The sequence below is a fragment of the Phytophthora ramorum genome (assembly GCF_020800215.1).
Source record: "Phytophthora ramorum isolate Pr-102 chromosome Unknown Phyram_PR-102_s0001, whole genome shotgun sequence".
Taxonomy (NCBI): Eukaryota; Oomycota; class Peronosporomycetes; order Peronosporales; family Peronosporaceae; genus Phytophthora; species Phytophthora ramorum.
The window spans coordinates 1475493-1614155 of NW_027150647.1; the positions used below are offsets into that span (position 1 = coordinate 1475493).

Below are 138663 nucleotides of genomic sequence, written 5' to 3' on the forward strand. Positions count from 1 at the left end.
ATGATCGTTGAATGGGAGTGGATTCAGCATCAAGTAGCAGCCGGACGTGAAGAAATGGCCGTAGTATGTGTTGCTGGAGACTTCAACACATACCCTGACGAGCAGCTAGACAGAAGCAGCGATGGGGAACGGTCGCGGGAGGCCACAGCGATGAGTCAGCGCTTTGCAAATTGGACACAGATGCACGGGTTACTGTCCTCCTTCAAATCCCGACATGCCTCAACCCAGCGATTTACTTATTCTAGAGGTGGTGTCAACTCGGCAGATTATATTTACATTTCCGGAGAACATGAATCAGCGATTGTGAGCAGTGGCATTTGGCTTCGGAGTATAATTTCCAATGGACACTGAAGTCTTGTGACTCGGATGCGTGTCAAACAGGTATATCCCTTTCAGAAGCATGCAAACGTGCGGGTGTGCAATCGGAAGAACCCTTCCGGTCGCTGCGAAGAAGTGACGAACGCCTTGTTGCGTGTTGAGGATTGACGATCCTCGTAGCGGCCGCCAGCGCCAAATCCATGTTGAAACCCGTGCTCGATAAATTCAGAGAGTGCTTGAATACGGTTCTCGTCGATGACACCCGTGAGCCATGGCTGAATTCCCCGACGTGATTCCATACCATCCACTTTGACATCTCTGCAGAGTACTTGGTGAAGATGGAGTCAGTAACGGAATGCTCGCGGAGATATTGTGCCAAAGCGACGAAAGTCCGTGGACGTCTATCGTCGGTGAAACCTGCGCCCAACCACGAGTTAGTTCTTCAAACTTAGTAGCGTAAAACGGGCGAGCGGCAATGCGTTAACCGGCGTCTGCGCGGGTGTTGTTGACCCGGCGATATGGGAAACCGAGAAACGGAGGTTGTGAGATCTCTCCCAGTATCCCAGGAGCCTGATAATGTCTTGGGCGCGGGTGTTACGTAACGCAAGGCGATTTTGTCAGGCCACAGCCGATGCATTATCGATACAGAAAGTGTATGTGGAGGGGGCAACGTTCATCCGAAACACACTGTAACCTACTCGTGGGTAGCGAATGCGCAGGAGAGCAATTATCGGAAATTGATGTTGAAATCATTAGCTTTTCCGGCATTGAAGCGTGCAATAAGCCGGAAATCATGGGGCGATAATTGGTAAGTTAGCGCAAGATTGGCCTTCGTATCGAGAGCGCACAGTCCGTGGTTCGCATGCTTCCATCTCGACGACCATGTCGGGCTCTGGGGGAGTGGTTAATAACCTCGTGGGCCACGCCAATCAGGAGCGGGGAGTGGAGAACCTGTCACCACCAAAACAGATCTTGTTTCATAAAGTCGCATATCATGACATGTCAAAACGGGTGAAGGATTATCTCTTTAAACCGGAGGCGCTCGAGAATGGGCGCTGTACTGATGCATGTTGCGACCCCCACGAAGGAGCGATACTTTTCCAGCGAGAGTTCACTTGAGTGGCACGGTGGTGCTACGGTGTTGCGAGCCTTAGTGATCTTGACAGCTGACATCTCGACCGTTTCAGCAATTGTATCGAATTGCAACCCCAGGATAATTTGGCTGGTGTTCATAACGTGAATGTGTCCTCATTGACGGACCCACTGAATAATATAGCGGTCAGAGCGTAACACAGCGAGCGTTCCATGTCTTCACAGTTGCGCCCGACGTCAGCGACGACGTTGATGTGGTCATCAACCCAGTGATGGTTGAAGAACCCTCTTCGATTTTGCCTGTTGCCTTATCAGCTGTGAACAAATGATATTGCCCCACCGACGACTTCATACTCTCCAGGAGAGCCCGTCCATCCAACTGGGCACGCATGCTCAATTACGAGTGCATTCTTGATCTCAATGCGTCCTGTAAAGCAGTGTATGCTACGGCTGTGAATACTGACGTTGCGAAATGCGGAAGTTACATCGCCTTCCATGGCCTTGGTCTCAGCATTAGGGTATTTCCGCTTGGTTTGTATTATCTTGGAAGCGACCGCATCACAGTGTCGATAGTCAGCCTTTGGTATAACGTCCTGATCTGCATAGCCGTTGATGGAGACACCTTCTGGGAACGATATGTCATGGATAGTTCTGACCGATGTTAGCGGATCACCTCCCGCTTTATCGACAATCCTGAATGGACTGACGAACACTTCAGGCCACATCAAAAGGAAGTCCAAATCCAGTACGAGGCACCTCGACGCGTCTTGCTCTTTTCGTACGTTCTTGCGCAGTACGCACACTTTCTCAATTGCCGATCCATCGTTGTCAGGTGGATGTTATTGAAGTGGATCGTCCTTCTTGAGCTCAACGCGCACGCCTTCCTCTGCTATAGCTTCGAGTTTCTCTAGATACTGGTAGTCGTTACACAGCTGCGCGATCACTGCCGGAATCATATTCTTGTTTGAACGGTAGTCTGTTTCCGTCTGACCGCGCACAAGTTCCACTAGAGCATGTAAAGGAATCTATGTCCGGCGAACAAATTCAGACAGCGTACGTTGCAAGGCGTGTTGACTAGGAAGCCAGTAGTGCGGTGGACTGCGTTTTCAGTTACCCGAGTAGCCCTTGCCCTAGTTAATACGTCATTCGTTGTGCACGTTGCTTGAGCGACAAAATCTGCGCCTAGCTGCGTGTTTTCTTGGCTTTGAGTTCGTTTCGACTGCCCTTGACTGTATAGCCATCTCAGATACTGATACTGCCCTAGGCTGTATGGCCATCTCAGGTGCATCTGAATGTATGACCGCCCGAGTCGCCCTAGGCTGTATGACCATCATGTGTACGGTTGACTGTGTAGCCACTTGACGCTTAACAGTTCCAAAGTGGCGGAGAGTCGTCGCCACCTCAGCCGCTTCAGTTCCTTCTACCTCGGCACTCTTGCTTCTGCTCTTGGTCCCAGCTTATGCAGCAAGGTGTCGGAGGACGGCCATCCATGGCTGTGCTTGTTGTGGCCGCATCGGTCACGGGTGCCACCGGAGCACATCGCTTCACCAAGGGAGTGGAGACAAGGCTCCTCGCCGCGGCGGTTGGCCGGAATGAGGGATCGGATGTAGTCCGTGACGCTCTTCTCTCCTCGGTCTTGGTTGTCTCAGTTATGTTGCTGGTTGCGCGACTCCAAGTACCAGCTTGGGGAGGGGGGGGGGGGGTCTAGGACAGCGTACTGACAAGAGAAATGGTCCAATCGGACGACCTATAGTCGATCGTACAGAAACACCAGCTTCACGCGCGAAGACAGACCACCGGGGTCTGCAGACTTGTTATTGGACACGAAACTGTAGAGCCCCTCCATCACCAGTAGCATGTGATCATACCACATTGCTTCGCCCATCCTGGCCAGTCCGTGTATGTCGTCGAGGATGTCGTCGAGGATGTCGTCGTACGATCGACAGCTGGTGGCGGCCGTCGGAATGGTGGTTGGCGGGTTGAAGTAGCTCACGAAGGTGCCATTCGAAGACCCAGCCTCCAGTGTTTCTTGCTCGTTCTCCTCGCGGAAGTGGGGGATCGTCAGTCGGATAATAGAGCCATCAGCACCGCCGGGGAAGTCTTGAACCCAACGCACCCCGCTCCACGCAAGCCTAGAACAAACGACATGGGAGCGACGGGCTTGTCTTTAGACGGAGTGATCCCCTTGAGCATTTGATTCGCCGCCAGCACGTGCGCTTGCGGAGGATGGTAATCGCCCTTCTTTGCTCGCTCAGGGAATCTGGCGCTTGTCAGTTGGCGGGCTCTGTCAGCTGGAAGCTCGCCTTGGTCGTTCGGATCGGTCAGCGACTGACGCACACCTGCGATTTGGCACCTCAGGCTTTCTAGCTCCTGTCGTAGCTGCTGCATTTCGTCTTAGGCACTTGACGATGGTGCTGCCGCAAGTAATTCGGCACGCTCTCGGGCTGGAGGTTTTGCTTCACTGGCAAGTCCAAGCTGGAATGACGTCATGAAATGCGTGAGGTCGAAAGCCGTGGGCTGTCGTATTGTCGTCTTGGTCGCCGAATCAGGCCGCTACGCTGTACTAGGATGTGAGCTTTCCATCACATGTGCGAGAGCAGGGCTCGTCGTGAGAGACCCAGCCTCGGTCGAGGTAGCTTCGAGGGGTTTATCAGGTCCTTTCTCGGTCATGGAGTCGTGCAGTCGTGCAGAGATATAAACCCCCTTCTTAAACTAACTTGGCTTTCGTGTCTTGGTCGAATGCTGAACTGAGGAACTCGCTGCGGCTCGCCGTGGGTGTGGTGCATATATCATGTGCACCACACCATTATATTGTCCATATGTGTAAAGCACCATTTCCTTACGTGCCTGCACGAAATGAACTGATCTTCCCCGCTCTCCACTTGAAGTACAGTTCACCATGGCCCACCCGTAGAAATGGCGTTCTTGATACCGGAGAAATGAGAATGGTGGGCGTCACATGTAGTCTCCACTAATTTCGTAAATACTGTTTTTAAGAGCAGTTCTGTAGCCACTATCGTGACCCGATCCATCAGCCATACGATGGGATCATATAAGTAGCTGTGTATACATTTGAATTGGCACAAATACCAGTATCCATATAGGCTCTCTGAGATATTGTGCCACGGCTCCGAGTTCTATGGCCCTCCCCAGAAGACGTCTGTACCGTTGTCCCTACTGTGATTACAGCAGTCGTCAACACGTGTCGTCTCTTGGAGGACGTATTATGGTTAGAATACGAGGTGTCATTGGGTAGGACAAGGATGTTTAGTCCGGGCTGCTTGGGTTCCGACGGAGCAACCACAGGTTTCCCTTATAGCTAAATCTACTCGGTTTAAGACACTTCCTTCCCTCTCCGCTTCTTCTCCAAGCATACAAAACAATAGTCCCCGCTGATCACTACCGTGTAGTGTCATAGTGTGTATAAAGCGTCACAGCAGCACCATGCGCCGTGCGCCGACGTGTACCGTGGCTGGTCCGGATGCAGATTGGCACACTCACTAATTGGATCGATGAGTTGTTGTCCGACATCCTAGTGAAGGTTCTTCATCATTAGCGAATGACACGTGTTACCGCGCCCAACTAAAAAAATTGAGACGAGTCTCCTGCACCCAACCATGACCAAGGGAGCTCATCAGACGCCTGTTCGGCATTCAAGGTTTGTCCAAGGCAAGGAAACCAGTTCCGGACTCTCTATACGCCTTGATATGTATAGCCGGATGACATGGACCTGGACTTTGACGATGACGTGAAGAAGAAGTTTGATGTATGAGCTGTGTGGAGCCGCACTTTAATGTGGAAGTGAGCGCAAGGACTTTGGCGTTGCGTGCAAATGCCAAGTCGCTAAACACAACTCATCCTTTTGCAGATCTATTGCCTTTTTGATCAAAGTATTATTTTGCTACGAGACAACGCGTAACTGTGATGAAATAAACTAATGTATTCAGCTTATATATCTCCTTGCTCAAGCTTCCATGCACACACGCAGGTAGCGATATCGCAAACACTGCAGCGTCTTCTTGCTCAGACACCAAAGCGGTGGGGCACAGCAAAATATGCCAAAGGCAAGCAGAACGTTGACGTCACAGTTGTAGCTATCCACTTGGACTCCCAGGCCGATTTGCATATCTGCACAGGTGGGCTGGGTCGGGCGCCATCTACTAACAGCGTTACTAGGATCTGTGTTGCGATACGAACTCTGAGCAAGAAGGAAGACGAACATAGTACTGATACATAGCTTTCGTAATTGGAAATAAGAATTTTTCCAAATCAATCATTCAGACATTGGGGGCATGTGGTTCCTTTTGGTAACGAGCCAAAGGCATGGAGACCTTCCTTGTAGGGCAAGGTGCTGAATGGCAACCTAATGGAATGGTGGGAGGGTAAAAAGTGCGAGGAGCAGCGTGCCGCAAGCTTAGGCGTTGCGGTGGCCGATCGACTGCAGTGCTGCTTGGGTGGCAAAGCTGGCTTGCTCAATGCAACATTTGAACGAAATGAACCACGACTACTCCGGGAAATTCTGCCAGCAGAGGACACGAGTCGCTCTGCATCTGGCCGAAACCCTGGTCGTCTTACCGTGCCTCTTGAGTCGTGTAGATAGATTGTCGGGCATGAACGTTGAATACCTTCCTTCCCCAGGAAAACTCATTACCCGCTTATTTCATTCTCTGTGCTCACTGCACGCGGATAATGCATGGCTCGTAAACGAGCTCGCACGCATGCTCACTGACTAAGTTGTATAGAAATTGCATCTCCGCATCGTACTTGACAATACGCACGACGCCCAACATGTACAAGGCATCCATAAACTTCTTTTCCTCTTGGGACTGGTAGCACATAATGGAAGCAATACATGAGTCTACTCCCAGAAACAAGTCCACCAGATCCTTCAACTGCTTCTAAGAGACTTCAGTTTTGTTGTTCGTATTGCTGCCCATCGAAACTGCGCTTTGGCTCTCGAATGACCACCACATGGATCGATTATAATCCCAATTCTTCGCGAAGTAAGCTTCGAATGGGTGCTTGCGCAACACACCCTCTTCGTCTTCAATACCCGCGCCCAAGTCTCCATTATTCATGCTCACATCACCGGTATCCTTGCCTAACTCATCACTAACAGTACCCAACTGGCCTATACAGGGACTAAACCTAGATGGACGTGATACACCACCGCGATCAATAGTTATGATATCCCGCATGTACTTACGATACTTCGTGAATTCTCGCTCGGTCCTCGCGTACACCAACAACTTTACGATTCCTTGCAACTGTTGTTGCTGCCATGCCGTGACACCATATTCAGTGTATGCTATCTCCTCGCGGAGATACTTGAGGAAATGAAATTGGCAGAGCAAAACAATGCCGTCCGGAAAATCATCTTGAGCACTGACATTTCCGTGAAATCCTTGTCGATCAAGATATAATTAATCCTTGGCCAGACCGGGTTGTTTCGTTTGAATTCCTCCAACGCCGTCAAAAGAGTAGGACGGCGCCCGTTTTGGACAACTGCGTATTGATCAAGTTGGCTCTTTCCAAAAACATCGTGAACCATTATTGATAACACCTTGTACTTGGACGCGTTAGCACCATGTGTGGCGTCGATCATCTAGACCTCCGAAAACCAGTCGAATAATTCACGCATATGGTTGGTCTTCAAAGTAATACACATGACAAGAGTCTGCAAGAAAATACAGAGTTAGAAAGGTTAAGATTCCGCAATAACGGCAACTAATCAAACCTTATTTTGTACTGAAGTGACGACGATGCGTCCAACATTCCCAGGTTATTCCAAAATTTCAATGATTCACTGCTTCAGCCACTTCGAGCTGGTAGATACAGTGTCCTCTTGTTTCTTCATCTTTCGGACTAGGTTGTGGGCATCTTTGACACGAAGTGTTCCTGATTTTTCTGTGACGCACCGACGTCGCGACTCTGGTCTAAAATTTCGAGCATGGATACTATTGGATGAAATGGAGAATGTGACTCGGCTGTACCCGTGCGACACGGGTGACGTATGGAGTGCGACTGATTTATGGAAAGATCTTACGCCTAACCACAGATGGGCCCAACTGGCTGGAAGTGTGTATCCTGGATGTGTACAAATCCACGATTGCAAACCCGCATTATGTCCAGCCCCCGGACTCTCCCTTACGATGAGTGCCTAAAACCTGGCGGAAAGTGCAGTTGAGAACGTATCTCAGATTGTACCTCATCTTGCTGTGGTTCAGAGCGACTACTAAAGATACTGAATCAAGGTCATCCACTACCAACACCCAAGTCGTGCGCTGGAAGCCCAAAGAGTCTGGATGTCAAGTACATCCTGAATCCTGAATCCTGACTCCAAAATCCTGACTCCAGAATACCAGAATCTTGACGGTTGACCACTGACTATTTTGACTTCGAAGACAGTGGTACGTCATCAAGTGAAACGCAATTGAACTACCACCAAGGAACCCAACAGAACTGTCGAGTCGACACTTTTGAAGCTACGAAGACAATGTACCCAGACCATACTGAAGCGAAGACAAGTTGACCCAAGCCATAGTGAAATCAAGATAAATCACCCAGAGCCGAGATCTAGAAAGAATTGATAGTTTAAGGCTTACAGCCAACAACAGAGTTTGTTTTACCCCGTACTGCGCAAGTGAATTCGGCCAAGCCTGCCGACGGAAATCCGGAGGACCCGAGACTACGACCGCGATACAACAAGGGGCGCTGCGACCATTAAGGACGGGTCGTCTGTGGCATCTCCACCTCATAACATCAAGTCCAGTTAGGTGGTGACCAAAGGCGCTCCGGCACCCTGGGTTGACCCACCTATTTCATATCCTAGTTGGGTCGCTAGCGTGCTGGTGTTTGCCCATTTCATATTCCCTTGCTATTCGAGGTGACTGATTAGCAGTTGTCCCCCGAATTGATTGTTTAACTGCTGTGTGTATCGACTGACTATAGTAATTGATAGTTTCTCTCTTAATTGAGAGTGGTGCGCGTTTTATACGAGTGTTCAGACTGACTAGGTGTCTGAATTGTCAGACTCGAGTGAGCCTAGCGAGTGACCCACCGTCCAAGGGTCGATAAGAATAAGTGACGGCTATTTGTATTGTATATAACTCTGTATTTGTTGGCTATTGGTGTTTGGGGTGCATCCTGGGTAAAGGTGCATCCTGGATTTCCGATACTGGGTGTGAAATCCAGACTACACTCTGCCTTTCTGTCGTTGAGAGTGCATCCCGAAGTGGACGTACGCTCGGCACAACTTCAAGGCCACAAACTCGGTGAAGTGCCGTTTCGTCAAAGACAAACGAGCTGACAGGGATTCTGCAAGGTACCCACGCCACCAAGAACCCAAGGTTTCGCTTCGCGGTGAGATCTTGGATACTTGTTGACTCCTACAAGTCTTCCCCTTCAATACTGGAGGAGGAATTCCTGGAGCGCGCTACACGAACCCCCCCTGGGCGGCAAAGGTTTCATCGACCTCGCCACATCTTAATTGGAAGGGTTGCACTTGGAGTTACTAGAGCATGCGCTTCTTCTTGGCTCCAGCTTTCTGAAGCTTGTTCACCGTGGCCACTACACCCTACTCCAGTACAGTTCGATTGTGTGGATATTCGTTGAATGTGTGATTATTTAGGTGATTATTATGCACCAAGCGTGACGAAGTAACACACAAATAAACAGAACGCTGCTGTCATCAACTGGGACGCACGTAGTAATAGCGTACCCAACCAGTACCTGCTAATTAAACGCACGCCCAACTTAACAAAAACTACGTAGACAACATGCATGAGCGCCGCACTCCATAGATCTATTTGTATTTGCTGCGGTTTATACGGCTAACTACTCCTGAAGTCGCGCTCAGCAGCAACTTCGCCTATGGAGGACGGGTTCCAAGGAACAAGTCTCCACGGTAGTAGCCTATATGCACAGACACTCGCATGCGGATGCCCCTAAGTATGTAGTGCTAATCTAAATGTAGTGTTCGCACTATGATTCCTCTTCTCTGGTCTCACTACGGAGACTCTGGTGTCTGCCGGTATGCCATAGCTGGGTACGCTCACGTACGTGCTCCCGGCGGTGGTGGAGTCTTTGCGAAAAGGAGGCTTGTGTATCATGAGTCCATTGAGTTTACCGTGTTTTGATTCCCCTGTTGACGTCGAGCAGTAGCGAACGTCGGTCTTGTTGCGAAGGCGCTTCGTCGTTCTTAGTACAAGTAAATTTCCAGTATTCCTGAAGTGCAGTCCACGTGCCGTGAAACACTTCCTCGTGGAACTGTTTTGCCGATGTTTGAGTGTATGACATGGCACGGGCCCAGGCAGCATTCCGCTGGTTTAGTGTAGGAAATCGACGCCACCTTTTTGGTGCATCATACAACTCGAGTTCCAAGCGGTCCTGTTGGTGGCGCAACTGCGACCACCACGATGGCACGCTGGATGCACACGTGCGGATCGTACACCAATTGAGGATTGGATGCTGAAGAGGGATACATTCCGTCTCAATATCCTCTCATTGAGGTAATAGCCACTCGTCCGAGAACCTGTGCTGTAGTACCTGGGTCCACTTCGGGATGGAGAGCCTGGCACAAGCAGTTGCTTGTGGTCCTCGCGCTAAAACTCCGATTAGAATCGCGGTCGGGTTTCTAAGATGGAGCTGAACGGCTGGCATTGGAAGGGCTGCATAATGGAGTATCCGGTGCGCATACGGAGCTCTCCTGCAGAAATTTTCATGGTCCATTGACACTCAACCGATTCCAAGAGCACGTGGCTTTCTCCTCCGAAAAACGTCGCAATCCAATAGACCGGGGAGCTAATCGTCGAAAGTTGGTTTTCATACAGGCACTTGAACTTGGTCCACCACTAGTCCGCACGCGGTCTGTAAATGTCATCAATCCACCAGGTTGAAATATCTTCAACCGGTGCGAGTTGCATTAATCCTGTAAAAGCATCGTACGGAATACTTTGTTGAAACGTTATAGCGGCCCAACCCGGGGTCCACTGTATGAGGTAAGCTTGGAAGAGACCAACTAGGTGATGAGTACGCTGGACCACGTCCACTAACGCAACAGGCAACATGCATCCGACTCGAAAGCTGCTACCGATTTCACGTTGAAGTGCTTCCGCAAAGCGATGGTCTTCCATCAGTCCTCTCGGGCTACCAAACCAATCTAACCATTGCGCATTCACCCACAGGTCGTCAGTAAGTCTCACCATTGGACGCCATAGCACAGATCCAGTACCCGCTGACACCCAGAGCTCGCGCTGTAGATGTCCTGCAGAGTGAGCTATGTGATGACCAATCGCTGGTAGAAATATGTGCTGGTCCGGGAGCCAGAGTGCTGAATCCAGCGCATGATGCACAGTGCTGACTGCTGATTGTAGTTGTCCGACATCAATACATTAATGTTGATCGTCAAGGCCAAACCGATGATCCGGGTATCAATGATCTCCTCAGTGCTGTGGGTGGCCCGCGTTTCAGTGCAAGCGGCACATGCAGCAGGCCATTTGGCATCGAAATGGTGTTTGATTGCATTGGTGTGTAGAACGTTTCGTCGGGCTCTCCAATAAAATCGTCGCAACAAAGCTGTCCACCCGTCGTTATATATGGATGCAAGTGTATGCCGAGTTTCTCTCTTTTTGTGCTGCCGATTACACCATTGCCTGCGCTGGTCAACGTCCACACGAGTTTGGAGGTAGTGAAGAGTATTTCCGAATACGAGTGCACCCTCCTCGTTAATTAGCATACATGTATCAAACAGCAGCCAATTTGCGTTGGATGCCATCATAGTCTGGTCGTGACTCGTCGTTGCAGCGGCATCAACACCTGCGAGCGCCTGTCGTCGCGCTATGAGTTCTATGGCAGATGTAAAATCATGCTCCTTGTGGGACGCTATCCAAGGTATCTGCATCGTGCCATGTGGTCGCATAGCGTACTGCAGGGAGCGCACTTCAATACGATGGACATCCTCAAACTTGAGGTGCCTAAGTTTGCCAGTCGACAAAGCTCGCGCTTTTTGAAATACTGCTATCACACTCTTGTTATCACAAACCTGTTCGCCACTGTCGCCAAAGACAACGAGACCAGCTAAAAGGGCATGAAGTTCACAGCGAGTGGATGTGATGTCTGCCCGATGAATTCGAAGCTGACCCGTCACCATGTATCCTGACGGAGTCTGAATGGCCTACCCACCCCTCGATTGTGGCGTGGGCGCGTTGATTACACTATCGTCACCAATCTGTACTGTAATGGAGATGTCCCCAGGTCTCCAGGCATACTGAACGCTAGCTTCGCGGAGATCGATATTTGAGTCTTCTACTACGAGTGATGTACGGTACACCCCGGCGATGCAGTTGGGATGGTGCCAACATCCACACGATGGGCACCATCGTTCCCCTCGAAACCGTCCACATTCTGTACAAGCCGTAGCCTGATGGAGTGGGCGTCCGTGCAACAGCGTTGTGTCGTACCGAAGGCGACTACGAGCTGCAGCCTCGAGAAGAATACGCTGATCATTTACTCCGTGTACTCCACTCACACGAGTCGTGGTCCACAATATAATTCTGTCCTTACCATAAGCGGTTCTCGGCAGGTAGGTCGGTGTAACGTGAACGCAAACGGCTTCAAACTCATCTCGGAGCTGATTGTGAGTGCGCTTATACCAGATATCACTGCCTCTCGGTCGCTCGTACCACCACTGAACCGGCATCAGCGTACCCAATGCATGCTGTTTCAGGTCACCAATATCTCTGTATCCTAGTTCATGGTGTAGAAGCTGAGGTTCCACTCCGGTCATAGTTATCGTCACTGCCACAATCCACTCTCTAACACCGATCTGCATGTGATACGGAGTGCTCCTTACTGGTAATGGCTTGCAACCAACAGGTTCTACTACCTCAAAACTCCCGGGCCCCGTTAGTTCCACTTTCCACAACTCGTAAAGCGAGTCTACTTTATCCTTTTTGGCTCCACTCCATCGACCCTTGTCTTGGAGTTGTTGTCGGGTAAGTAAGCGCGTTACAATCCGCACAGAGAGCGTAGTTTGCAGGTTGAGTTCCAGTTAACTGTACCACCACTTTTTTGGGGGATGGTGGTGTCATGGCGAGTAATGGCCTATCATTGGTGCGGCTAGAGACGACCGCAAGAGGTTGAGTCCAATTGACCGAGCAACGGAGGGGTGGGTTCAGTTTGGACGCGAACCTGATAAGCTGTGCCTCCCACAAAAGAATATGTACGGGAGGCTTGACTGGTATAACTCAGCGGGTTTTCGTCAGTCCTGCGTTGATTTGATATTATTCTAGCCGTTCTACCAGCACATGATACACCGGTAACCTAGGCGGGTTTAGAATCCGTATCGCTTCTTGCATTCGATGCACATTAGCATCCAGTTCACAGCTGTCTAATCCCAGGCCGTTAAGTTTGTCGTAATACACGTCTCGGGGGGGGGGGGGGGGGGGGGGGGGGGGGGGGTCGAAAATGGAAGCCGAAGGACTGTTCGTGCCACTTGACGGATGAAAGTGTCAACTTGTCCCGCCATTGATATGGCTCCACCCAGCACCATTCGGTACCTCATGCGGGGAATCCAAACACTGTTGACAATATATCGAAATTGTTGAACTGAGAGCTGCGACCACTGAATCCGTTTGGCTTCGACAGTCAGTTGCATCCATGTTGGCGAAAGTGTAGCCTCCCACATATTGACATCACCTTGATAAATACCAAGGTGTTTGAAGCCTTCCTCGGGTGCAACAATTCGCAATGGTCGAGGTACGCCAAGATCATCGTTAAGCTTGACTGCCGTGTGGTGCTGTCCGCTCGCACCTAGGTACATCATGAACGATTTTGCAGCACCGAAAACACCTCCTGTACCTCGTTTACCCGTACCTCGTTTACCCGTGAAAACATTTGTTGTGTCGCTCCCAGCTATAATTCCGCGTAGCGATGTCGTATCATCGACCAACAGTGTACTGCTGATATCAATACCCTGGTCGTCTTGGTTGTGTCTGATATGAACCGGATCCGGGCAACGGGCAAGTTGCTCTTGCAAGAGTCCATGTTGCAGGCGATATGGAGTATAAACAAAATCGACCCCTGACCGATACCAAATTCCCGACAGCCAGCAGATATCTATCCAAATGCTGTCCGAACATCAATTGCTCCAGGCCTAAGGAGGTCTATCATTAGTTGTCGAGGCCGATCTGGGACCCCCATCCCTCGGTAGATGAGATCCATACAGCACTTTGGGATTCGATCAAAGCATTTGAGGAAGTCCTTGGAAACCATTATCCGCGGCTCTTGCAGGGAACGTGCACGCTCAGTCAGGAGTGTCGCCAGCAGGGCTGCGTCAATGCACTATCCGTCTGGAACCCATGTTGCATTTTGGTAATCGGGATACCTGGCTCAACGTACCGTTCGACGACGAGAAACAATCGGCTGGCTAACGCAGACTGCACCGTAATGGGACGCCAGGGCGGCAGCCCTTTGGTATTATCCAGCGTTGGATCTACCGTCGCTGTTTTAGGGAGGAATATCATCTGTTTGTGCCGAAGTATTGCTGGCGCCCTCCCCATTCTCAAGATAAGCTCGATTACTGTTCTCTCTGGCGCTCGAATATCACTCGGAGCAGCTATCCACATTTCTTGTAAGACCCCACCGTAGCCCGGTGCAACATGCTGCTTGAGCTGGCGGTCTATCTCGGCTTGCATCTCTTCATTGTAAACGCAATGATCCCAGGTGTTGCCATCTTGTTGCCAATATGCAGCGAATCGACCTCCGCGCTCATTATCGGGCAGAATCCAGTCACGTGCAAATATCGGTAACCTCGTCGCGCCTTCCGGTGCTAATGTCTCAAAATACTTAGGTGGTTCTGTTTGTTCCTCAGGTGGGATCCAGTTGTCGAGAAGGTTTATTAATTCAGTCTGCACCTCGTCGCGATTCTCAGTGTACCCACTACTTTCCTGGATCATCGCACTACGTATGCTCACTGGTGGTGCACTTTTACCTATTGCACTGCTTAAAAACCGCTTGAGCCCTCCCAGCTCCTCGAAACCTGCTTCTATTCTGTCCGTTTCGATGATCCCTTCGCCCAAGCTCTCTGGGGGCGGTCGTGTGTGTGGCGTTCTTTTATTCCTTTTGAGCCGCTCTGAAATTGTCTCCATCAGATCAAACTCGTTCAAGTGGTTTGCGCTTAGAACCAAGGACCTGATTATCTGGGATGGGACGGGGGAACCGACCCTATCGGTGACTGAAGCGCGATCTGTACACGTGAAGCTTCGCGGTTCCACAACCAATCAGTGCAGGCATGCAACAGCTCGGATGCTGTATCGATCATAGCACACATTCCTGTGTCCTGTCTTCGGTGCTCTTCTTCTTCTACGGTCAAGACAAGACCTTCCTCCCAAAATACCAGCGACAGTGTACCAGGGGCGCACCAGCCACCCGGCGTGTATTTCAACGGCACACCTGTCGAGTGTGATCAAGAAGACCGCTGTACACAATGATGATGGTCCAAGGAACTTCAGCCCACACTCGTTCCGGGCCAGAGGCGCAACGCACATGTATCGGGCAGTAGTGGATGCTATGATGATTCAATTTCACGGCCGGTGGGTTTCAGACATCTTCAAGACCTACACCAACCTCTGCACGGAATCCGTCACTCCCCTCGCTGCCAACATGGTTACCGGCTCCAAGGGTGACTCAACTCTTCATTAGTGGGCATGTTCTGCAGGACCTACAATGGGGGGCTCCGCTCTCCTCGTCCCTTTGTGGGTGAGCGGATGGTCATGCACATATGCCCATTATTGAACTACGATGTTTTACCCCAAACGTTGTGGAAATGAATTATACTCCAAATATTGCGGCACACACGAGTGAAAAGAGAGCATCAAAGCAAGTTCGCATTGCAAGAAAAAATAGCAGACAGAGATGATGTAATTGACCTCGTGATCAAACGACTCGAAATAAGAGAGCGGTTAGATTTGGTCCATTCGAGAATGGGGCTACCCATGTTGGATCAAGCAGGAATTCAGGCTGACTAAGACGTGCTACAGTGCATGGAATGAGAGTACTACGGCGTCGGACATGTCCTCAAACCTGGACTTGGTGCCGTCAATTGATGACAAAAAGGTCATCTGCGGGCGCCAGCTGGAGGAAGCCGGGCTTCAAGGCATTTGTACGACGATGCCGACGAAGTCTTGACGAAGTGATACAACTACACCGTGCAATGGGTGGGCGTTGCCGTACACCAAACTGTGGATGCGGATAGCAAGTTGACGGTGGAATATTTCACGCTGCGGCTGCTGGTACGATGAGGTGGAAAGCGGTTCCAAAGGCTCTGAATATTTGCCAGTGGTATCGAGAGACCGGTGTAGCGCTGTTCTCGTCAATATCAGCTCTCGCTTGTGTTTGACATTGTCGTCGAAGCCCTTCGAACGCGTTTTCTCGACAGGAGGATAGCTTGTTGCGCACGAGAACTGAAAACGAACAAGCAGATGAGCAAGCCATCTTGAAGCTCAACTGGGGGATTCGTGGAATAGATATGGTGTATGGAAGCGAGGCGATCTTCGAAAATGAAGCCACTCAAGCAGTTTAGGTGGTCGATGATCCATTTTCGTTAGTAGATGGACAGTAGTTCAATAGTACTATAGTACAATTACAGTAGTAACATATAATGCTGGAATCCAGTTACTGTTATTGTAGTACAGTAGTGCAAATCGTGTTACTGGCGAGCTACTCTTTGTATTTGAGAGTCTGCTACTTCAATTTAACTAGTTACCTACAGATAGTATAACTACGTTGCTTGAAAGCTGAGAGTTTCCGGTCATCTACCATGACTTCGCTTGCATCCTCCTCGCTGTCTCATTCTGCTGGCTTGGGACTTCAGACGTCACGGGGTGCCACTCCAAAGAGGTCTCGTGGACTCGTTGATCAAGTCCGGGGTTAGTTATACGCGCATGGGATCCGGATGGTAAGGTGGCTCATGGGTTGGAGTACTGCATCGCACTGGGACAGGGGACATTGGGCGGGCACGGGCGACCGGTTCTCACCCGGAGTCTACTCTTTGTATTTGAGAAAACGTGCCAGTACTAATCACATATCTTCAGTCTGGGCGAATCATAATCTCGACGATGAGAGAATTATCCTGGTTTCGCTAACACAAATGGAGGACAAATTGCACGTAGATCAGGATCTCGACATTTCGTCCAATTATCGAGTCTCGAAATCCACTTGATCGACAGGTCGAAGAAGCGAAATACAACCACGGAGATGAGTAAGAGTGACCCGAACACCCTCCTCATTTGACTCCAGTCGGTTCGATCGATATGGCACTTACATCTCAGCACCTCGGCGATGTGGATTGGTCAAACAGTAGATCTAAGTTTGACACGCCTATGGATTCATCTCGGAAACAAGCTTAACGCTACAGGCAGCGATGTATCGGAGTTGTCGTGCCGCGCATGCGACGAAGGAGGTGACTAGCAGCAATCACACACGATACGCTTTCCGCCGAACACAATACATGTATATATACACCAGGTATCGCCAGACGGTCCAACTTTCATACTCTAAAGGATATGGCGACATGGTTTTGAAATAGTCGGAGAGGATCACGTAGCCGGCAAGAGCAACACGCGAAGCCAATGCTTCGGCTGCCTCGCTACGACGATAAGACCGTTCTTCCTTGAGATATTCAGTAAGTGCCAACGGCCAAAACGCAAACCTTGTCGCTGCAAAGTTGCGATCCAAGTAAACACGTCGAATACGTCAGCCCGCGACTGAATGCATGTGAGTTGCCCACCTTAATGTACTTGCTCGCTGACCGCCAGAAAACTGCGAGTCACTTCAATTGACCACGTGAGTCAGTCGTCAAGAGCCACGTCGTAAGGCACGAAGGTCAACTCGGTACCGTGTGGGTTATCCTTATTGTGGTCTCTCCATTCTGGCCATCGGCGGCCTCGAACTCCGAAGCGTAGCAGCTGCGACGCTGTCGCATGTACATGAGCGAGCTACTAGATCCGACAACTCCGAAACCCCAGAAAGTGGCGAGCTCTGCATTGAGCTGTTGGTCACTCCTGTCTTTCGAGTCCAAGACCCTTTCGCTAGTGACCAGTCTCTCACGGCCATCTGGATGGAAAAGCGGTCAAGCTGTCACTGAGTTCCACCGCACGCCACTATCAGTGCACACCGTCCGTGAATCATTTCGTGTCGACGATCAATCGCTCCTTCCAAGTCTGGGGTCATTTGGGCTCCTCCCGTCAAGCTCCGATCGCCACGGCACTTGCAAATCCGACAGGTGCAGCTCAATTCGACTATTCCAACCCAGCGATGAGCAGTCGAAACCTCAAAGGTCAATGGAGCTCCAAGGACCCGTGGAGCTACCCACACACTCCCGACCACGAGTTGGGTAGTCAATACGCTCCATCCGAAGACGACTACAGCGTCACCGAGTCCGGCACCCGGTCCGTCGCTTTCGGCGAAGACGCCAATGGGTTGGTGGTGCGCAGCACGCACGACTTCCGACAGACGTTGGTATTCTCGGACCAAGAGATCTGCGACGACATCCTCGCGACGATCCCGAAGCTGCACTCAGCTGTGCTTAACGGCGTGAAAGGTGCACGATGGAAGCGCCGCAACGCCAAAGGAGGCGTGGAGTTCGCGGAGATGGAGCCCAACTACTCCCCCGTGGACCCTGACGACGACCTCGACATCTTGCATGCAATGGTGGCCAAGACGGAGCTGCGGTGCCACTTGAACGAGGCGTTGAGTGTGCTGTTGCACCAAGACTCCGACGCCTACGACACCACCATGAAAGCTCTGTGTGGCAACAAGTTCAAGAAGGGCGACGTGCTGTTCCACCAGCGCGTGGCGTTCGGCACCACCTCTCGAGAGCAGGCGCGAGCTCCAGTAGCAAGTGGGAATGGGGAGACCCCCCAACAAGGAGTGATCACTGTCACGTCGGCTACGCTGCGTCCCAGCGCCAGCTTGCAGCTGCAGTTCCAGTCTCGCCACAAGCACTCGCAGCGCCTCGTGTTCTCCACGTGCACGCACCAATACCCAGGCAAGAACCGCGCGGTTCACGTGATGAAAACAGTGCCCAAGTCCGTTCACGACCAGGTGCTCCCCAGCTCGGAGCGCTCCGCGCTGCGCCGGCAAATCGACCACATTGCCGTCGGCTTCGACCTGCAGTTCACGCCGCGTCCCGGTGGCAGCAACCGGCAGGCTACGCGGATATTCGCCCATGCCTACGCCTCCGATCGGCCGTCATCGGCCTTTCGTGAAGAGAGCGGCAAGCACCGCGCTGCGTCGGTGGCCAAGAAGCGCGAGGCGGCGGCTACGATTCACGCAGCGGACTTGGGTCGTCGTCGCGCAGCACTGATGAACCCCGAGGCGCGCCACGTCATGCGAGTGCTCACTGAGTCGGTCGCCCAGTTTGAGCGTGTGATCCGACGTCGACGCTTTGGCTTCCAGTCGTTCATCTACTTCCCTAAGGAGTACGCGGACCCGCTGCTGGAGAAGCGCTGCTCGATCTGCAACAAGACCTTCCACTTCTTCCGCCGGGACTTCTACTGCCAGCTCTGCGGCCACATGGTCTGCGGAGACTGCTCGCAGCTCTACGAGGTGGAGGCTCGCGTTGGCGAAATCCGCAAGAATCGCTGCTGTGTTCTGTGCGTGGTGCGGGTGGACGCCTGTAAGTTCGACGACGAAGATCTGCTGCCGGCACTAGGCCCCATTCTAGTGGAAGCCCCTCCTGATGCCTGGGAGAGCTCGAGCTCCACGACTACCAACGACGAGTACGATGACTTGTCGTCGGAGTCCGATATGGACGACCTGACCGGGCAGCTCTGCTCCGAAGACCCGGGGACGCGTAGTCGCGCACTCGAGATGCTTGGCCGCCTGGTTGGAAGCCCTGCAAGCTCTTCCTCTTCCTCCGTTTCGAACCGTAAACTCGTGAAGCTTCCTAGCACTGGTAGTACGCGAAACCAAGCAAAGCAGAGCAAGAAGAAGCGGAAAACGCAGTCGCAGCGTGTGCTGGAGAGCGTCGAGAACCACGTGACCCAGGAGCTGGCCAAGTCGCGGCTCAAATACACGGTGGAGGCGTGCGACGTGAACGACCGCACAAGAGACTACAAGTACGAGTTCGATGGGGCTAAGGTCACGAACGAAAACCACCCGCTGCCGCCGATGCCCGACGCGCACAAGGACTCGCGTCGCGTCGATTTCATCAACGAGTCCGGCGCGTTGCGGACAGACTACGACCGCTCGGCGCTGAATATGATCGCGCAGGTGGCAGCCGAACGCCTCGCGTGTCCGATCGGCTTTGTTTCGATGGTGGACGACCAGCAGTTCCATGCTATTGGCAACTACAACCTGCCCGAGGAGGCTCACCACCTGCCTCGCAACGAGAACATGTGCATGCACGCCGTGTACGCAGAGAAACCGTTCGTGGTGAAGAACCCGCAGCGCGACATGCGTTTTGCGCAGATGCCGTGCGTGGGAGAGCTCGGAGTCAAGTTCTACGCAGGCTTCCCGTTGCGAGCACCGACCGGAGAAGTGGTTGGGTCGCTCTGTGCTGCCGACGGAGTCGCTCACAACAACATCTCCACGAAGGACTATGCTACCATGGAGACACTGGCCAAGCTGGCCTCCGACCTGCTAGCTCCCAAGGCGAGCACCAACCCACGACTTGCAGCTAGCTAAGTGTCGTACAGTATAGTGTAAGCTTGGAGTAGCAGCGCAGGAACCCTGCGACTGAACGAGGCAAATCAAAGATCGTTTTCCTGTGGCCATGCTTGGCTCGTAGAGCTTCGTGTAATCTGCGAGAGTGACATGGATCGGTCAATGGCGCCGCAGTGGTGCGGGGAAGCCAACAATAACATCCAAGACGCTTGTTGTCCTGTCCTGATGACGTACATGTACTTCGGTCGTGGGTCTCGTCGCAAAGAGCTCCGCAGAGGAGATCGTCCGCTCGAGAGGGAACTCGACTGGCGTGCTGCCCTCGAGTTCCAGCGATGGTGGTGCTCGTATGACCAGCATGAGGCCATCGAGGCTCGATGGCGCTCCAATCGTTTGCCGGGATCAGTCTTTACCAGGTTGATCCCGCTGAAGTCCACCTCGCCTCAAGTCGAGCTTCGACCGTGACACTGAACGTCGTGGGACGAAAGCGCTAGTTCGCTTGCAACCAACGTTGCGTAAATGCATTCCACACCGCTACGAGGAAGCAGTCATCGTTGCTGTCAACAGGTTCCTGCCTGTCATCAACGCAGACACCAACCCTCGGACTCTGCACCCAAGTGACGCATGAAGGGATCTCGTGGACAGTCCAGGGCTCATCTAGCGAAAAGATCACTTTGTTCCGAACGGCTGTAGGCTACAGCCTGGCGCCAATCGACCGTGCGCACTTGCGTCGTGAAAGTTGGGCTCTCTGCGTCACGATCCGACCATGGGACCAGCCAGATCCAAGATGGACGTGTCAATGGCGCCCACCCCTCAATGAGGGGCCCGCACCGATCAGTGCCGATCACGTCCGTGCCGGTCTCACTTCGCAAGTTGCGGCAGCTTCGAGGCGTCTATCCAGTCTTCATTGGACAGCCGACCCGTTGGTATGAGCTCCCGACACGGCACGAATGACTGCTCGGGATACTACGGCTCGGCCCCGGCCGGTCTCGTGGTGACAGCCCCCAATGGCCGAGAGAAACTCGTCATGTCGGACCAAGAGATCTGCGACGACGTCGTCGCCACGGTGCCCAAGCTCAACACGGCCGTTGCGCGTGACACGTACGGCCGTCGCTGGAAGCAGGGCCACCGTCGCCACGGCGTCGACCTGTTCGAGCTCTCCACTGCAACCGGGGAAGAAGCGGTGGACGAGGACCGCGACATCGCCTACGCGGTGGTGGCCAAGGCGGAACTTCGCTGCCATCTCAATGAAGTGCTCAGCGTGTTCATCACGCACGAGTCGAACACGTACGAGTCCACCATGACAGCTTTGGCCGGCAAGAAGTTCAAGAAGGGCGACGTGCTGTTCAGCCAGCGACGGCTACTGTCGTCGGACCTGCGACGCCAATCCATGGTGGCTTCGCGTTTTGATATGGAGAAGGAGGAGGAGGCTCCGGAACAAGCTTTGATCGGAGTCAACGTCGCCACGCTGCGTCCGAGGATGCCCATGGATCTGGGAGGAACCAACAAGCGCACGCAGAAGCTCTGCTTCTCCACGTTCACGCAGCAATACCCAGGCGAGGACCGCGCGGTGCACATCATGAAGACGTTGCCAAAGCAACTTCACGACCAGTTGATCCCGAAGTCGGACCGCACTGCTCTTCGCAATGAGCTTGACCACCTCAGCGTGGGGTTCCACATCCAGAGCACCCACAGCAACCAGACCTTCGCGGGTAGCAACTTCCACGTCACCCGCATCTTCGCGCACGGATATGCGTCACCCACACCGTCGACCCAATTCGGCGAGACTACAACGGACATGACGTCGTCCACGAGCTCAATGTCCAGTATGATGGCGCCAAATGCTTCGGAGCTCGCGCGTCGACGTGAGAGTATCATGAACCCGGAGGCCAAGCACGTGCTCAATGTGCTCACCAAGTCGCTGCGGCAGTTTGAGCGCGTGGTGCGACGTCGCCGGTTTGGCTTCCAGACGTTCCTCTACTTCCCTACAGGGTACGACGATCCGTCCTTGGAGAAAGCTTGCTCCATCTGCTCCAAGCGCTTCCACTTCTTCCGTCGCGACTTCTTCTGCCACTTGTGCGGTCACATGGCGTGTAGGGATTGTTCGCAGCTTTACGAGGTCGAGGCTCGAGTGGGGCAGCTCCGTCACAATCGGTGCTGTCTGCAGTGCGTGCACCGCGTCGACTCGTGTGTGTTCGACGATGAAGACTTGCTGGAGGCTTTGGGTCCTGCGGTTGTAGCAGTGGACGACGCACTTTGGTGCAATGACGACAAGTTTCATCTGGACGTGGACGGCGACACCGCCTCGATGACGTCGGAGTCGAGTTCGGTGGAGGAGCTCACGGATCAGCTGTACTCGGACGACCCGAGTCAGCACTCACACGCTCTTGACTTCCTCGGTCAGCTCGTGAACCCCGTGGCCGCTAGCCTAGAGTACGAGTTTATGAGCCCAGCGGCGAAGCGTGCCAAGTCACGCAGCAACAATAGACGCAAAAAGACCACCAAGGTGCAGCGAGTGGCTCGAAATGTGGAGAACTATCTGAGCCAGAGTCTGCGTGACATGAAAGACCGGTACAGTTCCTTAGATCAGTGCGTCGTCGCCGATATCGAAGAGCGCGACTACGTCTTCGACTTCGACGCCAGCCAGACCAAGGCGGAGGACCACCCGATGCCTCCCATGCCAGCACCCAAGAAGGAGGCGCAACGACTGCAGGCTATTGACCACATGGGTGTGCTCCAGCCCGAGTACGACCACGCGGCTTTGGACTTGGTGGCCCAAGTAGCTGCTAAGCGGTTGAACTGCCCCATCGGATTCGTGTCTGTTGTGGACGACGACAACTTCCACGCGATCGGCACGTACAATCTGCCGGAGGAGGCATTCACGCTGCCGCGAACCAATAACGTGTGCATCCACGCCGTATACGCCGAGAAGCCGCTCATCCTGAAGAACCCCATGCGCGATATGCGTTTCGCGCAGATGCCATGCATCAAGGACTTGGGTGTCAAGTTCTACGCGGGCTTCCCAGTCTACGGGCCCAATGGCGAGGTGGTGGCGTCTTTGTGTGCTGCCGATGCAGTGCCGCACAACAATATTTCGACCAAGGACTACGCGACGATGGAGACACTCGCCAAGCTAGCATCGGAGCTCGTGGCGCCCAAAAATCCTGCTATGTGCTGAGCGTAGTCGTCCCTAGTGGTCACCGCTGGAACTTCTGGGCAGCACCGCATGCAACGAATACGTCGGCCAAGCCCCCTCTCGACCGTACGATTGCCTCTTTTAACTATGGAGCCCTTTGCACACGAACGGGCACGGATTGTCGAGACACTCCCCCCCGTAGAAGCTCGATGCTAGGCGTTGAAGAAACACAAGCACGAAGATAAGTGACTCGAGCACGCTCCTCTTTTGGCTCCAGCCGATTCAATCGATAGGACACACACGTGGAACACCCCAGCAAGATCTGCAGCCCAGCGGTGTAGGTTCGCCAAACAATATATCCGAATATTGCCCTTGACTCGCCAGGGGCGGATCTTTATACAAATTGGGGTCGCGCCAGAAGTTGAATTTGGTCATGAATTAGCTATGCCAAGTTCAAGCAGTTCACTCTACATCCGCTCCTGGACGCGCCAATGAAAATTTACTGCAGGCTAAACCAGATTGACAATGGAGGCGAGTGCTAGCTAACAAAGCAATCCCATTCGCCCTTCATGTTGAAGTTACCTCGTACTTACCAACCTCCCTTACGGTACTCTAGTGTGTATCTTCCTTTGTACACTGTGTCTGCATTCGGTGACTGCAGCCAGTCGCTCTCCACCAGAGACTTTCGTGGACAATCACTCTGCATTCCGCACTCACGAGGCTCATGTCGAACCTGCTGCGCTTCGCTGCGTCGGCGGCCGCGCGTCGCTCCGTGGCGGCGTCCCGCGCCGCGTTCTTACCCGCTGTTGCGTGCCACCTGAACGACGCTCTCTTGAGCTCTCCAACGGTGTGTGGCTCGCGCCAGATCTCGCACACTAACGCGCTTATGAAGCGCAAAGGCGGCGCCTCCGCTTTCGTGGTCAAGACGTCGAGCTGGAACAAGAGCAAAGGAAACAAGAGCCACAACGCGCTAAATACGAAGCAGAAGCTCAAGAAGAACACGGCGCCGCATCGCTCGCACGTGGAGCGCATGCGCGACCTCAAGACCGCGAATCGAGCCAACGACCGCAACGCCAAGGAGTGGGCGGCGCTCGAGCGCGACGAGGAGCTCAACAAGGAGCTGGACGACGTGTTCGAGTACCTGGACAAGTCCGGCCCCCAAGGAGACTACATCTACGAGCCAGAGCCGAGTCTTGATGATGTGGACGAGCTGGACGCGCTCCAGAAGCTCAACGCCATCGCCAGGAGAGACCCGGACATCATGAAGGAGGTGGATGAGACCCAACGTGTTGTTACAGGTGCTGCTGAAGCTGAAGCTGAAGGAGAGGGACAGGTGCAGCATCAACTGGCGGTGGACGACTACAACTTTCTCATGAGAGTGTACGCGGTCAAGGGACTGCACAAGGAAGCCAACGCGTTGTTGACGAGGATGGAGAAGAACCTCGAGCCCATTGCGGCCGAGAACGCCGTGGTGCCTGTGAAGCCTGGTGATAGTACCGAGCTGGCGCTCATGGAAGCCTTGGACAGCGTGTCGCACGTCGTGGCGCCCGATGCCAAGTCGTACATGCTGTATGCTACGGCGCTCGGAGAGAACGGACAGGCGGCGCATGCCGTGCGTGTGATTGGGCGCATGAAGGAACGCGGAGTTCTGCCGAATGTGCCGGTGTACAATGCCGTGATGCGCGCGTGCTCCAAGGCTGGACGTGTGCCGTGGGCTTACAATGTCATGGAGAAGATGCAGGTGGCTGGTTTCGTACCCGACCGCGCGTCGTTCACGATTCTTATGAATGCTGCTATTGCCGAGGGGGACCTCGACAAGGCGTTTGAGACGTTCCACTTGATGCGCACGCATGTGACGGAACCGGATGAAGTGGCGTTCAATTGTATGATTAACGGCTTTGCGCGTGAAGGACGTGTGGAGCGTGCGCTGAATTTGTTGGAGGACTTGCTGGAGTGTGGCCTCACCCCCTCGATCGTGACGTTCAACACGCTGATGAACGCCTGCGCCAAGTCGCACTACTACGCGCACAAGGCTGTCGACTTCTACTACGAAATGCAGGAGCTGTACGACTACGTGCCAAACTTGTACTCGTACACGACGGTGTTGCACGCCTGTGCCAAGCACGGTGACTTCATCCAGGCCGAGCAGATTATTCGCCACATGGAACGCCACCACGTGCCCATGACTGAGCTCGTGTACAACACACTTTTCAACGTGTACGCACGGGCTCAGATTAGAAGTATTGTGGACAAGGCCCCACGCAACCAGAAGCCCCTGCCTAAGCCTGAGCCGATTTACCAGGAACCGCTTGAGTGGGATGACGAAGGTAAGGAAATTGACCTGACACGTCCCGGTAAGGAGACATCCTCGCTTGAGAACGCGAACTACGACGGTCGTTTTGATGAAGACGGTGAAGAAGAGGATGATAAAGAGAGCTACAAGCTGAACCCTGAGGCTCTGGAGCAGGTGAAAGCTCTGCGTATGAAGGACAAGGCTGATCACGATGACATGATGAACGCGGACGCGACAAATTTGGTGAAAACTGAACGGAGTATGGAGGTTTATGGCGAGGAGGACGATCGTTTGTTTGCTGACAGTGAAGAATCGCTGGATTTCGAATTGAAGCCGATGGATCTGAAGAATTTTGGCAAGTACCAGACGCTCAACATCAAGCGTGCTGAGGTTCGGTTCCATGAGATGACCTTCGAGAAGAGTCTGAAGCCAACACTGATTACGCTGAACTCCATGGTGGCGGTGTACTCCAATGCCCTGCGGCTGCGTTCAGCTGAGGTCTTTTTGGATGAAACGTTCTCCAAGTTTGACGTGAAACCCAATAAGTTCACGTACCGTAGCATGATGCAGATGTACGTGCGTGCCAAGCGCACGACTCAAGCAGAACAGTTGCTTGAGCATGTGCGTTCGAAGATTGATAGTGGGGACTTGGAGGCCGACGAAGTGACTTTCGGCTTATTGGTGGACCATTACACAAGAAAGGGCCTGATGCGCCGCGCGCTTAATACGCTCGAGGATGCAGACGCACTAGGCTTGCAGATGCAAGAGAAGCACTTGAAGAAGATCCGTGTCCTCACAGAGAAGTACGGCGTCTTCACAGATCTTATCCCGGAGGATCCGAACGCTGTGCTGCTCGCTGGCTCGCGTCACAAACTGATGAAAAAGCGCAAGGTTCGTGCACAGGTGTTGGCGTACAACCTCAAGATCGGCAAGCGCTATCTGCTTCCCAACACAGTCTAGATGGTAGGTTTCGGTTGCACGACTGAGGTAGATAGTTGCATATGCTTAGAGGGACATGGTAAATACATATCCAACCTGTTTTACCTACATGATGGAATTACATATACTCCGCTACTGTACTGCACAAGTTCAATCTGTTGCCCCGAGGTCACAACTATGACTGGAAATCCTGGCGCATTATTAAATGCCATGTCGGACAGCAGCAGGCAAGGTGAATGGAGACTCGAGAGGTCAAGAACGCTCAGTCTTGCTGTGAGCAGCTTGACCACGGACCCTCGCGATGAGCACCATAGAAGATTACACGTTACTGACGTATCTCTTGGTTTGTGCAGAATAGCTCCCACCGGAGTTTTCTAGTGAATATTGAGAAGAATGCAAGCCGTGATGATCAATTGACCTTGTGCGAATCCACCCTTGACTTCCGCTCGAAGACGCTGAACACAAAATAGGGAATTATTATCTATTCAATGCGCTGATCACTGTTCTCCAATTGAGCGTTCGTCGATGTCCGCCACAACTTTGTTCGAAAACTGTGCTGAAGTGACAGCCACCTTGGCGACTTCTGGAAATGTTGGTGGTGCTCGCCCTACGCTTTCTTTTCCTGTCAACTTTTTCAGGAAGGACTCCATACCACGAGGTGGCCCAACAGAACGCGTATTGGAGTCTCTCTTACTCTTGGCCACGTAACTGTTGCGGCTTTCTGCACGAGCTTTGTGACGGATATTGAGCAAAATACAAGTTATGATAAGCACGCGATTGCCAATAGCTTGTGGGAACTCCCACGAGACACCAGTGCGAATTTGGATCATCGCGAACGGAAATTCGTGAAATACAAGCATGACATAAATCATAAATTCCATCTTGCGCTCGGCACACACCTTTCGGAACCCACTTGAAAGCGAGAGGTAATAGAAGCGAAACACCAAGACGAATACCAATGAGGCTGACTCCAACACGTTCCCGAACACATGAAACGCGTCGCCCGATAGTGTTCCCACGGCGTCCAGTATGCAGCTCAGCACGCTGAGCCAGCCTAGAAAGATAAACCCCTCAGCGGCGTAGGTGAACCAGACGATTGAACGGACTCGGACCTTGACGCTAACCGCGCGCCCGATGATGGTGATCTGGATAATGAAGGTGAGCTGCAAACTCGTCTCGGAGATGTCATTCATGGCCATTAAGAGGTTGAGATCTTCGTGGAAGTACAACTGCGTTGCGAACACAAGGAACGACGCAACCAGCAGCATCCGCACGCGCATTTCTCGCCTTTTTGCGTAGTACACAGTCAAGAGGTACTGAAAGACCCACGCGTCCAACACCAGGATGATAGGGAGGAATATATTCCGCGCCAAGGCGTCCATTTTCGCTTGCGTGATTGCCATAATTGCGAAGTACTTGCTGACTGAGTTGGGCTTCGGTGGATGGTCAGCGATGGCAACTCAAACCACTTTGTCACTCGTTCACGAACCCAGGCAAAAGACATTGGACAACGGGACAGCTCAGAACGTCTGGATAATAATAGAAACAGCCCAATTTCGCCGCTCGAAACAATAAATAGCTTCGACTTGGACCTTGCAGACGAATTACATCGAGTCACGTCTTGCATATTATAAGGCTTCGATAGGAAAAGCACATACGTAGTAAACATCAAATAGAAGACCACCTTATCACCACCAGCGTTGGACCTTGTAGCAGCTTCGGCCATTCTGAATCCGGTTCGCTGTGGCACTAATAGAACCGTTGGAAATGTATTCGCACCCTGATCTTTGGAAAGTGTCCTCGGTAATGAAGCCACAGAAGCTTAATCGATTCGTCTCCGGTGGCCGCTTGCAGGACTTCGAGGCAACGCCGCCGGTGGAAAGCCCTGTACAAAGTGTGTCCGCACAACTCGTCGATGGTCCCACCAGGATAAGCAAATCGATAACCGGGAGCAGCTATTCTACACAGAGGTGTATTAATACAAGTCGATACCACCTCAAGCCAATAGAGATCATTGATGAACCGCACTCTCTTCCAACTTGGCTTCCTGCAGACCTCTGCACCGATCACGTGAAAGCATGAAAAAGCGTTGTCGAGCTTTTGCGTGTGCATACGGTACCAATGCTACTCACGAACTAACGGATGCAGCACCATCCTCTTGTTGACACTGCATCAACAGTCCTTGAAGGAGGCGTCAATGACATTCTTGGTGGCCTCACATCGAAATGGTCAAACCGCGCGTCCAGTTGTAGTCCGACGACTAGAACATCGGAGTCGTGTTGAAGCGAGGAGCCGGTCGAACAACATGCAACGACCCCATCTCGAGATACTCAGCCGGATCGAGCTGTCCTTTCTTGACGGACCCATCTTGTGCCGGCGTTCCTCGGCTTGTTGTCTTTCGAGCCTGTGCAGCGTTACAGCACCCCGCTGGTCGTACGGTCTCTGGAGTTGCCCGGCTCCCGGAGTTTTGCCTTCAAGCTGCCTTGGAAATTGCCTCGGAACATAACCACAGCTCGGTGCGGTGGAATGGGCCCAACGAGGCAGAAACAAGACTTGCAGGACCCGGGGAGTGCACATGCTGGCTCTGCTGATCGCTCGGTCCGACTCGACAGTTTTGCTTTGACAAGGTTTGGCGCAGTGCATTTTGTTGTTCGTACAGCTCCAAGCCCGGAAGGCAGAATGTGGGCAACGAGCAGCATGATCAGCGAAAGTGGCTGCAGCGAAAGCTCCCGCGGCGTACACCTCGACCGCGACCCGCAAAGCCGGAGACTTACGATCACGAGAGGATTGGACGACACGGAATCGTCCGGTTTGGATGTCCAGCTATCAGACCAGGAGATCGTCACGGATCTATTGGCGACGCTGCCGAAGCTCAAAGCTGCCGTGGAGGACCAAGAGAACAAGGCGCCGAATTGGCTGCGCAAGTCGAAAAGCGGCGATTCCGTTGAGATTTACGAGCTGCTTCCGACCAGGAACGGCAAGGGAGATGACATGGACCTCGTGCATTCAGTGGTGGCCTCGACCGAGATCGAGTGCCACCTGAACGAGGTGCTCAACGTACTGACGAGCCACAACACGAACCACGACTTGGAGGCTTCGATGCGCGCGATTATCCCCAAGAAGAAGGTCCGGCAGGGCGAGGTGCTGCTCCAGCCGCATGCGACGACGCTGGATGGAGCTCCCATCAGGAGGACTCGAGCTGCGCAAAAGTCCTCGCGCGGAGGTACCGGTAAGGTGGTGAGGTTTGATAACACTACCATCCCGGAGGACGAGGAGGAGGAAGACACGGAGCGGAAGGTGCTTGTAAGTGTTAGCATGACGCGCTTCAAGTCAAAACGCCGAATTGACCTGCAGGGTCGACTCCGCAACCGCCACCAGCGCCTGCAGAAGCTCTGTCTTGCGACGCTGACCCACCAGTTTGTGGGCAAGCAGCGCGCGGTGCACGTGATCAAGACGCTTCCTAGATCTGTGCACGACCAGCTCGCTCCTATCGAGGAGAAGCACCAGAGCCGATCGGTCTTGGGAAGTGGCCTGCGAGGACTTGACCACATCTCGGTGGGCTTCGACATCCAGACGAGGACCGTGCACTGCATTGGTGCTCGGGGTGCTGCTCAGTCGACGCGAATCATTGCTCACGGCTACGCTTCGGTCACCCCGCCTGAAGGTTTTGGGCAGCAGCAGCAGCGAACGATGACGTCGTACAGCCCGGCGGAGCTGGCGCAGTATCGCTCTCAGCACCTAAATGCCGAAGCAAAGCACGTGATCGACCTGTTGACCACTTCGCTGCAGCGATTTGAGCGCGTGATTCGCCGGCGACGACTTGGTCTGCAGACGTTCATCAAAATCAAACCGGGCGACCGAAGCGGAGGCGACCACCAAGGCTTTCAAACGTGCGAGGTGTGCAACAAACGCTTTTCGCTTCTTCGACGCGAGCTGTACTGCCAGCTGTGCGGCCACGTGTGCTGCAGCGACTGCTCCAAGCTGTACGAGGTGGAGGCCAAGATTGGGCAGGTGACCAAGAAGCGCCTGTGTGTGCGCTGCATCACCAACGTGGACTCGTGCATCTTCGAGGACGAGGACTTTATGGCTGCGCTTGGCCCTGCTGTGGTCGACGATGGATACGACTACGAAGATGACTATGAGAGCGAGTGCGAGTACGACAACGAGTACGGCTACGATCGTCGAGATGAAAACGACACGTATCCCAGCGTCGGATCCACCGTCGCGTGCTCCGAGTTCGAGAGCGGTGGCAGCCCCGACGATGTGTCGTCGGAGCTGGGCCCGGAAAACGTACTGGAGCGTTCGATGGCATTGCAGACACTCGACCGACTAGTGAACTCGCAGATCAAGGCGTCTGGAAAGATGACCGTGTTCGAGCGGTCTCGACTCACCCAGTCACAGCTGTCGCAGTCTCGACTCACTCAGTCGCAGCTCTATCAGTCCCAGAGTCAGCTCACCCAGAGTCAGCTCACTCAGTCTCAGCCAAGCCAGTCTCAGCTGAGCCAGTCCCAGCTAAGCCAGTCGCAGTCACAAGCGCAGTTCAAGCAGTCTCAACTCAGTATGTCCCAGTTGAGTCAGCCGCAGCACAAGCAGTCTGAGCTTACGCAAAGCCAGCTCAACCAGTCGCAGTTCCAGCAGTCCCAGCTCACTCAGAGTCAAATCACTCAAAGCCAGCTCAGCCAGTCGCAGTTCAAGCAGTCCCAGCTCAAGCAATCGCAGTTTGACCAGTCCATCGTCGAACAGCTCCGTGCTGACGTGGAAGACCACTTGAAGCGCACGCTGCGAGCCACTCTTCGAGACACGAAGAGGGGGTTTGCTGGTGGTGACGAGTCCCAATTTTCAATCGCGCCGGTGGAGCGCGACTACCAATTGGAGTTTGATGGCAGTGTGACCATGTCCCCAAGTCACCCGCTGCCGCCGAAGCCGCTGCCCGTGCAGGAAAGAAGACGACTGCAATATGTCATCGGGTCTGGCGCGTTGAGTCCGACGTACGACCGAAGTGCACTCAACATGCTGGGCCAGATCGCTGCTGCTCACTTGGATTGCCCTATCGGGTATATTAGCATGATCGACCAGTCGACACAGTACGTGGTGGGGCTGCACCCTCGCGGTGCGATCGGGATGTCGATTCCTCGTGAAGAGTCCATGTGCTCGTACACCATCTACCATGAACGCCCACTAGTGGTCAAGAACGCTCTCAACGACATTCGCTTCAGCCATATGGGCTTCGTGAGCCAAACCGGCCTTCGGTTCTACGCGGGGTTCCCGATTCGTGGGCCCGACAGCGCGGTGGTTGCTACAATCTGTGCGGCCGACTATAAGCCCCACAAGTATATCTCTGCCAAGCAGTACGCCGAAATGGAGGCGCTGGCAGAATTGGCGAGCACGCTCATTATCACTCCCGACATCGAGATCAAGTCGGCAAAGCGGGACCCGCACGCGTTCCCCCGCTTTTGATTCCTACTACATGAAGAGCTCGTTGTTGAGGCAGTACACATTATCTAACAGGAAAATAAATGTGCTTGTTGAAGGTGCAGCTTTGTGGGGCTTTGCTCAGCAAGTAGCAGGGGTTTTGGGTGCCACGAGCTCCGATGCTAGCTTGGCGAGTGTCTCCGTCGTCGTGTAGCCGTTGATCGGAATATTATTGTGCGACACTGCATCGGTAGCACACAAAGACGCCACCACCTCGCCCTTGGGTCTGTGGACTGGGAAGCCCGCGTAGAACTTGGCGCTGAGGTCCTTTGCCGACGGCACGGAAGTTGTCTTCGTCTACAACAGACACGAATCCGATGGGGCAGTTCAACCGCTTAGCGGCCACTTGAGCCAGCAAGTCCAAGGCCGCGTGGTCGTACTCGAGCTAGTGCTCATGATGGCAGGGTTCTCGGTCTCATGCTCTTGAACGTCCGAGTGCGAAATGAATCGGGCAGCGTGCCGGCGTCGCCAAGATCATGAGCAGCCGAGGGTCGACGTGAACAGCCTGCACGGTACAAGGATCACCTCTCCATCAACGCTCGGGTAAGTTAACGTCCACACAGCACCGTGTTCGTAGTTGTGGCGACGGTGCTGAGCGAGTGGTCGACTTCAGCAGTTCTCCGTCGCATTCATCTTGACACTGAGCTGGCCGTGTAAAGTGCTTGCTTGAGTCGTCCGACGCCAGAATGAGAATAGCAGACTGCGCGAAGTGGGAAGCGCGGCACTCGTGCTTGTGCTCTCTCTGAGTTGTAGAGGGTAGCCATCCAGCCGCTGAACAGCCCTAGTTTCTTTATGTTGACTTCGCAAGATGGTAGCTGAGCCCACGCCGTGCTCCAGCCGGCTGGCGGGCTTCAATCCCGGCCATGTATTCGAACCACCTGGGGTTGTTGCGACTGTAGTTGTGGACAGCCAAACCGGCAATGATAGTAAGATTGGGTCTCACAGCCGTGGCGACGGCAAACCTTCACAAACGCGCCGCGTTTGGGAGCTCTGGTTCATGATGAAGGAGGTGTTTGCTGCGTGATGGATGATCGCAAGAAATACGTTGCCCCGGTTGCATATGGCCCGTAATGCTCCGGTGTTGCTTGATTGAAATGCATCGAGACATCGAACTCCTCATTGAAAGGCTACTGTTGATTTCATAGCAATATACTCGCAGATTGTGCGCACGATGCATGCTTTACCAGAGCCATCATCGAATAGCACACACAACAGGTAAGGAATTAAGGGTTGATTTCGAAGATAACGTGCGTGTCGATACCTCTACCGTGGCAGGCATTGCTCGAACTCTAAAACGAAGTAATACGCCATCAACGCCAAGTTGACACCGTTCTTAGCAGCCTGTGCCTCCGGCGATGCGCAAGCACGAGGTGGAGTCAAACAGACCCAACACGTTGGTCATGACGATCCAAAATAAGGCGAAGGTTAGATAGCACACGGTGAGCGTACCCAGCAACTTGCTCTTGCCTCCTTTGGCCTTGAGTGCGTGCACATCGGCCTTCTGGCGTGGCAACCACACCACAAAGATGACCGAGAGGAGGTTGAACGCGTAGGCGATGAGGTAGGCGTACGAGACTTGTGATCGCACGTGGTGGTCGTCCTTGACGATGTACTTGCGCTCGATCTCGAAGTAGCTGTCTACAGTTTTGTAGAGGACCGTGGAGAACGGCGTGCCCAGAGCAGAGACCGTGATCATCAAGCCCATGACGGTAGCTTCGTTGCCCTTGTCGCACACCTCCACAACGAACAGCGTCGCAATGAAGTCGCCAATGCTGTTGGGGAATTCCTCAAGCAGCGGCACACCCAGCCAGAACCACTGACTACGGTACACATCCCAGATAGTGAAGAACGTCGGGAAGGCGTCCACAAACACGACACCAAACTGGCACACCACAATCACAGCCTTCCAGCTCCAGTGCAGTCCATACCGACGGACAATCCACAGCGAGATAAAAGTCACGAGACACGAAATCATCTCGGAAATGCCTTCGTTCAGCGGCGTCACCTTGGCCCACGTGCTCTGAATGGGGCTGGACGCGGTCACCGAGAACAGCGACAGGATCTGACGGAAGAAGCGGAACGCGATCACCTGGTACATGACGCGGTGCTGGACCAGGTCGTACATGGAGGCCAAGAACTTGCGCATGGACTTGCGCGGAGCCTTCTCCTCGGTGATGCAGAACCAGCACAGCGGGATGGTCACGAGCGAGAAAGCCGCACAAATGCCCATGATGGCGTTGAAGCCCATGGTCCACGAGAAGTCACCGCCGTAGTCCTCGCCGTTGAGACCAATTCCCGTCATGAACGCAGCCAGCACCATGAAGACGTTGCGCGTGGCAGACACGTGGGCTTGGACGCTGCCGCGAGTTACCTCCGGCTCGCGTCGCGCCAGCTCCACCATGTAGCCGTCCGAGGCGCCGAACGAGATGACCGTGCCCAGGTTGGCGAACACGAAGAAGATGATGAGCTTGATCCCCTTGTCCGGCGCGTCGTAGTTGATCATCGCTTGCTGCTCTGCGGTGAGTTCGTCCTCGTCGATGTCAGCGAGGGACAGGTCGCCGTAGTACGGCTCACCGAGTGGCAGCACCGCCATCAATAAGCAGCACACGAACGTGAGCGCCCACCCCATGATCAGGTACGGTCGGCGTCGGTAGCCGAAGATCGGGTAGCAGTCGGAGAAGATGGCCGCGAAAAAGCGCAGCGCACGCGGAAGTCTCACCATCGCCTGGGCCGTCGCCGTGAGCACCGCAGACATGTACAAGTAGTTGTTCAGGACGGCGTAGATGACTCCGGACAGCGTGCCGTACACCACGCCCACGGACGCGATGTGAGCCAGTAGGCCGAGGTGCTGCCACGAGTAGACCGACGGCGTGCCTCCGGGCTCCAGAGCGCCACCTTCGAGCTCCGCGGGTGTCTTCACTACTTCATAGTCGACGTTTGGCGACGCAAGGGCCAACCTGTTGGACTGCGGGGTCCTTGGAACTTCTGTCGACGTCGGGTGGGCACTCATGCTGGTGGCCTTGCAAAACGGGAAGTGGTCACCCAGCAGTTGCTGCTACCGGTGCCGTCCGACACCAATCGATCCGCTTCAACGGAGCCTTTCGCGGACAGTTGCTCCAGTCGACCATCGTGAATGACATGACCCCTACGGCCTGGCCACGCACCAAACCAAGATGAAGAGCGCGTGCGTCGGCCCAACCAGATCGCCGGGGTGCGGATGGCACGATGCCTAGCGCGGATTCAAGTGTCGTTAATCGCTCCGTCAGTGTGACAGCCGTGGTTCGTGAGCAATTGCGTCGTGAAAATCCTTGAAAACCAGCGTCGGGGCTGTAAACTGCATGTGCAATAGTTGACTCGACCTTGAGGCCGGCGTGCAATAGAAACTTGCTCTTGACCCCACCAGTCGGGGCCAAAACCACGGCTCAAATGCTGACTCCGCCCAAGGTTGGGACCGTGGAGAAGAGCAGTCGCGACGACGCTGATCAAAGCCATTCACCAATGAGGACGGAGCACGTGCCACCGACCCAATCGGCCTTGAAGCGAACGGTAACGACGGGCTGTACATGTATAGCTGACAATCTTGCATGAGACGCAGATGGGCGTAGCACGAGGCGACAGGTGTAGACTATCATGTAGTGGTCTCATTCACGTTAAACGTTGGTTGAGAACAAGGAAAATATCTCGCATTGGTCGTACCTCACCACTACTACACTTCAGCTTGTTGTCCCGAGGCACAGCAACTTTCGTGATGGCTGGAAATCCTTGCGAAGTTTGATTAGAACCACGTCGGACAGTGGGAGGAAAGGTGACGTTGGAATTTCCACGGTTAGTCTTGCCGTGGGCACCATGACCACGATGGCGCCGCCTCTCTTGCCCTGTGCCTAATCGTGGCCGTAAATCGTCTCTTTCCAGGACTCAAGGTTATGCCAAACGACCGAAACACAACCCAGCGGATCGCGCAAGACCCTCAGTCCAAATGTGACTGGCAACGCATGGCGTGGTGGCGAATGCTTCCTGGAACAGCGTCACCTTCATTTATAAGCGTAGCAGGCCAAAGCACTGGGCGATTGTCGTTCGAGTCTACTTGGATTCCTAGCTTCGCTTGTCATTGTGCTATTTGTGACCTGCGTCCTCGATAACTTAAAAGAACACAATTGAGTGCACGTTTTTGAATGATCGCGGAGAATGTGTCTGGTTGCATTACAACATACATTAAGCCTCTCTCACTACTTGGAGTCTCTCGAAGAAGGACTCATCGTGTCAAAACCAACAGGAGCAAAGTTAGCTAATATATAATAGCAAACATACAATATGATAAACTCTTACTGAGGGACAGAATGTAGATTTTAGTGCACGGTGCAAAGTAGGGTATGCCACCAAGCTAGAGAGAAGCGCTTCGTTAAACACTAGCTCTTTGCCAATATCCACGGTCAGCCTGGCCTTCTTGGACGCCGTCGCTGGAGCCGGTGGCAAGGTCAGAATCTCTGACCGAGCCTCCATTTGCACAGCTTCCCGCTTGCGTTTCAACCACGCCTCCTTGCCGATCTCCCCCATTGCACCTCCATTGGTATAGACGCTCAAACGCCTGGACATGTTGACAATCGAGGGCGGGTAGAGCCCAGAGCCTTTGAATCCGTTGGCAGCGCTCGTAGGGAGGTCAATAATGACCGATCGGTAGCTTGAACATGCAATTCGGGTGGCATCGTTTTTGGACTGAATCGTATCAACACTTTCCAACAGCTTGGCCAACCTATATTATGGCGTGCACAAAACTGATTCATCACGTTTTACCCAATAGCAATCCAACAACGACAAATAGCGAGCTGTCATTGGAGGATCTTATGTATCGTGCACTCAATTGTTTTTTTTTTAGGTTAGTACTAGAAATCCACCAAAGGTTGTTGAAAAGAGGCTGTCCTAGCTGTGCTACGCAAAGCTTAGGACTCGCCAACAGAATTTGAGTCACGCGCATCTTGCTTCGACTTGGACTATTGATGTCTTCGTCAGTTCAAAAGCAATTGGGAAATAAAGTCGAGATGGAAGAAGTCGCTGCAACCTTTGTCAGAGGCAGCTAAGCGCTTACAGAAAGACGTGGCACAAAACTTTGCTGCGTGCAAAGTGTGCATCCCGCGTGCAATAAAGGTTGGACCGCGATCTCAAGATTGAGCGAGTAGTGAGAGGAGAAGCGAGCAATTTGATCGTTGCATGGCAACGTGGCCTGCATGATTTTGCCGTAAACACCAAGGCTAGCTAGTTCGCCGCAACAGAACGACATCTATAAGATGGATTTCTAGCTTCGCTTATCATTGTTTTAGTTGTGAGCGTCCTCGATGGTACTATACAATAGCGACCCGCTACATATCGTTGTCACCTGAAAGCAGCGGCAAATATAACACATCAAACCCGAGAGACTCTCGCCGTACCGCACTTGGTCGAGACTTACTGGACTCCATATTAATGATCTCCATGCGAAATGTTGCACATTCGATTCAGTTTGGTGCGCTGTCCTCAAGTATTTCAAAAAGACCGGCGGTGTATCTTGTCGTGGTGGCAGATAAAAGGCTGCGAAGCGGCGATGACCTGGGACGTGATGGCATCTAACGGTGCTGCGAGAAAGCAATTTAACTTTTTTGCTGCTGCCAAAGAACCGAGGCCAAGAAGTTCCAAGATGAAGGCCACTCTCGCTCGGATGCAGAGGCTCCACAACATACGCGGAAGCCCAGCCATGGTGGAGCAGCCAAAGGTGCCAGTGCCGGTGCCGACAGGACCGAGGGCCAAGCGAAGCTTTATCAGGGTTTCTTCGCGCGACGCGGAAATCTACCCGTTGGTCTTTTGTGTGACGGTGGGCGTAGTGCTGGGTGCTTTCAGCTGCATTCGTCACATGATGTTCAATCCTGACGTGAGCGTCAGCCGCGACCGCCGTAAAACGTCTGCGTGGGAGCGCTTCAAGTCGGAGGAGGGGGACGCATTCTCTCGGAACCGCCACCACTTCGCCACGCTTAAGCCGAATCCGATCAACATGTTCCCGGAGGCTGGCACGCTGCAGGAGACAGCTGACGAGCCTTTCTCGAAGCACCTGTAAGCAAGCGAGGCGGGCGGATCGCGTCGATGCTGGGGGCCGAAGTGAGATTGGTGCTGGGATTGATGTTGAATGCTTTACTTAACGTGCCTAATGAAACAAACGTGGGTTTCTTTTGCCTGTTGAAGTGCATTCAGTGCTCACCTCGCTACTCGTTGTCATTGACCAGTACATCAGAGCCCTCCTATTGCGTATGGAACCAACAGACAGATCAGATCACAACATAGGAGAGCAGATCAGAGCAGTGTAGATCGTTCGTTACCTGCATCCCGTAGTAGCTGACTTCTGCGCTATCGTCATCCAGTAGCATCGGCATGCTCTGTGTTAGCAACAAACGGGTGAGCGCTACACAAAACACAAAACAGGTAAGAAACATATCGCCTGGCGTACCCTGGGGTCCGTCCGGAATGACAGCACTTGAGCTGGGACCTCGATGCCGAATTTGGCTTCGATGAGCTGCTTCAACTGCGATACCTTCATCTGCTGCGGAATCTTCTTTACCAACGGCTCAAATGAAGTTGCTTGCATGGACATCGGAATGAGGTTAACCTTGATGAGGCTTGATGCCAGTTTGCGAGGACCTGCTGCTGACCCACTGTCACCGGCGCCGCCATTCTGATCGATAGAAATTTCGGGATACAATTCCCGTAGGCGTGCGTAGCGCGGATGCGCTGCTAATATACGCTCACGCTCCTTCGTATCTTCACCCACGACAGCCAGCTCGTGCAGGATTCGCTTTAGATATAGCTGCTCAGCCTCTTTGCGCTCCTTTTCACGGATGGGGCTGGCGTTGAACACCGCGATATTGTCGGTTCTTGCAATGACCAGCATCCGAACTTCACCCAAACTCATTTGAGCTGTGAGCGGGTTCTTGGATAGTCGTAAAGTGTCCAGAAGGGGAAAAGCGTTCAAAACGTCAATGGAGGTCCACGAGTCCACCAGATTATCACTGACCGACAGCGTCGTAAGCTTTTGGAACGCTGTAGCGGGCTTGTCCGTGTCGGCAACAAGTGTACCGATGCGATTGCCGTTCAGGAAGAGCTGGCTCAGATTCACAAACATACCTCCGACAACTTGCAGCACTTGCTTCCAGGAGCTGAAGCAGTTGAGACTCAAATCCAGCACAGAAAGCGTCTCCAACCATCCTCCAGGTGCCTGAAACAACTCCAACTGGTCCGTGTACTCGTTCTCCGCCAAATGCAGCTGCTCAAGCTTGGGGAAATGGCGCGTCACGAGCTTCCCGACGTGGCTCCACGACAGCAGCGTCTGATTCAGCACCAGCACCTTCACGTTCTCAAACACGTCATTTTCTCCACCCGTTTCTTCAAATGTAAACCTGTTTCCACTGAGAATGAGCGTCTCGAGCAGCGGCAGCTCACGGACAATTGGGAGAACGTCACTCCACAAACTAAACAGGTTTCTCGACAAGTCCAGCTCCGTCAAGTTCGGCGCCAATGTCCCCAATTCTCGACCACCTTCCACCGACCCAAGCTCTGCAATCTGACACCCTGACAGCGAAATTTTCTCAATAGTTTGCAGCGTTTGTTGCGTACTGAGCTTCTTAGCCCCCACAAACTCGATGGGTTTTTCACTGCCCAAAGTGGTGCCCACCTCTCCAGCCACCAGCACATCAGCAGCTCCATTTGGTCCAATTGCTCCTTTTTCTCTGCAATATCTCTCCTGCAGTCTCTGAAGCAGCGAGCTCCGCTCCGTCGAATTGTCCAAAACTGTAGCTTTCATGAACGAGCATTTGAAGTTCACTTGGCCTCCGTTACCTGTCATTTTGCGGCCGGGAGGGCCGGCAAAGTGCACTACCTTCTCGCCATTGGGTAACTCGACGCTGCCGTCGTTCTTGCCGCGGCCCCAGACGTCCCATTCGATGCCTACATTGCCGCAATATTTAACAATTAGCGATAAGCATACAGGTTTTTGGTATTTTGACAGTCGGCCGACCGTAGTACAGCGCGGAGGCGTCTTTGGCAGTGGCCACCGGACCCACGTAGTGGATGGTGCCTAGTGACCCGGAGCCGTCGTCCACGCGGTCGCCGACAGCTCGGGTATGTGCAGGCACGGACAAGGAAGACGAGTGCATGCTGCAGCGATCTAGTGTAGAAATGTGTGTCAAAAGTAGGTGTCAAATTTCGGCTCGCGACATCTTACGTTGCTCCAAAGATTAATGGTTTCTATTGATAGAAACGGCGATTACTTTAACTTGCTCTTAACGTTACATGTCGATATTGTGTGATTTGGGTCGTGTATCGTCGAAAAGTATAAACCAGGCTGTCGTATCAGTTAACGTTTCCATCTTCAATAGTTATGCTAATAGTTGGACGGGAGTTGGAGACCAGGTTAATTGAATTACTAGCGCTCCGGGCGCCCGCTGCGCGGACACTCTGGGCGTGGTTTGTTAGCGGAGTAGGGCAGCATCTTCGCTGCACTTTACTGATTGAATGCTGCATACCGTGTTTAGGTTAAACATAATATTAAATGTAAGTTGAAAATGTAATTTTATGTATTTATGCACCTCAGCAACCGAGAGCCTAATACATGCATATGTAACAACCTGTCATACAGTGCCGGCAATATTTATACGAACGACACATTTTTTTAGTTTTGTCCACTAAACTGCGCGAACCGGGCTGTAAACTGGCCAATCGTTGTAGCACGCGATGGTCGATCAATTGGTAGTCTCCATGTCAAAATCGGCGCCGAACTAACCAAGTTACAGAAAATAACGTTTTACAGGGGTGGCAAAAAGTATACGAACGAAGGTGTGTATTGCGTTTTGCAAGAGCCTAGTTGCGTTGGTTAACCTCACTAGTAGGTTTTCATCTTACCGTTGCACCTGAGAACCGTAGCGCACCGCTCAGGTATCGAATTGATGAGGGTGACGAGGTATGGCTGCTTGATTTGATCCCAAGCTTTAAGAATACCTTTCTTGAGCTCTTCCTTGGACTCGTACGGCTTCCCATCAGGGTAGACGAGCCTAGCGAGCTTCCCTACACATCCCGATCGAGTTCAAGTCGCGGAACAGCGCAGGCCACGACAGAACATCGAAATACTTCTCATGGTGTACCTCGGCGTGTGAATGGATCAGTTCTCTGGCTGGACGATGCAGGCCCGGGGACGGTTTGATCTCGCAAATGGCATGATATACGTATCCAACATACTTACGTAATTCACGCTGTCGTGTGCGTCAGTTAGGATCACAAGCTTCGACTTCCCGCGCGAGGAAAATGCGCCGCAAACCATTATGGATCCTTCCCCTGAGTGACGCTTCGAGTACACCTGCTCTTCAGTTCGCAAGTCATGTTATTAATACTGGAAGCTGTCAGGACCATCCAAAATGAACTTCTTCTCGTCGCTAAACACCACGCACTTCCAAACTTCTGCCCACCTCGCCCTTGTAGACGCCCCATCCGCTCGGGCAAGTTTGTGCTCGGGGGTGAGCGCGGGTTGCTTCTTCCGCTTCTTGTTTTGTTAATGTGGGTGTGTCGTGTAGGATCCCACGAACGCGACGGGCCTTAACGGGCAACTCCAGCGTGTCTTGAAGCTGCAGAGAGCTGTATTTACCTGCTCGCAACATGCGGCGACACATCGTAGCCGTCATCTTGGAGGGCCTTCCCGATCATGGTGTTTCATTATAGCTGTCTGGGTTGCGTAGGAATTGATACACATCAGCCATAGCTCGATTCAAATGCGTTGCGATGGCCTGAAATCTCCAGCCATTGTCACAAAAAGCGAACGTCTGACCCTGCTCAAATGCTGTAAAGCTAGTACCTCTCGGCGTCGCCACACAAGCCCGCTAAAACTCCCAGTAAGGTGACCAATAGACAACATCACTTTAAACGTAAATAACACCACGCCAAAGCAGCTAGGCTCTTGCAAAACGCAATACACACCTTCGTTCGTATACTTTTTGCCACCCCTGTAAAACGTTATTTTCTGTAACTTGGTTAGTTCGGCGCCGATTTTGACATGGAGACTACCAATTGATCGACCATCGCGTGCTACAACGATTGGCCAGTTTACAGCCCGGTTCGCGCAGTTTAGTGGACAAAACTAAAAAAATGTGTCGTTCGTATAAATATTGCCGGCACTGTATGACAGGTTGTTACATATGCATGTATTAGGCTCTCGGTTGCTGAGGTGCATAAATACATAAAATTACATTTTCAACTTACATTTAATATTATGTTTAACCTAAACACGGTATGCAGCATTCAATCAGTAAAGTGCAGCGAAGATGCTGCCCTACTCCGCTAACAAACCACGCCCAGAGTGTCCGCGCAGCGGGCGCCCGGAGCGCTAGTAATTCAATTAACCTGGTCTCCAACTCCCGTCCAACTATTAGCATAACTATTGAAGATGGAAACGTTAACTGATACGACAGCCTGGTTTATACTTTTCGACGATACACGACCCAAATCACACAATATCGACATGTAACGTTAAGAGCAAGTTAAAGTAATCGCCGTTTCTATCAATAGAAACCATTAATCTTTGGAGCAACGTAAGATGTCGCGAGCCGAAATTTGACACCTACTTTTGACACACATTTCTACACTAGATCGCTGCAGCATGCACTCGTCTTCCTTGTCCGTGCCTGCACATACCCGAGCTGTCGGCGACCGCGTGGACGACGGCTCCGGGTCACTAGGCACCATCCACTACGTGGGTCCGGTGGCCACTGCCAAAGATGCCTCCGCGCTGTACTACGGTCGGCCGACTGTCAAAATACCAAAAACCTGTATGCTTATCGCTAATTGTTAAATATTGCGGTAATGTAGGCATCGAATGGGACGTCTGGGGCCGCGGCAAGAACGACGGCAGCGTCGAGTTACCCAATGGCGAGAAGGTGGTGCACTTTGCCGGCCCTCCCGGCCGCAAAATGACAGGTAACGGAGGCCAAGTGAACTTCAAATGCTCGTTCATGAAAGCTACAGTTTTGGACAATTCGACGGAGCGGAGCTCGCTGCTTCAGAGACTGCAGGAGAGATATTGCAGAGAAAAAGGAGCAATTGGACCAAATGGAGCTGCTGATGTGCTGGTGGCTGGAGAGGTGGGCACCACTTTGGGCAGTGAAAAACCCATCGAGTTTGTGGGGGCTAAGAAGCTCAGTACGCAACAAACGCTGCAAACTATTGAGAAAATTTCGCTGTCAGGGTGTCAGATTGCAGAGCTTGGGTCGGTGGAAGGTGGTCGAGAATTGGGGACATTGGCGCCGAACTTGACGGAGCTGGACTTGTCGAGAAACCTGTTTAGTTTGTGGAGTGACGTTCTCCCAATTGTCCGTGAGCTGCCGCTGCTCGAGACGCTCATTCTCAGTGGAAACAGGTTTACATTTGAAGAAACGGGTGGAGAAAATGACGTGTTTGAGAACGTGAAGGTGCTGGTGCTGAATCAGACGCTGCTGTCGTGGAGCCACGTCGGGAAGCTCGTGACGCGCCATTTCCCCAAGCTTGAGCAGCTGCATTTGGCGGAGAACGAGTACACGGACCAGTTGGAGTTGTTTCAGGCACCTGGAGGATGGTTGGAGACGCTTTCTGTGCTGGATTTGAGTCTCAACTGCTTCAGCTCCTGGAAGCAAGTGCTGCAAGTTGTCGGAGGTATGTTTGTGAATCTGAGCCAGCTCTTCCTGAACGGCAATCGCATCGGTACACTTGTTGCCGACACGGACAAGCCCGCTACAGCGTTCCAAAAGCTTACGACGCTGTCGGTCAGTGATAATCTGGTGGACTCGTGGACCTCCATTGACGCTTTGAACGCTTTTCCCCTCCTGGACACTTTACGACTATCCAAGAACCCGCTCACAGCTCAAATGAGTTTGGGTGAAGTTCGGATGCTGGTCATTGCAAGAACCGACAATATCGCGGTGTTCAACGCCAGCCCCATCCGTGAAAAGGAGCGCAAAGAGGCTGAGCAGCTATATCTAAAGCGAATCCTGCACGAGCTGGCTGTCGTGGGTGAAGATACGAAGGAGCGTGAGCGTATACTAGCAGCGCATCCGCGCTACGCACGCCTACGGGAATTGTATCCCGAAATTTCTATCGATCAGAATGGCGGCGCCGGTGACAGTGGGTCAGCAGCAGGTCCTCGCAAACTGGCATCAAGCCTCATCAAGGTTAACCTCATTCCGATGTCCATGCAAGCAACTTCATTTGAGCCGTTGGTAAAGAAGATTCCGCAGCAGATGAAGGTATCGCAGTTGAAGCAGCTCATCGAAGCCAAATTCGGCATCGAGGTCCCAGCTCAAGTGCTGTCATTCCGGACGGACCCCAGGGTACGCCAGGCGATATGTTTCTTACCTGTTTTGTGTTTTGTGTAGCGCTCACCCGTTTGTTGCTAACACAGAGCATGCCGATGCTACTGGATGACGACAGCGCAGAAGTCAGCTACTACGGGATGCAGGTAACGAACGATCTACACTGCTCTGATCTGCTCTCCTATGTTGTGATCTGATCTGTCTGTTGGTTCCATACGCAATAGGATGGCTCTGATGTACTGGTCAATGACAACGAGTAGCGAGGTGAGCACTGAATGCACTTCAACAGGCAAAAGAAACCCACGTTTGTTTCGTTAGGCACGTTAAGTAAAGCATTCAACATCAATCCCAGCACCAATCTCACTTCGGCCCCCAGCATCGACGCGGTCCGCCCGCCTCGCTTGCTTACAGGTGCTTCGAGAAAGGCTCGTCAGCTGCCTCCAGCAGCGTGCCAGCCTCCGGGAACATGTTGATCGGATTCGGCTTAAGCGTGGCGAAGTGGTGGCGGTTCCGAGAGAATGCGTCCCCCTCCTCCGACTTGAAGCGCTCCCACGCAGACGTTTTACGGCGGTCGCGGCTGACGCTCACGTCAGGATTGAACATCATGTGACGAATGCAGCTGAAAGCACCCAGCACTACGCCCACCGTCACACAAAAGACCAACGGGTAGATTTCCGCGTCGCGCGAAGAAACCCTGATAAAGCTTCGCTTGGCCCTCGGTCCTGTCGGCACCGGCACTGGCACCTTTGGCTGCTCCACCATGGCTGGGCTTCCGCGTATGTTGTGGAGCCTCTGCATCCGAGCGAGAGTGGCCTTCATCTTGGAACTTCTTGGCCTCGGTTCTTTGGCAGCAGCAAAAAAGTTAAATTGCTTTCTCGCAGCACCGTTAGATGCCATCACGTCCCAGGTCATCGCCGCTTCGCAGCCTTTTATCTGCCACCACGACAAGATACACCGCCGGTCTTTTTGAAATACTTGAGGACAGCGCACCAAACTGAATCGAATGTGCAACATTTCGCATGGAGGTCATTAATATGGAGTCCAGTAAGACTCGACCAAGTGCGGTACGGCGAGAGTCTCTCGGGTTTGATGTGTTATATTTGCCGCTGCTTTCAGGTGACAACGATATGTAGCGGGTCGCTATTGTATAGTACCATCGAGGACGCTCACAACTAAAACAATGATAAGCGGAGCTAGGAATCCATCTTATAGATGTCGTTCTGTTGCGGCGAACTGTGCTAGCCTTGGTGTTTACGGCGCAATCACGCAGACTATTCTAAAGATTGCCATGCAACGATCAAATTGCTTCCTTTTCCTCTCACTACTCGCTCAATCTTGAGATCGCGGTCCAACCTTTATTGCACGCGGGATGCACACTTTGCACGCAGCAAAGTTTTGTGCCACGTCTTTCTGTAAGCGCTTAGCTGCCTCTGACAAAGGTTGCAGCGATTCCTTCCTTCTCGACTTTATTTCCCAATTGTTTTTGAACTGACGAAGACATCAATAGTCCAAGTCGAAGCAAGATACGCGTGACTCAAGTTCGGGTTCGTTGCCACCATGGACCCTGGTGGCACCTACTGCCGAGTCTACCTCGGTCTTTACATCTGAAATCGCGTCTGCTTCCGCATCCGCTGCAAACGACAACACCGCTGTTGCAATGTTCGTCTACAAGTACCGTTCGTGATCGGTAACATCACTGGCACGATGGTGATCACCATCGACACAAGTAGCCTCCGCGAAGTCACGGACGATTCGGCATCAACGGGCCTGTCGAAGGTGTACGACTACGAGCAACTGCAGGCAAGTGGATCGGGCAGACTTCAAGCTGACCCAGAAGGCGATATCGTGGGTGAAGAGTGCCATCTAGGAAGACTCAGCGATATTACTGTGAGAGACGCCATGGACTTTCAAACGCACGTGAGTGAAGGACTCACTCGTAGGCTACGACTCGCAGTAGCTACAATAATAGGCACTGATAAAGTTCCGTTGATATCATCCCGTGCAGCTTGATGAAATTCTGTTTGCTTGTGACTTTCATGATTTTTTTCATTCGAAGAATCATATGCACAACTTGATAAACTCGCCTACGATGCATCGCTTGTGTAGTCTTCACTGGGGGCTCTTTGGTCTATTGGATCGGTGGAATCGCATTCACTTCGAGTATACAGGCGCTCGCAAACCCAGTCGACATCCCCTTGTGCATCAGCACCGCATTCGTGTCCTCTTGGTTCAAGCTAAGTGGTCGTTGCTGAAAGGGAAATACGCGATAATAGGCAGGCGGAATCCGCTTTCCTGACAGAAAAACACGAGTTTGAAATACCCCACCGAGTTGATTCACTACGACGGCTTAACATAAACGGTGGGCACCACCGCCGCGCCAACACTGCTGGCTCGTGTAAAGAGTTCAACTCGACCTGCCACGCGTTCACGCGTTGCTGATGTCCGATGTTCGCTAGTCTAATCAAGAGCACGGTGGCTAGCTTCAAGTTCTTCTTCGCCCTATCGCAGGATTCGCAATTCTGGGTGTTATCGCGGGCGGGCTGGACGGCGACCGACTGGGAGGTAGCGGGTTCATCATAAACGCGATGGAAATTTTGGACACCGTTGTCTTCGGTGGTGACTCGCAGGAAACTCTATCTGCTGCCGTTGGGGGTCTCAATGCGTCGCTGGCCATGGAACGTTTCAGGTGGGCCTTGCAGTAGCCTTTGCGTTGAACGAATTTCTGGCACTCAGGCACGGAGCAGCGGCGGCCACCTCCGTGCGAGAGGCACAAGCCCTTGTCCTGCCCAAGTTTTCCGCAGCCCTTGAACGCGCAGCGTCGGCCTCCTCCGTGCGCCACGCACAGCCCTCGAGTTTGAGCCAGCTTGGTGCAATCCAGTCCGCGACATCGTACGCCACCTCCGTGTGCTTTGCAGAGTCTTCGTGTCTGCACTTGTTTCTCGCAGCCGGGTGCTGTACAGCGGGCTGCCCTGCGACGCGGAGTGGCTGATGGCATGGCGTATTCTGGTTAGCTGTAGTTGTGTTGGCTGCGTCGATTGTTTCAAAGTGACTGACGCCGCCAACTCAGCCGTCCAGTTATTGTTTATCTAAGGGCTCGCCGCGTGATGATCAATCTTGGACGTGCCAAGTTTTTATAAGCCAATTAATATGTGTAAGCCAGCCTCACAATCGTTGACTTGGTCATAGAAGGAAAACTAACCGGATAGACTTACAACGACTCAACCTGACGCACTGGTTACTCGAACTTCGCACACGACTGGCATGGCCTTGCGCGGCTGCTATCGATCTATCGTCCCGCAAAGTTCGGTTGACTCCATGCTTGTAGCGTCCCATAATCACGGTTTGCACTTTCCACCACCCCCAGTTAATTCTCTAATAAGCTGGTCATATTATTGGAGGGACTGTGTGACGAGCAAGGAATGGGACTCCAGCACCGTAAAATCAGACCGTTGTTACCAGGAATTTTAGCCCGAGCACATTTGCTATCATTGCTCACCTAATAATTGGCGGATGGAGCTCAAACGACCCGCAAAATGATGCGGAAGTGTTCTCTAGAGACTGCAGTTAGCCTGATACGCTGCTATTTACCAGAATAATGGTGAGAGGCAAACGACAAAGTGATGCTAAGCGGGATATGATCGTGAGCTCATACAAATTCTTCCAAAATCATCAACAAGGAGACCCCGAGACAGCAGGGCGATCGCGCAGAATGGTTCACCAGTGTATTGGGTCGCCTGAGACCACAATAGGTCGCGTCTGGAAGGCGTAACAGGACCGTGAAGACTCTCGACACGCGGCGATTCGTGTGTTTTGGTTACCTTAACGATATTTACCATTTTTCTGTAAGAACTAATAATGTAGCTCCCTGGATTTTTTTTTTACAGAAGTAAGCGATAGCCTCAAGGAAAAACTCTTAAAACATATTAGTGATACCAAACCTGGATTTGTATTGTTACAATTATTAAATCCCCCTTCAGATTAAACAGGTGAAATTACCCTAAACATCATATGATTTGACATACGATACAATGTTTTAGCCAATAGAGTGCATTTATGTTGATCATTCATCTTCTAACCCTTATTGATCCCTTTCCCAAACTTTTGCGTGGCCGAGAGCGTTTTTTCTAGCGGCTATATTTCGACATCTACCTTAAATTCGTCAAATCTGATCTCAAAATCTGAATCTACGGGTGCGAATTACCCTTATATCTAACTATCGTATATGGAAAGTCACCATTTTTCATGTGTAAAACCACGTTGAATTTTGGTATCAACTATTTTAGTCAGTACAATAATCGAGTACCAAAGTAAAAAAGAGACTTAAGCGCAATATTTTGGGGATAGGAAGCAATGAAGTGCTACTGGGATAGCCCAAAAGCCTCAGTGCGACGAGATGGTCCTACCGGTATGTCCGTTCGAATACATAGCAATGGATCCCGTGGCTTTGTAGCCCTGTGTGCGTTTGACACATGGCCAAGCTAGCTAGAACACTCGCAACTCAATCAATCACTTTCCATTCTGCCCTGAAACCAACAAATCCAAGTTAATGTTCTGAGTTCAAACGCTTCCAACGCGAACGAGATACTCAACAACGACAACTACTTCATGAGGGAATTTAATGGTGTCGTTGGCAAGAAAGGACTGCAACAATACATCGTCGCTATAAAGCCAGAAGACGCAGTGTGGCGCGATATGGAGGAACAGAAGGCCGCCAACATGAAGGCGCTAGCGATACTAGTGAAGATGCTGCGTCCGACGTTATCAATCCATGATTTGGGACGCTAAATCGACATGCGAGGCGTGGGAGCCGCTTCGTGCTTTCTTCGTAAAGAAAGCGCTCCACAATCGGGTGCAACTGCGTAGAGAGCTGCACATGTTTGCGTTGGGAGCTGGGGGGGGGCATCTATTTCATTAGTCATTGCTACACTTCGTGGAATAGGAAGAGTTGAAGGCACCGATCAGTATCACGGTAGCGAATGGACAACAGCTTACCAACAAAAGGAAAGGGGTCCGTGCATGTTGTCCTTGAGAATGGACGGGTGATCAAGTTGACGAATGTTTTGTATGTACTTCAACTGGATATAACGTTTGATGTCAGTTCCAGCCCTGACGGCTCGTGGAGCGCTGGTGCAATTTGAACGCGACTGTGCTACACTCATGGTGAGCAGGGATACCGTTGAGATAATAGTACTGGCAAGATGCTCACGTGACATGTGGAGCTGCTGGAGCCTGATCAAGCCTCAGGCTGTCACCAGTCCCAAGCGAGACGGCGATACTGTGTTGTGGCACACCCGATTGGGTCATGTTTTGACTTCGAAGATACACGCGACGCCGAAGGTTAGCTGTGGACTTCCTTCACGGGATCGTGGAGATGATAACAAGATCACCGGCTGTGGTGGCTGCGCTAAACGTAAGGTCCCACCGAGCCCGTTTACACGCAAATCAGTCAGCGAAGTGAAAATGTGTGGTCCTCTTGACGTCGTTCACAGTGATCCAATGAGGCTGAAATTCAAGGGTGGTTCACTACTAAGTGTGCTCAAATTCATCGACGACTACAGCCGTTTTGTGTATGTGTACCTGATCACGTCGAAGGCGCAGGTCTTTGACCGCTTTTCGTGATTTCAAGGCCCTCGTTGAAACTCAAACGGGCTGCAAGCTCTAATGTCTGCGAAGCGACAATGGCGGAGAATAGGTTAGCAAGCTGTTTAATCAGTTCTACGCGTCTAATGGAATCGTGCATCATACCAGTACGCCCTACTCGCGAAGCAGAATCGCGTAGCCGAAAGGATGAACCACACTCTTGTCGAAATGGCTCGGGCGATGATGCACTACATGGAAGTTGATCGCCAGTGGTGGGGCGAAGTTGTGATGACAGCGGCGCGCATTGTCAATCCCATTCCGAACAATGCGCAACGTGATCAAATCCCGGTTGAAGCTTTTACTAGGACGTAATCGTCTCTGGATCACCTTCGGGGTTTGTCTCAAGCGGGTATGTGCATCCAGACAAGTGCAAGACGACGAAACGGAATGCGAAGTCACATCGGTGCGTTTTCTTGGGGTATACAGACGCCTCAAAGGCTTATCATGTTTGGGACTGTGAAGGCCAGAGACTTGTGAAAACACGCACTTTTACACTTTACTAGCGCCCGCCGGCGCGCTACCGCGACGTTGTGCTAGCCAATAGTGGAAGTGTACTACGGAAGACGCAGACGGTTGCGAACGAGGACGAGGAATGAACGTTATCAGACGTCCCGCTACTCCAGATGCGCCGACCACGGATATGGAAGTTGATGAGACTCGGTGGTCATGGGAGTAGATCACACTCCAGCTGTAGAGCCGACTGCGGTGTTTCCGCTTACGGGGGAGGGATTTGTCTGTCCAATTTGGGTTGGTTGATGGCGTGCGCTTAAGTGAAACGCTACCGAGAAGTGCTGTTGCGTGCTTTCAACATTCGGTCACTAATAGTCGTGGTCGCCTGCCGCACCTTCCAGAACCCTCTCGAGCTATTGCAATTCCTGAACCGACAAGACTTTTGCCGCTGAGCGAAAACTGGATTGTCGTCAGTGGTGATCCACGATCTGGTCGCGGCTCGCGTACTGAGCAGACTAGGCTACTGACGAATGGGGATGCTATGAATCTTGGATCCGGTGATACTGTTGCTGTGCCGTTACTTACCAATGAGGCACACGTGAACGCGCAAAATGGAAATGATGTTGCCGAATCAGACCCCCAAGCACCCCCAACTGGACGAATATGAAATTGCACCAGCTGCGACAGATGTATGGCTTCAACCGAGGCGAAGAAGTGGAAAGAGACAGTCCGATAGGAAATCAGGGCCCATGTCCACAATCACACTTGGGACTTGCTCAGACGCCCACGCGGTGTGAAGGTAATCGGTTGTACATGGGTATTTGCGCACAAGTTCGATGAAAAGGGAAATATTGTCCGCTACAAGGCCCGGTTGGTAGTGCTCGGATAAATACAGACACATGGGGTCGACTACTACACTAACTCACCTGTGGCAAGCACCAACACCATTTGTGTGCTTCTCTCGGTTTGCTGCAGAAAGCGTCTGAAGATCCGTCAGTTTGATATTAAGACTGTTTTCCTTAATGGGATGGTCGACGACGATATGTGCATGGCTGTTCCGCAAGGGGGTCGTGTTGATGGTGGACTAGTTTGCAAGCTGCGGCGAAGTCTTTACGGAGTTAAACAAGCCGCGGCTGTGTGGTTCAAGACGATCCGGATAGCATTTGCCGAAATGGGTTTCATGCAGTGCCGTGCTGACTAGTGTATTTTTGTTCGTGTTGGTAGAACGGGCAGTCATCTGTTTACATAGTACTTTATGTGGATGACCTCCTGGTGGGTTGCGCAACGGATGCTGAGACCGATAACATTTGTGCTGCATTAAGCTCGCGATTGACGGTGGCATTGCTTGGTGATGTCCGTTTCGTGCTTGGAGTGGACATTGCAAATGCACCGAATAAGGGGGAGCTGTCGATGAAACAGACGCAATTCATCAAGCGAATGTTCGATCGATTTGGACAAGCTGAAGCCAACTCGGTTCGAAACACAATGGTATTTGGCCAGGACTCGCATGACATTGCAACGTGTCTTCTTCTACCCTGCACGTCGGGTTTGGTCGCTCAGTGCTGAGTTCGGTCCAAAACCCGGATGGCCGTCGAGGACAAGCAGTGTCTCTCGCGTCGGCGTGTGCCCGACTGGCAGCACCGCCTATTTTATTTGGTGTTTGTTCAATGCAACTACGATTCACTACGTCTCTACGCTTCTGCCTCGCCCTGTCCGTCCGTGTATTTAGCAACGCCCACTGAGTCACTCGGGCCCACGACTCAGGCACCCGCTCTACGTGCAACCTGCAGCAGACTGGGGAGCTTCCTCCCTACCTGTACACCCGTCCGTCCTCCCTCAGCTTCCACGCTAAGCCATCACCAATCCCAGCTCCGTGCGTTCGTCCGTTTGGGGCGTCCGTCTCAACCCGTCGGCTGAGCCGTCCGCGCAAAGACCACAGCGGGCGCCGCCACACCAGCTGCGATCCGTTCGTTCGTCAAAGCCCCAAACCCGCTCGCCAATGCGGATCTAGCGCCCGTTCGTCGTTCGTGCCGTTGACGTAGATTGATAAGGTTCTGCGCCCTCCAGCTCCAATTCCAAAGTGAGCGATGCCTTCGCTCGTCGGCTGCGCCCACCTCACTCACGCATCAACGCTGCTGGCGACCTCCTCGCACGCCAGCTGCTATCTGCAGTCAGTCTTCGTTTTCGTCCCTCGTTCCCTTCATCTGAGTCGAGATCTTTCCATCCGTGGCCCCTTCGGCCTGCCTCGACCCGTCGCCGTGTCCGTTCGTCTCGCTCTCGTCCGTCCGTCCATCCATGGTGGCCTGGCACGTTAGCCACCATGTTACAACATGTTCGAAGATGCGCGCAGTTACCGCGAAATAATCGGGTCTCTTCTGTACATCGCCAATTCTACGTAAGCCGATATCGGTGTGGCCCTGCCAATATTGTCGCAATACCTGAATTGCCCAGATGATATGCAACTGGCGCCAAGCGACTCGAGTCGTGCATTACCTAAAAGGTACGCCTGCGCATGGACTTTGCTTCTGCAGTGAAGCGCATGGAAGGATATGCATTCGAGCGTATGCCAATGCGAATTGTGGCCACAAGCAAACACGACGTTCGACGTCTGGGGTGTTGTTGCTACTTGGGGGTGGACCAGTTGTCTACGAGAGCAAGCGACAATCTACTGTTGCCCTGTCATCTGCAGACGGAATGGAATAGCCGCATTGGTGAAGCGGGTAATGATGATGTTGCGTATGTGTGCCCCGTACATGCACGGTTTACAGGACGCATCGGAACCGTCAAGAACGGCTAAGCTTGAACCGTTCCGGGCTGGAACCCTATTGTTCAATCTACGTGGCTGTCCGAGATGGTAGCAGAGTAGGAGGGGCAAGTAGAGCAGGTTAAGAGTGACTTAATCCACTCACTTCAGCATTTGCCTTTCAACCCTTACATCCAAACCAACAGTCCCGAAGAACTGCCTCCCCACAGTCATCGCCCAAACGTCAATATTAACTCGCTGCCTCAGACGTGCCACCAGGTTGTGTACGACCTTCAGAGTCGGCATTTTGCCTTCTACTAAAATGATGTCAAGATTATAAATCAAGTCCGATTATGACGTCCATTACAAAAGCCAACGTAGAGCAGGCATCTTGCAGGTACATTAGAATCCTTCGGGCCGTGGAAACTCCCGTACATATTGCATAAATAGTCGATAACGTTGAGGGATATTCAACAGCGTGATTTTCAGGATATTGGTCTTACACCGCCTTGCCAACATGATGTTTTGTGGAGATCCCCCTTTGCGGACACTATCATTGCCTACGATCTGGTCACTGTTCGTGTAAGTGCAGCAGAAATTCTAACGGGACCCTGTGTCCTCCGAACTTTACTATGCGTACGTTTCCCTGTGCTATCAGTATGTCACATGCGTCCATGTGTACACCAATACGATACACTGTACTGTTGTGCTTCCATAATTGTCAGGAGAAGATGTATTCCTCTGGATCGAGTTGTGCCCGCTTTCTTTTACCTATCGACGATTTGCTTATTGCGCTTTTTCACGGAAGCCGGTGCTCGCTTAGACAGCATTTGACATGTTCAGCCATAAAACACTTCCAACAAAACGTCAAACTCGCTCCACGACGAAGACGGCGCTCCGAATCTATCGGAAAAAGTCACCCTTGTACGCTCACTACCGACCACACCATCGCCGAAGTTGATCAAATTGACAAGGAGATTCATTTCTATTGTAACAACAGTACACACAACGTCGTCTAGATTATCCCAATCTGTATCAGATCCCACGTCGGATTCTCGGAAGTTCAAATCAACTGAGCTGGCACCACTACTCGATCCATTTTCAATTCCAATACACCCACCGTTCTCATTGTCAAGTGAGGTACCGCTGCCTATTCAATCTGAGTGTGAAGGCTTCTCTGTCGAAAATACGCTCCGGTATCTATTTTGCTTGGTCCTGTCGCCGCTTTCAATAAAAGGGTTTAGTTTACTTCTCGCTTCCGTGAACCTCATTGCGCTTATTCTATCTCGCATACTGCATACTTGCCGCAGCAACGAATAATGCATAGTGGAGTGGTTTATTTCCCAATATTATGCTATTTCTGAAGAATGTTCTATGCGGATTATAATGAGGTTATTACTATATTGGCATCTATCGCGTTTTATCGACCTCAACAAAAGCGCGTATAGCTCGGTTAGATCGCGCTTGGAGCATATATTGACATGGAACTGAGTGTCGACGCGTACAAATCATCGGGTGATACTCGACGTATAGCGCCGTTTGCGGCGAAGTTTTGTAATATCACGAACACCTACTACTTCTAAGAGTTGTATTCCGGAGTAAACAGCTAGGAACGAGGATGTGTCTTATATTTGTGTTTAGCTATTATTCCGATATCTCGTTTATTCTGAACGAACAATCTATGGTTTTCTTACAAAGCCAATCTTATATTCTGACTTCAACTCAATTTAATAGTTGGGGTTTATGCACAAAAGAAGCACGCAAGCGCTACCAACCAGGCTTGGGTCGGTATTCTAACCCTACCCACTACGTGAGATCAGAAATACTGGTTTCCAGGGCCGCTTGGGCAGGAATGTGTAGCAAACCGGATTTCGCCTCATTAATAATATTACTAATATGGGATAGATTTCTACTTCTTTCCCTGAAACAACATGAAATAACTTTTTTTCAGCCAATCAAAACATCACAAATAAAACAAATTAGCCAATTCAAGTGCAGTCGTCAATTTTGGTCTGAATGGGGAGAGCTTGCGAGAAGAGCAGCGGCGCGCTGAAGGTCGAGTGCTCCACCTGCAACAAGAGGTCAAACCTGGCGAAGCATCGCAAGGTGTGCGGCAAGAACAAGCTGCCGAAGACGCGCAAGGCTATCAACCGAGATGTCTACGTGCGCAACAAAGATAAGATTCTTCAGAAGCGGTTTGAGCAGCGCGTGTACGAGCGTTTTCGTCGCCTCGAAGGTGCGTTGAGTATCAATTTTAGGATATAATAGCCCTTCTACATTAATATTTTCTGTGAAGTGGCCAGAGAGCAGTTAGCAATGCTGAAGGCAAGCCCTCTCAATGTCGAGCCATTGAAAGAAAGAGCTGGACACCTGAACCCAGTTCCAGCCCGTTTTGTGGTATCAGCAAAGACCCAGGATTTGTTGCCTTCGTTCTTACCTCATTACGCGAGACTTGTACGAAAAAGTACCACGTCAGCTCTTCTGTGGTGGAATGGCCCAAGTTCTATAAGTCTATTATGCTGGTGCTTCACCCTGACAAGATGTCGATTTTACGGAACAAGTTTGGAGGCCGTTTTGAAGAGATTGAAAGTTTCAGGAACGCAACAACGATGTCTATGGGTGAGCTCAAGGATCACATATCTTCCGATACTGAGGCCAGGCCTCAAGATATACTTGACGAAATGACCGACGCCGAGTACGCTCATGAGACGAACCGACTCAACGAAGCTCGATTTAGAAAGAGGCAAGCTGAACTCGCATTTCACCGACTCCAAGCCCGTCTCAGCTTGTGTCGCAAACTGACTGAGAAACATCTCAAATCGGCGGCGCTTCATTCATCCAATCACCAGGTGAGACGAAAACAAGCCCAGCAAGCTCGAGATAAGCAGATTGCGGATTTAGTGGCAACGATCGCAACGTTTGAGAAGCATGGGCCATGCTCTAAGTACCAAGAGTTTGTGGAGTCTGAGAAGAAGCGCAGGCAGTCAACTACCACTAGCCAAGAGTGAGAATAGGAGCAACTCCAACCTCATAACCAAACAATGACAAATTGAACGACTTCCATTCACTGCCGCAAGTAGAGTTCATACCAGAAAGTACGAATTATACATACTAAATGTAAGTGTATTCATGCTGGCAAGATAGCTTTTCCACCCCAGAAGACAAAAGGCTTACAACGAAGCAGAGTACTCAGGCAACGGCTTGGCTGGGCGAGAAGCATTTGCGCGACCCTAGCGATCCTTTCTGATAAAGGAAGCAAGCATGGCAATCGTTATGGTGTAGCCCTCACTGGAGTCCTTAGCGCCGATGTAGTGCTTAACATAGTAGGCACAGAACACTGGTAGGACGTGGTTTTTCCAGCGAGTCATGTCGGCCTCATCCACCACTCCCGCAAACAGTGCGATGTCTTCGCCCAACAACTTCGCAACGCTGTACCAGCTTCGAGTGATTCCCGCCTTTGCCCGCTCAGATTTTTTCCACTGTGACAATGGTTTGAACAGATGCAAAGAATTGTCAGGGAGCCACCACATCAGGCAGAGATGAGCCCAGTCTTTGACGGAGGGAATTTCCGATATGGCTTCGCATTTAGGCGGTTCTGTAACTGGTGCTGTCGCACTTCCGGAAATATTGCTTGGGGTGTCACAATGGAGGGTAGTTTCAGCTGCCATTGCGGAAATCTGATCTTTCATCCCTAGCATCAACGTTTCTAGTCGGCGAAGTCGCTTCAAAACAGGATCTTCTTCAACGTTCTTGGTCGCTTCATAGGGAGCACTTGGACATCCGTACAAGTATGACTTGTCTGGTGCTAAACAATCTGCGAGATCACTGTCTTCAGTCTGGATTGTGAGGTCGAGGAGATACCGGACCAATGTCTCCGTCGATTCGGATATACTCCAGCTTGCCCACCATTTGATCATGCGTAGAGACCATCGACGTGAAGGCTTAGCGTACATGAAACGATACTGAGCACCAGCTCGACGAAAAGTGTGAGATGTGAACCAACTGTTGGACCAGTGCTTCGGGGCATATCCAGAGACCTTGCCTTCCATGGTGTTCAAGCTACGCACGATGCAGTTGAGCATAGTGATGAAGACTTGCTCAGACATCTTCTTGCCCCAACCGATAGCAACTTTCTCGCAACCTGTCCCAGCATCACCAGTCTTGAGAACCTTCTTGTTGATACCAGTTAGTGCTGGAAACACCAGGTCTTCGTCGCACCAATTGTGTCGTTTGGTCTCGGTCGTATAGTCCACCCAGTTGCAGAGATGCATGTACGCGTTAATGGCTGTCTCATCTTTCGATAGCTTGTGCAAGTTGTACAAATGTCCCTCTGCAACAGCCGTCTTGTGGTTGAATAAAGCATACGTGCCATACTCGATCACTTCATTCGTTGCGATAGTACTTTCACGAAACTGGCACAGCGAGATATCCTTCCACTTGAGGGTCAACACTTCGTTAATTCGGCACATACCGTAGAACGCAAATGAAGACACAGCTTCGAACCACACCCGACTGGCTTCGCTAAAACCATCTGCACCCGCTGAAGAATCGAGAAAGGCGTGGAGAACAGTGAGCATGTCGAGAGAAATTGGCACCGCTTGAGCTGGAACGTATTCTGTAGCTTTCTTCTTTTTGAGCCCTCACATGAACTGCCGCACAAACGTATCTCTTGCAGGATTTCCGTGCCCTTGCTTCTCGCCTTCTGCGTTTTCTCGTACACTCCAAGTGTTTACATCAGTTCCGTCGCCATTTTCGTGAGAAGAGAAGTAGCTTGCGACAGCAGACCTGGCCTTCTCTGCCGTCTGCAATGACACAGAGTTGGATGCAGAAATACTCTGCAAATATGCCACCAAGACGACGGGGAGCTCATGATGGCGCTCACGATGTGGGTCCGGGAATCCATTTGCGATGCAAAAGTCCGCGAACTTGTTGAAGCTAGACTCGTATACACTCTGTGTAGCACGCCTTTTGCCGTCTGCTGGCCTACCTGAGCCAGTTTTCGAATCCCCATCTGACACGGGGGATGTCGCAAGTCGTCCCGGAATGGGACGGTTCAACCGTGCCGTATAGAAGCGAGGAGCTAGGCAGGAGTCGTAACAACAGACGCAAGCAAACCGTAAATGCAAAAATACAGCGTGTTACGTTGGTTTCCGGGTACATTCACGACTGATCCTTCTTCTTTACCTTCTCAGCGGGAGCAAGCCGCCCCTCCCCCCCCGACCGCTCGAGTCATCCGCAGACCGCCAGCGCATCTCACGCGGCGTGATGACTGCACGTGCGACACCCCTTCTCCTTCTTGTCCTTGTCCTTTAACTTCTTCTGGTCCTTTGGCTCGGGGCCGACGGGTCGTGTCACCCGTCCGGCCGCTGCTTCTTTGCGGAGTGCCGCCGACGCCGCCAGATCGGTTGTGGGGCCGGGCAGGCTCAAAAGCCACTGTCGATCGTTCTCTTGTCCCACAGACCTCATTTTTACCAATAGTAAACGACCTGGTTGGGGTCGTACCCTTCCGGAATCCGAGACCGGGCCTGATGACCGCCCTGTCTCTCTGCCTCTTCAAGTTGCGTCAGTGTTGACCCATCCTGCCGACGGCCGGAACCGTGCCCAAGACGGTGACGTCCATTTTCACTGGTGACAGGGAGAAGATTTGAAGAATGAACACGTGTCACAGAGAATTGTTCACACTCGTACCTTTTGGTATGAACGCGCATGTTCGAGAAGGAACCCTCAAGAAAAGTGAACATGGTAATATTTGGTACAAATATTTGTTGGAGGCGTGTTTTTTTAGTGTAAACATTTTGTATTATACATCAACCCTCATGCCTCATTGGTGAAATAACGTCAAAATGTTGTTTCAGTGTTAGGAAGTCGCTTCAGGGTTGTTCACATTCAAAAACTAGGCTAAGCAATTGTGACATCCTCAGATCGAAACAACGTTTTTGAGGCGTCGATAAGGTTAAGTTAGGGGTAGGGCATAATCTATACAAACGTACTGACGTGCTGTTGAGGGGCTACTATTGAGGTGTTGTTTGAGGAAGAGTAAGCTCTACTTACAAAATATTTTGATATTACTAATATGATGCGAATAAAATGTAATATTAAAAATTAAAACAACTCATATTGAATTGAACTACTAAAACAATATTACCACAGATTCTGCTCGCATTTCTTCATGCATTTGAGCTCATGGCTGTCATAGTAGACAAATAGCTGACGCTGAGCTCGCTGGTTGCTTGTACGCATGCGAAGAGAGCTCTTGACAAAATGTCTCGTCGAAAACACTTTCTCCTGGAAACTATCGATGAACAGCGGCCCCGAGCAGAGCTACCGTTGGAAAGGTATTGTACATGTAATTGTGGGCACATATACATAGGTTTTTCTTCTATGGCTGTGTTTTTGTTCGAATCGTGCAAATGTGAGTGTATGTTTCATAGGCATCGTCCACATATGAAGCACACCCCACATGAAAGCACGAGCTCTTGGGGGCTTGTGGTAGTCGATGTCTTCAGGAATCCCAACATCAGCTCTTTTTGCGACTCAGTGTCGCTTTAGTACGGATTTCAGAGACCGCGAGGTAGGCCGCATCAACGTTAGTGGCCTGACTCGACACGGATGTTCCGTGATTACTTCTGGTGAGGGTTGGTTCTCCATCCTTCTTGTGCGAGCCCATGCTCGACTGCAAATATCATGAACAGGGCGACCACAAATACAGCAAGGAGTTGCAGAACGAGCGGGAAAAGATGGCAAAGCAGCTAAAGCGCCGCCACATGCCCTTAAAGATATTGGGCTTGAATCTGATCCAGTAAAATAGTAAATATTTTAGTACTAGTACCTCATATTTTGAATTACTAGTTTTGCGTTATTACTAACGACTACACTTGTAGATTGTAATAAAGAGTATCAGTGATACTTTAGTAGTACTATAAAATTGGTCTAATCTAGATTTTACTACCAATTCCTCCCATACATGGATAAGGTATGACGCTCATACGCATATAGTAATATAAGCCTCATATCGCTGGAGCCAGTGCATGTTTCATTGGGACGCTTGTAACTTTGGGGAAATACGGTCCTTCGTGAACTTACTCTCTATTACAACGCACTCCCTATCACAGGATTCGCAATTCTGGATGTTATCGTGGGCGGGCTGGACGGCGACCGACTGGGAGGTAGCGGGTTCATCATAAACGCGATGGAAATTTTGGACACCGTTGTCTTCGGTGGTGACTCGCAGGAAACTCTATCGGCTGTCATTGGGGGTCTCAATGCGTCGCTGGCCATGGAACGTTTCAGGTGGGCCTTGCAGTAACCTTTGCGTTGAACGAATTTCTGGCACTCAGGCACGGAGCAGCGGCGGCCACCTCCGTGCGAGAGGCACAAGCCCTTGTTCTGCCCAAGTTTTCCGCAGCCCTCGAACGCGCAGCGTCGGCCTCCTCCGTGCGCCACGCACAGCCCTCGACTTTGAGCCAGCTTGGTACAATCCAGTCCGCGACATCGTACGCCGCCTCCGTGTGCTTTGCAGAGTCTTCGTGTCTGCACTTGTTTCTTGCAGCCGGGTGCTGTACAGCGGGCTGCCCTGCGACGCGGAGTGGCTGATGGCATGGCGTATTCTGGTTAGCTGTAGTTGTGTTGGCTGCGTCGATTGTTTCAAAGTGACTGACGCCGCCAACTCAGCCGTTCAGTTATTGTTTATCTAAGGATTAGCGTCACGCGCCGCGTGATGATCAATCTTGGACATGCCCAAGTTTTTATAAGCCAATTAATGTGTAAGCCAGCCTCACAATCGTTGACTTGGTCATAGAAGGAAAACTAACCGGATAGACTTACAACGACTCAACCTGACGCACTGGTTACTCGATCTTCGCACACGACTGGCATGACCTTGCGCGGCTGCTATTGATCTACTTAGCAGTATGATGGATGCTTAGGAGTACGCTCAGTGTAAGACATCGTCCCTGCAAAGTTCGGCTGTAGTTCCTTGACTCGATGTTTGTCGCCCTTTTCACATCTCCGTTCAAACGTCATTTGCCAAGTGATGATGGTAAAATCTCCATAATCACGGCCTGCACTATCCACCGTTGTACATACCATCTGTGCAGGACACAGCAGACCTTGACAAAGGCCGAAGATCAACGCTATTATTAATTAACGTTTATACTACATACTGGAATAGCACCGGAAACACTCACAAACACAGTGTGTCCCGAGAAGTTTTAAGTATCGGAAGGAATGGTCCATCCATGCTACATCGCAACGAGTAGAATTAGAGAATGAAGTACTTCGGTCCGACGGATCGAGCCAACACAGCATTTTCATACCAGCAACTAAATAAGATACTACCATGACGATTTATTTTAGTATCATGGAAACAAGTCCGACCAAAAGGGTGGTGACGCTGATTCACAATGTGTATCATCAATGTCCTGTGTATACGGCAATTACAACCGCAATTTAGACTATCAAGTGCGCCAAGCACCAGCATCGCTAGCTGAAAATTATAATAAGAATTCTATTAGCAACAGCATGCCAGACCTCGATGGACGGATACCAATTGGAATCTAACGAAATGCAATTATGTTCATACCAGGTCGATTCTCTGATTATAGTTCAAGCCGAAAGAGGAGAGCTTCTCGGTCGCTTCTGATGTTTCAGTGGGGTTGGAGCTGTGTGGTAATTTCGAGTTGGAGATGTCTTACAATAACACCTAGGCCCTGGAGCCTTACCAGTCATCTGTCCAGGTTAACCCTGCGCACCATGCTCCCATTTGAGGCAATCCAAGTGGTTGGTCAGGTAATTGCCTCAGAGCATGGTCATATTTAAAAAGTCTCCTTTCGGCCAAATTTCGTACATAAATTCAACCGACAACGCGCGAAGCGCTAACGCCTGTCGCTATCTTGCAGGGTGGCCTTCAGCTCTGGACAACATCTAAGCCCAGTTCCTTCTGCACCACCTCCTCTCGCACGCAGAGGTCTATTTCGTAATAAAATAATAATAAGTAGTTATGTAACCCACTTAACATGGTGTACACTACATTATTGTTCAGGCAAAAACGCAGTCTTACTCCTTTGCGCGCCATGATGAGCGAGATGGACCCGCCGCCGACGTCTCGCCTGCGTCGACGCAGCTTCTTCGAGGGCATGGAGAGCGAGGGATCGACCACCGAGAGCATCGCACTGAACGAGACCGATTTGACGTCCGCGGCGTCGGCGTCGGCGTCGCTCAGCGACGGGGAGAGCTGCGGGAGCGCTAATTCGCCGCTAAAACATGCAAAAGTGAGTCCGGGCAAGCAAAACGGAGGTGCAACGACAGAGGAGCAGGAAATGCTGCGAGCTAATAATAGGTTGCGCCGCGCGCTGAAGTTGCTGCAAGACGTGGGGAGCCGGCTGGTAGCATGGCTACAGTTGCTCTATGAGGCGTGGGCCGCCAGGTTCCCTACAGCGGCGTCCAAGCTCGAGGACTGGAGACAGAAGAGTGCGTGGGTGTTGAAAGGCCCTAAAGACTGGATCAAGAGGTGGAAAGGGGACCCTACAGCCCCAGTCAAGTACTGGGTCTACCCCACTCAATGGCTCACTTATGCCTCCATCAGCCTCGTGCTACTGCAGATCGTCATTTTCTGCAAGTTCCAGACCGTGTCTTTTGACCTACGAGTCCACGAGTGTGTGTTCAGGGAGAGGCTCTTGGCCTCGGCTGGCCTGATGCAGCCCCATACAGTGCCCACGAGCCACGTCCAGCCGGCTGCTGCTCCGCTGAGATTTCTAGAGCGTCGGTTCGAGCAGCAATACAGTCCAGGAGCTAGGCAGCCTGGACAGGCGAGACTGCCCTGGACGTGTCTAGCGGTGATTCCCACGGGGAGTGATAGTGCCATGTCCCAAGCCACGGAGCTGGCGTTCTTGTGGCCACGCAGTCAAGTGGTGTCCGCCAAGGATCAGACCAAGATTGCGAGCAGAGTTCATGTAGCTGTGGGAGCTACTCCGCTGGATCGCGGAACGGAGACGCAGGCTGCGAGTGCAGGAGTGTTTGCAGCGTTGTTCCCGTTGAGCTCGATGCGCCCGGCACTTTTTGCACCGAGGTTCCCGGACTTGGTGCTTGTGAAGACAGAGTTTGCTCTGCGGCGGATGGTGAAGTTCCGTCAGGAGCGACAAGAAGAACGCGATCACAGAGGGAGAGCTGGAGTTAATGCACTGAACCCTCTTGGGCGTATTTCACCTGTTGATCTGGGCGCTTCCGACTTAGCTGCAAGTCATTTCGGCGTCTACCTGCTGAAAACGACGGTGCCGGACGTGTATGATCGTCACATTCACAAGAAGTGGGACGAATTTTTGCATGTAGTAGTGGTGGGCGACGCTGACAAGAAGGAGCAGTTTACTGAAGAACTGTTGTCAGCTTGGGTGGCACACCCAACGTGGCCAATGCTGCACGTGCGATTCCAGCGGTCGTTGGCGCTCTGCGGGTCCTTCCAGCGCATTCTGAGCAGTATGTTGAAGGACTACGAAGCTGATGCAGAAGCAGCAGAAGCTGCTGAGGCGGCAGCTGACCCTGGTCGAGCTGCCGAGGATTGGTTGGAGGGTTTGGATAGTCCAAAGAAGCCGGCAAAGAAACCGACGAAGCGTGAGCTCAACATCGACCTGGTTTGCGAGGAAGATGCCAACTCGCTCCAAGAAATTGTAAAACTCAAGAACGCTATCGGAATGCACCTGTTCCCGGTACCACCCGAGGTGGAGAAATACGAAGAAGCCGTGCTTGAAAGTGCAGCGGTCGGGGCCGTCACAGTGACGTATAACACCCCGATTATGCAGGAGTGGGTGCCGGATAGCTTCGGGCTGCGTGTCGGTACGTTTGACTACGGCAGACCCGTGGACACAGGCGCAGCAGATGAAGAGGACCCGGAGGCAGAGGCAGGACCCAACGCTGCGGGCCACAACAATCCTGGCGGAGAGAACGGCCTTGGCCGTGACGAGCGGGAGTTGGCAGACGGCGGGTCCTCTGTGAAGTTACCATCGGTGCACGTGACCTCTAGTGAGATTGAGTATGCAATTAAGCAATTGCTGGTGCTGGACCGAGTGAGTCGAGTGGCGGCCGGACGAGCCGCTCGTGTCCACTACCTTCGAATGCGGACACATTACTTGTCGGCCGTGGCCGCTCTCGATGCTGCTGTGTGCGAAGGAGACAGTGACGACATGGGAGAAACGCAGAGCGAGATCGGGCAGCATAGACGCAGAAAGGTCGAAGTCGAAACCCTGCGAGCATTCTTGTACTAGGAGAATTGCAGATATAAATGCATTGTTTCCATGCCTGCAGCAGGGGTTCCGAGAGACTGGTGAAATTAAATTGAAGAAGAACTGTGCCGAGGTGATTTCGAGCACACACAGGCATTGTTGTGTGTTTTTCCGGTTGCTGTACAGCACATTTTCATCTCTACGTTACAGCCGGAGCTAGCATTGTTTATGCTGTAATTTGCGCCCCAGCGTGCCGTTTAGATGCATGTACATCCGCACGCCGCATGCCATTGTTGGTTCCAACCACGAGTCTGTCGTCCGCCGTGAGTGGCCGATCGTCCCCTCGCGGTGTTGAAGCCGCCATTCTACATGATTATGCGCAGTGATCCTGCCTGACCAAAGCATCGCGCCGTCCTGGTTGCACGAGATGTGGTTTGGAAACTCGCTCGTCACCCCAGTTGTACCGACAATGAATGGCAGGCTGTCGGCTAGACCCGACGCATCTCCCGGGCGATATCCAGTGTTGCCGTTTGCTCGTTGGTGCCGCTGGCCCAGTGAAGGTCGCCGTTCACGTGATCCCATTTCTCAATTGGCCACGCAATAGCCAACCCCACCGAAGTCCTGCCTCCGTTCACTATGCACCTGCGCTACGTCCTGATGATGGTTGTGGCCACCCTCGCCGCAAGCAGCAGCATCGTCTCGGCCGCTAGCGTTTCGGACGACGTCAAGATTCTTTCGGCCGGCCAGGCCTTCCGTGTTCACGAAAGCAAACGATTTCTACGTACTACCCCTCACAGGAAACAGACTGAAAGTGAAAAAGAGACCGGGCCAGTCTTCATGGAGCACAAACTCGAGAAAGCGCTATCGAACCCGAAGAAGACGAAGAGACTGTACCAGTCATGGTATACGAGAGGAATTACCGCGAAAGAGGTCTCCCACAGCCTGGCCCAGAGCGAGAACAGGGAGCTCAACAAGACATACAAGAAACTTGCGTCGGGTTATGCGGCGTACGTTAAGGAGCAGGTTACACTGTAGACGGCATGAACTTTAGCTTAAGCAGCGCCAATCTACTGCTGGTATACGTACCAGATTATCCTAGCTTGAAGAAAATAAATAAAGGTCGATGAATTCCTTAAGATTGCTAGAACAACATTTCAACCTAACGCATACGTGCTCTGTACGCTAGCTTTTTGCGACCTGAAGTCTGGTTGGACCTTCAGCAGTGAAACGAACAACTTTTTGATTGAGAGGTTTTATTGAAGTGTCATTAACCAACTCGTCACCATCTTCTCATTCAGTACAGCTTCATGCTTGGAAACGAACGCAGGGATTCGGATTTAGCTACAGTCTGGGAGCGTCTTTGTCTAGCCTTAATCACCACACAGACTAACGACATAGATGACCCCCCCCCCCCCCCTTCAATCACTACAGAATATTAAATACATACTATTGTACTCGAAAGAACTGATGATACCAAGGATCGTAACCACTCGCCCTTTTAAAACTGCCAGCCATCTACGGGTCCGTTGCAACTCTAAAAACAACCACAGGACAGCATATGATGTTCTTTTCGATGTAGGGCCCCGCCATTGCGCCATAAGACCAAAGTGGCGATGGAGGAGACCGATGACCGTCACGAGCTCACAATCATCGAGAAGAAAATGGTAGTCCAATGCTACACTTTTCTCGAAAAATATCAAAAGGAGGCATGTTTCGCGGGAACTCGAACGAGAAAACTCGTCGAAGAGTGCATCGGGGGTGAAGAAGGCAACGGTCGCGCGCGTCATGAAGGCCTATAAGGAGAACTACGAAGCAGTCATCCAGGCAAGTATTGGGCAACTCATTATTAACTGATACATGTCTGTTAATTGTGAAACCTTATACGTCGCGGAATCGGCAGCAAGATCGACGAGCACAAGCGAGTATTAACCAACCTCTAGAAATGAAAAGTGTCCATTTTCGATTGGGATAGGTCGGTTAGAATCAAGTCGACGATGTACAATCGGCGACAGGGATATACTGCAGCCCAATTCGCGAAAGTTTTGATTGGCGAACGGTCTAGCTTTGACAAGCTATATCTGGAAAACGACTGCGAATTGGCCAAAACGGACCTCATTTTTGGATTCTATGCTGGATTTTGCCCTATAATATAAAAAATATTATAAGGTAAAAAACCTATAGCAACATAGATATATTATATCTATGTTGCTATAGGTTTTTTACAGGTTACGTGCTCCGTATAGGAGCTGCTATCCTGGTAGCATCAATTCTTTCGAGTACAATAGTACCTTGAAGTATTAATAAGCGATCGATGTGCGATGCAGAAATCCAGATTAAAAATGTGTAGTGCTTCTGTTTGTCTGTTAGGCGACGGCTTGGCCTGATATTGAAGAACTTGATTTCTTTAATCGCCAAAAACTCGGTTGAGCCAGGAGATAAAACGTTTGACCGCTTTAGGAGGCTGAGTAGAGGGCGACGGAGTCCTCGCTGTCGGTTGGGGTGTCCCGGTACCTGTCGGTGTCGGCTGGGGAGTTCCGGTACCCGTCGGCGTCGGTGTTGGCGTCGGTGTTGGTGTCTCCGTCGCTTTGCTTTTACTTTTTTTCTTCTTCTTCTTCTTTCTTCCAAAGAGCCTCTCGTTCTCATCCGACGTCGAACTGTCGGAGGCAGCGCTATAATCTTCATAGTCATCGTCGTCTTCCTGGAGTTGAGAGACGTCGCCTTCTTCCTGGAGCGCGGAATACTCGTAGCCAGTCGGAGCTTTGGTGGGCGCTTCGTTCTTAGCTTCACTGATCAGGAACCGATCGCCCTGGCCTTCGACGTACGGTGGGTACCGAACGTCAGCACTCGCTCGCAACGAGGTGGACTTGGCCGAATTGGGGACGATCTGGAGTCCATCGATGCTCGCAGCCAGAGCAGCGGCAGCCACCACTCCTACGTACTGAAGACGCATCTGTCGCTCCTCGACTACTTGCGCTTGTGGTCCTGCGAGACGATTGCAGAATGAGGCAGGACTTGAGTGGTTAGCCTACAGATTAGTCGATTCGATTAGAGCCGTTGCGTGAAATATGTTGATGATGTGCGCAGGAAGGAAGCAATGCTTACGAAGCATGGGTTGGTTCCCAAGAGCGAAGACACGGATCTGTCCCTCGAAATGAGTCCCCTTATGGGCAAAGAGGTCGTTCAGGTGTGTGGCGGCCGCTTTACTGTATCGGTCCACTCACCTGAGTGATGAAGGAAGTGGCTTCCTGAAGACAGCCACACCAACCGAGGTTTCACAGGATATCCAGATAGGGCTCACTTTGTGCCGAAGGCAGCGATTGTAACCAGCAGATCTCCAGAAAGTAGCTCAAACACAAGCCAATCGCTGGGATAACACACAGTCAGTTGGAGTCCGACGCGGTTACGGTTAACCATAACCGCGGCCCGACCTACCTCGCACTGTCCCGGAGCGCGCTCCCGCAGCGTCACGGCGAAGACAGGGGCAGAGGGGGGGGGCCGCTGGAGCCGAAAGCGTGAGGGCGATATGTTCTATCTCCATAGAGCGGCTGGTTCTTTTGCCTTACATGTACCTCTGTAATCCTCGATTATGCCTTATTGCGACGCTGGTAGGTCAAAACCATACAGTAGCCAAGTCAAATGATTTGCTGTGTGAAAACACTGTTCGTGTGTTTACCATGTGCTGTCGCAGATCTCCAGTCTGGATTCCAGATCAGTCGGCAGCTCATGGCACTGCCATTGGCAAGGCATTGAGGCGCGCACAAACAAGAAGCGCTGGCATTGGATTTGATCGACCCAACTGTCAAGCCCTAGAAAATGAGCTTCAGCTCGGTGGCCCAGCGGAACAAACACAGCATGATCGCAGCATACAACGACAATGCTGAAGGAGGCCTTAACATTCATACGTCACGAGCTTATACACTAAGCATACCCTTGCATAGTACTGTACCAACATCCACGCTTGCTTCTCTAGGTCTTAGCAGCCAAAGAAACGCACAACCTGCACCGATGTGTCCGTCGTGCCCTTCGACAGATACGCAACACTGCCGTCCGGGAAGCTCTTCAGAGCCTGGTAGCGGTTGCCCACCACCGATTTGTCCACCGTCACCTTGCTGCTGATGCCCTTGCCTGTTGACGCGTCCAGCACCTGAGCGTAGATCGTGCGGTCACCGCCTTCGACCAGGTCGCCGCTCGCCGAGCTGCCCTCCCACATGGCCAACATGCCGCTGTCACCGATCGGTGCAAGGTGCGGAGCTCGCTCGTTGGCGTCCGTGCCGCCTAGCGTGATGTCGTTGTCCGATGCCGCGTTGATTGCAAAGTGGATCAGGTGCACCTTGGCGTTCTCGCCCTCGCCGTTGCTCACCGTGGCCCAGTACTTCTTACTCGACGCGTCGGCGTCTGGCACGATGTCGCCCAGGTTGGCAGCAGCCAAATCAACAGGATAGATGGTGGTTCCCCAGTCGTTAGGCGGCATGATGCGGTTGTTGCTGTCGGTCTTGCAAATGGAGGCATATCCTTTCTTGCGGCTATCGTACGTGATACGTTCGTAGCCAGAGTGCGAGCAGCCCCAGTCGAACGAGTCCGTGTTGGTGGCAATCTTACCTGACGGGTCAACCACCTTCATGCGGTCACCCTGGTGAATGTTGATGCAGCCACTTTCCGACGTCGAGATAGCACAGCCAAAGTACGCGGCCCAGTTCGTGCCATCAGATGCGATGCGGCCGTGGTGCGCGTACCACCAGATCATGTACACGTCCTCGCCCGTCTTGGACGACGAGTAGGGCGGCAGCGACGCGCTGGACGACGTCAGCTTCGTGGCCCACGTCTCTTTCGATCCATCGTAGCGTACCATGTACATGTCGTAACAGGGGACGGCCGGGTTGGGGGCGGTGCCGCACAGGTTGCTCGGGTTACCGCAGTTGAGAGTGCCTCCGCCCTCGGCGTCTCTCGTACCGAGCAACACGAACCCTTCCTTGTCGGCGTAGATGTCGGCAAAGTCGTGTAGCGGCACCTTCACCGCCGCCGAGCTGCTGACGAGCTTATCATTCTCGTCCAGCTCACGGACAATGACATTATCACCGCTGTGAAAGGCGATTCGCGAGCCACCCGAAGGCAGCGACGCGATAGCCACGACCTTGAGGTTCACTTCGTCTTCGCTCGCGTCCACCGCCACACCGAGATCGACCTCCGTGATGCGCACGCGCGGCTTGCTGCAGAGCTTTGAGTTGTCCGAAGACGTAGCGCTGCTGCTGGAGTTCGTCGCGGCGGATGGAGCTGTCGTCGTAGCCGTAGAGGCATCTGTTCCGGACGAAGGAGCGTCCGTAGTCGTGGGCGCGTCGGTGGTAGTAGAGGCGTCGGTGGTCGCAGAGGAGTCGATCGTTGCTGGAGCGTCCGTGGTCGCAGAGGAGTCGGTCGTTGCTGGAGCGTCCGTGGTTATCTGAGCGACTGGGGCCTCCGCCTCATCGGATGCTTGCCCAAAAGAACTAGCCTCGTTGGTGTCGTCGGCAGGTCCACTAGAGGTGTCCTCGAAAGAGAACGACGAAGCGGTGGAAGATGCAGGAGCATTGGGGATCATTGGTGCCCAAGGAGTCCAAGGATTCCAAGGAGCCAAGGTCCTGTACCTGCAGATGTCGGCCCCAGCAAAGTCTCCGCTAGCAGCGAGAAGCGCAGTCGCAATGATCACGTGGTACAGGCGCATCGCTGACGGACGGCAAAAAGAGGAATGAATCGCCACGGCTTTTGCGCTGTTCGCGCGCTGGAGCTGATCGCGAAGTGGTGCCCACCATCGAATTTCTGGTCCAAAAGGTTCGGACACCAAGGGCCGACATCAGAGACCGAGCAGGTTGGCCACGTAGCGCAGCCTCTACGGTGTAGAGAGTGAGAGGATAAAGTTGTTGTACCGGTAGGCGGTGACCAGCCTCCGGATGCCTACCAGCAACAACGGTAAACAAATTATGGAGGAAACATGCACAGAGGTTCTTCAAAGTAAACGCACCTCATCGTTTCAATACCCTGTCATATCTGATCACGGAATGAGATACAGATCACTCATTTACCAGTATCATATATAATCCCTCTGAAATCGCTTCAATAGACCCACTGCGTTTACTGAGAGGGACGTCTGCATGTACTTTAGCTTACTCTAGCCCCACTTTTACGGCTCATGTTTTGAGCTCACAGATTTGCATGTCCTCGCTCATCAGAGCAGCCGTGAGCGCGCATCCCAGCCGGATCAATTGAACTTTGAAGCGCCAGCTCAGGCTCAGATGCAGCTCAACCTTCCGAGAATTCTGGATGCTGGCGCCGGTGCTAGCGGAACAGCAGTCTGGGTGTCGGCGCGGAGCTGCAAGCCACACGCACCAACTATCGCTGATTCAGCTGTCGATGCTCGCTGCAAGTGTTGAGTCAGCATAAGCGTGACAGGGGTAGAGTATGCGGCGTCTGGTGTTGAGGAACAGGTGCGCCGCCAACTCGCAGGTCCCAATAAACGTTTTAAATGCGACCCGTTGTAGGGATTGCTGCGCCTTGCGCCTCGAGGCAACCACATGCACTTCATAGTCATCCCCCTCGTCCAACGTGATTCTCTGTAGCCTCACGTGACGAGATACACTTTTCGCCGTCGCGGCTCTTTCCGTGTTGCCTTGTAACGCGTGACGTCCAGCTGGAACGACCGATCCGCAGACTGGCGGACCAAACAGCGCTCTTGGCGTCTCGATGTCACTGGATGAAGCACTTAGCACCGTTGAGTCGGGCTTGCCTTTGCCTTTGTCACGTCAGACTTGTCCGAGTGTCGATCCACATGACTCTGCTTGGACATCCTCGTGCGACGTCACCGAGACTTGCGTCGCTCAGTCTCATCAAGAATGGAGCTTCCCCATAGAGGTAGACGCCGTTAACGGTGGCGGTCAGCATGACGATTCCGCCGTATTGCCATGATCGCCTCGGAACCGAATGAGCGCAGATGCTGTCCCGGAAGCAAGGCATTGAAAACCATTATTGGCCCGCGAACACTGTGAGCCCGGTGCCGAGCGAGCAATTGATACGTTATGATGGCCATGGCAAAGGCACGCCACCACAGCTGCGGTTCATCGAGGCTCTTCGCGCGTGAGCTCGACACAGGAGCTGTGGAGGTGACTTGGTGTGGGCAACCTCGTCGGCCTCATCCGTCTTCATTCTGTAATTGGCCTTCCAGCGCTACAGTTCATCGGACCAGCACGGCAGCATGCATCTCTACACCGTCCTATTGGCGACCGCGGCCGCTCTACTCGCAACCAGCAACGACATTGTCGGCGCCGACAAGTGCACGCTGAAGACCACTGCTCCGGCGACTGCCACGACTGCTCCTGCAGCCTCCACCACCTCGTCGTACATCGACGATGCCAGTGCCGAGTCCGCCTTTGACACGGACGCTTCCACTGCCGCATCGGCTGTAGGTGCCAGCCAAGCCACAACCTCAAACGAGGACGGCGATGCATCGGCTGTGGGTGCTACATCAAGCATCGCCGCTTCAGCCTCTACGTCAGGTTCAACGGCGGGTGAGGCCGACCCCGCTGTTGATTCGACAGAGACGCCGACGACCACCTCGACGACCACTTCGACCGCTTCTAGCTCTGCTACTTCCACGGCTTCTAGTTCTGCGGCTTCCACGACCACCACTTCTTCGACCGCTGCTTCTGCGTCTTCGAGCTCTGGGTTCTGCAGTACGCCCCGCGTGCGTATCACCGAAGTTACCGTCGGTGAGACGGTGGAGAACAACGAGGACGAGGCTGGCCTTACGGTCGTCGCTATCGCGTCGCTGCCTTCGGGTGGCTCGCGCATCGCCTTCCAGAGCGGTGACAACGTCATCGTCCGTGAGCTGGACTCCGACGACGCTCTGGTGAGCAGCACCGCCGCTGTGGAGGTGCCGCTCGTGGACTTCGCTGATATTCACGCTGACGATGATGGTTTCGTGCTGCTCGGCACGAGAGACGCTGAGGGCGGAGGCACTCTAAACTGCGGTGACCCCAGCAACCTGTGTGGTACGGCGCCCAGCCCGGCCGTCCCTTGTTACGACATGTACTTGGTGCGCTACGATGGATCGACGGAGACATGGGCCACGAAGCTGACGTCGTCGAGCTCTTCACTGCCACCTTACTCCTCCTCCGCTACTGGTGAAGAGGTGTACATGATCTGGTGGTACGCTCACCACGGCCGGCTGGCATACGACGGATCGAACTGGGCTGCGTACTTTGGCTGCGCGCTGTCCGTTTCGGAGGATAGCTGCATCAACATCCACCAGGGCGACCGCATGAAGGTCGTGGACTCAACTGGCGCCGTCACGTCGGACACGGACTCGTTCGACTGGGGCTGCTCGCACTCCGGTTACGAGCGTATTACCTACGACAACCGCACCGACGACTACGCCATGATCTGCAAGACGGACAGCAACAACCGCATCATGCCGCCCAACGACTGGGACACGACTATCTACCCGGTCGATCTTGACGCTGCTAACCTCGGCGACATCGTTCCTGACAGCGACTCCTCCAGTAAGAAATACTGGGCCACCGTCAGCAACAGCACCTCGGACAGCGACGAAGACAACGCCCGCGTCCATCTCATCCACTTCTCGATGGACGCCGAGGCCACTGACGACATCATTCTTGGTGGCACCGACGCCAATGAGCGCGCTCCTCACCTTGCCTCTATTGGCGACGGCGGTTTGTTGGCCGTGTGGGAAGGCAGCTCCACAAGCGGTGACCTCGAGTACGAATCGAGTGGCCGCACGATCTACGCGCAGGTTCTGGATGCTGCCTCGGGCTCTGCCATCAGCGAGAAGGTGACGGTGGACAGCAAGGTGGTCGGCAACCGCTACCAGGCACTGAAGACGTTCCCGGATGGCAGCGTGGCGTACTTGTCAATGGGCTCGACGAGCACGTCGGTGCAGGTCGTGCGCTTCTTTGGGTGCTAAGCAAAGCAAGAACGTTACGCGTGTGTAGTGTTTAGATGTGAATTTCCCACCTTACATGTAGAGGTAACCCAGCAATTGTGTTGTCATCTTAATCAACATCGTAAGAGCCTGAGAGTCTTAGACTGCAAAACAACATGGGCTGGGCAACCTCAATTAACACGGCAGCATGAAAGTGTTGAGGACGATGAGAGGTCTCACTGGATCCGGTCTATATTTACTACGTACTTTCGCGTGCTACTTCTGCTGTAGTGGAAAGCTTCCTGTAAAAGTCTTCACCGACAAGCAATCTAGAAGTCGAAGTCTTGGAGATAGCTGAGAAGAGCACAGCGCTCGGTGTACCTCGAGAGCCTGACCACGAACATACCCATGTTTTATTGAGTCTAAAGTTAAACCGAACTTGAGTTTGTTGCAACGCATACACGTACGCTGATAACTCGATACTCCCATCTACTCTCAGCGTCAAAAAGTGTCAACAATTTAGCATCCGAAGAAGCGCACGACCTGCACGGACGTGTCCGTCTTGCCCTTCGACAGGTATGCCACACTGCCGTCCGGGTACGTCTTCAGTGCCTGGTAGCGGTTGCCCACCACCGAGCCGTCCACCGTCACCTTACTGCTGATGCCCTTGCCCGTCTTCGCATCCAGCACCTGAGCGTAGATCGTGCGGTCACCACCCTCGACAAGGTCGCCGCCCGACGAGCTGCCCTCCCACATGGCCAGCATGCCACCAGAGCCGATGGACGCAAGGTGAGGCGCACGCTCGTTGGCGTCCGTGCCGCCCAGCGTGATGTCGTTGTCCGATGCCGCGTTCATGGCGAAGTGGATCAGGTGCACCTTGGCGTTGTCTCCCGCGCCGTTGCTCACCGTGGCCCAGTACTTCTTGCTGGACGCGTCGGCGTCCGGCACGATGTCGCCCAGGTTGGCGGCCCCCAGGTCCACCGGGTAGATGGTCGTGTCCCAGTCCTGGGGAGGCATAATGCGGTTGTTGCTGTCCGTCTTACAGATGGTCGCGTAGCTGTCCGTGCGGTTGTCGTACGTGATCCGCTCGTAGGCCGAGTGCGAGCAGCCCCAGTCGAACGACGACTCGTCCGCCGTGATGGAGCCCGACGGGTTCACCACCTTCATGCGGTCGCCCTGGTGGATGTTGATGCAGCCGCCCTCGGACGTCGAGATGGCGGCGCCGAAGTACGCGGCCCAGTTCGTGCCGTCGAACGCGATGCGGCCGTGGTGTGCGTACCACCAAATCATGTACACGTCCTTGCCCGTCTTGGACGACGAGTAGGGCGGCAGCGACGCACTGGACGACGTCAGCTTCGTGGCCCACTTCTCGCTCGTGCCGTCGTAGCGCACCATGTACATGTCGTAGCACGGCACGGCCGGGTTGGGGGCGGTGCCGCACAGGTTGCTCGGGTTACCGCAGTTGAGGGTGCCTCCGCCCTCGGCGTCTCTCGTTCCCAGGATCACGAAGCCGTTCTTGTCGGCGTAGATGTCGGCGAAGTCGTTGAGCGGCACCTTGACGGCGGCGCTGCTGCTCACCAGCTTGTCGTTGGCGTCGAGTTCACGAACGATGACGTTGTCGCCGCTCTGGAAGGCGATGCGCGATCCACCCGAGGGCAACGCGGCGATGGCGACGACCTTGAGACCGGCCTCGTCCTCGTTGTTCTCGACGGTGGTACCCACGTCGACCTCCGTGATCTGCACACGGGGCTTGGCGCAGAGCTTCGAGTTGTCGGCCGAAGTAGTGGTAGCAGTGGAGGTGGAGTTGTTGGATGTGGTGGGGGTCGAGCTAGAGCTCGATCCGCTGGAGCTCGAGGCGACCGTGGGTGCTCGGGTGGTGGCAGTCGGCGCATCGGTGATGGTTACGGAGGGATCAGCTTCCCCGGCAGTCGATCCCGACGAGGCAACGTCGGTGTTCTGCGAAGCGTCAACGCTGGACGGGGCCGAGCCGGAAGCAGAGTCAACGCCACCCTTCTTGGTTTCATCATCGCTCGATGTGGAAGTCTGGCTGGCACCAACATCCGAAGCGGCGGTCGAGTCCTGGGTTACCGGGGTGTCGATGTTTGAGCCACTGGAGGCATCGTTGATGAAAGAGGAGGAGCCGGTGGTCTCCGGGGCGTTGGTGACGATGGTGCACTCGTTGGCGGCAGCGAAACCGTTGTTGCTCGCGAGGAGAGCGACGGCAGTGGCGAGCAGGACGTGATACAGACGCATGTTTGTTGGTTTCTTGGTGTTGGTCTTGCTTGAGCCGGAGAAGGCCGATTTGGAAATGAAGAGATCGGAGCTATTTCATTCTGAATGGACTGGAACGCCCTTCAATATCTTGGACAATTGGAATAACGTTATCTTAGCCCCCCCTCCCCACGTGCTGTCGAATACGCTATTGTGACAGCAGATTCTTGATCGCCGGCTGGAGTGGGGTACTGTGTCTGGTCACGCTGCTACTACAACGCAATGAGACCTTCATTGGAGAACCTGCGCGATACCATAATGGAGTATTAATACATGAGCTCTAGTAACCAAGTACTCCACTTTCTTCTTCAGCATATGATACTGTTTAGATCACGCTTGATGGGTACCATCAGTTGAAACGTGACGCAGTACATACAGGTAGCATTGGCAACTTGATTGGGGAGGCTTGTAGCTGAAAGCAAGCGTTACGGAATTGCTGCCGTTGCTGTGTCTCTTTTGGCTGTTGTGAAAAACTACCATATCAGCTGGAGATTCATATGTGTCGTTGCGGTTCCGGATACGCCGCACAAAGTGCCAGATTGATGCTTGTTCGTGGTTCACCCCAGGGTGAACACTTCAACTATGAGTACTGAATTTCCACAGTGCTAAGAATCTTGTGCGCTGAACTTGAGCAGCATTGGGTTTCCTCTTTGTGCCAAGTTTGACGAACGTCACCAAGCAATGTTGTCCCCCACGCCGTTATACTGTGCTACATGTAGTGCATGCAGCCGGTTGATGTCCGGTTTGTACAATCTCTATCTGCATGTACACTGAAAACAGCAACACTCACAGGCAGTCAGTCACCAAGATTCGCTGCTCCAAATTGGAATACATGTATGTGTTTCTCAAGGAGTTGAAAATGAATTCACCCGTGGCGTTTGTTTGTCTTACCGCTTCCTCTACACAGCCTTCCGGTGTCAAAATGTGGCTGTAACGTTACTATGTTTTTTCCCCCTCAGGTGGTACATGTATGGGTGAAATCAAAACTCGGCTAATGATCACCCATTTCGCAGAGTGTGCAGTTTTGCGAGATGAAGTTCCTCACAATTAATCGCTGCATTTTCCTACATTCTGTGCGGTCTAACTGAATCACTGTTTAAGATTTGTGTGCTCATGAATCCGATTGTTAGAGGTAAGCCACAAAAGTATCGTAAGATGAGAAAAACACCGGACTGGTGGTCCAACGAAGCACAGGCGCCAGCCCCAAGCGTTGCTGGTGCGCAAGGTGTCGTTGCACAAGTTGTGCAGCACAACAGACGCAGGCTGTCGTTGCAAATCCTACGTAGGTCGACCGGCCCGCCTTGGGGCCCATGTGTACACAGTACAGTACATTTACTCATCGTATCATCACGTTCGATGTATTAGCCACCTGTAAATGCCGAAATTGCTGTCACTACAAACGGTGAAATGCGATTGCTTCATTCCTTGACGACACCTGCATAAACGTTTTGTCGATGCATTGTGAAGGCTTACAATGTTGTACATGTACTGCGACCGCTGCAGCGTACTCAAGGGTACTGCATGCCGCTATTGTCCTCGGCTTCGAGTTCAAAACAACTCGCATGCATAGCAGCTGCTGCATTGCATACATACTTGTACATGCCGCGAAGGCGTCATGTACTTCGAAGCTATGGCACAGTTTCTGGGTTACCATTTGCCAACGACGCATCCTAAATTGCACTTCTAGTAAACAAGACACCTGGCCAAATCCACAAGCATGAGTCATGGCCAAATCCACAAACGTCGCTGCTGAATCAATGAAGTTCGGTGCATTACCAGGACTTCGGTGCGGGTACGACACTCCATCTGGAGTCTGGTTATCCTTCCTGGTGTGACCCTTTTATTATAATCGTTCGTACGAACGGCGACTCAAAGTGATCGGTAAACACTCCCAGCGTTCTCTCATTTTCGAATTTGCCTCGGCAACAACAAAACCCGTCCGACTCATCCAAGCCAACTCCTATAGCACTATGCGTCTGTATCACGCTCTGATGGCCACTACCGCTGCAGTCCTGGCCGCTTGCAGTATCGGCGCCGAGGCTGCCGACAACTCGAAGCTCTGCGCCAAGCCCCGTGTGCAGATCACGGAGGTCGACGTGGGTACCACCGTCGAGAACAACGAGGACGAGGCCGGTCTCAAGGTCGTCGCCATCGCCGCGTTGCCCTCGGGTGGATCGCGCATCGCCTTCCAGAGCGGCGACAACGTCATCGTTCGTGAACTCGACGCCAACGACAAGCTGGTGAGCAGCAGCGCCGCCGTCAAGGTGCCGCTCAACGACTTCGCCGACATCTACGCCGACAAGAACGGCTTCGTGATCCTGGGAACGAGAGACGCCGAGGGCGGAGGCACCCTCAACTGCGGTAACCCGAGCAACCTGTGCGGCACCGCCCCCAACCCGGCCGTGCCGTGCTACGACATGTACATGGTGCGCTACGACGGCACGAGCGAGAAGTGGGCCACGAAGCTGACGTCGTCCAGTGCGTCGCTGCCGCCCTACTCGTCGTCCAAGACGGGCGAGGACGTGTACATGATCTGGTGGTACGCACACCACGGCCGCATCGCGTTCGACGGCACGAACTGGGCCGCGTACTTCGGCGCCGCCATCTCGACGTCCGAGGGCGGCTGCATCAACATCCACCAGGGCGACCGCATGAAGGTGGTGAACCCGTCGGGCTCCATCACGGCGGACGAGTCGTCGTTCGACTGGGGCTGCTCGCACTCGGCCTACGAGCGGATCACGTACGACAACCGCACGGACAGCTACGCGACCATCTGTAAGACGGACAGCAACAACCGCATCATGCCTCCCCAGGACTGGGACACGACCATCTACCCGGTGGACCTGGGGGCCGCCAACCTGGGCGACATCGTGCCGGACGCCGACGCGTCCAGCAAGAAGTACTGGGCCACGGTGAGCAACGGCGCGGGAGACAACGCCAAGGTGCACCTGATCCACTTCGCCATGAACGCGGCATCGGACAACGACATCACGCTGGGCGGCACGGACGCCAACGAGCGTGCGCCTCACCTTGCGTCCATCGGCTCTGGTGGCATGCTGGCCATGTGGGAGGGCAGCTCGTCGGGCGGCGACCTTGTCGAGGGTGGTGACCGCACGATCTACGCTCAGGTGCTGGATGCGAAGACGGGCAAGGGCATCAGCAGTAAGGTGACGGTGGACAAGTCGGTGGTGGGCAACCGCTACCAGGCACTGAAGACGTACCCGGACGGCAGTGTGGCATACCTGTCGAAGGGCAAGACGGACACGTCCGTGCAGGTCGTGCGCTTCTTCGGATGCTAAATCGGCTGCTGGTTGGCTTGCCACAGCAGGTGTTAAGTAAATTTTCATGTTTAGAGATTGCGAAAACTACTGCTCTTGAGGGCTGAGCGTACAATTAAAAAAATTCTTAGCAAACGAGTTTGCGTTTTTTGTAGTTTAATATCCCAAACAAACTCGGCTTTGGAATGAGTCATTCGTATTGGACTCGGTAGTAGACAGATATCAATAAGGTCTGTTGGTTCGTTTTCCTGTCCGTAGGTAAATGTGTGCTCAACAGATCCATCAGAGTTTGCACGCATCCGTTTGCAAGAGTGCATTCGTCTGTCAGCAAAGAGTACATCTGTCACCAGCTATCCACAAACAGCGAAACGACGTCAAGGAATCCCTGCATAAATGTACCAGTCGAGCCCTGCTGTGGTGTCGTATTTTCACAAGTTGCAGAGATTGCAGAGCGTCCCAGGATGTCGATTGGCTCGCTATGGGGGCGAGCCACACAATTCGTGCTCAAAGCTTGAAGGCGGCTCGTTCGTGTCAACCCCACTCGAACAAAGACGGCAAATCACGCGACGCAGCAACAAAACACGGGGAGCGGCTCTCTTCTCCCGGCAGACCGGTGCAACGTCCAAACGCATGTCACGCTTGTGACGTTTGCCTTTGCAGATGCTTCGAAGGAACTGGATCGCTGTATGGTTTGACTACTTCTACATGTACTTCGAGGGCTCACAGCAGCAGGGATGTTTCGGGGCACGCCACCACTACATCTGGAACATCTGAAGCCCGTGCTCTAAGAAACGGTAATCAAGTCACGACCACCAGCGATGAGCGCATCGAGGTAACTGGTCACCGACCGCTTTTCTCCTCATATCCAAATCGGCCTTCTCCGGCTCAAGCAAGACCAACACCAAGAAACCAACAAACATGCGTCTGTATCACGTCCTGCTCGCCACTGCCGTCGCTCTCCTTGCGAGCAACAACGGTTTCGCTGCCGCTGACAAGTGCACCATCGTCACCAACGCCCCGGAGACCACCGGCTCCTCCTCTTTCATCAACGATGCCTCCAGTGGATCAAACATCGACACCCCGGTAACCCAGGACTCGACCGCCGCTTCGGATGTTGGTGCCAGCCAGGCTTCCACATCGAGCGATGATGAAACCAAGAAGGGTGGCGTTGACTCTGCTTCGGGCTCGGCCCCGTCCAGCGTTGACGCTTCGCAGAACACCGACGTTGCCTCGTCGGGATCGACTGCCGGGGAAGCTGATCCCTCCCTAACCATCACCGATGCGCCGACTGCCACCACCCGAGCACCCACGGTCGCCTCGAGCTCCAGCGGTTCCAGCTCTAGCTCGACCCCCACCACATCCAACAACTCCACCTCCACTGCTACCACTACTTCGGCCGACAACTCAAAGCTCTGCGCCAAGCCCCGTGTGCAGATCACGGAGGTCGACGTGGGTACCACCGTCGAGAACAACGAGGACGAGGCCGGTCTCAAGGTCGTCGCCATCGCCGCGTTGCCCTCGGGTGGATCGCGCATCGCCTTCCAGAGCGGCGACAACGTCATCGTTCGTGAACTCGACGCCAACGACAAGCTGGTGAGCAGCAGCGCCGCCGTCAAGGTGCCGCTCAACGACTTCGCCGACATCTACGCCGACAAGAACGGCTTCGTGATCCTGGGAACGAGAGACGCTGAGGGCGGAGGCACCCTCAACTGCGGTAACCCGAGCAACCTGTGCGGCACCGCCCCCAACCCGGCCGTGCCGTGCTACGACATGTACATGGTGCGCTACGACGGCACGAGCGAGAAGTGGGCCACGAAGCTGACGTCGTCCAGTGCGTCGCTGCCGCCCTACTCGTCGTCCAAGACGGGCGAGGACGTGTACATGATCTGGTGGTACGCACACCACGGCCGCATCGCGTTCGACGGCACGAACTGGGCCGCGTACTTCGGCGCCGCCATCTCGACGTCCGAGGGCGGCTGCATCAACATCCACCAGGGCGACCGCATGAAGGTGGTGAACCCGTCGGGCTCCATCACGGCGGACGAGTCGTCGTTCGACTGGGGCTGCTCGCACTCGGCCTACGAGCGGATCACGTACGACAACCGCACGGACAGCTACGCGACCATCTGTAAGACGGACAGCAACAACCGCATCATGCCTCCCCAGGACTGGGACACGACCATCTACCCGGTGGACCTGGGGGCCGCCAACCTGGGCGACATCGTGCCGGACGCCGACGCGTCCAGCAAGAAGTACTGGGCCACGGTGAGCAACGGCGCGGGAGACAACGCCAAGGTGCACCTGATCCACTTCGCCATGAACGCGGCATCGGACAACGACATCACGCTGGGCGGCACGGACGCCAACGAGCGTGCGCCTCACCTTGCGCCCATCGGCTCTGGTGGCATGCTGGCCATGTGGGAGGGCAGCTCGTCGGGCGGCGACCTTGTCGAGGGTGGTGACCGCACGATCTACGCTCAGGTGCTGGATGCGAAGACGGGCAAGGGCATCAGCAGTAAGGTGACGGTGGACAAGTCGGTGGTGGGCAACCGCTACCAGGCGCTGAAGACGTACCCGGACGGCAGTGTGGCATACCTGTCGAAGGGCAAGACGGACACGTCCGTGCAGGTCGTGCGCTTCTTCGGATGCTAAGGTGGATGGAAAATCGGATAGACAAGTGAGTGTTGAGTAGTGTCTTTAGATGTGTGCTGAACAATACAAAGTTCAAAAGTTACAGCGGTATGTCCTGATTTGTCTGTCAGCTAGGACGTTTGTGAAACAGCAAGTGTGTTCCAGCGTTCGACCACAAGTAGCACAGCGCCCACTTCCTTCACAATAGCGTCAGCAGCGGCATAGCGTTCTGCGTCTTCCTTTGTCAACTCGGCTCGAGTCAATGCGTCCGGTTTCGTCCACAAGGCGTTCACCCAAATGGTACGCAATCCAGCGCGTTTGGCTCCTTCCACGTCGCATTCGTAGTGGTCCCCGACGTGCACGAGGTGCTGTCGACTGTACGAGGCCGGGAACTTGGCCACCGCAGCATCAAAAATGGCTGCACTAGGCTTGGCCATTCCCACGAGTTCCGCCGAGATCATGAAGCTCATGTGGTCTTGGAAATATTTGGGCAAGTTGTCCATTTCGCAATTGCCATTGGTGATGACCCCGAGAACTGGACCAAGCTCACCACTGTCTCCTGTCCGTTTGATCTCGTGCTCCAGTCCCCGGAACAACCCCTCGACGCCGTCGAAAAGCTCCGGTTGGCTGCGGGGCACCAGAAAGGCTCGGAACGCTGCGTCCACAAACGCTTCGAGCTGAACTTGGTCCTGGAGGTGCAGATTTTGTGCGCCGCACACTTCCACGCAGTGACGCAGCGTGTGTTTGCGAAGGAAAGTGTAGTCGTGTGCCTTGTCTGGCAGCGCGCGCTGGAAGTCGACAAGCAGCGCGTCGAAGGCGTCGGGAGGGAACGTGACGGCCAGCTGAGGCGTTTCCTGCGCGAGGAACGCGTGAAACGCGGCGCCAGCTTTGCGAATCACGGCCTTCCCGCACCACAGCGTGTCGTCTAGGTCGAAGGTCACGCCGCGCACGACCACAGCGGCCGGCGTAGACGCGAGCGCGGCAGGGTCGACCATCTCAAGTGAGCTCATGCTCTGACGGGCGTACGGTTTTGTCACGAATACATATTGCTACTGTGTTTTCTGTACAGACAGAAAATACGCCCGGAAGGCGTACTATAACGTCAATTTCTAATTCCAAACGATTGTGTGTGGCGTTCACAAACTTTCATTTCCGAGATGCCAACCGGTCAATTGTCAATTTTGCTCTACTTGTTGTTCGTCTATGAAAGAATGGCGTCAAAGTCGATGTGCTTCGCGTAGTGCTCGCCACACGCGTGCACCTTCTGCTCATCGGTCGGGTTGAATTTTGCTACAAAAGCCAACAAGCGGAAGCACAAACAAGGTAAGAGGAGGCCACAGATCGACAAGAAGACTCAGAGGACTTACCAGTGAAATGCGTGATCTTCTCCATGGCAGCGAACGTCGTAGTCGGCACGTAGAGCACGGGGGCCTGCGCGTTCTTGATGATGTTCATAATGTATTCCTCCGGGTGGTCCTCGGACGGTGTGCCAGTGAGTATGAGTCCGCCGCCGTACGGCCTCTTCATCATGAGCTCAAAGTTCTGTGCGTGTGACAAGAAGCCCAGGATGATGTCGTTCCGGGATATGTGTGTGACGAACAGCGTGTTCTCAAACTCGGGCGAGGTCAACTTGGCCAAAAACCGCCGCAACCCCGCTGTCACGAGCGTGGTCTTGTCATACTGCTGGAAACGCCGCGAGCGTGCCGTTAACATCGCTGTCTGGAACAGCCCTTCAAAGTCCAGCATGCTCGGATTCGAGAGTGACGGCAAGTTGGGCACGACGCCAATAAGCGGCACATCGCCTCCCCAATGCTTCATGGCCTTGGGAAAGTACTCCCGCACCATATCCACTCGGTTCTCCAGCACCTTGTTCAAAATAACTCCGCGTATCTTCACGCCGTGTGTCTTGCACATGGAGTAGTTAAGGGCCAGATCGTCGAACGCCGAGCCCAGTCCTCCATTCGCCACCAACACCATATCCACGCCCAGCTCGGCAGCTATTCGAGCGTTGTTGCAGTCCACAATGGAGCCTACTCCCGTATGCCCCGTGCCTTCCACGACAGTGAACTGCACACCACAAAAGTACTCACTTCAGTCTCAAGAAGAACTCGTCGTCACTGCAAAGCCATCCCCACCTCGTTCGCCTCTGCGATCTTCTTGAAACTGGACCGGATCTTGTCGAGTTGGCTCTCCACGGTGATGTGTCCGTCCAGGAAGCGCTTGGTGTACCCGGGCATGATCACCACGGGGGACATGTCCGCGTAGTCGCATGTTGCGAGCTTGAACACCTCTGGCATTTGAAAAAGCCGATAAATGTGCAATCATTACGTTACTTTCCGTTTACAAATTTAAATAGTGCTTCACCGCCGCAAAATTGCAAATAATAGTCACCTTTCGCCACCGCGACATCTTTGTCCACCCGCAAGGAGCCGCCCTCGACAGCGACGCTCTCCTGCCCCACGGGCTTGAGGAAGCCGATGCGGTCCAGACGTGCGGTGAGCCCCTGCAGCAGACCCAGGCACGTGCTGGTCTTGCCCACGTGCTGCCGCGTCGCTGCGACGTACACGGCCTTGGACATCTCTGCCGATGGGCGGCTTTTGAATAATGACGAGGGTCTGGAGCCAACTTCAACGACTTGGTGTATGCCACAAGAATTTTATGGACGCAGACGCGAATGTATTCATCTGGAAAAGTTCAAATTTCAACTTTTAACATCGAGGCAATGTATTACGGGGTCAACTGCCTTTGTTGTGGGTAGCTTAGCCTGGAGCGAATGGACATCTACACAATCTTTATACATTCACGTCTATCTTGTTGCGACTTGCAATTTAGCAGCCGAAGAAACGCACGACCTGCAGCGAGGTGCCTGTCTTGCCCTTCGACAGATACGCCACACTGCCGTCCGGGTACGTCTTCAGCGCCTGGTAGCGGTTGCCCACCACCGAGCCGTCCACCGTCACCTTCTCGCTGATAGCCTTGCCCGTCTTCGCATCCAGCACCTGAGCGTAGATCGTGCGGTCACCACCCTCGACAAGGTCGCCGCCCGACGAGCTGCCCTCCCACATGGCCAGCATGCCACCAGAGCCGATGGACGCAAGGTGAGGCGCACGCTCGTTGGCGTCCGTGCCGCCCAGCGTGATGTCGTTGTCCGATGCCGCGTTCATGGCGAAGTGGATCAGGTGCACCTTGGCGTTGTCTCCCGCGCCGTTGCTCACCGTGGCCCAGTACTTCTTGCTGGACGCGTCGGCGTCCGGCACGATGTCGCCCAGGTTGGCGGCCCCCAGGTCCACCGGGTAGATGGTCGTGTCCCAGTCCTGGGGAGGCATGATGCGGTTGTTGCTGTCCGTCTTACAGATGGTCGCGTAGCTGTCCGTGCGGTTGTCGTACGTGATCCGCTCGTAGGCCGAGTGCGAGCAGCCCCAGTCGAACGACGACTCGTCCGCCGTGATGGAGCCCGACGGGTTCACCACCTTCATGCGGTCGCCCTGGTGGATGTTGATGCAGCCGCCCTCGGACGTCGAGATGGCGGCGCCGAAGTACGCGGCCCAGTTCGTGCCGTCGAACGCGATGCGGCCGTGGTGTGCGTACCACCAGATCATGTACACGTCCTCGCCCGTCTTGGACGACGAGTAGGGCGGCAGCGACGCACTGGACGACGTCAGCTTCGTGGCCCACTTCTCGCTCGTGCCGTCGTAGCGCACCATGTACATGTCGTAGCACGGCACGGCCGGGTTGGGGGCGGTGCCGCACAGGTTGCTCGGGTTACCGCAGTTGAGGGTGCCTCCGCCCTCAGCGTCTCTCGTTCCCAGGATCACGAAGCCGTTCTTGTCGGCGTAGATGTCGGCGAAGTCGTTGAGCGGCACCTTGACGGCGGTGCTGCTGCTCACCAGCTTGTCGTTGGCGTCGAGTTCACGAACGATGACGTTGTCGCCGCTCTGGAAGGCGATGCGCGATCCACCCGAGGGCAACGCGGCGATGGCGACGACCTTGAGACCGGCCTCGTCCTCGTTGTTATCGATGGCGGCACCCACGTCGACCTCCGTGATCTGCACACGGGGCTTGGCGCAGAGCTTCGAGTTGTCGGCCGAAGTAGTGGTAGCAGTGGAGGTGGAGTTGTTGGATGTGGTGGGGGTCGAGCTAGAGCTGGAACCGCTGGAGCTCGAGGCGACCGTGGGGGCAGGTGTAAGGACCGAGACGTGACGAGCACGTCAAGGCCCGCATATCCAAACTACAACATCCACTATTACGCAAAGACAAGTGGGTAAGTAAAGACCATGCACTGTGGTGCATGATCTCTGTCGTGCACATTTACTTTTGTATAGCGCACGTCAACCCACTTCAACTTGAAGTGGATTGACCAATCAAATTCATTCATTTTAGCACCGCCTTGGGCACTGCCCAGACGGCCGGCCACAGGGCCTTAACCAACTAATATCACTTTGCAATTTGCGTCTAACCACCTACACGCTTCCACATCGCGGACTACCTTCACTCGCGGCCTTCTACTAGCTCAAGCTTTACATCTGGTAGCACTTACGGTCATTTTCGCCGGGCAAGTGGTCAGAAGATCTTCAATCGACCGACTCGACTCGCTACTTCGGCTTTCAGCTCGACTACTGCTACAGTATCCGGGTTAGGGTTACTGCTTTCGCATATACTGCTACTCTACGTGTTCTCTGACTTAGCGGCATTAACGCTTTTCGCTAGCCGTATAAAGTCTTGCATAATCGACATTAACGCTTTTCGCTAGTCGATTACGCTAACTAGCCTCACGCTTTTTGCTAACGGTTAGTTATCCGAAGGATTTGTACTAGTTTAACGCTTTTCGCTTCACTAGTCACCTTCCCGCACGTAAGCCTAGTATATTGCGGAAACCTTTGGCCTTGTATGACCAAGGTGAACAACCAAAAAAGTAAAAACCTCAACTCAAACCCAGACCCTAATCTACAAGCAGTAGATCGACTTCGTATTAAGGGATTAAACTCAGTTAATCGCCTTGCAAGCTTAACTCACCACTTACAAGACCAGGAGAAGAGTTTTCACTCCAAGTCCGAGCGTATACTTTATCGAGAAGCTTGCCGTATCCTAAGTTTACAAGTGGTGCGTATTCATAACACACTCACTACTGTATTCGACCGTGAACTTAAGGAGAGCTCGCGTAAAAGAGCACTTGAAGAGGCTCAAAAGGAAGAGCTACTTGTTCAGGGTTTCTGCCAGAAGAAATCCAATTACAAGGCAAAGCGCCAACGCTTGAATTAGCGCTAAGTAGCGTTGTTTAAGTGTTGTTTTAAACTTTTTCGCATTGTTTTAGTGTAATTGCACTTTGGCTCAGCCAATCAGTAGTTGCCTAAACCCCAGCACCCGTATAATTCCGAATTTGAGAATCCGCGTAATTTTCAGTCGTTTCCTGAATTTTCGCGTAATTTTCGAGTAAGCTTTGGCGTAAGCTTCGGGTATTTTTCCAGTCTATGCCTAAGCGTACTGCTCGTGAGTGGGAAGAAGATCAGCAACATCGTCGCATTCTCACCATTGAACAAGCCGTTCAACGCGCATTCACAGTTCGTGCTGCTATCCATTTGCAGTACGAGGTTACTTGCTTGACGGAACATCTCCGTGAAGTTTTCTTTCCGTCTTTCGAAACTCACCTCGACCGTGTTATCGAGACTGAGTTTGGACTGTTTCTCTACGAGACCGTCGACAACTTGAACACCTGCGTCAACCGCATCGACACCGAAGTTCGTGCTTTTGTTGATCGCGTTATCAGCATCAAGCGCGCCCGTTTCGAGTAGCTGTTGACAGTGTCGTTATAGCTCTAGTTCTAGTAGCTAGCAGCTGTACATTCGTAGCGTAACTTTAATCAGCATTTAGCTCAAGTTACACTATCATGACTTCGTTAAATCCTGGCGGATGGTCTGCTGACCGTCTGACACAGTCTGTGGTCGAAATGGTGCAGAAACAACAAGCACTAATCGACGTTTTGACTTCGCAACGCAAGGAAGTCAAAGTTGAAGGTATAAGCCTACCTCGCTTCTATGGAAACATGGGTGACTCGGTTGAATTGTACTTCGACCAAGTTATTCATTACTTTGAGGCGAAGAACATTAATTGGCAAGATGAGAATCAGAGTAAGCGCATCATTGCCATGATGACTGCCAATTTCAGGGGAAATGCTGCTGCATGGTACATGCTTTGCAGGGATTCCATTAGTGACGTCCAAGACTTGATCCAGAAGCTCACGAAGGAATTTGTTCCTCCGGATCTTCAGGAGCGTCTTCGAGATCGATTGTACAGTCTCAAGCAAAAACGTTGTTCTAGCTTGGAGGACTACATCTCTCGGTTCCGCGTTGCTATCATGCAAGTCAAGGACATGAGTGAGCTTGACAAGATCACGTACTTCATTCGAGGTCTTGTTAGCCCCACGAAAGAAGAAGTTCAGTATCGTCGTTGCACGACGGTATCTGAGGCTCTCTCAATTGCACTCGAGTATGACAGATCGCACTTTCGTGCTGGTCCGTTTCAGAAGAATCGTTGGACACCTCCAAGATCTTTTGGACGTTCCAACTCCACGTCATTCGCTCGTTCCAACACGGCTCCACAGCGTCCTGCTGACAATGAACCTGAGCCTATGGAAATCGACACTGGTCATGTGCATAACCCCCGCCGTGACAATTATCGTCGCCCTGTTCAGAACAATAACCGCAACAGTGGCAACCCGAAGAAGTGTCGGTACTGTAAGAAGCCTGGTCACACGATTGAACAGTGCTTCAAGCTTCAAAATCGACAGAATCATGGAGCGAACAACAGCTTTCCGTCTAACACTAAGCGTGGTCAGTTCGCTGTTCACACTTTGGCCACTGAAAAGCCAGAGTCCGTTGAAGTTGTTGAGATAAATGATCTCAACGCTGCTACCATCCAGTCACTACCAGCTCCGAATGAGTTGATTCGGAAGCCAGGTCTGTGTGAAGGCAAACGTGTTACCATTATGTTAGACACGGGAGACACATGCAATGTCATTCGTCCTGGATTGGTGGATACTATTCCTGACACCATGATCTCTCAAGTCACCTTATTTGACGGAAGCACAACGAAAAAACGTGCCGTTCACAAGGGCAAGGTCACTATTGAGATGGATGGCTATCGATTCAGAGACTTAGAGGTCCTGGAATGGTCTATGAGTCCTGAACACGATGTCATTCTCGGAAAACCTTGGTTTACCAAGTACCAACCAATTATTGATTGGCGTACTCATCACCTGCAGTTCAAACCGCAAGGAATAAAGCCAGTGTTGCGCAAGGTGGAAGTATCTGGTGCTGAGTTCAAAGCCAAAGCCAAGCGCCATGACTACGATGAGATTTACCGCGTCAAAATTACTCCAGCTCAACCCGTCACGGAGGAACCACAAGAAATTGTGCCTCTCCTTGATGAGTTTGCTGACGTGTTTCCAGACGTTTTACCCGATGGGTTACCTCCTCATCGACGCGTGGAATTCGAGCTCAACATGAAGTCAGATGCTATGCCAAGCACACGCGCACCTTTTCGGCTCTCGAAGACAGAACAAGATGCCCTTGATCTGTTTGTCGAAGAAAAGTTGAAGAAAGGTTGGATCGAACTATCCGATTCACCTTGGGTCTCCAACATCTTTGGTATCCCGAAGAAAGACCCGAAATCAGGGAAACAACTTTCTCGAGCTGAGTGGCTACGGTCGGGAAATGCTACGTTACCGATTCGTTGGGTGATTGATTATCGTTGGCTCAACTCGCAAACGATCATCGCCAGAATTCCACTCCCAAGAGTTGACGAAACATTTGACAAGATGTATGGATGCATCATCTTCTCAGTCTTGGATCTCGCGCAAGGTTACCATCAGATGAGGATTGCCTTGAAAAGTCGTCAGTACACAGCGTTCCGCACTCATTCTGAGACCTATCAGTGGTGTGTTGCGCCAATGGGTCTTGCTGGAATGCCAGGTGTCTGGTCACGTCTTATGCGTGTCCTACTAGGCAAATATCCGTTTATCGTGGTGTATCTGGATGACATTTGTGTATTTTCCAAGAACATGAAGGAGCATCTGCAGCATCTCCGCACGCTCTTCGAAGTGTTACGCAGAGAGAAGCTGTACTGTCATCGTTCGAAGTGTCATTTTGGGCAGAATCAAGTGCAGTTCCTGGGTCACACCGTGTCAAGTCAAGGTATCGCGGTGGATTCCAAGAAAACTGAAGTGATCACCAATTGGCCAATTCCCATGAACCAAAAGCAATTGCAAAGCTTTTTGGGTCTAGCAGGCTACTACCGTCGCTTCATTTGCAACTACGCGACAATCGCCTTACCGTTTGGACCTCTAGTCAAGAAGGACCATACCTGGAATTGGAATGAAGAGCATGATACCGCCTTCAGCAAGCTAAAATCAGCATTGCAATCCGCCCCAGTCCTGACTTTACCGAATTTCTCTCTTCCGTTCATCGTGACAACCGATGCTTCAGGATATTGTGTGGGTGGAGTACTTTCGCAAAAACACAACGGACACGATCATCCGTTAGCTTTCCTCTCCAAGAAGTTGGGTGTGCATGAACAAAATTGGCCTACCCACGAGAAGGAACTCTATGCAATTAAGCTGTCGCTGGAAAAATGGCGTCATTACCTCTATGGTCGTCATTTCGACATCTACACGGACAACAGTGCATGCCAGTGGTTGTTACACCACCCGAAGGTTTCTTCGAAGCTTGCATGCTTCTTGACCTTCTTTGCTCAGTTCGACTTCACCCTGCATCACCTGAAAGGATCGATGAATGTCGTAGCTGATGCACTATCCCGTCCTCCAATGGATTCAACTCCGACTGCGTTGATATCACCACAATTGGCTCCGCCTCTTGTCTGCACAATCAGTTTTCATCATTGTGAGTCTGAAAGTGATAAACTGACATCGAGTTTTCGCGTAATTAGCAATCTACACACAGTCAATGCTTCGCTATCGACTCCAGACAGTCAAATCGCGACGGTTCCAGCCTCACAGAGTGTTGCGCGTTCCGCTATCAATACGATCAGCTTTCATACGTGTACACCGCAGTGTGCCAGTTTTGGATCACGCTACCGTGCACAGCAACATGATGGAGACTCCCAGAAGGTGAATACGACCATGATATCTGCAGCTCTCTCGCCTGTTGAATTTTCGGGGGAGGAGATGGCGGATGTTTCTACTGGTCACATCGCCTTACATGATCTTTCCGATGGTTATCTCTACACTCCTGTTCAAGATGCAGAAATTGCCACATCAGTTGTGCAAATGCAACATGCAAGTTCGCTAGGATGGACTTCGAATCTCAAAGAAGAGTTCATCAAAGCCTACCGCACTGATCCCGGATTTCGTGACAAGTGTCGTAGTCCGCATGATCCATACATACTCAAGGATCAATTACTTTATGTGCAATTCACGGACAACAAGGAGTCCAAAGTGATGAGACTTTGTGTCCCGAAATCGCAGCGCAATCATCTAAGGACGAAGATTATTGAGCAATTTCATGATTCCAGTATTGCCGCGCACCCAGGAATTCGTCGTACGTACCTCCGTATCAAGCAATGGTACTACTGGGCGTCGCTTCATGAAGACGTTTCTGATTACGTGCAAAGTTGTGAAACATGCACACGTTGGAAGCACAGCAACGCCAAGAAGAATGGCAAGCTGATTCCAATTCCGATTCCTAAGGAATGTTGGGAAGTCATCTCCATGGATTTCGTTACTGGATTGCCAGAATCAGATGGCTATGATGCTATCATGACCATCGTGGACAAGTTATCCAAGCGTCCGATCTACTGTCCCGTTCACACTACCGATGATGCCAAAGAAATCGCTCATTATTTCTTCGACAACGTCGTTCGGCATCATGGAGTGCCTGCAGTGGTCATCAGTGATCGTGATCCCAAATTCACATCGCGATTTTGGAAATCTCTCGCGCAGGTCATGGGTATACAATTGAATATGACAACGTCGTACCGCGCTCAAGCTGACGGCCAAACTGAACGTCAAAACCTGGTACTAGAAGACGCACTTCGTTGCATGGTCTCGTATCATGGTGATGACTGGGCTGCCAAGTTGGGGACGATTGAGTATGCTCATGCCACGCTAGTCAGTGCCTCTACAGGACTTTCGCCATTTGAAGTAGACACAGGGCGTAAGGAACGCAATCCCTTCGGAACTTTTCCTACGCTGTCTACCACAGTTCAAGTACAACAAGGACTGTCTGAGTATGCAAACCGCTTCAAGGATGAACGTGACAAAATTATTGTCAAAGCCAAGGAGCACCTACTCAAGGCTCAAGCATCGCAAAAGAAGTACTACGATCAACACCGTAGCAATGTGCAATTCAAGGAAGGAGATTTGGTTATGCTGGATACACGCCGTATTCCACTCAAGCATGCTGCGAAAGACATTGACGTCAAACGTGCAAAGTTAGCTGCTCGTAAAGTTGGTCCGTTCGTTATCAAGCGCATGATCAACGACAACGCTGCTCGTCTGATTTTGCCACGCAGTATGAAGTCGCTGAACCCTACTTTCAACGTAGACGTTCTCAGCCATTACGTCTCCAACCCGGACAAGTTTGAGACTCGTGTTCTTCCGAAAGCATCTCGCATCATCACGAATGAAGTCACTGGAGAAGACCTCCACATTATCGAGAAACTTCTACGCAAGCGTCAGTTCAATCGCAAGACTGAGTGGCTTGTCAAGTGGCATGGTCTCCCAGACCACGAATCTTCGTGGGAACTCGAGAAAGACATCAAGCACGTCTCTCACTGGAAAGTTCTCGTCGACGACTTCAAGCGCCGTCAACGTGAAGTCAAACCCGGGAGGATGTAAGGACCGAGACGTGACGAGCACGTCAAGGCCCGCATATCCAAACTACAACATCCACTATTACGCAAAGACAAGTGGGTAAGTAAAGACCATGCACTGTGGTGCATGATCTCTGTCGTGCACATTTACTTTTGTATAGCGCACGTCAACCCACTTCAACTTGAAGTGGATTGACCAATCAAATTCATTCATTTTAGCACCGCCTTGGGCACTGCCCAGACGGCCGGCCACAGGGCCTTAACCAACTAATATCACTTTGCAATTTGCGTCTAACCACCTACACGCTTCCACATCGCGGACTACCTTCACTCGCGGCCTTCTACTAGCTCAAGCTTTACAGCAGGGGTGGTAGCAGTCGGCGCCTGCGTTGTTTGGAAGTTAATGTCGGATTCACCCGCAACGTCGGTCTTCTGCGAGGCATCGCCGCTCGACGGAGCATCGGTGCCGGCAGGAATGACGACACCCTGCTTGATGTCGTCACCGCCGGAAGCAGACGCCTGGCTGGCGTCGACAGCAGAGGCAGCGGTCGAGTCCTGAGTCACCGGGGCGTCAGTCGTAGAGCCCTGGCTCGCAGAGGCGGCAGTGGAGTCCTGCTGGATCGGAGTGTCCTGAATCGGGGATTCAGGGGAGGAGCCGCTCGCCGAGGAAACGTGACTAGCGCCAACGTCCGAGGCAGCCGTGGAGTCCTGGTTGGAGTAGTTAGGAAGGTCAGCCGTCGAGCCACTGTAGTCGCTGACGAACGAAGAATCCTTCGGCGCGGAACCCTGGCTGGCACCAACGTTTGACGAGGTGGTGGAGCCCTGCTGGATCGGAGTGTCCTGAATCGGAGATTCAGGGGAGGAGCCGCTCGCCGAGGAAACGTGACTAGCGCCAACGTCCGAGGCAGCCGTGGAGTCCTGGTTGGAGTAGTTAGGAAGGTCAGCCGTCGAGCCACTGTAGTCGCTGACGAACGAAGAATCCTTCGGCGCGGAACCCTGGCTGGCACCAACGTTTGACGAGGTGGTGGAGCCCTGCTGGATCGGGGAGTCGTTGGACGAGTCGAAGCCGTCGAACGAGTCCTTGGGCGAGGAGCCGCTGGCTGAAGACACCTGACTGGCGCTGGCACCAACGTCTGACGAGGTGGTGGATCCCTGCTGCACTGGGGAGTCCTGAATAGGGGATTCAGGCGAGGAGCCGCTAGCCGAGGACACCTGGCTGGCGCTGGCACCGACATCCGACGAAGTGGTGGAGCCCTGCTGGACCGGGGAGTCGTTGGACGAGTCGAAGCCGTCGAACGAGTCCTTGGGCGAGGAACCAGTAGAAGATTCGACAATGTCGCCGGGGGTCATCGCGCAGTCCACAGCGCCAGCAGAGACGTTGCTGGCAAGCAGAGCAACCGCAGTCACGAGTAGAGCGTGATACAGACGCATATTTTGATTCTTGGACTTGCTTGAGCCGATGTGACTGTGGCTGGAGAAGGCCAATTGGAAAATGAAGACGGGGGAAGGCGACGAGTTTCATTCGAACAGCGTCGGTCTCATCAAGGTTGCCCTCTGTCCGCTGTTCGTACGACGATGGAATTGCCCGTTGGCGAGCTACAGCCGGACCGGGGAACTGTTGCTATAATACACAACGCATCACTCGCGCATGAGCCCTCTATTGCCTCGCAGTGCTTCCAGCCACCAGCAACGCTTCCAGTGCAGCATCTGTCCCTAGGAAACGTCACGACAGAGGCAGAACGTCGAGCGTAACGCGCGTGGGGACACAAGAGGCCCCGGTTGCACCGCCCCACTCCGTCAAAGTGTCGTTTTGTTGCAGCAGGCGGTCCGAGAAGGGCCAAGGCGGAGCTCTGCCACCACTGCAGTCAATTCTCGGCCCCAAGACTGGCACTCCCGCGATTTGACGTGAGTCAACAGCCGTGCAGCAGGAGCGTCGGATTGAGAACCCGGACTCATCGATATCAAGGTGTCAAACTTTCGCTGTCTGTGGTTTTGCTAGCGACATCTGGGCTCTGCAGTCACAGCCGGACGGAAGTCCAAGAAATGTGCGACCCGATGGATCGAAAGAAGCGACAGAGCAAAAGGATTGATCAGCGCGCTGACTCAGCACTGCACTGCTAAGCTTGCTCCGGGCACCAGCCTCGCCTTCGAGGCAAAGCGTCGAAAATCCATGTCCGTTGTCGAAGACGGGCTTTCACCCGATCGCAGCATTCCTTGGTGTAGCTGCGTATTGTACATCAACAGAGGTCGTGCCAATATATGAAGGGGGTAAATGGGATTTTGTGCACTGAAACCTCAAACGCGGACAAACAAGTGGGAGTTCTTTTTAGACAGGCTGGTGTCAACTACTTTTAGTGATCTTACACTCAACTCAGCAGCCTACGTAACAAGAAATAAGAGGCCACACAATCACAACTTGTTGAGTGGGCTGCTCTCATATACATGTATGCAGTTTGTATGGTAAGCTTACTTCGGAGGTGTGTGCTCACTATAATACTGTAGCAAGTTTTTGATCGATACGAGTCAGGCGGTGTACATCGACGATTTTTCGCTCCTTCATTGTTGGTGGGTTTGCGCCTTGCAGTGCTCAGATTGGGACGAAGAACACCAAGAGTTTTCAGCAAGTCGAATCTTCTTCGCTGACACGAGTAGCAACAACGTGTAGCACAAATTATTTTCACCAAGAACAAATTCACTCGAATCACGCGTTTCGCCGCGACAAATTGAAATCGCTGGTAGACTGGAGTCCTGTCAGCTTTCTGATTTATTTATTATACATGTATTTATTATAATTCTTCTGTAGCAACAACACATCTAAGCACAACGATTGTGTAGGAGAAATAATTGGTAATGCAGCACGGCGCTAATACTTTGTTAATGAGGTCCACCCATATACAGGCACACCTCCCTAACTGAACCTCTCTACCTGACTACGCGTTCTTTATCTGGTTGTCGTCTCTGTGTGCAAAAGAGTTTATATGACCTTCACGGAAGAAGTTCTCTAACTGACTAAAAACCGCCTTACTCTCTAACTGACAGCCCGGAGGGTCGGGGAACTCCCTAAATGGACGTCAAATCAAGTAAGCTTTCTGACATATTTGGCTAATGCTTGGTGAACTTACTGATTGATATTATATTTGTAGGCATGATCCGATTGTTTAAGGCACGCTACCGTCGTCGATTTGTCCGCTGGTGTCTTGATGCAATGGAAGGCGGCATAAAGCGGAAACTGAGCCTTCTCGAGGCAATCCAGTTCAGCATCGATAGTTGGGGCGATGTGACGGCCGATTGCATACGCAACTGCTGAGTGAAGTCAAGTATCGTAGACGCTACGTTGTTGGGGGAGCTCCGCCAGGCAGGGGAGTATGCGTTGGCTGCTGAAGAAAGTGTGGTAAACGATATTGTGCGCATACTGGAGGGGGTTAGCGCCCACGATAGTGTTGCCCATTACTTGGAGATTGATTCTGACGTTGAAGTTGACGAGCTCCCAGAAGGCGATGCCGAGGACGATGATGCTGAAGAGGTGGATGGTGACGTGGACGACGAGAACGACAAACTCCCTGTGTCAGCATCGACAGCACTCGCCTATTGTATGGAGCTTTCTTCGTTTCTATTCCAGTGTGAAGGGGATACAAAGCGGGAACTGGAAACGATATAGACCTTGACAATGGTAGCTAGAGACCAAGTAGTGAAGCGGCGGCGGCAGACATCACTGGATACCTTTTTAACACCAATGTGAATGTAGCCATTTCCATATCTGACACGTCTCGGATCAGACAGATCGGGCGTCACTTATACTTATATGAAGTACATTCTTGCAATAATTCCCGCCCGGAGGAAGTAGAGGTGTGACTGTAATCGTTCATCGACCATGGCGCTTCCACTGCCGAAGCACTATCGTTAGGGTAACAACGTAAAGCGAGCATTGGACCGCACACTTCGACACGACGATACAGATCTCTCCAATTTGAAACAAACAACAACATGAAATGCTACAAATGCGAGCAATAAGATTAATAGGTTACAGGTTGTCGGGCTCATATCGCGTTGTATCGTCCCCTGCTTGCCTCGAGAGCTCCATGCGTGGCTTCGTCGTTAATTTTGCTTTGAAGGCCGCACGCTTGCAGATTGTCAAGTATCGGCGTCCCGCCCGCTCCCGTTGTATGAGACTGCATCTCGTGCGGAGACGCAGTAGTTGCTTCCAAGCCTAGTCAGACTCCTCCTCTCGGCGCAGAGAGCCGCGCACGAACATGATAGACTCGTCGCCCATGGCCAACATGTGTCGGGCCTTCACGCCGGTCTCTTCCACGACGTTGGCGGTGGCGCTGTCGGCGACGGTGAGCGCCAGAACAACCAGCGCGAGGTAGCTGAAGAACTTCATGATTGACGGATTTCAAAGTGATCTCTAGAGGTCAAAAAGGGAACTGATGAGCAAACCAAGCAACAAAGTCCTGTCGCACGGCTGGCGGGGCGGTTACGCCGGACACAGGTCGCCATAATTTCGGAATAGTGTCTATCAACTTACAAATACACAGTCGTCAAGCTACATTGCGTCCGGATGACTCTGTCCCATTCTGCCTGACGATGCCGTGTCCAGATGTGGAGTGCAGATGTGGAGTGCACGGCGGACGCTGAGCCACAAATGCGGCATCTTGGCGGCTAGGCCGCTCGGCCCTTCCATGTGTCAGAGCACAAACAAAGAGAACGAGAACGCCTCCGGACGGAATCTTCCACGGCCGCTTGGCCCACATCGGTCTGCACCTGGGTGCCTGTCAGTCGAAGAGAAACCTGTGCGTGAAGAAACATTTGAACGACGAAGTCCTCCTCAGACCAAACACCAGGTCAGTTGCTGCCGAGTGCATTGCACTGCCGCGCCACTGAAGCGGACAGCAGCACCGACAGCTCTTCGAGGGTGCGGGAAATATTCGAGACAGCGTCTGTTGCGCCAGCATCGCCTCATTCTCAGCCGGCGTGGCCGTCTGTTGAGCGGTGCTCGTGCACTTGGCAGGACAGCGAGAAAGCTGGCATCAAATTCATTATGTAATGGTCTTATAAGGCGACATTGAAGACACACTGCCCACACTCTCCCCATTGGAGCGCGGCTGCTAATAAATAAGAGATCTCAGGCTGCCTCAGACGATCTGGCGGCGCCACGGCAGCGACGGCTTCCGGATCGACTTGCAGGCGAGCGACACGGCGTCCTCTGTGCGGCTCAGCAGACTCGATGCTTGCTCCGAGAACTTTTCCACGTCCTTCTTGCTGTAGAAAAGCTCGGGCACCTGGTCGTCGGGCACCGTCGGGATCGTGCGCACGAGCACGCTGCCGAAGAAGGACACGCGGCGCTTCTCGACTGCCGCCTTGTCGCCCTGCTCCTCCATGGACGCACTCTTGACGCGGCGCGCGTCGCTCTTGATAGCCAACTGGTAGAAGGCCGAGACCCACTGGGCCTGGTCGGCGCGGCTAAACACGCGCGCGAGCATCTCGCGGCCGTCCACGAACGAAAACTCGACGCTCAGGTCGTTCTTGGGGGTCACACGGCCGCGTACGAGTTGCAGTGTCTCCAACACGTTGCGGCGGTAGCTGGCGTCCTGCTTGGTCTGGAACACCAGCAGCTCCGCGTTCGTGAGCACAAGGAAGCGCGTGTTCCAGGTAAGCACGTTGCGGCGCTTGATGCGCGCGTAGCCCTCGCAGTAGATGACGTTGGACACGGCGGCCTGGTCGAGGCTGAAGCGGCGGCTCTTGGCTGTGGGCGCGCTGGGGCGCCCGCGCGTGTTGCTGGCGGCGGCTCGGCGAGTCATTTTGAGGTGGGGGGAGAGCTGGCTGAGTTCGTGAATGAAGAGAGAGCGAACGGCGAGAGCCGTCTGCTTGGTGTGCTGTACACAAGGTGTACCTTCTTGAAGTTGGAGGGGTAAATGTCGCGAAGTAATGGTGCAGCGCCAGGCCGAATTCTCTCGTACAGTAAACGTTCTGGTTAGCAAACGACTTATGTATATAAATTATTCAAATACATGTTGTGTGGAACGCTCATTATGGCTCTGCATACCCATCAGTTCAGACCTCGTCCCATACGATTATGAAGGGTATTTAGTTTATGTTGGACGCGGAGGAGATTACTGTACATGTGGAACCAGGTCTTGTCGGATTATTGCCGCGCCGGTGCACCTGCGTTTGCATGACGGACTCTATGGAGCTCAGCGGCGGCCATGAGAAGCCCGGCCTTCTTCTCGCTGTGTGGGATACTCCGGAGGATTTTCTTGCTTTCTGGGCTGGCAACTTGCCAGTGCTGCCTGTGGTGGGAGCGCTACAAGCAAGCATAGAGCAGTCGTGGGTTCTTGCGGCAAGGAGCCGTTCACTCAACCGTCGGGCTACGTACGAAATCGGAAAGGTGCTTTGGTTGTGGCACCAGCGTTCGGTTATTCCTCCGGTCCCCTTTGACCAAATCGAACCGAATTGCGGAGGGGACTTGAGACGATGATGTGCTGCGGTGTATTTTAGGCGGGACTTCGCTTGCAGTGATATTAGCACAGAGCTGCTGCTGTTGCAGCGGTAAAATGCCACTGGATCGGAAAGAGAGACAAACACAAGCCACTCGATCAGATCGCAACCAAAGCGCCGCCTGATTTCTCGCAACGTTGTTGTTCTCAGACTGAGAATCTCAGTCAACCAGTCCTTCCACCACCGCTCGTGAAGAAATAAAGCGGGGAATCGAGCGACTGGAGCCGCAAGCTGCGAGGCTTCTCGCAACCGCGCCGTGTTCTCTTTGCAACACAATCAGGCCTTCGTTCCCGGCTTTTGAATAGCTTGCGGCCGTCGCGGTATATACCCGTCTTGCCACAGGTTCACGTCGACAAGCTTTCTGTGCCGACAACAGTAGCGCCATCCCGCGCGTGCAAGCGAAATTTCACTTGCGATGCTAGCTTTGAGTCTTCTGAGCTGTCCGTGTCAATCCAAATGGCGCCCAAGTATTGATACAGGACGGTATCGTTGTCAGCAAATGTATAACAAAGCAGTAGTGTAGCCGCTTACTCCTGAAACTACAGTTTGTCTTGCCTGGCTGCGATACAAAGGAATGCAACGAACGTATGGGAGTTGCAGTTCAAGACCATGGTGGGAAAGCGGAGACCACCAAACTATAACCTACCTTGTTATCACGCACTTAGTCGTTTCGACACCGGTGTAAATTTATATCCTTGTACAACTTCATCTAACTAATTCTAATATAAGGTCACAACACACTCTGACATATGATTATTTCCTACTTTAGATATGATCTGCTGTATCCACTGGCCGCACGCCATGCGATTTGAACGCCCTGATTTCTTGGCCTCACTCCCGGATTCGCCCCCTCAGCAGCAGCTCAGCCTCCTCCTCGCCACCACCATGAAGTTCTCGACCGTTCTCACTGCCGCCGTCGTCGCCGTCGTGTGCGTGCTCCAGCCCACGGTCGCCGAAGAGCAGGCCTCGATCCACCTCCGCGTGCACTCGGAGCAGAGCCCCAACGGCGCCATCTGCTACAAGGCCTGCCCCTCGGGCCAGTACTGCCCGCGTGGCGAGAACGCCTGCCGCGCGCCCACCGGCAACCAGTGCTTCAACCCGGCCACGAGCCTCTTCCGCCAGGGATGCGACGCCGGTTTCAAGTGCAGCGGCGGCAAGTGCGTGTACAACTAAGTCCAAGCTTCCAAGATGCCTGGCGCCGCCCAACTGTGTCCTCACTGTGTCAATACTTCTTTTGCATATAAGCCTGTTGACAATATAACGGTGTCATTTCCAAACTCTGGTTTACTGGTAACTCTAGTGGCTCTCGATGAATGGCTGCGCTCACGTGTTCGTCATACAATGGCTTCATCGATACGGTACCTTGCCGGTGTTGGGCATGCACCCTTCCGTTGACTCATGTTGGGGGATTGATACGACGAACTCGGTTATTTTGATACGAAAGCAATTTCGATGTAAGGCGCGCCCGGAAGTGGACCTCTATCACGCGCAGCGGCGCAAGATAAATCAGGGTGTGGTGGGCCATCAAGACAGGACAGCGTGGATCTCATTCTTGCGATGCCATGCAAATCCTTGAAACGAGACTTCAATTTTTGCGTGGGTGAAGTGTACCTTCCAACTTTCAGGTTCTTGCCGTGGATTTACAAGTTGGGCAAAGAGCAAAGAGAGCAACGAGGCAGACTTGTCGGGGCGTCACTGATTTCTGCTGTGCAAACGAGTGACCCGATGAGCAGTGCGGCGAAACAAACGTGAAGTGGTTTGGCAAGTTCTTCGTTGTTTCTAGTTTGCGCTCGAGATGAGCCCGCAAGCTGAGAACTGGGTCAAGGAACGACCCACAGTCGTGTCGATCAGGAGACTATAGCGGGACAACAAGCGCATCATGGTGAGAGATGCCAATGACCAGCGGATATCCGCAGCCAAATACCTATGCCGTATATTTCAATGTAGGGGTTACAGTACTCGATCCATTGCACTGTTGTTCGCGGTGCAGCATTATCGCCGGAATGCATTTCCGGTGTTGGCTCCACGGATTTTGGCCGCGGAAGAGGGTGGACTACATGTATGGATACTGTGCCCCACCCCAGTACATGTCGTTTTGTTCTACTGTCGCGATGCGTAGCAAGTAAACAGCCCTCCACGCACAGTGAGAGTCTTTACGAAACATTTACGGACACAGTCGGTTGTTGGATACACTGTTTGAAAAGTAAAGATATGAAAAGTGAAGATCGTAGTATAGTGAGTCTACTGCATGGTCGTGCAGTTGCTGGTGAAGGCTGGTTTTGGCTGCCTTGGATGGTTTACTTGGTCCATTGATCCATTGACCGATCGGTCAATCGATCAGTCTTGATCGTACACGCACTTGCCGTAACTGCAGTGGAAGCCGCGAGCGCACCCGGCGGCCTGGAACAGACTGGTAGCAGGATTGAAGCACTGGGTACCAGTCGGCGCGCGGCACTTGGTCTCGCCACGCGGGCAGTACTGGCCGTGCGGGCAATTCTCATAACAAAAGGCGCCATTGGGGCTCTGGCTGCGGAGCTGGGTTGACTCAACCGCCGAAGACCTCGGTCGTGGCCACCGTGGTCTTGTACACGCACTTGCCATTGCTGCACTTGAACCCGAGATCGCATCCGTGCTGAAAGACGCTGGTCGCCGGATTGAAACAGAGATCACCAATCGGTGCGCGACACTCAGTCTCGCCGCGTGGGCAATACTGGCCGGTCGGGCAGGCCTTGTAGCAAATGGCACCGCTGGAGGTGGAGGGTGGTGACTTGTACACGCATTTGCCATAGCTGCATTTGAAGCCGACACCGCACCCGTGCTGGAAGAGGCTACTCGCCGGATTGAAGCAGAGGTCACCAGTCGGTGCACGGCATGCTGATTCTCCCCGCGGACAATACTGGCCCGTTGGGCAGGACTTGTAGCAAATAGCACCGTTCGTGTCGACGTTGACGCGAAGCTGGGTCAAGGCCTCGGTCTCGGAGGCTGCCGACTGGAACAAGCACACGACAGTGACGAGAGCAGCAGTGAAAACGGTCGACGTTTTCATGGCACTGGGTGGTGTGGTAGTAATTGCTGTACGTTTACTGGGCTGAGTGGAGCCAAATGAATTTGTAAGTGAGCGAGGAGAGCGACAGGGTAGACTGTCGCTCAATCAACGGTCTCATCTCGCTTGTGGCTCGAACAGTAAAATGTGAGACGAGCGGTGGGGCAGAACCAAGTTGAAGCGGTTTCTGCCTACAGTTGCGCCGTGTGCGAGCTGCCAGTCCTGCTACCAGACCTAGCGACCAGGCTCGTGCGTCGTGAGTACTGCTTTGAAGCTGCGAGCACAGGTATGTTAGCAGTTGGTTAATTCGCAATATTTAGGGGAGATCGTTTCTGCTGGAGCGTCTGGGCGCGCTTATTTTGTGAGATGATGTTGTTTGCCCTCATTTGGGTGCCAGGCAGGCTCCGTTTGGTCTCGTTGAGAAGGTGCGTTAGGTGTCATCGTGCTGGGATTGAGTGCGGTGAAACCGCTTGGTGAGTTGGCACAACCTTCAGGGTGCCGAGCATGATTAGCACAGCACTCGAGCACAGTGTTTCCATCCATACAGAGCAGAGAATGGTATCAGCAGGCCGAAAGCGCAACTTTAAGTATGAAAATTTTGTGCCAGAAACCGCTTCAACTTGGTTCTGCCCCACCGCTCGTCTCACATTTTACTGTTCGAGCCACAAGCGAGATGAGACCGTTGATTGAGCGACAGTCTACCCTGTCGCTCTCCTCGCTCACTTACAAATTCATTTGGCTCCACTCAGCCCAGTAAAACGTACAGCAATTACTACCACACCACCCAGTGCCATGAAAACGTCGACCGTTTTCACTGCTGCTCTCGTCACTGTCGTGTGCTTGTTCCAGTCGGCAGCCTCCGAGACCGAGGCCTTGACCCAGCTTCGCGTCACACGAACGGTGCTATTTGCTACAAGTCCTGCCCAACGGGCCAGTATTGTCCGCGGGGAGAATCAGCATGCCGTGCACCGACTGGTGACCTCTGCTTCAATCCGGCGAGTAGCCTTTTCCAGCACGGGTGCGGTGTCGGCTTCAAATGCAGCTATGGCAAGTGCGTGTACAAGTCACCACCCTCCACCTCCAGCGGTGCCATTTGCTACAAGGCCTGCCCGACTGGCCAGTATTGCCCACGCGGCGAGACTGAGTGTCGCGCACCGATTGGTGATCTCTGTTTCAATCCGGCGACCAGCGTCTTTCAGCACGGATGCGATCTCGGGTTCAAGTGCAGCAATGGCAAGTGCGTGTACAAGACCACGGTGGCCACGACCGAGTCTTCGGCGGTTGAGTCAACCCAGCTCCGCAGCCAGAGCCCCAATGGCGCCTTTTGTTATGAGAATTGCCCGCACGGCCAGTACTGCCCGCGTGGCGAGACCAAGTGCCGCGCGCCGACTGGTACCCAGTGCTTCAATCCTGCTACCAGTCTGTTCCAGGCCGCCGGGTGCGCTCGCGGCTTCCACTGCAGTTACGGCAAGTGCGTGTACGATCAAGACTGATCGATTGACCGATCGGTCAATGGATCAATGGACCAAGTAAACCATCCAAGGCAGCCAAAACCAGCCTTCACCAGCAACTGCACGACCATGCAGTAGACTCACTATACTACGATCTTCACTTTTCATATCTTTACTTTTCAAACAGTGTATCCAACAACCGACTGTGTCCGTAAATGTTTCGTAAAGACTCTCACTGTGCGTGGAGGGCTGTTTACTTGCTACGCATCGCGACAGTAGAACAAAACGACATGTACTGGGGTGGGGCACAGTATCCATACATGTAGTCCACCCTCTTCCGCGGCCAAAATCCGTGGAGCCAACACCGGAAATGCATTCCGGCGATAATGCTGCACCGCGAACAACAGTGCAATGGATCGAGTACTGTAACCCCTACATTGAAATATACGGCATAGGTATTTGGCTGCGGATATCCGCTGGTCATTGGCATCTCTCACCATGATGCGCTTGTTGTCCCGCTATAGTCTCCTGATCGACACGACTGTGGGTCGTTCCTTGACCCAGTTCTCAGCTTGCGGGCTCATCTCGAGCGCAAACTAGAAACAACGAAGAACTTGCCAAACCACTTCACGTTTGTTTCGCCGCACTGCTCATCGGGTCACTCGTTTGCACAGCAGAAATCAGTGACGCCCCGACAAGTCTGCCTCGTTGCTCTCTTTGCTCTTTGCCCAACTTGTAAATCCACGGCAAGAACCTGAAAGTTGGAAGGTACACTTCACCCACGCAAAAATTGAAGTCTCGTTTCAAGGATTTGCATGGCATCGCAGGAATGAGATCCACGCTGTCCTGTCTTGATGGCCCACCACACCCTGATTTATCTTGCGCCGCTGCGTGCAACAGAGGCTCACTTTCGGATTCGCCTCTCAAGCAACAGCACCCAATCAAGTCCCAACCGCCATGAAGTTCTCCACTGTGCTCACCTCTGCCCTTGTCGCCGCCGCGTGCCTGTTCCAGTCGACGGCCGCCGAGGACCAAGCTTCTGTCCACCTCCGTGTGCACGTCGAGCAGGCTGATAACGGCGCTATCTGCTACAAGGCCTGCTCCACGGGCCAGTACTGCCCGCGTGGTGAGACCGAGTGCCGCGCGCCCACTGGCAGCCAGTGCTTCAACCCGGCGACTAGCCTCTTCATCTCCGCCTGCGACTCGGGTTTCAAGTGCAGTGAGGGCAAGTGCGTCTACGCCTAAGCAGACTCGCACCAAGGTCACAAGAATTCACACGACTGTGCAGTAGTCACCTGTTCATACTCGCGCCCAACGAGCTTGCAGGGCAATATATCGTGTCGTTTTCATCTTCTTCTCTTGCCTTTTGCTCACTACTGAAAGACTTTGGGTGATCACTCACTCATGATGGACTCAATTGATTTCTGAAGCGAGCTAAAGTGTCGAACAATGCCATCAAGCTTCTATCTATGTGGTTAGTTGTCTAGTTGGTCGTTGCGATGCGCACAGATCCATCGCGTACGCTTCTTCTGGTTCGCGCTTTCGTTTTGGTCTGCCTGATCCGCGATGGGGAAGTGGAAGTGCTGCGGCGCTGTCACTTGCGGCACGCGTGAGAACGGCTGAGGGTGCCGCAGTCGGATGTACTCGATCGGAATCGGCGTCGCTACATTGCCAGCGACCACAGCGTTATACGCGAATTCTTCGTGCTTGATCTCAATGTTCACGGTCGTCATGTCCTTCCAGCGCGCAACGAGGTCCATCGAGATGGAAGGGGACTTTGAGTCCTCACTTGTAGCAGCATCATCGCTGCTATTCTTGCCCTTCTTCTGAGAAGTGGTCTTGGTACTGGTGTAGCCGTTGAGCAGAGCGAAGACATGGTCGCGACCTTGGTCGTTCGTGACCACACGCCCCTCCCGCCCCATCAGCACGCTGGCGTACAGCCAAAAGAGGTCATCCGACAAGAAGTCGGTGCGGCAGCTGAAGATCATGTCTTCGTCCTTCCAGCGTTCAACGATAGCCTTTTCCTCACGCGTGCGCTCGCGAGTAGCAAACTTGCCTTGGCGACGCATCGCCTTGTACTGCTTGGTGCGAATGCGCACCACAAACTTCTCCGCGAGGTACGCTGCGGGCATCGTAATGCTGACGAGGTGGCCCTGTGCCTGCAGTTGTCTCGCCACAGCATCCACCTGGTCCAAGCGATACGTGCCAGCCTCGAAGTTCTGGTTGATGTAGGCGATGTTCGGCCCGTCCAGCACATAGTGCAGCGGTCTGCCGTCCGCTAGACTCGACGCAAGGCTCTGCAGCCGGAAGTTTTCGTGACGGAGCATCAACCAGTCCCGAAATGGGTCCAGGTATTCCTTCACCGACTTTTCTGGCACCACTTTGCTCCGACGAGATTCAATCGCTGCCAACATGTGCTTCCGCTCGAGCTCGGACATTCCCTGTTTGTTCAATGCATGTCCACAGCACGGACACTTGTTTCTCATCCGCGCGTCGCTCGGCACGTTCTCCACCGTGTACTTAGCGTCACGGAACGCGTACAGCAGCCGCTGGGCATTGGACGGGGACACCTCTCGACACGTCAACTGCAGATCATGCAGCAGCGACGCCATCTGCGCGTGGAAGTGCGACTCACTCGACTCACTTTCGGGCATCTCCGTGTACTCGTTCAGCTGTTGTTCGTTGTTCTTGACGCACGCAATGACCATCTGCACCAGGACGTCCTCCATGGCGCTGGTCCACTCGACGTCCTGCTGCTTCAGCTGCTGCCATCTCGAGTACGCGCTCGAAAATTGGCCGTGTTTGCATTCGTGCTCGAGCAGCGGACTCACTGTCCGAAAATGCAGCTTATTGGGCGTCGTGCCTTGTGCTGTCACCGCCCGTCTCAGCTTGGTAATGAGCTTCCACGCGGCCTCCGTGTCTCCTCCTGCCAGATGCAGCTTGATCACTGAGCCGAACGCGGCTTCATTGAGCGCCTGGCCGAGCACGAAGGGCTTGGTCTCGTCCACGACGAACAGCTCGTCACTGAAGTACTGCAGCAGTTGCTGCCTAAACTGCTCCGTGAGTCCCTTCTGCTCGGCCTCTTGGGCGCAGTGGAAGTAGAACGAGTCCACTGCCTGCCTGGCCACTGGCATTTGAAGTGTCTTGAGCTGCACCTCGCTCTGCACGAGCGGCAGGACGTCCTGGAGTGGCATCTGCTGCTGCACGACGTATCGGTGCACGTTAAACCTGGATTTCCTGCTTTTTTGCTGATTTTTAGGCGTCACTTCCTTCACATCATCGACCGACGTGCTAATTCGCTGTTTCTTAGCGCGACGGCGAGCGCAGCGCCCGAGTTTCGTGGTCTCTTGGGCGACCGCCGGACCACTCAAGAACCGGCGGTTTGCAGCCCACACAGAGCAGTTTGCAGCGCCGTAAACCCCACACACACGAGAAGACATGACGCCGGACGTCTGGAGCGACACTCGGGGGCCCACAGCCGCGTACAGGCCGCGAGAGAGCCGCTGCATGCTGCGCCGAGATTTGATGGATGAGGAACCTCCTCCAGTAAAGAGGGTACGGGTAAAACGTACCCCTTTAATTCACGTTAACCACATCACTGTCGTAACTTGGGTACGTTTGGTGTCGACGTACCCATGGAAGATTTCGGCGTAACGACACCAAAGGGAGCTTTTAGGACGCCAGGACAGGATCATGGAGGCGCTCGTGCTCAAGTCGCTGGGCAAGTTGCGCAAGGCGTGCACGCGCAGCCACCGCGAGCTGCGTGATATGATCGACGCGGCGCAGGCCAAGGTGACGGCTGCAGGACAGGACGGCGCGGCCGAGGTGCCCTTCGAGCCGTTTCTGTGTGCGTGCCTGACCCGCCACGCCAAGCTCGTGGCCGTGGCGCTGGACTGCATGGAGAAGTTCCTGGCCTTCGGCTTCTTGAAGGAGGCGGGCGTGATTCCCGAAGGGGTTAGACGTCGCCTCGTTCAGAAGGCCGCAGCTGCATCGTCGTCGGCAGGCCGCAGGACGGGGTTCGGGTTGGGTCTCGGGTCTGGATCCGGGTCTGGGTCTAACTCTGTACCCTCTTTTGCAGCCAATACCCCTTCAAGTGGTAACCGTGACGCTGGCGGTGAGGAAGACGGTAACGAGGACAGTTACCGACTCATTGACTGCATTGTTGAAGTGGCCTGCGACTGTAATGACCACCCGGATGAAAGTGTACAAATCCAAGTGCTGCGGGTTTTATTGACGGCCGTGACCACCCCAACGTGTGAAGTGCACGAACATGCACTACTGAGGGCTGTGAGGGCCTGTTATCACGTGCACTTGGTGAGCAAGAGCGCGACCAACAGGACAGTGGCGAAGGCCACTTTGCAGCAGATTATCAGCATTGTTTTCCAGAGGATGGAGACGTTCGATCGACGTGTAGAGGAAGAGACCAAGGCTACGCTGCAGGCGTCACTGGACAAGCAGGAGCTGCAGAGTCACCAGGAAGAAGAGGACCAAGAGCAGCAGGAGCAACGTCCAATCAGTGAAAGTGACAGTGGAGAGGAAGACGGTGAAGTTCACGGTACGACGTTGCTTGCGGAGCCCACGGCAGCCTGGTACCCGGCGGTCGCACACATACTTCAACTTCCTCATGCTGCGGAGAAGATGCCTCTCCCGTTGTTGGATACGAAAAAAATTAAGGCGGTGACGACGCTGTCGCAGCCCATGTTCGCACCCGCGTTCCCGTCTGTGCTACACAAGGACGCCTTCTTGCTCTTCCGGTCGCTGTGTCGAATTTCTATGCGGTCGGTGGCGGATGATTCCCCTACGGCAAATGGCTCAAACAGCGCTATGGCAGGTAATGCAGGAAATGGTGCGAATCCGGAGGACCCTTTTGCGTTCCAAAGCAAGATTCTGTCGCTGGAGTTGGTAAAGGAGATTCTAGAAAATGCTGGTCCGTCGTTCCGACGTGGCGAGCGGTTCGTGCACGCTATCCGGCAATACCTGTGCCAGTCGCTGCTGCAAAACTGCACTAGTAACTACACGCAAATCGTATCGCTGTCGCTGCAGGTTTTCTTGGTGCTGTTGCGCAACTTTAAACGCCATCTCAAGACGGAATTGGATATCTTCATCACGAGTATTTTCCTGCGCTTACTGCAGTCCGAGAACGCCAGTTTTGAGCACAAGCTGTTGGTGCTGGAGGCTCTGCACGCGATCTGTGACGACCCGCAGACACTAGGTGAAATTTTCATCAACTACGATTGCGACTGGAATACCAACGACTTGTTCAAGCAGATTGTGCACGCGCTTGCCAAGGCCGCGAAGGGCGGTCGCTCCCAGGATGCTGCGGCCCAGCAGTATGCTGCCAGTTTGTCTAACAGTGCGCGGATCAAGATGCAGCAGCAGGATGCCGCCCTCGCGCTTAAGGGGCTTGAATGCCTTACTGCGATAACAGCATCACTGAAAAAGGCCGCGAATTTCGTGGAGAGTGAGCGGCAAGCGTCGCAACATGAAGGAGAGAACGAGTCGCATAACAGCGAGAACGGTGGCGAGGAAGACAACGTAGCGCCGCCTGACCTGGCGCCTGTCGTGTCTGCAACGATGTCCGCAGTAGAAGCTTTCGAAAGCAAGAAGAAGCGCCAAGAGGAAATGGCCACGGGCATTCTCAAGTTTAATGTAAAACCGAGTGCTGGTGTCGCTTATCTGGTTGCGCACGGACACATGGGCGAAGGCTCCCCTCGAGACGTGGCACAGTTCCTGCACACGCATAGCAACAAGCTGGACAAAACCATGGTGGGAGATTACCTCGGAAATGGTGTTCATTACCAGGGAGGTTTCTGTGTCAAGGTCCTGCACGAGTACGTGGACATGATGGAGTTCACGGGTCTGGAGATCGATGTGGCTATCCGCCATTTCCTTGCTGGCTTCCGTTTGCCCGGTGAATCACAGAAGATCGATCGTATGATGGAAAAGTTTGCCGAGAGGTTCTTCAATGCGTGCCCACCAGGATTATTTCCTAGCGCCGACACAGCTTTCATCCTGGCATTCTCCATCATCATGCTGCAGACAGATTTGCATAACCCAAGTATCGCGGAGGAGAAGAAGATGGACAAGTCTGGATTCCTGCGCAACAACCGTGGCATCAACGATGGCAAGGACTTACCGGAGGATTACATGGGTGGTATCTTCGACCGCATTAAAGCAACACCTATTTCCCTGAAGGAGGATGATGACTTCCGCAGCCGTCGTGGTGGCGCCGCACCTACAGCTTCAAGCTCGTTGTTTGGCGCTTCAGGCGCATCCACAGATCGAATGCGTCGCGACGCTTACATTAAAGAGCGTGAATCGATGGTGCGCCAATCTGAGGCTCTCTTCAAGCGTCGTGTGCCCGCTTCAGCACGTGTACAACAACAATTCCCACCCTCTCCTAGTGCTTCGGCCGCGTCGGCTTCAGGAGCTTCTCCCTCGGCACAGCGAAATAGCGATGGGCCTTCGTCTCTGCTTGCACCAGACCCTTCGTCGTCAACGTTCCGAGAAGTCTCGGGGTACAACGAACGCTCTCATGTGCGGCCGATGTTTGAGACGCTCTGGGCCCCGCTTCTAGCTGCGTGCTCGGTGACCTTCGAGAGTTCCGAGTCGGTTGAGGCTATCCAGCTTTGCTTGGATTCTTTCCGTCATGCAGTGCACCTCTCTGCCAGGCTTAGCATGCCATCGGAGCGTGATGCCTTTGTGACAGTCCTGGCGAAGTTCACAGCGCTCCACACAACAAACTCGCGGTTGATGCGCTCGAAGAACATGGAGGCCATTAAAGCTCTCATTTCTATTAGCGTTAAGGAGGGGAACTACCTTGGTGATTCGTGGCACGACGTCCTGCAGGCGATTTCTCAGTTGGCTCGGATTCAGACGCACGCTCAGGGTCTGCACGAGCGTTCTGCGTCGGGCTCCGTCTCCGGTGATTCGTCGTACTTCAACCGGCAGCCGTCACCTGGTATGAGTAGCCATTCAGGCTCGCGCAACAGCAGTAGCAGCTCAACGCCTTCGTTCAGTATGCTCGGCTCCTCAACGAGCAGTAAGCGTGGCGGGTTGTCATCCTCGCTGTCCTCCCCGTCCCCATCGCATCGTGATGCGAGTGGCCGTGGTGGCTCCGAATTGGATGAAGCTCAAAGTGCTGCTATCGAGGATGAAAATGCTGCGCGCGTGTTGAGCGAGATCGACCAGCTGGCCAGCGACCGCGTTTTCTCCAGTTCTGTGTCGCTCAGCGACAGTGCGCTGCAGGAATTCGTGATCCAGCTTACTGTTGTGTCGTTATCGGAATGTTCCGGCGTAGGGCCCTCTGGTGCTGCGGGCGGCTCTCCTCCTCGTGTCTTTAGCCTGCAGAAGCTTGTCGAAGTAGCCGATATGAACATGCGCACTCGCTCACGAATGGTCTGGGCGGCAACGTGGCAGACCCTGTCAAGGCACTTTACGACGATCGGCTGCCATGAGGACCTGTCGGTCGGCATGTACGCTATTGACTCGCTGCGTCAGCTCAGTATGAAGTTCCTTGAGCGCGCGGAACTTCGCGATTTCAACTTCCAGCGGCTGTTCTTGGCACCGTTCGAAGTGATCATGGCTAACGCCACGTCGCTGGAGACTCGCGAGCTGGTTTTGCGCTGCGTCGAAAACCTGGTACTTGCTCGAGTAGCTAACATCCGGTCAGGGTGGAAAACCATTTGGGGTGTCCTTCGTGTAGCAGCCGAGACGTACGCGCCTGGCAGTGAGGACCGCGTAGTTCTATTGGGCTTCCAGGTGGCGCGCGGGGTTTTGGAGCGTCACTTTGACTGTATCGTGGACGTGTTCGTTGATGCCGTCGAGTGTCTACTTGCTTTCGCGGTTTGCGGCTGTGAGGAGGTCGAACGCCAAATGGAGGAGCGACTTGCACTCACGCAATTGGGAGTAGACAGCATTGGGTTGCTGCGCAGCGTGTGCATGGAGAAATTAGCGACAGGCGAAGTCATTGAGCCGCTTACTGCACGTGAGACGGCAGGGTCTCTCTCAGCTGCGTCAGCTCCTGCTGCTGCAGCAGCCGCGGCGGCCGCGGCGAAGCAGGCTGCTCGCGTTGGTTTCAAGAAGGTCAAGGTGATTGCAGAAGATCCCAGTGGTGAGTCGAGCGCTGGAGCCAACGAAGGTCCTGCAAGTGTCCAGTCACCTTCTAAGCGCGCTTCGGTGAGGTATCAGAAGCAAGAATCTGTGCGTTCTCTCGAGGAAGAGGTCGCAGAGCTGTCACCGCGCACCAAGTTACCATCTTCTTCATCCCAGTTGTCCCCCCGCCGGAGAACGGGTTCTGTCGAGGCGGTGGAGGCAGAGAATCATGACGTTGGCGAGACTGCGTATAACGACTCAGCAGCCCACACTCGCATGTGGTGGCCCGTTTTGACTGCGTTGTCCACTCTTGCCGCGGACCGCCGTTTGGACGTGCGTCTTGCTGCTCTGGAAGCGCTGTTCGACGCTTTGGAGACGCACGGGAAGAAGTTCTCGGCGGGTCTGTGGGGGTTGATTTTTAAGGGCGTGCTCATTCCTTTGTTGGACGAGCTGCGGCATCTTGAAGTGGTGGTCGAAAAGGGTGCACACATGCTGCCCAAGCTGCCTTTGCCGACGCGAAGCGCTTCCACGCGCATGCCACCGTACGTAGCTGGCAAGACTACCGCAACTTTATGCCTGGAGCGGCTGCTGGAGTGCTTTGGTCTCTTCTACGATATCGTTGGGTTCTTGCCGGAGGTACTCTTCCTGCTGGGGAAGTGCATGGATGCTGGAGACGCGGAAGAGCAGCTCGCGGCCGCATCCGCGCGTGCACTCGAAGTTATGCTGGTCACGCACGGCCACAAGTTCCCCGAGGACGTTTGGGGTATCATTGCCGACGAACTCCGGTCCGTCATGAAGCGCGCGGAGCCAACGTGGGTATTCTTTGCCTTGCCGCCTGAAGACGACCGTGAACGCACACTCGTGCCAGAGACGCAGATTGAAGCAAGTGCTGAGAGTCCAACGAAAAATGGGAGCCCTTCAAAGAGTGCAACTCCCTCAAAGCAGAACGCGCAGATGGTGCTGCCGCCTCCGCTTTCAGCAGCCCCAGACTCGGCAGCCTCCCTCCTCACGTCTCCACGCCAGCCTTCACTGCTGAGCATGTACCCGGGGGTCGTGGCGACACTGGGTTTCACGTTTACTGCAAACTTCCCGCCGAAGATTATCAGCGTCGCAGAAGTGGAGGCTCAGCGAGTGCCCTCGCGCACGCACCTGGCTGTCTTGCTTGCGCTTCAACGAGTAGCAGGCAACGTGCTGGCCAGCCGTCGGAAGCAGCAATTGTCGCTAAGCGTAGGCCACGCGCGTTCACTGCTGGCGTGTCTGCGTGAGAGTTTCATGTTCGCTCGCAAGGTGAATGACGCTGTGCCAGTGCGGCGGTACTTGCAGCGCGTCGGCTGGCGGTATGGGATGACGGTGCCGTCTTCCAGCGAGCTGCCAAGCTTGTTGCCACAGGAAGTGCTAGGCAAGCAACAGTACCTCCACGTGCTGTTCTCCGCTTTGACGCGGAGTGTGAATAACGCTGAAATCGCGCCGATTGGGGAACAGGACGAAGCGCGCAAGTACATGGCGCGCTTGGTACAGGAAACGCTGCAAGAATATCTGGCCTGGACGGGTGCAGCTGCGCAGCATTCTGAGGAGCCGTGGGTACCTGCCGACGCCCAGCAGCGCGTCGAGAGCTTCACGCCGCTGATGGTCGCCACATTGAGGGAACTGGCCGAGTTTGACGGTGCAGAGGTGAGCAACTCGTGGATTGGTCTTACACTTTGTTATCGGGTTCGAGTACTAACTAATTGGTGGTTTTTGCGTAGTTGCAACGTCACATGGTGTGGCTCTACCCTCTCCTGACGGACCTCGTCAAGGTGCCGAACGCTGAGGTGCGGATAGCGCTATCTAGCGTCTTCAGTAAGGCTGTACGACAACTGCTGCCTCCCATGTAAGCAGCTCGGGTCGAACTGGTAGGATCAAAGTAGTAGACCTCGGCGAACTACGATTGCCGAACGAAGGTGGCACGTTGTCGGAGGAAGAAAATCACTCTTACATGACTCACGCGTTCGAGGTTTCTGGTTTCGTTTCAAACAGGCAAGACGCACAGATCAAGGACAAGACCGAAGTGAAAACAAAGCACAGTCTTTCATACAACAAGAGGGTGGCTCGATCTGCATCGGCGTATGCAAGCCTATACTTCCAGGCGCTTAGCAGCCACTTCCACCAGCTATCACGAGGCACGACGTACTTGTGAAGATAGCCATGATGTTGGTCATGATAGACCACACGATGGCAAAGCACAGGTAGAAGACCGTGATGCCACCGATGAGTTTGCTCTTGCCGCCCTTGCGCAGAAGCCGCTGGGTGTCCTCCTTCTGCTTCGGCAACAGGAACAGGAACACCCACGCGAACGCAGTCATGGCGTACATGATGATGATGGTGTACGTGAGGTCTCTGCGAATGCTGTAGTCGTCTTCTTGGATACGCACATTGGTGATGTTGAACGGGGCGTCGATCACGAGCGTCAACGCAGAGGCGAACGGAGAAGCGACGTTGGTCACGGTGGTGATCAAACCGTAAACGGCGGCTTCGTTGCCCAGTCCGGCCAGCTCGACAGTCACGAACGTCGAAATGATCCAGCCGACGCCGTACGGGAGCTGCACGGCGATAGGAGGGCCCAGCCAGAACCACTGGTTGCGGAACACGTCCCAGATAACGATCATCGACACGGCACAGTCGACTACAATCACCACCGCTCCAGTAACGACGATCATCCAGCGCCAGTTCCAGTGGAGCCCCCACTTGGACGTGATCATGATACCAAACATGAAGAGTAAGTTGCTGAGGATGTCGCTCAGCGTGCTGTTGATCGGAGTGACACCTACCATGTAGTCCTGCACTGGTGAACTGCCGGTGTACGTGATGTCGGCGAAGATGTTGGCGAAGAAGTTGTACGCGATGACTTGGTACACTGCTCTAGTGCACAGTAGGTCCCAGAAGCTGGCGATGTACTCCTTGAAGTTAGCAGCCTCTTTCTTCTCCTCTTTAATGAAGAACCACGTCATGGGGAAGACCGGGATCGTAAGCACCGCCACGATGATCATGAGCTGAGGAAAGCTGAGAGAGAAGTCGAAGTCGCCGCCGTAGTCTTCACCGTTGAAGAAGAATCCCGTAAGAAGTTCACCAAAGATGACCAAAACGGTACGGACTGTGTAGATGCATGACTGCGTCTTGCCTCGCTTGTCAATGGGTTCACGCTGCGCGCAATTCGCACGTGATACTGTCGGCGCACACGTCCGACATGACGTAGCCAAATGCAGCGAAGAACATCAGCATGACGTACTTGGCACCTTCCGACGGAGCGTCGTAGTTGATTCGCGCTTCGATCTCCGACGTATAAGCATCAACATCCACGTCTCGATCCGCAGCGTCTGTGAAGTACGGCTTGCCGATAGGCATGATGCACATCACCAGCAGCATGATGAAGCAGATACCCCAGCCGATGAGCATGTAGGGACGACGGTAGCCGCAGATCGGACGACAGTCGGACAGGATGCCGTAGAAGACCTTGAAACTCCAGGGTAGCACGACAAGCTGCTGAGCTGCAGTGACTTGGGAACCCGAACAATTCAAGTACTCTTGCATGAACGGGTAGATGGTTTCTGGCAGCAAACCGTATACGAGGCCCACAGTGGCGTACTGGAAGAGCAGACCGAGGTTCTCCTTGCTGGTCAGTACGGGCATGCCACCTTCACGGATAGCGCCGCCCTCTCCGCCGGCCGGACGGGATCCGATGGGAACTTGGTCGGGGGTCTTAACACCGACATAGCTCCCTTCCTCCAGGTCCTTGGGTTGGGGCGCCACTCACGAACGATAGTCGCTTGGGGACGTCGAGATCGGCATTGTTTACGCCTCGACCTCCGGTGAACGTGGTCGGCATGGTGACGCAGGAGAGTCTTGGGCTGCTTGAGCTTTCACGTGCGAGGTTCAGAGGAAATTGGCGAGTGAGCAGGAAGCGCCGACGAGCGAGAGCTCAAGGAGGGAAGCCCTTCAATGCAAGGAATGCTAGGATGTCTAAACAGCTCATGAACTGAGACCAACGAGGATGCGTCGGCTTTCGTCTCCATTGCACGCCCCGCTCAGGCCCGATCGACGCCCATCCGCGTTTGAGACCGGCCGCCTCATACTTGTCATCGTTTTCGATGATAGCAGGAGCACTTGTCGAGTCATACCCCCCTGGCTCTACATCTAAACCAGGGAGGGCTACCTCGACGAGCACTGCGTCGACCGCATTGGCCACCGAACTTGCCGACATACCGACCGGTCATGCACCTTTGCTACAGGAGACCTGTAGATGTTGCACGTCACGTGCAGGTGCCGTTGTTTGCACATCAACTTCGCGGAACTCCAATCGTTGACCCTTGCAGAGGAATGCATACGAGTTGAGCCAAGTGCAACGTTCGTCGACAACAACGAGCAGAGGCGCAGCAATGCTGAGGGCAAGACGTGTTTGTAGTTAACTAATGCGTGTCCATGGTACTCTGTGAAGAAGCTAACCTGAACAAATCGCCTGACGCTCCCTGCGGACAAACTTGCACGAGCAAATTGGTTTCGAGGGGCTTAGCAGCCATTGCCACCAGCTATGACAAGACAAGAGGTACTCTCGAAGATAGCCATGATGTTGGTCATGACCGACCACACGATGGCAAAACACAGGTAGAAGACCGTGATGCCGCCGATGAGTTTGCTCTTGCCGCCCGTGTGCAGAAGCCGCTGGGTGTCCTCCTTCTGCTTCGGCAACAGGAACAGGAACACCCACGCGAACGCAGTCATGGCGTACATGATGATGATGGTGTATGTGAGGTCTCTGCGAATGCTGTAGTCGTCTTCTTGGATACGCACATTGGTGATGTTGAACGGGGCGTCGATCACGAGCGTCAACGCAGAGGCGAACGGAGAAGCGACGTTGGTCACGGTGGTGATCAAACCGTAAACGGCGGCTTCGTTGCCCAGTCCGGCCAGCTCGACAGTCACGAACGTCGAAATGATCCAGCCGACGCCGTACGGGAGCTGCACGGCGATAGGAGGACCCAGCAGAACCACTGGTTGCGGAACACGTCCCAGATAACGATCATCGACACGGCACAGTCGACTACAATCACCACCGCTCCAGTAACGACGATCATCCAGCGCCAGTTCCAGTGGAGCCCCACTTGGACGTGATCATGATACCAAACATGAAGAGCAAGTTGCTGAGGATGTCGCTCAGCGTGCTGTTGATCGGAGTGACACCCACCATGAAACGTTGCACTGGCGAACTGCCGGTGTACGCGATGTCGGCGAAAATATGTGAGAAGAAGTTGTACGCGATGACTTGGTACACTGCGCGCGTGGTCAAGAGGTCCCAGAAGCTGGCGATGTACTCCTTGAAGTTAGCAGCCTCTTTCTTCTCCTCTTTAATGAAGAACCAAGTCGTCGGAAAGACAGGTAGCATTAGCACCGCCACGATGATCATGAGCTGAGGAAAGCTAGAGAGAAGTCGAAGTCGCCGCCGTAGTCTTCACCATTGAAGGAATCCCGTAAGAAGTTCACCGAAGATGACCAAAACGGTACGGACTGTGTAGATGCATGACTGCGTCTTGCCTCGCTTGTCAATGGGCTCACGTTGAGCCAGCTCGACCGTGATACTGTCGGCGCACACGTCCGACATGACGTAGCCGACAGCGGCGAAGAACATCAGCATGACGTACTTGGCACCTTCCGACGGAGCGTCGTAGTTGATTCGCGCTTCGAGCTCTGGGGTAATCCTCCAATTCGACGTCCCGATCCGTAGCGTCTGTGAAGTACGGCTTGCCGATAGGCATAATGCACATCACCAGCAGCATGATGAAGCAGATACCCCAACCGATGAGCATGTAGGGACGACGACGGTAGCCGCAGATCGGACGACAGTCGGACAGGATGCCGTAGAAGACCTTGAAACTCCAGGGTAGCACGACAAGCTGCTGAGCTGCAGTGACTTGGGAGCCTGAACAATTCAAGTACTGTTGCATGAACGGGTAGATGGTTGCCGGCAGCAGGCCATACACTAGCCCGACTGTGGCATATTCGAAAAGCAGACCGAGGTTCTCCTTGCTGGTCAGTACGGGCATGCCACCTTCACGGATAGCGCCGCCCTCTCCGCCGGTCGGAAGTGAGCCAATGGGCACATGCTCTGGGGTCTTGACGCCAGCATAACCACCCTCCTCCACGTCCTTGGGCTGCGAGGCGCCACTCACGAACGATAGTCGCTTGGGGACGTCGAGATCGGCATTGTTTACGCCTCGACCTCCGGTGAACGTGGTCGGCATGGTGACGCAGGAGAGTCTGGGCTGCTTGAGCTTTCACGTGTGAGGCTCAGAGGAAATTGGCGAGTGAGTAGGAGTCTCCAGCGATACCAAACCGTGTTTGCAATGAGGTCACATGGTCAAAAAGGAGGTAAAGCGAAGGATACTTGATGCCTCAACAGTCCGGTGCGGTGGTACTGCGTCGGCTTTCGTCTCCATGATTCGCCCTGCTCAGTGCCCATCAACGGTATGTTTTCTGGACGCATTGACGCGTGGAAAACGGTTTTCCAGCGAGAGAAATTGGTGGTCGTGAGGCAACAAGTGTAGGATAGCCATTGTTCAATTTGCCGCGTAAATCCAAAGTTCCAACGGCTTCGCTATCCATCTCGACTCTCCCATGACGAGCACGACACGTAGCATCCCTGGCTCCACGCTCCGGTCTTCGTGCGCCATGAGGCCCACTGGGTACACGGTCAAGTCGTCGAGATCTTGGGACGCGACCTGATGGTTCAACCAGGGAACGGCACCCCCATCCGATGCCGCGCGACAAACGCGCACAAAATCGACCCGATCATCGCCCTCCTGTTCGGCCAAAGCCGACTATCCCCGACGCTGACGCCAGCTGCGGTCCGGGAGGGACACGCCACGGTTCTTTCCCGCCTTCTTGGGGACCAGCATTCCCGGGTGCGCGTCCGACCCGCGACATCGCTAAGCTACTTGCGGGCCTCGTGGAGGATGACAGCCTTCCCAACGGGACTGCTCAGTGTGCGTGGGTCTCGCCAGCCGACGGACAACGGCACCTCTTCAGCCTTCAGCATGCCGTCGACTATGTCTTCGTGCACGAGAGCTCTGCCCGGCGCATTAGCAAGACTGTTCGCGAAAGTGTCGGGGAGACGTTTTTCTCCCCGCCGAGGCGCACGGCGGTTTCCACGCCGCCTCTTGCGCATGTCCCTACGACTGTAACTCAGTGCAGCCAGGACCAACCAGACTCTCTCTTCGACGACGACAGCGAGGCCGATGCCTCTGAGCCTGTTGGCTCACGCTCACGCCTTACGGCAAACGGCGGAGACCGCCAACGACTCGTTCTTGAGGAGCTGGCAGCTTTTCCTGACGTGCTGGAGAGGTATCTAGCGGCCCGCCGAGCACGACCAACCGAGAACGCTGAAAGGGATCTGGCGGCGCAGTCACGACACCGGGCCCCAAGCTCGAGCGAAGATAACGTTTCGCATGATGTCGGGCCCAGGCCCAAGCGCCAGCGTTGCATCAGCGACGACGGCCTCGATGAGGACTCGCTCCACCACCGGTCCAAGCTACTATTTCGACCAACACCCTCGCAGCGACAAGTACACGACCTTACCCACGCGCCTCGTACTCCAGGTACGTCTGCGCATGAATTTGTTACGAGTTTGCTGGCCCACAACGCGGTGACGTTTGCCCCCCACCCGGCGACGCTAACCCGATTGTACGACTTCGCGTTCGGGGTGCATGGGTTGTCAATTTTGCACTTGAATCACCTCGAGCCCCTCGCTCGTGTGGGCTGGGTGCTGGCGTCTAAGGAGAAAGGCACCAAGATCAACATGCAAAACTTCTCCTCTGCTGTGGAACTCCCCACGGTCGCGGCAACAGAGTCACTCGCCCAGATCAAGGCAGCGCTGGACAGTCTGAAGACATATTGTGACGCATTCTGCTCATTGTCAACATGCCGCGTCGTTCAGGTGCTCCTGCAGGTCGTCCAGGAGACAGCGGGTCTCGAGTTATGGGAAGCAACCGATCTCAAGTACCTGATTTACTGGATCGACACGGCTCTGGAGCGGTACCGATCCGCCGTGGCGGACGACGCTCGTACCGGCCAGAATACACGCATGCAATTTCACGCCACGGTGACGCCTGCTGACCCCGAGCTTCAGCGATTTACCCAGCTTGTTACGGCGAAGAAGGTCCAGCTCCTGCTGCACGGCGCAGGGCGCGAGCTCCCCAGGTCGCACGAGCGGAATGAGAGCGGCTGGAACGGCAGGTCGAAGTACGGCACTTTCTCGCGTGGGCAGCGAGGTATGGGAGCTGGCTGGGACCCGCAGCAACGCCAGCAGCAGTTTGCCTCTGCTTCGTCGTCGAAGGTGCCGCCGCACATCCGGGCTCTCATCCCACGGGTCCATGGACGCTCGATCTGCATGAAGTTCCTATCGGTGGCAGGGTGCCCAGGGGATGCAGCCAACCCTGATGAGTGCGTGTTTTTCAATTCACGGTGTCACGTCGTACCGACATCACCACTACCAGGCCCTCTTGCTGACTACATTGACGCCGAGTTCAAGGGCTTGCGCAAAGGGGTACGTCGTGAATGAAGGCGAGATTTGCCCACGAGAGAACCGCGTACGCTATATACTCCTCGATGGGCAGCCGTCCAAGCCGCCCTGCTTCGCGACTTGGCTCGACACTCTCGCATCACGAACCGACGGCTCGACCAGGTGCTCGCACAGTTTGGACTGACACGCCCGTCCGACCGACGCCAATCCCTGCAATATACGCTGTCTGAGCTTGTCCGCCGGAGCAAGATGTCGCTTCCTCATTTGGTTCGCCTCGTCCGTGGCGAAACTACCGCAGATCCCCGGCCGAACAAGGCTCTGAATCCCAGAACGTATCGAGCGCTGCTGCAAGGCTACGAGCAGCAGTCGCTAATGATCCGCATCGCACGTGAAGGCTTCCGCGCCAAGTGGGTGCAACCACGTGGGTCATCGCGGCCTTTTCATCCTAATCACCGCTCGGCTACGGCCCAGGCTGCGTCGGTGACCTCATCCATCTTGGAAGGGGAAGCATCCAGAACGTATCTCTTGGTTGATGAACGCCTACTACCGCTTTGGTCCGTGTGGGTAAGCCCCTTTGGCGCAGTGCCCAAGACCGACGGTGGGATCCGCCTTATTCACGATTTGTCATTTCCCATGGGTGATTCTGTCAACGACCACACCGTCCAGACGTCCCTACCGATTACCCACTACGAGTCCGTGATCGCGCTTGCCCGGCGCATTGAGCTGCTCCACCTTATCTACCCGAACAGACGGATATTGATGCTGAAGGGTGACGTGAAGGGGGCCTTTCGTCATATGCGCCAACACGCGGACGATGTGGTCTGGATGGGCGGGCGAGTTCCCGAGCTCAAGGCCGGCGTAATCGACCTGTCAGCCCCGTTTGGTTGGACAGGTTCCCCGGCAATCTATGGTGTGTTCGGACGCGCGATTTCGACCATCGTTAGACGGGAATCTCCGGCGTCGATGGCGCCCGATGTCTCCGACGTGTCACCGTTCTTCGCATACGAGTGGGTGGATGACCACGTCTTAGTCGAGCCCGACCTCGGGCACGCTGTTCCATCGCAGAGGACACGCTCCGTTTGGCAATGCTGGCCGTCTTAGGACCTCTAGCGATCAACGAGGCCAAGTTCTCGGCGTGGGGAACGCAGATGCGGGCACTGGGTCTGGATTGGGACTGCACGGCTCGAACGGTGTCCATCCCAGCAGACAAGATCACCAAGGCCCTCATTCGCGTTGAGGCCGCATCGACTTCATCACGCGTGCCATCGGTGGAACTGCAGAGGCTACTTGGTAGCCTACGCCACGTAGCATCCTGCCTGCGCGCCGCTAAGCCATTCTACCAGCGCTTGCACGCTGTGGCCGCGTCGGTGCCCCGGTACGGCTCCGCTGCTATTACGATGTGGGCCCGCGACGATCTCCATTGGTTCTCAACAATTCTCCGCCATGGGCATCTCTCCGGAGTTCCTACGTATTTATTTGGCTCGTTGCCACAGCCCGACGTGCATCTGTACATGGACGCCAGTGATGAGGGGCTCTGTGTACTGGACCCCGCCGAGAAGCGATACATCATTGTCACCTTCGACGATGACGAGCGTGCCGAACCTCGTTTCGACATTAACGTCCGGAACAGCTTGCAGTCGCACTCGCTTGCCTGATTTTTGGTCAATCATGGCACACCGCATATGCGCCACTGTGGCCGCACGTAAGATGCTGGAGCGACAACCAGACCACGGTCTCCAGGACCAACAAACTTTCCGCACGGCACGAATTTGCCCAGGAACTCAACCGTGCGGTCGGCCTTTCTGAAGCCATTTGGCGCTTGCGGGTATCGACTGCCCACCTTCCGGGCACGTGGAACGTCATCGCCGACGCTGGCAGCAGACTCCAGTCCGCGTCTCACCGATCCCGCTTTACTAATGCCGTTGCTTCGTGGATGCAGGTTCCGGTGCCGGGTCATCTGCGGCGGATCTACGCAACATTCTCGTCAACTTACAGGCCGCTTCACTGGCCCCAAGCTCGCGACGACTGTACGACCGCACCTGGCAGCAATGGTGCCGGTGGCGTGCCCAACACAGTGAACCAGGCCGACTACCCCGCGACCTGGACGCGCAGTCCCTCCAACTTGCGCTATTCGCCATATCCTGCTGGCTCGGCGACGCCACCTCCGTCTCCAACTCGCCGGCCACCGTATTGTCCAAGTGTAGCCACGTCTCATGGCATCATCAGGTCCGATTCGGACACCCGGTCGGGCTCACCGACACCCACCGCCTTGCTCTGCTCGGGATGCGGAGGCTGTCGCGGCCTCCGACCCGCCGAGCCCCAGTCACCGTCGCGCATCTCCGCGAGATCCACCGCAGCCTCAACTTCAGCCGGCCCTACGACCGCGTTCTGTGGGGGGCTGCGGTCTTGGGCTACTTCTTTCCTTTTGAGAAGATCAGAGTACCTCGCGTCAAGCGGCAAGAGCGCATGGTTCATTATACAGAGGCGAGACATTCAGCTCACGAGTGAAAATGGACGCAAACCCACGGATTTCAGAACAGCAACCCATGTCACGATCCGGTTCAGAGGAAGCAAGACGGACCAAGTCGGCGAAGCTACCACCAGAACACTGGCGAAGACGTCATTACCATGGCTGTGCCCGGTGAGAGCGGCGCGTGCGCTTTTGCGTGAGAACAAGGATGCGGCGGACGTCACACCACTATGCTGGGTGAACGGTACAGTGCTACCGGCGAAAGCGCTCGAGAAGATCATCAAGACGGCGGCCACGAGATGCGGCGAGGACAGCAGCAAATTCGGTACTCACTCGCTCCGAGGTGGCGGTGCGACAGCACTTTTCCAAGCTGGCTGTGAAGACTCAACAATCAAGCTCCAAGGCCGCTGGAGCAGTGACTGCTACCAACGATACATTCACATGGAGGTTGCCTCGAGAGAGAAGCTCGCGGACATGATGGTGATGAGGTCGTCGGGGCTAAAGAGCGTTCGCCATCCTCAGGCTGCGCCATTGGGGGGCTAGCCACTGCTCTCCGCAGTGGCCGTCGGCGATAATACACTCTTCCCGCTCTGACGAGCGTGGCCCCCACACCTGACAAGATCACTATGAGCTACGATGGAAAGGTATGTTTTCTGGACGCATTGACGCGTGGAAAACGGGTTTCCAGCGAGAGAAATTGGTGGTCGTGAGGCAACAAGTGTAGGATAGCCATTGTTCAATTTGCCGCGTAACCCACCACAACCCACCACGGGGCTAGCCACTGCTCTCCGCAGTGGCCGTCGGCGATAATACACTCTTCCCGCTCTGACGAGCGTGGCCCCCACACCTGACAAGATCACTATGAGCTACGATGGAAAGTTACAAGTCCCTTTCGTACAGCAAAAACCTGCCTGTAGAACCTACAGTGTAGACGCAGCCTGAATCAGTTTTCGTTCGACCTCTTGCTTGCCAATCTGAGTCGATGCTGCCACTGCTTGCACATACAACGAAACATTTCAACGAGGCTGCGGCATTATCGAGCGGTTGAGTCAGCAAGTATGTTAACCAGAATCATCTCATAACGTTAGGCGTGTTAGGAGAAATGTACGCAAGATATTAAGCAACATGTTCATTACGTCCCGGGAGACTGATGACAACGGAGTGTTCCTTCCACACCGCATCCTAGGTTTCTTTGCTTAGCAACCGGTACCACCGGCAATCATCAAGCACGAGGTGCTGTCGAACATGGCCATGATGTTGGTCATGATGGACCAGATGATCGCGAACATCAGGTAGAATGCCGTGAGACCACCGATGAGCTTGCTGTGGCCGCCCTTGCGCACGAGTTCCTGGGTTTCCGCCTTCTGCGGGGGCAGCAGGAACAGGAAAACCCACGAGAAGATGGTCATGGCGTACATGATGATGATAGTGTACGTGATGTCGGCACGGACAGCGTGGTCGTCGGCCTGCACGCGCTCGTTGGTGACGTTGAACGGTCCATCGATTGCGAGCGTCAATGATGTCGCGAACGGCTGAGCCACGTTGGTAACCGTGGTAACAAGACCGTAGACGGCAGCCTCGTTGCCGATCTGCGCGAGCTCCACCACGCAGAACGTCGAGATGATCCAGCCAATGCCATAAGGCAGTTGAACGGCGATCGGAGGACCCAGCCAGAACCACTGGTTGCGGAAGACGTCCCAGATCACGAGAAGAGAGACCGTGCAGTCCACCACAATGACTGCAGCTCCGGTCAGGACGATCATCCAGCGCCAGTTCCAGTGGAGCCCCCACTTGGACGTGATCATGATGCCAGCAGCGAATAGCAAGTTGCTTAGGATGTCGCTCAGCGTGCTGTTGAGAGGGGTGACACCAACCATTTTCGATGCGACTGGAGAGCTGCCGGTGTACGTGATGTTGGCGAAGATGCCGGCGAAGAAGAGATAAGCGATGATCTGGTACACTGCGCGCGAGCACAGCAGATCCCAGAAGCTCTTCATGTACTCACGGAAGTTGGCGGCCGGCTTTCTCCTCCTTGATAAAGAACCAGGTCATCGGGAACACTGGCAGAGTGAGCACCGTCACAATGATCATCAACTGAGGAAAGCTCAGCGAGAAGTCAAAGTCGCCGCCGTACTCCTCGCCGTTGAAGAAGAAGCCCCGAGAATCTCTCCAAAGATGACCATCGCCGTCCGCACCGTGTAAATGCACGACTGCGTCTTGCCACGCTTGTCGAGGGCTCGCGTTGGGCCAACTCGCACGTGATACTGTCGGCACAGACATCGGAGAGCACATACCCGACAGCAGCGAACAGCATAATGATGACGTACTTGGCACCTTCGTCCGACGCGTTGCGGTTGATACGCGCCTCAATCGCGGGCGTGTAGTCTGCGGCGAGGATGTCGCGATCCGACGGAACCGTGAAGTACGGCGTGCCGATAGCATGATGCTCATGATCAGAAGCATGGCGAAGCAGATGCCCCAGCCGATCAACATGTACGGCCGACGTCGGTAGCCGAAAATCGGGCGGCAGTCGGACAGGATGCCGTAGAAGACCTTGAAACTCCAGGGCAGGACCACAAGTTGCTGGGCCGACGTGACTTGAGCTCCAGAGCAGTTGAGATAGTTCTGCATGAACGGGTAGATGGTGGCGGGCAGCAGGCCGTACACAAGACCAATAGTCGAATACTGAAAGAGCAAGCCGATGTTTTCCTTGCTGGTCAGCACCGGCATTCCACCTTCACGTAGTGCTCCACCCTCGATGTCCGCAGGAGTCTTGGAGGCGGCATAGTCTTTATCGATGTCCTTCGCGTGAGAACCGCCACTCACAAACGACAACCGCTTCGGGATGTCTACATCCCGGACACTTGGAGCCACAGTCATGGTGGACTGCTGTATGGACCGACGGAAATTAAGGACTGAACGTGTCGTGGGTCGGCGACGGCGAAATTTACTGCTCTAGGGATCGAGCGGTTGCGAATGACGATGGAACCGATTCAAGCAGCAGCAGAGACTGGGGATTGCAACCGCGAGCTTTGCCAAATTGCAGATGCTGTACGCCACCATCGGGTGTCAAAAACTTGAGTGGAGAAGACGGACCCACAATCCGGTTTTTCCGACATGAGCAGCAGGAACGAGCAATTGTCGGTCTTGACCGTCAAGTTGACGAACACGACCGAGATGGGGCGGTGCGCGTGAGCGGGGCGCTAAGGTCTGTCTGTTCGACCGCACCGCATCTCCCGCACAACTGCATGCTTGCACATCAGGGCTCTCTGGGTATGGTTCACTTGAATTGACAATCACAGCCCCGCCTCGCATGGCGTGCCGACTTGACCTTCCAGATGGCTAAGCGATCCCTGTCACCTCCACGATATCGCAGCGTATGTTCAAAGTACATTTTTGGCTGCCGCTAGTAACGTTAGTCGCTCTGATCAGCAAAAGACCACCAATGCGCGCCGGCGGCAGTCCTTTTGTACGTTGTAGTCAAGACGCACGTTGGTCAACCTGGAAGAAGAAAAGATAAAAACATCCAGCAGTACAGGAAGTCTCTTTTCCTTGAACGCATTGAACAGACAACAGCTTGCAACCAACGACGCTCCCTTGTGTCCTTCCTTAGCAACCGGTGCCGCCGGCAATGATCAAGCACGAGGTGCTGTCGAACATGGCCATGATATTAGTCATGATGGACCAGACGATCGCGAAGCACAGGTAGAACGTCGTCGCGCCGCCGATGAGTTTGCTGTGGCCGCCCTTGCGCACAAGAGCCTGGGTTTCCGCCTTCTGCGGGGCAGCAGGAACAAAAAACCCACGAGAAGATGGTCATCAAGTACATGATTACGATCGTGTACGTGATATCGGAGCGGACCGAGTGCGTGTCCGACTGCACGCGCTCGTTTGTGACGTTGAAAGGGCCATCAATCGCGAGGGTGATCGATGTAGCGAAAGGCTGCGCCACGTTCGACACGGTCGTGACTAGGCCGTACACTGCAGCCTCGTTGCCAATCTGCGCGAGCTCCACCACGCAGAACGTCGAGATGATCCAGCCGACGCCGTAAGGCAGTTGAACGGCGATCGGAGGACCCGCCAGAACCACTGGTTGCGGAAGACGTCCCAGATCACGAGAAAGAGACCGTGCAGTCCACCACAATGACTGCAGCTCCGGTCAGGACGATCATCCAGCGCCATTCCAGTGGAGCCCCCACTTGGACGTGATCATGATGCCAGCAGCGAACAGCAAGTTGCTCAATATATCGCTCAGCGTGCTGTTCACCGGAGTAACACCAACCATGTACGACGCCACAGGTGTACTACCAGTGTACGTGATGTTGGCGAAGATGCCGGCAAAGAAGATAAGCGATGATCTGGTACATCGCCCGAGAGCACAACAAGTTCCAGAAGTCGACGATGTACTCACGGAAGTTGGCGGCCGGCGCCTTCTCCTCCTTGATAAAGAACCAAGTCATCGGGAACACTGGCAGAGTGAGCACCGTCACAATGATCATCAACTGAGGAAAGCTCAGCGAGAAGTCGAAAGTACCGCCGTACTCCTCGCCGTTGAAGAGAAGCCCACGAGAATCTCTCCAAAGATGACCATCGCCGTCCGCACCGTGTAAATGCACGACTGCGTCTTGCCACGCTTGTCGAGGGGCTCGCGTTGGCCAACTCGCACGTGATACTGTCGGCGCAGACGTCCGATAGGACGTAGCCGAAGGCCGCGAAGAACATGATGAGGACATACTTGGCACCTTCGTCCGGCGCGTTGCGGTTGATACGCGCCCAATCGCGGGCGTGTAGTCTGCGGCGAGGATGTCCCGATCCGACGGGACAGTAAAATACGGGTCGCCGATAGGCATAATGCACATCACCAGCAACATGATGAAGCAGATGCCCCAACCGATGAGCATGTACGGCCGACGACGATATCCGTAGATCGGGCGGCAGTCGGACAGGATGCCGTAGAAGACCTTGAAACTCCAGGGCAGGACCACAAGTTGCTGGGCCGCCGTGACTTGAGCTCCAGAGCAGTTGAGATAGTTCTGCATGAACGGGTAGATGGTCTCCGGCAGCAGACCATACACGAGACCGACTGTGGCGTACTGGAAGAGCAGGCCCAGGTTCTCCTTGCTGGTCAGTACGGGCATTCCACCTTCACGGAGAGCACCACCTTCGATGTCCGGGTCTTGACTCCGATATACCCGTCCTCAAAGTCTTTTGCTTGCGAGCCACCACTCACAAACGACAAGCGCTTGGGGACGTCGACGTCGGCGTTGGCCACCGTCATGATGGCTGCAGTACGGAGTGCTTGAGCTGGTTTCGACTTGTGCGGCCCGTTGAGAAATGAAGAGTGAGCGTGAGAGCGGCGCGCGGGCGCTCCTATTAGCGCAAGGCAAAGCGTTGGCACAGTGCAGACATAGGAAGATGTTGACGCCAATTGCGCGGCCGAGATTTGTATCGGATACACGTACGCCGGCCATCTCCATCAAGGCTGCATAGCACAAAGACCGATCGGCATCAATGACGTCGTGTGCTGTTCGAGCGGCGCATCTCCTGCTGAGACCGTCCTTCAAGCCCATGTGGATCATGCTCAATTCAAGCCATGCAACGCAGCTGGAAAATGAACTCCTTGGCTTTGGTTTCGTTGCCGGCCAGTATTTCCTCATTCTTTGCTCAGCGTTCTATGATAATGCATAGACGTACTAAGCGCTGTGACTAGCAAAATGCTGCTTGTATTGCACTTGTTTTTCCAACTCAAAAGGGTGCTGCTGATCAACAGGTACTTCCTTCAGCCCCCGGTTAACAACCTGTACCGCCGGCTATCACGAGGCAGGACGTGCTGTCGAAATGGCCAAGATGTTGGTCATGACGGACCACACCAGGGAGAACATCAAGTAGAAGACGGTGAGGCCGCCGAGGATCTTGCTGTGACCGCCCTTGCGGACGAGTTCCTGGGTCTCTGCCTTCTGCTTGGGTAGCAGGAAGAGGAAGACCCACGAGAAAACCGTCATGGCGTACATGATGATGATAGTGTACGTGATGTCGGAGCGAACCGAGTGGTCGTCGGTCTGCACGCGCGTGTTGGTGATATCGAACGGACCGTCGATCAAGAGCGTCAAGGTGGTGGCAAACGGAGAGGCGATGTTACTAACCGTGGTGATTAAACCGTAGACGGCGCCTTCGTTGCCAAGACCGGCCAACTCGACCGTCACAAACGAGGAAATGATCCACCCGATGCCGTAAGGGAGCTCCACGGCGATCGGCGGACCGAGCCAGAACCATTGGCTGCGGAAGACGTCCCACACGGTGATCAAGGAGCACGCACAGTCCACCACCATGACAATGGCGCCGGTCAACACGATCATGAAGCGCCAATTCCAGTGTAGCCCCCACTTTGACGTGATCATGATACCGGCAGCGAATAGCAGGTTGCTCAGGATGTCGCTCAGTGTGCTGTTGATGGGCGTCACACCCACCATGTACGACTGCACCGGGGAGCTAGCAGTGTACGTGACGTTCGCGAAGATGCCACTAAAGAAAATGTACGCGATCACTTGGTACACCGCACGACTGCAGAGCAGCTCCCAGAAGCTGTTGATATACTCGCGGAAGTTCGCAGCCTCGCACTTGTCTTCCTTGATGAAGAACCACGTCATGGGGAGGACTGGGAGTGTCAGCACCATCATGATGATCATCAATTGAGGGAAACTCAGCGAAAAGTCGAAGTCGCCGCCGTACTCTTCGCCGTTGAAGCAGAACCCAACGATGACTTCGCCTAGGATAACCACGATAGTGCGGACGGTGTAGATGCACGATTGCGTCTTGCCACGCTTGTCGAGAGGTTCACGCTGCGCCAGCTCACACGTGATACTGTCGGCGCAAACGTCCGACATGACATACCCGAACGCGGCGAAGAACATGAGGATGACGTACTTGGCACCTTCCGACGGTGCGTCGTAGTTGATCCGCGCCTCAATTCCGGTGTGTAGTCCGAAACATCGACGTCGCGGTCGGAGGAAACAGTGTAGTACGGCTTGCCGATAGGCATAACAGCCATGACCAGCATGAGGATGCAAATGGTCCAGCCGATGAGCATGTACGGCCGCCGACGATAGCCGAAAATGGGTCGGCAGTCGGACAGGATACCGTAGAAGACCTTGAAGCTCCAAGGCAGCACCACAAGCTGGTCGGCCGCGGTAACTTGCGATCCGGAGCAGTTGAGGTACTCTTGCATGAACGGGTAGATGGTGGCGGGCAGCATGCCGTACACGACCCCAACTGCACCGTACTGGAAGAGCAGACCGAGGTTCTCCTTGCTGGTCAGCACGGGCATGCCGCCATCACGCAGAGCCCCGTCGGGTCCACCTGGAGGTGGCGCACCGATCGGTTGAGGTGTCTTCATGCCGACGTAGCCCTCTTCAACATCCTTCGCCTGAGAGACGCCGCTCACGAACGATAGGCGCTGGGGGTCGATGTCAGCGTTTGCGGGTCCATTGCCTTTTCCAGTCGGTGCAGCAGGCATCGCAGCGAAGTGCTGAGGATTGGAAACCAAATTGAGGCGCTTGTGGGGCTACGAAGAAATTGAAGAATGAGAAAAGCTGGCCGTTTATCGCTTGAAAGGTGTCGAGGAAGGTCACACAGGAAGATGAGGAGGTAGAGCTGAATGAAACTCTAGTGCTGTGTAGCAAGGAACTCATGATCTGCTCGGACCGCGAGATGCTCCCGTCCTCCTGAGCTTGGCAATCCGTTCACTTGGAATTCACAGCGGTACATGTAGATATACCATGCTGTAGACTAAAAATCTACTCACAGCGTGTCAAACGGGAAGCGTGGTAATCGCACCTCGTTGCCGTTTATGCGCGGATCGACAAGGATTGAGCGCAGCCACAGGTCAGCTCCGCTTCAACGTCGAGCGACGTCACACCACGGTCTTGGCGGTCCGGAGACTTTCAGTAGCACGGTCACTAGATCAGCAATGGAGTTCGCCACTTTACCAGGTCGAAGCCAATCGCACACCGTCAAATGAAAACCTAACAGCAAGTTTGCTGAAGGGGCTGATAATTTGTCGGTGATAAAAGAAACTCGCCTTCGTCAAACCTGACAAGTGCATCGCTCTTGTCTGTCGATGCCTTCAAATTGAAGTCACAGGAGCCGCGTGGCGAAATCGATCAGCACTGCCAAGCGCCTGTGCTCTGCTCGGGCAGCAATCGCCTGCAAAATGCACGAGCTGATCATGACAAGCTGCGGGTCAGGGTCGGAATCATCAAAGCGTGCAAGAGGCCGACTTCAGTGAGAATCCCACCAAGTGAGCGCTCGCCATTCGACTATTCTGCACGACTAGCACAGCATGAAGTATCGACACAAGCGAAGGAATTTCAACATTTTTCATTAAAAGCCACCATGGCTGGTTGTGCTAGGTATTTGTTCAGCACCCGGTGCCGCCAGCGATGATCAGACACGAGGTGCTGTCGAAAATGGCCATGATGTTGGTCATGATGGACCAGACGATGGCGAAGGCGAGGTAGGCGACCGTGAGGCCTCCGATGAGCTTGCTGTGGCCGCCCTTGCGAAGCAGCGCCTGCGTCTCCCTTCTGTCGGGGGAGCAAGAAGAGGAAGACCCATGAGAAGGCCATCATGGCGTACATCATGATGATGGTGTACGTGATGTCCATGCGGACCGAGTGGTCGTCCTCCTTGACGCGGTCGTTCGTGATGTTGAACGGCCCATTGGTGAGCAACGTGATGGCCGTGGCGAAGGGCTGCGCGACGTTCGAGACGGTCGTGATGAGACCGTAGACGGCGGCCTCGTTGCCCATGCCCGCCAGCTCCACGACGCAGTAGGTCGAGATGATCCAGCCCACGCCGTACGGGAGCTGCACGACAATGGGAGGGCCGAGCCAGAACCACTGGTTCCGGAAGATATCCCACACGACGATCATGGCGACGGTGCAGTCCACGACGATGACGACGGCGCCCGTGAGAATGATCATCCAGCGCCAGTTCCAGTGGAGCCCCCACTTGGACGTGATCATGATGCCAGCCATGAAGAGCAAGTTGCTGAGAATGTCGCTCACGGTGCTGTTGATTGGGGTCACGTCCACCATGTACGACGCCACCGGGGAGCTGGCCGTGTACGTGATCGTGGCGAAAATGCCGGCGAAGAAGTTGTACGCGATGATCTGGTACATGGCGCGCGAGCACAGCAGGTCCCAGAAGTCGCTCATGTACTGGCGGAAGTTGGCCGGCTCCGACTTGTCCTCCTTGATGTAGTACCAGGTCATGGGCAGCACCGGCAGCGACAAGACCGCCAAGATGATCATGAGCTGAGGGAAGCTCAGAGAGAAGTTGAAGTCGCCGCCGTAGTCTTCGCCGTTGAAGCAGAAACCGGTCAGCAGCTCGCCGAAGATCACGAGCGCCGTACGCACGACGTAGATGGCCGACTGGGTCTTACCACGCTTGTCGAGCGGTTCCTGCTGGGCCAGCTCCACGGTGATACTGTCCGCGCACACGTCGGACAGCACGTAGCCGCAGGCCGAGAAGAACATGATGATGACATACTTGGCGCCTTCCGACGGAGCGCTGTAGTTAATGCGAGCCCGGATCTCGTCCGTGTAGGCCGAGGTGGCAACATCTCTGTCCGCGGCCACCGTGTAGTACGGCTCGCCAATGGGCATGATGCACATGACCAAGAGCGTGAGGATGCAAATGGTCCAGCCGATCAACATGTACGGACGGCGGCGGTAACCGTAGATCGGGCGGCAGTCCGACAGGATGCCGTAGAAGACCTTGAAACTCCACGGCAGCACGACCAACTGCTTGGCCGCAGCGATCTGCGAGCCGGAGCAGTTCAAGTACTGCTGCATGAACGGGTAGATCGTTTCGGGCAGCACTCCGTACACGAGACCGACGATGGCGTACTGGAACAGCAGACCGATGTTCTCCTTGCTCGTCAGTACGGGCATGCCGCCCGGACGCAGCGCGCCACCCTCGTACTCGCCCATCTTCTGGCCGGTGGTGTCGGGCGTCTTGACACCCACGTAGCCTCCCTCCTCGATGTCTTTGGCCTTGGACGTGGCGCTGCTGAGCGACAGCCGCGCGTGGATGCCCAGGTCGTTGGTGCTGGGGCCGGCGCCGCTCGCCTGTCCGTTCAACGGCATGCTTGACACTGGTGTCCGGGGATCTTGTGCTGGAGCTGGCGAAATGCAGAGTGAGACTGACAGCGGTGCGGCCCTGGATTAAAGTTAAAGCTGCAGGGACAAGCACGCCGTGTCACCTCGCCTCCGTGTCGTAGGTCAGCAACAGAGCGGACGAAAAACCGGTCGACGCTAGGAACCATGATGGGCACGCGGTGGCGCCGTCTCCGTTGGTAAAGGTTCCTGTGTCGGGGCACCACTGCAACACGATGACAGGCAGCAAGAAACGAGCCGGCGGTACAGCAGGCAAGACGACGACCGCCGGCGTGTTGAGAGTGCGGCGCGACCAGCGCTCTTCCGGCCCTTCTCTGATGGATTCAAGCGATACGTGTGCAACGGCAGTGCAACGCGTCCGTCGCTACCTGCAGCGCCCGGCGCACCCACCAACGACACCCACACGCGTGTGTAGCGGGGATTTGCGCATACAAGGACGGCGGCACCGCGGAGGTGACCCCCTTGAAAAGCCGAGAAACAGCGGATTTTATTGATGTGTACAAGCATATCTACATGTAGCTGCAGCGGAGTTGTGCTCACTCAAGCGAGGACACGACTGCGTTGCGGCGAGCTGCTGTGCACTTAGCAGCCGGTGCCACCAGCGATGATCAAGCACGACGTGCTGTCGAAAATGGCCAGCACGTTGGTCACGACGGACCAAATGATAGCGAAGACGAGGTAGCCCACCGTGATACCACCGATGAGCTTGCTGTGGCCGCCCTTGCGGAGCAGGCGCTGCGTGTCCTCCTTCTGCTTGGGCAGCAGGAATAGGAAGCTCCACGCGAACACCATCGCGGCGTACATGATGATAATAGTGTACGTGACGTCCATGCGAACGTCGTGGTCGTCAAGCTTCACGCGTTCGTTGGTGAGGTTGAACGGGCCGTCGACCAGCAGCGTCAGCGACGTCGCAAACGGTGAAGCGACATTGGTCACCGTGGTGATCAAACCGTAGACGGCAGCTTCGTTGCCGAGCTGTGCGAGCTCCACGGTCACGAAAGTGGAAATGATCCAGCCAACGCCGTACGGGAGCTGCACGACAATGGGAGGGCCGAGCCAGAACCACTGGTTCCGGAAGATATCCCACACGACGATCATCGAGACGGCGCAGTCCACCACGATGACGGTTGCGGCAGTGCAGACAATCATCCAACGCCAGTTCCAGTGGAGCCCCCACTTGGACGTGATCATGATACCGAACATGAAGAGCAAGTTGCTCAGAATGTCGCTCACAGTGCTGTTGATCGGAGTAACGCCAACCATGTACGAGGCGACGGGGGTGCTGGCCGTGTACGTGAAGTCAGCGAAGATGTTGGCGAAGAAGTTGTAGGCAATAACCTGGTAGACGGCGCGCGAACAGAGCAACTTCCAGAAGTCACCGATATACTGCTTGAAGTTGGCAGGCTCCACTTTATCTTCCTTGATGAAGAACCACGTCATGGGCAGCACTGGGAGTGACAAGACCGTCACGATGATCATCAACTGCGGGAAGCTCAACGAAAAGTCAAAGTCGCCGCCGTAGTCTTCACCATTGAAGAAGAAACCGGTCAGCAGCTCACCAAAAATCACCATGGCCGTTCGGACCGAGTAGATGCACGACTGCGTCTTGCCACGCTTAGCAATAGGCTCGCGCTGAGCCAACTCGACCGTGATACTGTCAGCGCACACGTCCGACATGACGTAGCCGAACGCGGCGAAGAACATGATGATGACGTACTTGGCGCCTTCCGCTGGAGCGTCGTAGTTGATACGGGCTTCGATTTCAGGTGTGTAGTCTGCAACAGCAACATCTCTGTCCGCGGCCACCGTGTAGTACGGCTTGCCGATAGGCATGATGGCCATGACCAGCAGCATAATGATACAGATCATCCAACCGATCAACATGTACGGCCGGCGACGATAACCGTAGATCGGACGGCAGTCGGACAAGATGCCGTAGAAGACCTTGAAACTCCAGGTAGCACGACCAATTGCTTGGCAGCAGAGACTTGAGAACCGGAACAGTTGAGATAGTTCTGCATGAACGGATAGATGGTCTCCGGCAGCAGACCATACACGAGACCGACTGTGGCGTATTCGAAGAGCAGACCGAGGTTCTCCTTGCTCGTCAGTACGGGCATGCCACCCGACGCAGCGCGCCGCCTTCATACTCACCGACTTTGGGGTCGGAGGCGTCGGGGGTCTTGACGCCCGTGTAGCTTCCGTCTTCGAGGTCTCTGGGCTGCGACGTGCCGCTCACGTACGACAACCGCTTGGGGATGTCCAGGTCGCTCACAGCTGGGCCTGTGCCGCCGGTGGTTGGGACGCCTGGCATGGGTTTGATCAATCAGTTTCTTGGACGGGCAAGCAGGTCGTCTTGAGGCCAAGCTGGCAAATCGAGGAATGAAGGAAGTGCACCGGCCTACGAGTGGCAAAACTCGTCTACAGACTCCGACACGCACGAGACCTCCCGACCGAGGAGTGGTCACGCGCACCTGCCGGGAGATGAGCTGTTCGTCTGCAGCACTGCATGACAGTGCTGCTGGCCGTTCTCACGACTGCAGTTGGCCGGGCTCAAAATCATAAAGCGTGCGAGTCGCGTCTTCTTTTTCTAATGTACCGCCCTAAACGAAACGATGAGAGTGATCTGGTACGTGGGCATTTCTTGTGGCTTTGGAGTCGAAGTCGCCTGCCGGCATCGAGGCATGAGCTTGGTGGCCATGGATATCCACGGTCGGAAAGAAGCCGAAGCTGTAGACGAGAGAGGATACCTCCGTGCTCCATCCCCCTTGTCGCCGAACGGATAGGAAGGAGCTAATCTCCGCAGAGCCGGACAAATCCATCAACGACGTTGCTGCTGCATGCAGGAAGAGATCTCCATTTGATCCCACGCATTGCACATCAACCGAAGCATCCCCTGCGGTCTCCGCACAGCGGACTTGATTGCACGAGCGAGCTGTCGACTCGAGTTGAGACCGTGCACCAAGGCGGTTGCGTTCACCAAGAACGACTTGCCTTCACCCACCTCTTGGCTCGGCAATCCAAGTGGTCTCTTGCTACGATTCCATGTGATTGAAACGGACGATGACGATCAGGGACAGTAAAAGTTCACGTTGCAAAGTTAAAAAGTAGGAGCCCGCAGCTACGATTGCTACATGTACAATACGCATTTTAGTCGGCGAGCTTAGCAGCCGCTGCCGCCGGCGATCACGAGGCAGGACGTGCTGTCGAACATGGCCATGATGTTGGTCATGACGGACCAGATCAGCGCGAAGATGAGGTAGAACACGGTGATGCCGCCGATAATCTTGTTAGAGCCGCCGGTGCGGACGAGCTCCTGCGTGGCCTCCTTCTGCTTCGGCAGCAACACCAGGAACACCCACGAGAACACCGTCATGACGTACATGATGACCACCACGTACGTGATGTCCGCTCGGATGGAGTGGTCGTCTACTTGGATACGCTCGGTGGTCAGGTTGAAAGGCTGGTCGATCAACAGCGTGAGCGTCGTGGCGAAGGGCGAGGCCACGTTGTGCGTGGCGGTGATGAGGCCGTACACGGCGCCTTCGTTGCCAATGCCCGACAGCTCGACGATCACGAAGTTGGAAATCATCCAGCCCACGCCGTACGGGACCTGCACGGCGATCGGCAGCCCCAACCAGAACCACTGGCTGCGGAAGACGTCCCAGACCGTAATGAAGGTGCAAATGCCGTCGATGGCCATGACGAAGACGCCCGTGAATACGATCATGCCCCGCCAGCTCCAGTGGAGACCCCACTTGGACGTGACCATGATGCCAAACATGAAGAGCAGGTTACCCAGGATGTCGCTGATAGTGCTGTTGATCGGGGTTACCCCCACCATGTACGACTGCACAGGAGAGCTGGCCGTGTACGAAATGCCGGAAAAGATGTTGGCGAAGAAGTTGTAGGCGATGACCTGGTACATCGCGCGCGTGCAAATGAGGTCCCAGAGCGCCGTCATGTACTCGCGGAAGTCGGGCTTGGGCTTCTTCTCCTCCTTGATTAAGAACCACGTTGCAGGGATAACGAGCGCCGTGCAGATGGCCATAATGAGCATCAACTGTGGGAAGGTCAGCGAGAAGTCGAAGTCGCCGCCGTACTCTTCGCCGTTGAACGCGAAGCCCGTGATGATCTCACCGATGATCACAAATACCGTTCGGACGGTGTAGATGCATGACTGCGTCTTACCGCGCTTCTCCAGCGGCTCTCGTTGAGCAAGGTCCACGACGATACTGTCCGCGCACACGTCGGCCATCACATAGCCGAAAGCAGCGAAGAACATGAGGATAACGTACTTGGCGCCTTGGGCTGACGCGTCGTAGTTGATGCGCGCCTCAATCTCGGGCGTGTAGTCCTCCGGCGAGATATCTCGGTCGGACGACACGGTGTAGTACGGATTGCCGGCAGGCATGCAGGCCATGACGATCAGCATGATAAGGCAGATGCCCCAGCCGATAAGCATGTACGGACGGCGACGGTAGCCGAAAATGGGGAAGCAATCCGACAGGATGCCGTAGAAGCACTTGAAGCTCCACGGGAACACCACCAGCGTCTGGGCGGTGGTCACCTGCGCGCCACTGCAGTTGAGGTACTGCTGCAGGAACGGGTAGATAGTAGCTGGCAGCATGCCGTACACCATGCCGACAGCAGCGTACTGGCAAAGCAGCCCGATGTTCTCCTTGCTGGTCAGCACGGGCATGCCACCTTCGCGCAGGGCTCCGCCCTCGACGTCGGTCGGGTCCGGAGTCTTGACACTGGAGTAGACATCGGCCGGATCCTTGGGGGTTTGAGAAGTGCCGCTCAAATACGACAGTCGCGGGATGTCCAGCTTGCTGGGCGTCGTGCCGGCGGCGTGATGCATCGTCGCCATGGTTGCGTTCGGACGGGAAGTGCAGTCGAGGATGAGTGGGTCGCTTGAGCAGGGCGAGGCAAAACGAGGAATGACTAGGAACTACAAGCACTGCGCGGCACGGCACCGCAGGGCCGAGAGCTCCAGCGTCATGCTTGCTCAACAAGTTGTGTGAAATGCCAGGGTCTGCAACGATCGGCACGGATTCTAATCTATAGAGACTAATAGCTTGGCTCAACGCGAGTGTACAAGTCCGTCGTGGTGAACCAACCGCTGCAACAAGAGCCAACGCGCGTCATTCACGGGGATGCGCTGAGGTAGCTCACGGGCGAGTCTCCCTCGGCGACCCAGTCGACGATCGCGAGGGTCCACCCGCACGTGAAAACAACAATGCAAAGGAGGGCCTCCATTGGAGTCCACGCGCGCTGACAGTACGTGTTGGAGGCGTATTCTCGAAGAAGTCGACTAGCTAGCTCGCAGCACGGACTGTACCATTAGTTTTGTTTTACAGTTAATCCGAGTACATGCTGCGGATTCGTGATTGACTCGTTCTTGCCGCCGGCAAGCTGCCGAACGGATCACCCTGCTGCGTTTCGTCTGCAACTCGGAGGCGCATCGCCGACCTGTGCCACGTTGTGCAATCAGCCCGTGGACGAATGGACCGCAGCTGGCGCTATGCTCGGGCTCAGCTCCCGCGCATCCCGCGGTCGTTGCTTGATTCAAGCTCACTTCGCTTCCCGCGAATGGATTAACGGACGTACCATGCCGAACAACATGCACACGCTTCGATCGCTTTTCAGTGTCTGCTAGGGGTTCTCTCTCAAAAGATTTTCGGTGACTCACCGGCGACTGTATTTACCAACCTTGTTCTAATTAATCCCTGTACATCCTAATATCTGAAGGGACGCTTGACTTGGTTTAATTATCCGTCTCTAATAATGAATTAAATCGGTTTCATTATCCAAACTAAATTGTACAGGTTTTATAGTACTTGCGCTTCAAGGATGAGGTCGCTGATGCGTTGAATTTCGTCGACAGACGTGTTCGCGCATCCACTCAAGAGATCCGGTCATATTCAGCCTTGTGTGCGGCCCAGCTGGGTGACGCTGGACGTGCTGCCAAGAAAGCGGAGACCGTGAGTGGCTGCGCGCGCTCCGCCTTGATTAGGGCACCCTGACACCTGTCAACGCAGTGCCTGGGTCGGTCGGTAAGCAGACTCGGCAGCACAGGCGTGATACCTTCAAGACTCAGGACGCAGAACGCCTTCAGCGATGATGGTTCGTGGGAGCCTTGCAATCTTACTACACATATAGTCCGACG

At 54.0% G+C, this 138663-nt stretch overlaps 28 protein-coding genes across 28 annotated transcripts; 15 read left to right on the forward strand and 13 right to left on the reverse strand.

Annotated features, from left to right (window-relative positions):
• Positions 1–17724: 17724 nt before the first annotated feature.
• KRP23_279 (uncharacterized protein) lies at positions 17725–20538 on the forward strand (the record flags this gene model as incomplete). Its single annotated transcript, XM_067887336.1, has 4 exons — positions 17725–17895; positions 18868–19017; positions 19093–19529; positions 20490–20538. The coding sequence occupies 4 exons, from the start codon at positions 17725–17727 to the stop codon at positions 20536–20538; spliced, it is 807 nt and encodes a 268-aa protein (XP_067750836.1).
• A 463-nt stretch (positions 20539–21001) lies between these two features.
• Positions 21002–23751, forward strand: KRP23_280 (uncharacterized protein; the record flags this gene model as incomplete). Its single annotated transcript, XM_067887347.1, has 3 exons — positions 21002–21289; positions 22241–22662; positions 23652–23751. The coding sequence occupies 3 exons, from the start codon at positions 21002–21004 to the stop codon at positions 23749–23751; spliced, it is 810 nt and encodes a 269-aa protein (XP_067750837.1).
• Positions 23752–23933: 182 nt separating this feature from the next.
• Positions 23934–26462, forward strand: KRP23_281 (Pentatricopeptide repeat-containing protein; the record flags this gene model as incomplete). Its single annotated transcript, XM_067887358.1, has 1 exon — positions 23934–26462. One exon carries the CDS (start codon positions 23934–23936, stop codon positions 26460–26462), a length of 2529 nt encoding a protein of 842 aa, XP_067750838.1.
• A 476-nt stretch (positions 26463–26938) lies between these two features.
• Positions 26939–27823, reverse strand: KRP23_282 (uncharacterized protein; the record flags this gene model as incomplete). The annotated part of the gene is made up of 1 exon (XM_067887369.1): positions 26939–27823. One exon carries the CDS (start codon positions 27821–27823, stop codon positions 26939–26941), a length of 885 nt encoding a protein of 294 aa, XP_067750839.1.
• Positions 27824–29120: 1297 nt separating this feature from the next.
• KRP23_283 (uncharacterized protein) lies at positions 29121–31332 on the forward strand (the record flags this gene model as incomplete). Its single annotated transcript, XM_067887381.1, has 3 exons — positions 29121–29744; positions 30423–31263; positions 31328–31332. The coding sequence occupies 3 exons, from the start codon at positions 29121–29123 to the stop codon at positions 31330–31332; spliced, it is 1470 nt and encodes a 489-aa protein (XP_067750840.1).
• A 6249-nt stretch (positions 31333–37581) lies between these two features.
• On the forward strand, positions 37582–37995 carry KRP23_284 (uncharacterized protein; the record flags this gene model as incomplete). Its single annotated transcript, XM_067887392.1, has 1 exon — positions 37582–37995. The coding sequence occupies one exon, from the start codon at positions 37582–37584 to the stop codon at positions 37993–37995; it is 414 nt and encodes a 137-aa protein (XP_067750841.1).
• Positions 37996–38140: 145 nt separating this feature from the next.
• KRP23_285 (Tubulin-folding cofactor E) lies at positions 38141–40084 on the reverse strand (the record flags this gene model as incomplete). Its single annotated transcript, XM_067887402.1, has 4 exons — positions 38141–38176; positions 38255–38311; positions 38383–39875; positions 39946–40084. 4 exons carry the CDS (start codon positions 40082–40084, stop codon positions 38141–38143), a joined length of 1725 nt encoding a protein of 574 aa, XP_067750842.1.
• A 2489-nt stretch (positions 40085–42573) lies between these two features.
• Positions 42574–44517, forward strand: KRP23_286 (Tubulin-folding cofactor E; the record flags this gene model as incomplete). The annotated part of the gene is made up of 4 exons (XM_067887413.1): positions 42574–42712; positions 42783–44275; positions 44347–44403; positions 44482–44517. The coding sequence occupies 4 exons, from the start codon at positions 42574–42576 to the stop codon at positions 44515–44517; spliced, it is 1725 nt and encodes a 574-aa protein (XP_067750843.1).
• A 145-nt stretch (positions 44518–44662) lies between these two features.
• KRP23_287 (uncharacterized protein) lies at positions 44663–45019 on the reverse strand (the record flags this gene model as incomplete). The annotated part of the gene is made up of 1 exon (XM_067887425.1): positions 44663–45019. One exon carries the CDS (start codon positions 45017–45019, stop codon positions 44663–44665), a length of 357 nt encoding a protein of 118 aa, XP_067750844.1.
• A 10087-nt stretch (positions 45020–55106) lies between these two features.
• KRP23_288 (uncharacterized protein) lies at positions 55107–55404 on the forward strand (the record flags this gene model as incomplete). The annotated part of the gene is made up of 2 exons (XM_067887436.1): positions 55107–55326; positions 55394–55404. 2 exons carry the CDS (start codon positions 55107–55109, stop codon positions 55402–55404), a joined length of 231 nt encoding a protein of 76 aa, XP_067750845.1.
• Positions 55405–62161: 6757 nt separating this feature from the next.
• Positions 62162–64345, forward strand: KRP23_289 (uncharacterized protein; the record flags this gene model as incomplete). Its single annotated transcript, XM_067887447.1, has 1 exon — positions 62162–64345. One exon carries the CDS (start codon positions 62162–62164, stop codon positions 64343–64345), a length of 2184 nt encoding a protein of 727 aa, XP_067750846.1.
• A 594-nt stretch (positions 64346–64939) lies between these two features.
• KRP23_290 (RxLR effector protein Avh5) lies at positions 64940–65338 on the forward strand (the record flags this gene model as incomplete). Its single annotated transcript, XM_067887458.1, has 1 exon — positions 64940–65338. The coding sequence occupies one exon, from the start codon at positions 64940–64942 to the stop codon at positions 65336–65338; it is 399 nt and encodes a 132-aa protein (XP_067750847.1).
• A 1929-nt stretch (positions 65339–67267) lies between these two features.
• KRP23_291 (uncharacterized protein) lies at positions 67268–67841 on the reverse strand (the record flags this gene model as incomplete). The annotated part of the gene is made up of 5 exons (XM_067887469.1): positions 67268–67328; positions 67406–67463; positions 67525–67548; positions 67602–67667; positions 67736–67841. The coding sequence occupies 5 exons, from the start codon at positions 67839–67841 to the stop codon at positions 67268–67270; spliced, it is 315 nt and encodes a 104-aa protein (XP_067750848.1).
• Positions 67842–68276: 435 nt separating this feature from the next.
• Positions 68277–69875, reverse strand: KRP23_292 (uncharacterized protein; the record flags this gene model as incomplete). Its single annotated transcript, XM_067887480.1, has 1 exon — positions 68277–69875. One exon carries the CDS (start codon positions 69873–69875, stop codon positions 68277–68279), a length of 1599 nt encoding a protein of 532 aa, XP_067750849.1.
• A 1647-nt stretch (positions 69876–71522) lies between these two features.
• Positions 71523–73250, forward strand: KRP23_293 (uncharacterized protein; the record flags this gene model as incomplete). The annotated part of the gene is made up of 1 exon (XM_067887491.1): positions 71523–73250. The coding sequence occupies one exon, from the start codon at positions 71523–71525 to the stop codon at positions 73248–73250; it is 1728 nt and encodes a 575-aa protein (XP_067750850.1).
• Positions 73251–73727: 477 nt separating this feature from the next.
• KRP23_294 (uncharacterized protein) lies at positions 73728–75461 on the reverse strand (the record flags this gene model as incomplete). Its single annotated transcript, XM_067887502.1, has 1 exon — positions 73728–75461. The coding sequence occupies one exon, from the start codon at positions 75459–75461 to the stop codon at positions 73728–73730; it is 1734 nt and encodes a 577-aa protein (XP_067750851.1).
• Positions 75462–77449: 1988 nt separating this feature from the next.
• Positions 77450–78778, forward strand: KRP23_295 (uncharacterized protein; the record flags this gene model as incomplete). Its single annotated transcript, XM_067887513.1, has 1 exon — positions 77450–78778. The coding sequence occupies one exon, from the start codon at positions 77450–77452 to the stop codon at positions 78776–78778; it is 1329 nt and encodes a 442-aa protein (XP_067750852.1).
• Positions 78779–79675: 897 nt separating this feature from the next.
• KRP23_296 (uncharacterized protein) lies at positions 79676–81409 on the forward strand (the record flags this gene model as incomplete). The annotated part of the gene is made up of 1 exon (XM_067887526.1): positions 79676–81409. The coding sequence occupies one exon, from the start codon at positions 79676–79678 to the stop codon at positions 81407–81409; it is 1734 nt and encodes a 577-aa protein (XP_067750853.1).
• A 110-nt stretch (positions 81410–81519) lies between these two features.
• On the reverse strand, positions 81520–82398 carry KRP23_297 (Pyrimidine 5'-nucleotidase YjjG; the record flags this gene model as incomplete). The annotated part of the gene is made up of 1 exon (XM_067887538.1): positions 81520–82398. One exon carries the CDS (start codon positions 82396–82398, stop codon positions 81520–81522), a length of 879 nt encoding a protein of 292 aa, XP_067750854.1.
• A 191-nt stretch (positions 82399–82589) lies between these two features.
• On the reverse strand, positions 82590–83966 carry KRP23_298 (Phosphate acetyltransferase; the record flags this gene model as incomplete). Its single annotated transcript, XM_067887550.1, has 4 exons — positions 82590–82678; positions 82756–83455; positions 83524–83678; positions 83780–83966. 4 exons carry the CDS (start codon positions 83964–83966, stop codon positions 82590–82592), a joined length of 1131 nt encoding a protein of 376 aa, XP_067750855.1.
• A 250-nt stretch (positions 83967–84216) lies between these two features.
• Positions 84217–85931, reverse strand: KRP23_299 (uncharacterized protein; the record flags this gene model as incomplete). The annotated part of the gene is made up of 2 exons (XM_067887561.1): positions 84217–85458; positions 85926–85931. 2 exons carry the CDS (start codon positions 85929–85931, stop codon positions 84217–84219), a joined length of 1248 nt encoding a protein of 415 aa, XP_067750856.1.
• Positions 85932–92539: 6608 nt separating this feature from the next.
• On the reverse strand, positions 92540–93643 carry KRP23_300 (uncharacterized protein; the record flags this gene model as incomplete). The annotated part of the gene is made up of 1 exon (XM_067887572.1): positions 92540–93643. One exon carries the CDS (start codon positions 93641–93643, stop codon positions 92540–92542), a length of 1104 nt encoding a protein of 367 aa, XP_067750857.1.
• A 3701-nt stretch (positions 93644–97344) lies between these two features.
• Positions 97345–98010, reverse strand: KRP23_301 (uncharacterized protein; the record flags this gene model as incomplete). Its single annotated transcript, XM_067887583.1, has 1 exon — positions 97345–98010. The coding sequence occupies one exon, from the start codon at positions 98008–98010 to the stop codon at positions 97345–97347; it is 666 nt and encodes a 221-aa protein (XP_067750858.1).
• A 1582-nt stretch (positions 98011–99592) lies between these two features.
• KRP23_302 (uncharacterized protein) lies at positions 99593–99880 on the forward strand (the record flags this gene model as incomplete). Its single annotated transcript, XM_067887594.1, has 1 exon — positions 99593–99880. The coding sequence occupies one exon, from the start codon at positions 99593–99595 to the stop codon at positions 99878–99880; it is 288 nt and encodes a 95-aa protein (XP_067750859.1).
• Positions 99881–104158: 4278 nt separating this feature from the next.
• Positions 104159–104446, forward strand: KRP23_303 (uncharacterized protein; the record flags this gene model as incomplete). The annotated part of the gene is made up of 1 exon (XM_067887605.1): positions 104159–104446. The coding sequence occupies one exon, from the start codon at positions 104159–104161 to the stop codon at positions 104444–104446; it is 288 nt and encodes a 95-aa protein (XP_067750860.1).
• A 230-nt stretch (positions 104447–104676) lies between these two features.
• Positions 104677–106710, reverse strand: KRP23_304 (Proteinaceous RNase P 2; the record flags this gene model as incomplete). Its single annotated transcript, XM_067887616.1, has 1 exon — positions 104677–106710. The coding sequence occupies one exon, from the start codon at positions 106708–106710 to the stop codon at positions 104677–104679; it is 2034 nt and encodes a 677-aa protein (XP_067750861.1).
• Positions 106711–106894: 184 nt separating this feature from the next.
• KRP23_305 (Brefeldin A-inhibited guanine nucleotide-exchange protein 2) lies at positions 106895–113169 on the forward strand (the record flags this gene model as incomplete). Its single annotated transcript, XM_067887627.1, has 2 exons — positions 106895–112966; positions 113041–113169. The coding sequence occupies 2 exons, from the start codon at positions 106895–106897 to the stop codon at positions 113167–113169; spliced, it is 6201 nt and encodes a 2066-aa protein (XP_067750862.1).
• Positions 113170–132151: 18982 nt separating this feature from the next.
• KRP23_306 (uncharacterized protein) lies at positions 132152–132461 on the reverse strand (the record flags this gene model as incomplete). The annotated part of the gene is made up of 2 exons (XM_067887638.1): positions 132152–132158; positions 132223–132461. The coding sequence occupies 2 exons, from the start codon at positions 132459–132461 to the stop codon at positions 132152–132154; spliced, it is 246 nt and encodes an 81-aa protein (XP_067750863.1).
• Between the last annotated feature and the right edge of the window lie 6202 nt (positions 132462–138663).